The sequence below is a fragment of the Mustela nigripes genome, chromosome 1 (genome assembly GCF_022355385.1).
Source record: "Mustela nigripes isolate SB6536 chromosome 1, MUSNIG.SB6536, whole genome shotgun sequence".
Classification (NCBI taxonomy): domain Eukaryota; kingdom Metazoa; phylum Chordata; class Mammalia; order Carnivora; family Mustelidae; genus Mustela; species Mustela nigripes.
The window spans coordinates 56,417,381-56,561,559 of NC_081557.1; positions in this window are offsets into that span (position 1 = coordinate 56,417,381).

Consider the following 144,179-nt stretch of genomic DNA (forward strand, 5'->3'; position numbering starts at 1 on the left):
GATGCTGTTCAAAGAAAATGGAAACAAAGCTATATGGTATGATTCCATTTAGGTAAAAACAAAACAAACCATAGTATCTTCTTCATATGAGAATGTGTGCTTACATATGTCTGTATGGATGAAGGAAAACATGCACACTATCCTGTTAGAATTAGTTTGGATATCTGTGTGGTTGAATGAGGATTGAGGGCAAAAAAGGGGGGGACAATGAGCTTTGTCTTTTTTATCTTTTGTTGAGTTTCTTTATTTGTTATAAGTAGGTATGTATTAAGCTTGTAGTTAGAAAAAAATCTCAACTGTTAAAATATCTAATATATTTCACTATTTGCCTTCTTAATAAAGCTTTCTCTTCACCGTAGAACCCTCAACACCTACCCTATTGTTTAATCTTCTCCATAGTCAAGATTCTCAAACACTGTTTCTGGTTCTGCTGCCTCCATTGCTCCTTTCTTTCACTCTATGCTCCCTCCAATGTCCTTCTACTCTCATCACTTAAAAAAAAAAAAAAAAAAAAAAAAGGATTCTCACCAATATCACCAATAATTACCTTGTACTGAATGCAGCAGATTTTCTTCAGAACTCTCTGATACCATTTGGGACAGCTGATCATTCTCTTCTCTTTGGAACATTCTCTTTCCTTGGCTTCATTGCCTTTGTCTTTACCCACCTATCTCTAAGCTCAGTCTTTTTAGTATCTCTTCTTCTCCAAATTGACATCTAATTTCAGTGTAGCTCCCTGTTACAATGCTGGCGCTACTTTTTGCCTATTGGCATTCCCTCCCCAGAAAATCTGAACTGCATTTTAAATTTTAAATGTCATCCATTTCTCAGTAATTTTCATATTTGATCTCCTGTCAGATCACCTGTCTGACTTCCAAGTATATCTATGCTTGACCCAACTATCTACCCAGGTGATTCTCATTCCAGGAAACCAGAATTTCCTTGCTACTTTTTGATTAGAAAATATATTTCATGGGGCGCCTGGGTGGTGCAGTTGGTTGAGCCTCTGCTTTTGGCTCAGGTCATGATCTCAGGGTCCTGGGATGGAGCCCCACGTCAGGCTCTCTGCTTGGCAGGGAGCCTGCTTTCCCCCCTCTCTCTGTCTGCCTCTCTGCCTACTTGCAATCTCTCTCTCTGTCAAATAAATAAAATCTTTAAAAAAATATGTCATTGTATTTTGATCCTTTGAAAGATATTTATCTATGTAGAAGAAATTTTTAGCCAAATCATATAATAATAGCTACAAATGCATTGCCTGCCCCTAATATTTTTAAATTTAAATTCAACTAATTAGCATATAGCTCATTATCAGTTTCAGCGGTAGAGTTCAGTGAATCATCAGTCTTATATAATACTCAGTTCTCATTACATCACATGCCCTCTTTAATGCCTATCACCTAGTTACCCAACACCCCACTCACCTTCATCCAGCAGCCCTCAGTTTGTTTCCTATGATTAAGAATCTTTTATGTTGTCTTCCTCTCTGATTTTGTCTTGTTTCATTTTTCTCTCCCATCCCTGATGCTCCTTTGTTTTGTTTCTTAAATCCCACATGAGTGAGATCATTTAATTGTCTTATTTAAATAAAGTCTGACCTATTGACTTACTCTGCTCATCAGTATATCCTCTAGTTCTATCCCCATCTTTTCAAATGACAAGATTTCACTTTTTTGATGGCTAACTACTATTCCATTGTATATAGATTCTACATCTTCTTATCCATTCATCTGTTGATGGACATCTATGCTCTTTCAATAGTTTGGCTATTCTGAACATTGCTTCTATAAACATTGGGGTGCAGGTGCCCCTTCAGATCATTACATTTGTATCTTTTAGGTAAATTCCTAATAGTGCAATGGTTGAGTCATAAGGTACCTCTGTTTTCAACTTTTTGAGGAACCTCCACACTGTTTTCCAGAGTCGCTGCACCAGCTTTCATTCCCACCAACAGTGTAAGAGGGCTCCCCTTTTCTGTATCCTCACCAATACTTGTTGTTTCCAGACTTGTTAATTTTAGACAAGTGTGTGTGAGGTAGAATCTCACTGTAGATTTGATTTGTATTTCCCTGATGATAAGTTAAGTTGAGCATCTTTTCATGTGTCTATTAGCCATTTTTATGTCTTCTTTGGAGAAATGTCTTTTCATGTCTTCTGCCCATTTCTTTATTAGGTTATTTGTTCTGTGGGTGTTGATTTTGATAAGTTCTTTATAGATTTTAGATACTATCCGTTTATATGATAGGTCATTTGCAAATATCTTCACCCATTCTGTTGGCTGTTTTTTTGGTTTTGTTGGCCATTACCTTTGCTGTGCCAAGCCTTTATCTTGATGAAGTCCCAATAGTTCATTTTTGCCTTGTTTAGCCTTGCTACTTCTTTTCACTTACCTCTTTTATCAATCACAGTCAAGGTTAAAATCTTCAATAAATATAAAAGAACATGATATTATTATAAAATAGCTAAAATATTTATAATGATAATGTGGTAAGGATAATTCTATAAGCATTTTTGTATTATTTTGTTTATTGCTTTTAATAATGCAATGAAATAGGCACAGGCATCACTCTAATTTTATAAATGAGGAAATGAAACTGTAGCTTTGTAAGTAAATTGGTGAAGTTCAGAATCCATGGTTGTTAGTATAATTCTATTGACCATTTCTCTTCAGTGGTTTTCTGCTACAGGTAGGAAAAATTCACGACTAACTGACTTGGAATGGCCATGCATACTCTAATCCTTTATATGTATTGACTCTTCTATAACCATTATATTCTAGGACTAGTCTGCACAATTTGGTTATTTGAAAACTTCAGGCCCTGTCTTCTTAGAGCCTTTGTATACATGATTTTCTTTGCATAGAACAAGTTTCTCCCACCTTTCATCTAGCTAATTTAAATAGAGTCTTTATGTCTAAACTTTAATGTTGCTTTAAGGCAGAACACCTCTAACCCACTAATGTAAATTAGATATCTCTTACTGTTCTTTTATGGAGTATACACATGTACTCTGTATCTTTCATAGAGATTAAGTTACATATGTTTTTGTCTGTTTCATTTTTAGATGTAATTTTAACAAGGACAGGGACTGTTTTCTCTTCTTTGTATTCTGAAGATCAAATACAGTCCCTGGTAATTCTTGGAGGATTTCTTTCCCTCTGTGATACTGACTCACACACCTGAGTGTGTATGACTTTACTCATGGGAAGCATGCCAATTAAGCTCATTGTTTATGATCAGTTTCTAATACTACAGAGTTTGCCACAGTTGCTTCCAAAATGAGGACAGCATTTCTATGCAAAGGAAGTAATCAGCACAGCAAAGAGGCAATCTATGAAAATATGTGCAAACCATATCTGATGAGTTAATACCCAAAATGTATAAAGAATTCAGATAATCAATAGGACAAAAAATAAGTGGATTAAAAATGGGCAAAGGACCTGAATGACATTTCTCAAAAGATGGCATATAAGTGGCCAAAAAATATATGAAAAGATGCTCACAATCACTAATCGGGGAATGTAAGCCAAAACCAGTGAGTTAGTACTTCACACCTGTTAAAATTACTATTCTCAAAAAGGTGAAATACAACAAGTACTGCTAAGGATGTGGAAACAAGGGAATTCTTATACATTATTTGTGGGAATTTAATTTGGTGCAGCCATTTATGGGAAACAATATGGAGGTTCCTCAAAAAATTAAAAATTGAACTACAACTGATCTAGAAATTTCACCTTTGGATATATATCCAAAGGAAATAAAATCAGTTTATCAAAGAGATATATACTCTCCCATATGTTCACTGCAGCATTATTCACAATGGCCACAATATAAAACAATCTAACTGCTTCCCATCAATAAATGGATAGAGAAATCACACACACACACGCACACACACACACACACACACACACACTCTCACACACACACATTATTCACTCATTAAAAAGAAGGAAATTCTGCCATTGTTACACCATGGATGAACTTGTAGGGCATTACTAATTGACATAAATCAGACATGGAATGATAAATACTGCATTATCTTTATATATGTGAAATCTAAAAAAGTTGAACACATAAAAGCAGAGAGTAGAATGATATATGAGCTGAGACTTAAAGGCTGCAAAGGAAGCTATTATGTAGAACCCTGTTTCAGGTGGAAGGACAAGGGCAAGCAGAAGCAATCTGAGAGAAGAGTTTGTTGCTTCTAGGAGGATTAGAAGACAATGTGGGTAGGGACAGTGGTAACTAGAGAGTATTAAGAGTACACTTATCTTGATGAGCACTGAGTAACTTATAGAGTTGCTGAATCATTATATTGTATACCTGAAACTAATTTAGCACTGTATGTTAATTATACTTCAATTAAAAAAATAAATATTTTTTAAAAAGATATATGGCTGAAACATGGTGAATTCAATGGGTTAGGAAGAGAATGGACACCTCAGGTCAAGGCAGGGCCAGAGTATATTATAGATTTAGAAAGTATTGATAAATCATCTGAATTTTATTAAACAACACAGTAGAAACAACAAAATGAATAAATCTTAAGAACATTCTGCTGAGATAAAAAACTGTGTTATGTAAAAGAATACACACTATTATGAAGTGTTAGGAAGGCAAACAAACAAACCATTGAAAAAAAAAATTAGATCCATGGTTACATCTGCTTGGGTAGGGATGGGCTTTTGGGAAGGGCCATGAGGGGTCCTTTGTAGCATGATATCCCATTTCTTAATAGAGAATTGGATTATACAAAAGTATGTGTGTCTCACTCATTGGATGCATTCTTAAGATTATTTTCCCCATATGTAAAATTTACTTCAAAAGAGAAAAATAATGATAAAAAATGTTGAACTTTTGTTGGTATGCAGGCTGAAGTAGTTGGGGGGCATGTATGGCTGTCTGCAACTTACTTTGAAATATAAAAGAACTAAAAGAAGGCCATGGGTGTTGGGGAGACATAGGGATGACTAGATATTTAATAAAGTAAGTATAATGAAATGTTATAGAATCTAGATGATAACTATATGGGTTATTTCTTTGTCATGGGTTATTTCAACTTTTCTTGTATATTCAATATTTTCCATTAGAAATCCTGGGGAGAAGGAGGCATGAGTGCAAATCCACTGAAAGTAATGGTTCTAGACTGAAGGACTCCCAATCCTCTTTAAAAGTAAATGTGAATTTTGAGTCTCCCATGAAGGATGCATACACAGTGAGCCTTATTCTGTACTTGTTGAGTTTCTGCCATGTATTAATATCTGATAGACACTGAAGGACAGGAGTCAGCAAAGCAGCCATAACATTTGTTATCCAGGGGCTTAAGATACATTGAATAATTACTTATGACAGGCATGCTTCTGCAGAAGTAGAAGGTACTATTTATTATGGTATATAACACTTTATAAATTTATTGACCATATTACACCATGGGGCATACTGGAATACAGGAACAATGGAATTCTTAGTGGTAATCTAAGTAGCCACCTGTCTTTAAGGGAAAAGTAGTGATTTGTTGTGTCCATGCCCATGTGTCAGATATCTCTGTTGAACATATTTCTTTGTTTCTCCAAAGCTGCAATAAACTGATATCTTAAAAACAAAAACAAAAAAAAAAAAAACTCCCAAAGGTTGCAAACTAAGTACCAATAAAGGTTATTCAGATCAAGACAGATGTAGGGAAAATGAAAAGCAATCTGTCTTTGAAAGAGAAACTGATGAAGGTTAATGTAAATGTTAATGGCAGAGCTGCTTTTGAAGGTTATCCCACAGCCTTCAGATGAAAAGCCAGAGTGAGAATCTGAGAACTTGAAATTACACCTTGTATTACATGTCAGAGAATTTTAAAGTTATGATTATAGGAATTAGATATAGTTGGGAAGGCCTGAATCTTTGAAATTTATATATAGAATACTCTAACTTATAAATACAATATATGAAACATTTGGCATTAATATGAGGGTGGCTGGTGAAAGGTAGTTGGTCAACCCTATTTAATCTGAGAATCATATGTATTTTTCACAGAAATTTTTCTGATCTGTTTTAAACTTTGGGACTCAGAATCCTAAACATCAGTTACCTCATCAGAATATTTAAGGTCAGTACTATTCCACCTCCCAAGGCTGATTTGAGCATCAAATTGATGGACATCAATGAGTAATTGCTAACTGCATTCAAAATACAAGACATATTTCCTATAAAATGTATTAAGTCTATAGAAGCTCCTCCAATTAAGTGTCCAAAATGGTTGTTTTGAATACCTGCCTCTTTACAACCATTTGTAAAGCATCTACCTGTCATTTTCACACCTTCCTTGGGAAATAAATGGTTACTTCCTTTTCACATAAGATAAGTGATAAGTGATAAGTGATAAGAAATATCACTGTGTTCTAGCTCAGGGCATAGTTGTGTCCTTGTAAGTGAAAGTCTCTTTGAACTATGAGTCTAACCCCCTGTCCAGAAGTTACTGATAGAATTATGTGTCTATCCCCCTGTCCAGATGTTACTTAAAATGTCTTCCAAGCTCTTTATTGCTTCCCCCAGTTATGTATGAGTATATAAAAGGTTGAGGGAAGCACTAATGGTACACGTGCAGGACTGAAAATGCAGCAACCAATAGATATGTTCATGGGAGGGAGAAAAGAGGTTTAAAAATTGTTTTATGGCTCTTTAACAGAGACTTGAATCCCTGTTGTCTTTGACAGGAACCGATCTCTAGCTAGAAAATGACAGTCATTCATACATTTATTCATTCAGTTACTCATTCCATAGACAACATTTCAAAGGTAACTTATGTTCGCCAGACATTGTGATAGAGACTAGGATACAAAGACCTATTTATGGAATTTCCTGAAAACACATTATAAGTTTGAAAAACATGACTCATGAAAAAATATATATCATTGAGAGATAAAAATAGATGAGCATGAAGATAACAAACATACTGTTATTAACACAAAATAGTACATAGAGATGGAACTTTGTCTTTTGCCATTTGGCTTCAAGGTATACCCACACCCTAATGTGTGGTGTAGTGTTCAACTACAAATGCCAAGTAAAAGTAACTGCATAGAGGAGAGGCAAGATGGTAGAGGAGTAGCAGACTAAAAAGACATCAGATCCCAGGAGTTCAGATAGATAGGTATCAAACCATTCTGAACACCTACAAACTCAACAAGAGATAGAAGAGAAGAAGAGCAGCAATTCTAGGAACAGAAACTAAACAACTTTTGGAAAGGTAGGACTGCAGAGAAGTGAATTGGAAGCAACAGGAAGATAGACCGTGGGGAGAGGCCAGCTCCCAGCAAGTGGCAGAGCAGTGGAGTACAAAATCATAACTTTTAGAAGTCTTCTCCACTGAGGGATGTCACTCCAGAGGCTAAGCAGGGATGGAGCCCTTGTGGAGACAGGGTGTTTTCAGAACCCAAAGGTCACAGAAAGATCGGGGGTGTCTGAGTGTGGCAGAGCAGCCAGGTATCGGAGTGGGGAAAGGACTACAGAGACAGAGGTGAGTGAGCTTTCAGATTGGGGTTACCTTAAACTGTGATCCAAGACACAGTTTGGCCACTGATTTTCAAGCAGGGACTCCACAAATGACAGATCTGGGGAGACTCACCTTCCTTCTCTGGGAGGAGCAGTGTGGTAGGAATCTACTAGGTTTAAAGACTCCAAATGGGTCCATTTGCCAGAGATAGAAATGCTCAGTCACAGGCCGGGTGAGCTGAGAGTGTGGTCAGAGACCAGGGAGACAGGACTGACTGACTGCTTTTCTCTGAGGGTGCACTGAGGAGTGGGGCCCCAAGCTCTCAGCTCCTCTGGGCCAGAGATTGGGAGGCCACCATTTTCATTCCTGTCCTCCAAAGCAGGTATGGAAAGCATTAAGGGAACAAAAGCTCCCAAGAGTGAACCTTAGCAGATTACTTAGCCAGGTCCCCTCAAGGGCAGTGCAATTCTACCTTGGGCAAAGATGTTTGAGAATCACTGCAATGGGTCCCTCCTACAGAAGATCAGCAAGAACATCCAGCCAAGACCAAGCTCACTGATCAAGGAAAAGAGCAAACTCCAGAGCTAGGGGAAAGCAATGCATAGAATTCATGGTATTTTCCCCATGATCCATCAGTATTCCAAAATTAATTTTTTTTAATTTTATTTTTTTCTTATCCTATTTTTTAACTTTTCTTTTTTCCCTCTTTTAACGTCTTTTAACTAGTTTATCTTAACAATACCTTTCTTAAAAAATCTTTTTAAACATTCATTGTTATAGTCCTATTTTATCCCTTCATTGTATTTAACCTTCTTTTTGTATATGTATAGGTTTTTATTTTTCCTAAAAAATTTTGGGATACAATTTTTTATAATAGATCAAAATATACCCTAATCTAGCACATGACTTTGTTCTAGTCTCCAGCCTGAGCACATTTCCTCCTCTTTTTTTTTTTCCTTTTTCCAAAGGATTTATCTTATCAATTCCTTTTTTAGAAGTTTTTAAAAAATTTTTCATATTTACAGTCATATTCCATCTCTTCATCATGTTTAACCTTATTTTTGTGTGTGTGCATATATATATATATATATTCTTCAAAATTTTGAGAGGTAGTTTCTTCTGAGACACCAAAATACATCCAAAATCAAGTGGGTGGCTCTGTTCTATTTACCAGTCATATATATATATATATATATATATATATATATATAATATTAATTTCCTTTTTTCTACTCTCCCCCCCCACCAGGTTTCGATCTTTTCTGATTTGGTTAGTGTATATTTCTCTGGGGTCTTTGCCCCACTTTTAGTTTATTCTCTCATTTATATATTTTTATCTGGATAAAATGAGAAGGCAGAAAACTCACCACAAAAAAAGAACAAGAGGCAGTACCAATAGCTAGGGACCTGATCAATATGGACATTGGTAATATATCAGAACTAGAATTCAGAATGACAATTCTCAAGGTACTAGCTGTATTTGAAAAAAGCATTGGAGATATTAGAGAATCCCTTGCTGGGGAAATAAAATCCTTTTTGGGAGAAATAAAAGAACTAAAGTCTAAATAAGTTGAAATTAAAAAAGCTATTAACGAGGTGCAATAAAAAATTGAGGTTCTTACTGCTAGGATAAATGAGGCAGAAGAGAGAATTAGAGATATAGAAAACCAAATGATGGAGAATAAAAAAGCTGAGCAAAAGAGAGACAAACAACTGCTGGACCACAATGGGAGAATTCGAGAGATAAGTGATACCATAAGAAGAAACAATATTAGAATAATTGGGATTCCATAAGAAGAAAGAGAGAGAGGAGCAGAAGGTATATTAGAGTGAATTATTGTAGAGAATTTTCCTAATATGGCAAAGGGAACAAGCATTAAAATTGAGGAGGTACCGAGAATCCCCCTCAAAATCAACAAAAATATGTCCACACCCCATCATATACTAGTAAAACTTACAAGTTTTAGTGACAAAGAGAAAATCCTGAAAGTAGCTTGGTCTAATAAGTCAGTAACATACAATGGTAGAATAATTAGACTGGTATCAGAGTTATCCACAGAGACCTCACAGGCCAGAAAGAACTGGCATGATATATTTAGAGCAATAAATGAGAAAAATATACAGCCAAGAATACTATATCCAGCTAAGCTATCATTGAAAATAGAAGGAGAGATAAAAAGCTTCCAGGACAGGGGTGCCTGGGTGGCTCAGTGGGTTAAAGCCTCTGCCTTTGGCTCAGGTCATGATCCCAGCATCCTGGGATCGAGCCCCACATCAGGCTCTCTGCTCAGCAGGGATCCTGATTCCTCCTCTCTCTCTCTGCCTACTTCTCTGGCTACTTGTGATCTCTGTCTATCAAATAAATAAATAAAATCTTAAAAAAAAAAAAAAAAAGCTTCCAGGACAAAAAGAAACTAAAAGAATTGGAAAACACCAAACCAGCTTTATAGGAAATATTGAAAGGGGTCCTCTAAGCAAAGAGAGAACCTAAAAGTAGTAGATCAGAAAGGAACAGAGACAAAATACAGTAACAGTCACCTTACAGGCAATACAATGGCACTAAATTCATATCCTTTAATAGTTACCCTGAATGTAAATGGGATAAGTGTCTCAATCAAAAGACACAGGGTATCAGAATGGATAAAAAAAAAAAAAAAAACCATCAATATGCTATCTACAAGAAATTCATTTTAGACCCCAAAACATCTCCAGATTTAAAGTGAGGGAGTGGAAAAGAATTTACCATGATAATGGACATCAAAAGAAAGCTGGAGTGGCAATCCTTATATCAGATAAATTAGATTTTAAGCCAAAGACTATAATAAGAGATGAGGAAGGATACTAGATATTACTTAAAAGGTCTGCCCAATATGAAGATCTAACAATTTTAAATATCTACACCCTTAACATGGGAGCAGCCAATTATATAAACCAGTTAATAACAAAAATCAAAGAAACACATCAACAATAATACAATAATAGTAGGGGACTTTTACACCCCTTCAATGAAATGGACAGATCACCCAAGCAAAAGATCAAAGAAATAAAGACCTTAAATGACACACTGGACCTGATGGACATCACAGATATATTCAGAACATTCCATCCCAAAGCAACAGAATACATATTCTTCTCTAGTGCAAATGGAACATTCTCCAGGATAAATCACATCCTGGGTCAAAAGTCAGGTCTCAACTGGTACCAAAAGATTGGGATCATTTCCTGTATATTTTCAGACCACAAGGCTCTGAAACTAGAACTCAATCTCAAGAAGAAAGTTGGAAAGAACTCAAATACATGAAGGCTAAAGAGCATCCTACTAAAGAATGAGTGGGTCAACCAGGAAATTAAAGAATTGAAAACATTTATGGAAACAAATGAAAATGAAAACACAACTATTCAAAACCTGTGGGACACAGCAAATGCGGCCCTGAGAGGAAAGTATATAGTGATACAATCCTTTCTCAAGAAACAAGAAAGTTCTCCAATTTACAACCTAACCCTACACCTAAAGGAGCTGAAGAAAGAACAACAAAGAAATCCTAAACCCAGCAGGAGAAGAGAAATAATAAACATCAAAGCAGAAACCAATGCAACAGAAACCAAAAGAACAGTAGAACAAATCAACAAAACTGGGAGCTAGCTCTTTGAAAGAATTAGTAAAATTGATAAACCTCTGGCTAGACTTATCAAAAAGAAAAGAGAAAGGACCCAAATAAAAAAATCATGAATGAAAGAAGAGATACCCCAACCAACACCAACAGAATACAAACAATTAGGGGAACATATTATAAGCAAATTTGACAATTTTGACAATTTGCCAGCAAATTTGACAATCTGGAAGAAATGGATGCATTCCAAGAGACATATAAACTACCAAAACTGAACTAGGAAGAAATAGAAAACCAGAACAGACCCATAACCAGGAAGGAGATTGAAGCAGTCATCAAAAATCTCCCAACAAACCAGAGCCCAGGGCCAGACGACTTCCCAGGGGAATTCTACCAGACATTTAAAGAAGAATTAATACCTATTCTCCTGAAATTGTTCCAGAAAACAGAAATGGAAGGAACACTTCTGAACTCATGCTATGAGACCCAGCATTACCTTGATCTCAAAACCAGACAAAGATAACACCAAAAAGGAGAATTACAGACAAATATCCTTGATGAACACAGATGCAAAAATTCTCACCAAAATACTTGCCAATAGGATCTAACAGAATATTAAAAGGATTATTCACCATGACCAAGGGGGATTTATTTCTGTGCTGCAAGTTTGGTTCAATACCCACAAATCGATCAATGTGATACAATGCATTAATAAAAGCAAAAATAAGAACCATATGATACTCTCAGCAGATGCTGAAAAAGCACTTGACAAAGTACAGCATCCTTTCTTGATCAAACCTTCAAAGTGTAGGGATAGTAGGTACAATACCTCAATATCATCAAAGCCATCTATGAAAAACCCATAGCGAATATCATTCTCCATGGGTAAAAACTGAGAGCTTTCCCCCTAAGAACAGGAACATGGCAGGGATGTCCACTATTACCACTGTTATTCAACATAGTACTAGAAGTCCTACCCTCAGGGATAAGACAACAAAAAGAAATAAAAGGCACCCGAATTGGCAAAGAAGAAGTCAAACTCTCACTCTTTATAGATGATATGATACCTTATGTGGAAAACCCAAAAGACTTCACTCCAAAACTGCTAGAACTCATAAAGGAATTCAGTAGTGTCAGAATATAAAATCAATGCCCAGAAATCAGTTGCATGTCTTACACCAACACAAGACAGAAGAAAGAGAAATTAAGGAGTCAATCCCATTCACAATGGCATCCAAAACCATGAGATACCTAGGAATAAACCTAACCAAAGAGGCAAAGAATCTCTATTTAGAAAACTATAAAGTACTCATGAAAGAAATTGAGGAATACACAAAGAAATGGAAAAATGTTCCATGCTCACGGATTGGAAGAACAAATATTGTGAAAATGTCTATGCTACCTATAGTAATCTACACGTTTAATGCAATCCTTATCAAAATACCATCCACTTTTTTTCAAGGAAATGGAAGAAATTTATATGGAACTAGAAAAGACCCAGAATAGCCCAAGGAATGTTGAAAAAGAAAGCCAAAGTTGGTGGAATCACAATTCCAGACTTCAAGCTTTATTACAAAGCAGTCATCAAGACAGTATGGTACTGGCACAAAAACAGGCACATAGATCAATGGAACAGAACAGAAAGCCCAGAAATAGATCCTCAACTCTATGGTCAACTAATCTTTGACAAAGCAGGAAAGAACGTCCAATGGAAAAAAGTTTCTTCAACAAATGGTGTTGGGAGAATTGGACAACTGCATGTGGAAAAATGAAACTGGACCATTTCCTTACACCATACACAAAACTAGACTCAAAAATGGATGATGGACCTCAATGTGAGACAGGAATCCATCAAAATCCTTGAGAAGAACACAGGCAGCAATCTCTTCGACCTCAGCTGCCACAATTCTTCCTAGAAACATCACACAAGGCAAGGGCAAAAATGAACTCCTGGGACTTTCTCAAGATCAAAAGCTTCTGCACAGTAAAAGAAACAAAACCAAAGACAACTGACAGTATGGGAGAAGATATTTGCAAATGACATATCAGATAAAGGGCTAGTATCCAAAATCTATAAAGAGCTTACAAAACTCAACACCGAAGTAACAAAAAATCTAATCAAGAAATTGGCAGAGGACATGAACATACATTTCTGCAAAGAAGACATCCAGATGGCCAACAGACCCATGAAAAAGTGATCCATGTCACTGGGCATCAGGGAAATACAAATCAAACCTACAATGAGATACCACCTCACACCAGTCAGAATGGGTAAAATTAACCAGTCAGGAAATGACAGATGTTGGTGAGGATGTGGAGAAAGGGGAACCTTCCTACACTGTTGGTGGGGATGCAAGCTAGTGCAGCCACTCTGGAAAACAGCATGGAGGTTCCTGAAAAAGTTGAAAATAGAGCTACCCTACAATCCAGCAATTGCACTGCTGGGTATTTACCCTAAAGATACAAATGTAGTCATCTGAAGGGGCACATGCACCCAAATATTTATAGCAGCATTGTCCACAATAGCCAAACTATGGAAAGAACCTAGATGTCCATCAACAGATGAATAGATAAAGAAGAGGTGTATGTGTGTGTATATATATATATATATATATATATTCCATTATTCCATTATATATACTATGGAATACTATGCAGCCATCAGAAGAAATGAAATCTTGCCATTTGCAATGACATGCATGGAACCAGAGGTATTATGTTGAGCGAAATAAATCAACCAGAGAAAGACAATTATCATATGATCTCCCTGATATGAGGAATTTGAGAGGCCAAGTTGGGAGTTTGGAGGGTAAGGAAGAAAAAAAAATGAAACAAGATGAGATCGGGTGGGAGACTAACCATAAGAGACTCTTAATCTCACAAAACAAACTGAGGGTTGGTGGGCAGGGAGATGGTGGTTGGGTTATGGACACAGGGGAGGGTATGTGGTATGATAAATGCTGTGAAGTGTGTAAGCCTGACGATTCACAGACCTGTACCCCTGGGGAAAATAATACATTATATGTCAATAAAAATAATTAATTAAAAAAGTATCTGCATAAAAACATCTGTTAAGGATACATTTTCTACTGTGTAACATTTTGTATTGTGTTTGTTTTTGGCAATGCATAGATGATTAAAACATAGCCCTTGTTATCAATGATACTGATTTGATAGAGAAATGAGGCATATGCTCATATTTTTAATACAAGGTTTTCAGGACTTGGAAAGATTTGTGCTGCTTATAATGATGGGCAAAAGAAGATGAACCACTTTGGGGTAAAGGTGGTCAGGAGAGATTGTGGTTAGAAGGGCACACTCTAAGTCTTAAAGAATGATCATGATTATGATGTTAGTAGCATTAAGAGCTCACTATTTTCCAGGAACAGTTCCAAATACTTTGCCAGAAATTAATAATTTAATCTTCATATGACCCTATGGTACTATTAATAAGTCTATTTTATAGAACAAGAGACTGAGGCAAAGGGAGGTTAAGTAACTTGAGCAAAGAGGCACTGTAAGTACTAGAGTAAACAGAACAACACAGGTAGATAGCATCCACATCCAAACAGAGGAAAAGCATAATGAAGCCTTCCTTTAGAAGTTAGGGGGCAAATAAGCATAGATACATGAAACAAGCTTGAAACCTAAATGAGAAAACCAGGGGAGATGTGACTGCGGCTAACCAGATATCATGTGCCCTGTCTGAAATTGCTACATTACCCAAGTTCACTGAATATTGACAAGTGACAATGAAGACCTAGTGTTGCCAGAAGTCAGGTCTGGTTTTTATGTGAAATTTTATGATTTTTTTTTAAAGATTTTATTTATTTGACACAGAGAGAGAGAGTGCGTGCACAAGCAGGGGGAGCATCAGGTAGAGGGAGAAGCAGGTTCCCCACTGAACAGGGATGACCTTAGACAAAGGCAGACTCTTAACTGACAGCCCCAGAAACCTCATGAAAATTTTAAAGGTTAACAACTAAGCCTATTACTTCTTTCTCTTTCTTCCTTCCTCCCCACCCCTTCCTCTCTTTCTTTCTTCCTCTCTTTCTCCTTCCCTCCCTCCATTTCTTTCCTTCCTTTTCTTTTCTATTTTATTTTATTTTATTTTTAAGAGAAAGAGAGAGCATGAGAGCAGGGGAATGGGCAGAGGGGGAGGGAGAGAGAACATCTTAAGCATGATTCCCTGTTCAGTGAGGAACCTTATATACAGCTGGATCTCAGGACACTGAGATCATGACCTGAACTGAAATCAAGAGCTGATGCTTAAATGACTGAGCCACTCAAGTGCCCCCTAAGTCTATTATTTTAAAAAACACGGGCACCCAGCTGGCTCAGTGGGTTAAAGCATCTGCCTTCGTCTCCGGTCATGATCCCAGGGTCCTGGAATCTGAGCCCTGCATGGGCTCTTTGTTCAGCAGGGAGCCTGCTTCCTCCTCTCTTTCTCTGCCTGCCTCTCTGCCTACTTGTGATCTCTGTCTGTCAAATAAATAAATAAAATCTTAAAAATAAATTAATTAATTAAATAAAAACACATTGGGTACCAAACAAAGTACTTCTGTCTATAGACTCAGGTCTATTTGTGATCTTTTAATTTAAAGGATGAACTGAAGAAAAACCAAACTCTTATACCCAAACATGAATATTTGGGTAATGTATAAGGCCTGAATGTTGTGGGGTCTACCTCTTAGGTCAAAGCTACAGACAGATGCATCATCATAGGGAGCATGCCTCTGCTTCCAGAATGGTGTCTTCATCACCCTAGAAAACAGACTTTCCACTGAAACTATTTCTCATCTCATAAGTCATAAATTTTCTATTCACTCATATGTTTTTTTTTTTCCTAAGATTTTATTAGAGAGCCTGTTGCAGGGCTCAATTCCAGGACCCTGGGATCATGACCTGAGCTGAAGGCGGAGGCTTTAACCCACTGAGCCATCCAGGCGCCCCCATTCATATGGTTCTTACCATTCTCTCCTTCATATTTTCAATTCTTATATTTCTTCATTGTAAGACACAGTTTGCCAAACTCTAATTCTGGAAAGGATGCAGGTTGGAACTAGTATGCTCAACTAAAATAATTACAGTTGCTCTTTTCTTCAAATACAAAATTGTTATTAAACTGTCTGTCCATCTTACATGCAATGAATTCTTAGACTAGAAGAAATTGCAGTACCTTCTCAGGGATATAGGTTTTATTCCCATGAGATTATGCCTTTATTTGATTATAACCCCCACAGCATCTGCACCATTCATACTCAGTATACACTTCCTGCTTTGAATTTTGAATATGGAAGTCAAAATTTCTGGTGTAATTGAGATTATTTTATTTCTGTTATACAAAATGTATAAAACATTCCATTTATAGAAAGCATGAAATTTCTTCCCTGATAAGATGAAGAGAGACACAGGTTTTGAGTTTGTCCAAGTTAAATTTTGTATCATTATAATAAAATTATTATTATTATTATTATTTAAACCTCACCCTACTGGCCTGGAAACATTCAACCGACAGGCCTTACTAGAGTTCTTTCTCCTTCCTGCAGGGATGAATGAAGTTTCCTGACATCCCACATATTCCAGAAAACTGTCTACGGCTAATGATTTTGGTCTCCCGACCCAGAAGATGGGATGTAAAATCATTTTTGAGGTGAGTTTGAGGATGGGTTCTTTAACAAAGCAAGCCTCAGGATTTGTAACCCAGGCAACCACACAGCTGTTTTTTTCTGAGATCCCACCCCCCAACTTTCCTAGAGCCCTGTATGGAAACAGTTAGAAGGTCCCTTCAGACCAGGCTCCTCCAAACTCCCCTGTCAGGAACATCTGCTGTAGCTCCCCTCCACACTTTTGGTAGATCTAGATAGAATCTACGGTACTCCCTTCTAAGGAGCCTGTTTTAAAAATAAAGAAAACTTCTGCTTTGGTCAAGTAAAAAAAAAAAAAAAAGGAATTTTGGGAAGACAAAGGATCTAGCTATAGATAGAAACAGACTGAAAATACGTACAACTTTATTTAATCCAATAGAAATGGATTATAGTTCTGCTCTTTGCCAAGAGCAGTTCTAGCTATCACTTGTGGCAATAAAGTAAACAATGTTTTTGCCAGCATGGGCCATATATTTTATAGTAAAGAAAATAAATCAGAAATCTCATTTACTTATTCATTTATTCAATTAATGATAAGTGCTTTGAGGAAAAGTAACAGAACAAAAAAAGAGAGAGCGATGAAAGAAAAATATAGATTGTGATGTCAGTAGAAGTCTGAAGAGATAGCATTGCACATTAACTTGAGAAAAAACTGTGGAGGAAGAAATATAAATATATAGAAGAAAACAGTCATTCTAGGCTGATAAAAAAAGCCAGTAGCAAGATCCTGAGTGTTATGTGTCCAGGCATCAGAAAGGAAGCCAGTGAAGTTGGAGGGAGAGTCTACAAGGCAAGGAGATTGGAGGGTTAATGACGGGCCTGATCATGGGGAGACTCATAAGTCAGAGACAGAAATCTGAATGTATTCTAAGTCAGATAGGAGGCCATGGGAGTATTAAATTAAAAAATGTTGCTTTGGTTGTTTGTATGCAGATAGGACTAAAGACTGTGAAAAACAGAAAAGCTTATTAGGCTACTGAAATATCTTAGTCCTTATATAAGGTAGCTTGGATCAGGACAGGGAAAACAGTTCTGAACAATGAACAGTTCTTTGTATCATGTGGATCTATTTTCATTTCTTTAGAGGGACATTTAGTGAATGCTTCCAAATAAGAAGCAAATATTTTTCCTGACATAAATATTTCTTGAAGTATCCTACTGAAAATGCCCTCTCTTAGTTAAAAAAAAATATTTTCTTGGTTGTGGTCATTCTAAAACTCATTATTTTGATGACAGACCTCTTACCATTCTTACTTTCAAAGTTTTTTCACTCTAACTTTCGTGCCTTTTATATATTTTTTCCTTCAGTAATAATTTTTCAACTTAATATTTTAATTATTTTATTGAATTTTGATATCTGATGTTATATCTATAGATGTTACTCTAAAACATAAAATTATATGTATATTATACATTATAATGTATTAATATAAATATATATAATTACTACATATAATTACAAAGAGTTCTTTGTTTTCTAAATATACCATATTATAGCATCTTATCCTTGTTTAATAGACTATATATTTTCTCCTACTCCTCGGAGGCTGTCAATGGTTTTATTTGTTTGTTTTCTTTTTATAGTTTTAGTTTATTCAGAATTGCTTTTTCTTTCTGTTGGTTTGTTATTTATCTTTCATATTAGAGGCATTCTTCAGTTGCCTGTGACTTTTAATTATCTTCTTATATTTAAGAGTGGGGAAACTAAAAAATCTATTTGGAAGTTTGAGCCAGTGTGTGAGACTTGTAGACTGTGGGATAATTGTACTGGCTGGTTTGTGTACTTATAGCTTTTCCTCTTCGGTGAATCAGTTTCACCTGCAAGAGAGTTTCCACACTCCTGTCTGAAACCTTTCCAAAAGATAGGGAAGGGAGAGGTAGGTCTCAGCAGCCAGTGTGTAAACACACTTAGCCCCTCTATTTTCAGTGTAGCACTGCCCTGAAAACCAAGACTGATAACTTCTTACCAGAAACCCCTATTTTATCCCATTTAGTCTTCCAATAGTTGAAAGATAAAGTGGGGAGATAACATGGAAATTTAATTGCTTCTTTTTATATACTTTCAATTAGTCTTTTTAAATTTTTGCCTTTATCCCCATTCCCGAAAGTATTGATATTCAATCCCTGCCTTTTTTTTTCTTTTCTTTTTTTTTGTGGAGAGAGTCTTACATGCATTATATACCCTATGTCTTTTCCATTTTCCTCATTACTGGTGTAAGATTCAGCTTCCTTGGATTTACTCACTTAACAGTTGTCTATCAATTTCACAGCTCTCAAATTTATTGCTTTTATTTTCTCTTCTTTTCTCTTTTCCTCTGTGGGTTTTGTACAATTTAATTTCCATTTAGGGAATAAAGATAACTGTGTTTTCACTCCACTATCTCTACCCAGAGTGCATTAGTATGAATTATCATAAAGACCATGCAAAGGTAGAATACTCCTTGTTTTACAAAAGTAAAAATTAAACTCAGAGAATTTAAGTAGTTATTTTATATTTTCAAGGTTTATAATAGGTAGACTCAGAAGTGTTGTCCAGTTCGGAGTGACTCTAAATCTGTGGCTTGTTCTGGTAAATGCTGCTGCTTCAGTTAACACCCTTTGTTTACAGTAGACTAAATGCAAACATATTGTCCATCTGCCAGAAATAGTTAGTGGCTTATCACAGTCCCACATGTCCTGCACACACATCTATTGACTTTGTCTTCTCACCCCAAAAGCAGACAAGTCTGCAAATCTCTACTTTCCAATTAGTCAAGTTAATGAAGCTTTTTAAAGAAATCCATAAAGCCTGCCTCCATGGTCCTGACATTTAGTAACTTCTGGATAATGGTCTCCAGGCCCCTTCTCCATTAGAATATTGTACTCTGATTCCTAAAGTTCTGACTCTGAGACTTCCTTAGAATGGTATGAGGAGGTATGAGCCTTCCCCAAATCCAAGATAAATGCAGAAATAGCATTTTTAATAGCTAAGCCCACTGAGAGGCCATCTCTAATATAGTTGTCTCCCATCAGAAAATCTGTAGTTTTCTGAATGAGGCAGAACAGCTGGAGAAAGGAAGAAAAGGGAAAGAGCCTGGAATTGAGTTTTAAAATGGCCAACAGAAGGCCTACAAATGAAAAGATAATCCATGTAGTAAAACAACAATAGGCCATAAGCTGGACTCCTCAAAATTCCCTCTTGGTGCTTCAGTTTTCTATTCTGTGTAATAGGAATAATAGCTTGTTCTTAATTTTACCTTTAGCGAAGGTTCAAATGAGAGCAACTGTGGGGATATACCCAGATGGAAGGAATTAAACTACAGATCAACACTGGGATGTTCACATTAAGCTTGGAGAATATGGCCAAGGAAGTTGAATCACATGTTTCTAATATTTCCTCCACAGTTTGGAGGCATATATTTGTCCCCTTAGTCAATAGCCTTTCTGTCACATCTCCTACCCAAAATGTAAAGCTTGCTAGAACTCTGCTTTGACTTTTCATTTCAGTCACTCATTTTGATCACTTACTAGCATTTATCTATCTGGCTTCCACTACATTTACCTAAATCTAATCAAATAGTGTACGAAGGATAAACTATTCTGAGGTGTAACATAAGTTTGGCAGTCATCCTCATAGAAAACCAACATTAAAATTTCACCAAAAAGCAGCATTCACCTGGCGAAATGCAATCCATATTCTCAATACATTATGATCTACATGACGTAATTCCAAACTACTTTTGTAGTTTCATTTCCTCTCTCTTCCTCTCATTCATTGGTCTCCAACAACTTGGTGATGTAGGTACAAGTATTTTCCCCATTTTAAAGAAACTGAATCTTAAAAAAATCATTTACCTGATCGTGTTTATCTCTCTGGGAAGCAACAGAACAAGGACTAGGCTCTAATTTTATGCCTCTCAGTCTAGTGCACTTTCCACTGCATTGTGGCTACCCTTGACTCTTGCCTACATCTATTTAAAACCTGTGCAGCATTTTATGGTTAGTTAAAATCTCTCTTAAATCATAAATTTTTATAAAAGCACTCTACTCCATGGAGACCACTCTATATTCTAAAATAAGCAATGATCATTCAGGTCACTGGAAGTCACTTATTACCCCTGATGTCTCTTCTATGTTTGCAGTTATTTTTACACAATATTATTGCTAAGTAATCTCTATGCTTCTATTACTTCTTTCCACTTTGGTTCTCTCTGAGAACCAAAGGTTGTCTCTCTGTAGGACCTAGCACATTGTTATCAATTTAGTAGGTTCTAGTCTGAGATTATTTCCTCAAGTACAAACTCTCCTTTTACAATTGGTCTAGAGATATATTTGGAATCCTAAAAGATTTGGATGGGGTTACAACCAAATGATGCATAAAAAATGTGGTCAGAGAGATTGGGGAGAGGTAGAAAAGTCCAAAAGCAATTGAGGTCAAAAATCCACCTTCTTTATCAATAAATCTATTTCAGCACCAATAAACCTGTCAGAGATGAAGGAGAAAATATTTTCCTTTATTTAAGAATCCTGGAGTGGGAATAATATACTTACACTTAGTCTATACTTAGACTTTGGGAAATTCCTCCCTTTGTTTCTATTCTCTTATATTGGGCTACACATATGATGACAATTAGAAGATAACCAACACTCCTTTCCTGATACAAATTACCAAAATATTTCTGGATAAAAAATGATTTTCATTATAATAGATTAATGCTTGCAATAGAAAATTTTTAAAAAAGAGAAGCCATAAGATTAAAATAGAAAGTGACCTATAGTTATAAACCCAGGAATAATCACTGTTGATATTTGGTTCTAGTATCTGGGCTAAGCAAATGTATAAATCTTCTGATTCTTTTTTTATGGTAACATAAAGATTGCATTATTGGGAAACTAGCTTATTTCATTTAACAGTGTACCACGAACATTTTTCCATCTCATTAACTATTTTACAATATCATTTTAATATTACATGAATATCTTTTTATGTATTGCAGGAATACAATAAACCAATCTACTATTACTAAATAGTTAGGCTTTATCTAATGTTTTGCCTTGTTATTACAAGCTATGCCAACTAGCAGGGTTTGTGACTTCTCTGGCACTCAGTTTCCTACTTTAAAAAAATGGGAGTAGTAATAGTATCTACTACTATCTATTATACCTATCATGATGGGGATTAGAATTTCACTTACCATGATGAGCCCTGAGTAGTATACAGAAATGCTAAATCACTGTATTGTATTTTCAGTATTGAGACTAATATTATCTGTCAACTATTAAAGTAAAAAGCTTAACCAAAAAAATTGTACCTGTCAGAAGGTCGTATGAGATTAAATAAACTAATGTATGACAAACCAAAAAAAGTCAGTGATTATTAATAATCATTCTTAAGCTGCTATACATTAGTGATAATTTCTTTGTATACATTTTTTGTGCATTCTTATTTCTTTGGGATTTCTATATAAATGGTGTTTTGTTTTTATGTCCTTTGATACACAATGGAAAATTTATTTTCCCCCAAATGAACCAGTGTACACACCCATCAACAATGTGTGAAAGCATTTCTCTACATCTGCACTGACCTAGTTCTTGGAATTACTTAGTCTTCTCAGGCACGATGGATATAAAACTGTTATTTCTTTGCTATTTTAATTCACATTCTTTTGTGGATGAGAATTCTTATATCAGTTTATTGATCCTTACTAAATCTTCATTTATAAATTTCTAGTTACTATCCTTTACCTAGTTTTGTAAAAAGCTTTTCATCAGTTTTTATTAAGCTGCAAAATACATTTACATACTCAAAGCAACAACCTGTTCTTTTTCATATATATAAATATACACATATTTCAAAACGTTTTTCAAATTTGGTTATGTATATCCTTTCATATCCACACATGAGGTATATATTTTTATGTAACTATATTCATAAATCTTCCTTTAGAGCCATGTTTATAAAGTCCTGGTCATTCTAAGACTACAAGTACTCAACTATTCATTTTCTTTTGAACTTGTATTGATTTGATTTTCATTTACCATTTTAATCAAAGTTTATAGTATAACATAGAGATGGGTTTTTTTATCCCTGAATTAGTAAGCTAATGAGTTTAATTAGCTTTATATAGTTTATTTAGGAATTTTATACTTATTTGAAATGATGTTTTTTGATATTGTTCTACCCATACTTTTTAAACTAATAATATGCTCTTTATTGCTTTAGAGCTGGTAATATGTTAATAAAATGTTTCTTGGAAATTTTTAGTTTTAAACAGATTCTTCCAGTTGTACTTTAAAAGAGGAAATGGTGTTAGCACTGCTACATTGTATTACATGATATGGACAGTCTTTTCAGTATTGAGTTTTCTAATTCAAAAACATCAAATGTAACTCTCCATTTATATATATAATATAGCTCTTATATAATATTGATATTGATGTATATTTGTAATACATATCAATACTTTATAGTGCTCTTGATATTGATATTACATGTTTCTAAAATTTAGTCATAACTTAAGAATTTTTATCATAAATAGGATTTTCTTTTATTGATGCAATCAGTTATATATGTATATTTTAAAAAACCCTGCTGCTCATGTACAAATTTTCTTTTACAATTTTCCAAGTTATTATCATTTTTCTTTTCAGAAATGTTTAGAAGATATTTTTTTCAAGTTTTATTTAGATGTTTTATGTATAATTTTAACTAATGTGGAAGAGAAAATGTTTTCATGTTTCAAATAGGGGAAGCACTTCACACAGGAGATGGCTTGTGTTATTTGGAGCTGAGAAGCGTATACCCTGCCTGGCCTGCGATTTCTTTCTTTTTTTTTTTTTTCTTAAAACTTAGTTGAATTTCTTGGACCTTGTAGGAAGAAAATCATGTAACTTAAAAATATTTATTTTATTCTACTTTATTCTACTTTATTATTTATAAACATTATATATTTTTCTTAGCTTATTGCATTGGATATAAAACTTAATATTTTTATTCTTTAAAAGTTTGTTCCAACCTGTATGCTGAAAAAAGCTGATATATTTCAGAAACTCCAAGGACCGTAGTACTACCACCTTATACTTACACAGCTCCTTTCAGTTTTCAAAAATCCTTTAACATCTTTTATCTGATTTTTCTTAACTTGTGATATAGAGAGGTTTTATATTTTTCTCATTTACAATATGGAAAAAATTTTGGATTTTTTTAACCATTCATTCAAGATACATTAGCTAATAACTTAAAAAACCAGGACTAAAACTCGGGTTTTTCAACTTCTAGGCTTGAGCTCTTTTCAAAACAGCAACTCAGCTTGTGGCCTTCCCATATAAATTGTTTGGAAAGTCTTCAAATTTTGGATATAATTAACAATATTTCTGGTATATGTAGACATTTGTTATGTTGATGAGGTGTTACTTGGCAATTGTTATTTATTAAATAACATGCACATGTGTTTCATTAAACAACATGTAAAACAGCTGAATCACTACAATTTAACATCAATTCAGAAAGTACTAATATGGATGGACCAAACCTTTAGGTACTAGGATATAAGAACTAACAAGATACAACAAATATATTAGAATTAAAGAAACTTTGCTATAATTAACAAAATAAGATCCCAAGTCACTATGGCTTAAAATTTTATTTCTCTCAAAGCACATGACCCTTTTTGGGTGACCATGACTGTGTTGTGCTCACATAGTAACTTAGAAACCTCCACTGACATTTTTTGTACATTTTCCCACAATCCACATGGCAGAGGATGGGAATGTGACCCATCACTCTCTGGTTGTTGAGGGTTCAGTACAGAGATGGCTCAGATCACAAGGCTATGACCAATTTGAAAAGGGTCATATCATGTGTTTGAAAGGAGGGGGTCGGAATATTTACAAATAGTTCTGACGATTCTCAAAACTTCTGTCCTGGAACTATTCACAGTATTTTGGAGAAGTCAGAAAGTAAACAAAACATGTAAGTATAGTAATTATAATATAAATGATAACCTGGGCAAACTGTAGTTGGGGACTAAGTAATCTTTAGGAGCAGAATATAAAAATTAAATTTTCTTGGAGAAGATAAAAAATACCTCTCAGAGAAACTGGCATGTGTCTTGACTTAAAAATATAAACTTACTAAGTAGACAGCATTCTATTCATAAACTGCAAATTAATTCCTGTGTATATGCAATTGAGAAATAATTAAACAAACAGGCATAAAGACAATCTTAGTTTTAATGAACTATTCATAATAAGGTATATGGCTTCAGATAAAATACTTCACCCCTCTAGACCACAAGTCTCATGATAATATAATAAAAGGTGAACTAATAAGAACATTCTCAGCTTTAATGTTATATGTTAGAATTTTTATGTCAAAAATTTGTCAGTAATTTGTAAATCCTAATACTTTGCTAATCATTACACATCAAAGAAAGGAAATGGCAGGTATTACACATGATTTTACACTGTGTAGGCCAATTCTAATCATTTAGATGGGTCTGAGTAAGAGGTAGTCTGATAAAAACTGGTGTGAATCACTGACAATGATTCCCATGGACTCAGAAATAAAGGTGGGATTGAGTAGAGATGTAGAAGTAGGTATCCCCAAGAGTTCTTGCTATAGAAGTGGTTCCATTTAAATGGTTGTTAGGCCTGTGATAAAAATAAATTGGTGTGATATTGGTGATATATGGTGATATCACACCAATATATTTTTATCACAGGCCTAACAATGGATGAAACGGCACCACTTTTATAGTGATGTATTTTATATATAACTTTCTTATAGTGGTGTATATCCTACACACACACACACACACACACACCCTGCCTGCATGATATATAAAATTTTGACAGCAGTAGTCAGACAAATCATCTAGTAGACAGATTGCTCCTTCCCTTTCTTTAAGATGCTTACTCTGGCCCTCATGAATGCAGAAGACTAATTCACCCAGACCTAGCACCCAGTTTTAAAGTTTTTTTTTTTTTTTTTAAGATTTTATTTATTTATTTCACAGAGAGAGATCACAAGTAGGCAGAGAGGCAAGCAGAGAGAGAGAGAGGAGGAAGCAGACTCCCTGCTGAGCAGAGAGCCCGATGCGGGACTCGATCCCAGGACCCTGAGATCATGACCTGAGCCGAAGACAGCGGTTTAACCCACTGAGCCACCCAGGCGCCCTAACACCCAGTTTTAATGGGCCACAACCAGCACCAGGGATTCCCTTTCTTATACTGAAAACTCTTTATAAATCTGGGAGCATGCACATAAAATTGATGGAGAAAAAGAAAGCAGAGAAAAATTAAACTGGCAATGTAGAGTAGAAAATATAGGGAAGAACAGAGAACTATTTTAGTTTCTTCCATGCTTTAAATGAACTATTCTTGTTTTTACGATTTTTCCCCTAAATAAAGTAAAGGCTATTCTCAAAATATCTCTATAATTTGTAAGTACCACCTGTATAGATTTAGGTAATTTTACAGCATTATAAAAGTCCTAGCAAATGAGAATTTATCATCCAATTGATATAATTGTTAAATGATAACCCATTTATTTTGTTTTCAGCTAAGAATAATGATTGAAAATGAGTTGTCAGGCAATGAACTATTTCTTGATTAAATAGAATAATGTAAGTTTATGTTTTCCTTTCTAGTAAATAGACTACTTACCTATGTAACTGTCATAAAATGTGAATCTTAGATTGAAATATATCGATAGAACAAATCTATCAATTTGTTCAGTAATTTTTTCTGCTTCACTCCATTGGAAACTCTTTTCCAGAAATCAGTAGCTATGTACAATTTTCAAATGTATTTTTTTCTGAAATGTTTCTTAGTTCAAGATTTATAACTATGTATTTATTTTTATCAAGTCCTTAGAGATTCAAGACTTGTGCTGTTGATTACAACTAAACCAATTATAAGTGAAAATAAATAGAGAAAACTTTGGGAAAAGATATGAAATTTGTGAGTGAAAATGGTATATAACAACATAAGGTCTAGTTTTAATTGCTCCCAAGTAATACCAATTATTTCAATCTAGTTTGTGATAGAAATCCAATAAGGAATACAGAAATATTTTAATTAACCCATCAGAGTATAAACTTGCTTAATTTATTATTCAATTATTGCTTGTAAACAGATAACTTTTAGTAATGCTGCCATGGGTAAAATAGCTATTTCTAGAAATGACTTAATCCAATTAATAATTATAAACCATAATGATACCTAATTCGATTTTCTATTATTTTTTAACATTTTGTGTTCTCTTCTGCCTGTACTCTTACATATTCACCATGCACAAAACATATACATTTAGAAAAATGTATCAGTAAACCAACATCACAATTTCTTTATAAGACAACAATATTGCATTCAGACATTAGTTATTGTTGTATTTACTTATTACTTATTTGTGTGGTTTGTGTTTTTTATTTGTCATTTTATTATCTCTAACAATACTTCCATAGAAATAGATCTTTAAAATTTAGGGGCATCTGGTTGGCTCAGGGAGTTAAGTGTCTGCCTTCAGCCCAGGTCATGATCCCAGGGTCCTGGGATCGAACCCCACATCAGGCTCCCTGCTCAGCAAGGAGCCTGCTTCTCCCTCTCCATCTGCTGTACCCTCTGTTTGTACATACACACTCTCTCTCTGTCAAATAGATAGTTTTTTTTTTTTTTTAAATTAAAGATAGCCCTTTGACACCAATGTATTTAGATCTAGGCAACAAATCATCATGCAGTGCCATTTACATGTATCATTTCTCCAATCCTCCCTATAATTTCCATGCTCTTACTCTTTGAGAAGAGCAAGGAATTAATATTATTATTATTATTATTATTATTTAAAACCATGACAAAACTGAAGCTTAGACAGATTAATGATTTATCCAGTGTTAGTAGTTGTAAGATTTTGGACTCAAAATAAGGTGTACCAACTTGCATAATGTTCTTCATGTAGAAGAAAATTATTGCAAATATTTTCAGAGCTAAATGTGTAAAAATAGGCGATAGCTATGTAAAAATGGAGAAATCTTATGTAGGTGTTGGAGGAGTCTGCCATTAAGTTAGGATGTCTCATTAATTATTATGTCTAACTATCCCCAATTACCTGAGTAGAAAACTATAATTCTAGATCAGTGTCATCCAATACAATAGCCACCAGTCACATGAGGACATTTAAATCTAAGTGTAAAAAGTGACATCAAATATAAGTAAAATTTGGTATTCATTTGCATGAACTACATCTCAAGTGTTTAGGTGCTCAACAGTCACATGTGGCTAGTGGTTACTATACAGAATAGTACAAATGGAGATTTCCATTATCACAGAATATTCTCAGTGTTTCTCTAGACAAATATACTAATTAATTTATTCGTTTTTATATCCACATTTTTATGGGGTAAGCTTCATAAGGTACATATTTTATACTTTCCCATATATGACATTGTGGTTGATCACTCTAGAGTAGTCACAGTTTGTATTATTACAAAGGAGGACACAGATATTTGATAACCATTTCCTGTTGCATAATCAGTTAAGACAACAAGAAGTAGTAGTTGAGCTTTTTTTTTTTCTTTTAATTTTAACTCTTAAGACCTGAAATTAAATCAGCTACTCCACTTACTACCACACAACTTTTGACAGTTCTGTTATGAGTGTGTTTGTGTTTAAAGGTGCTTGAGGGGCTGGCCAAAACAATGATATTTAAAAAACAAAGAAAGCAGTCATCTCTAGATCAAGAGTGCAGTGATGAACTTTGTTTAGGATACCTAATTAATCATCCTCAATTGCTTAATGGAGGGCATATGAAACATGAGTTCAGTGTATTTGAAGTCCAGTAGATAGGAACTCTAAGTTAAGAAAAATTATTTGCCAATATGTTTATTATTAGTATTTGCTAACAATTATTTTAGTGTTTTATTGAACTCTTTCCTTCTGATTCAGTATCCTTTCTCCTTAATGTTATTCATTGGATTTTTAAATATCAGAGTAGGATTAATTTGCCTTCTAGTCTGCAAATGGCATTAAGTGTTACATTATTGATTAATAACTTGGCTTAGTGCAAAATTCTAGGTTGACAATTATTTTCTTCTTCCATTACTCTGAAGATATCAATCAATGGTGTCATGCTATGTGTTAATGCTGGATAGAAGCCTGTCTTCAAAGTATTTTATCACTGTTATTACTCTGTACTAATCTTTGTCTTGTAATGCCTAATTTTATTTTCTCTTTTGTTTTGATGCTATACATTTTCACAATGACATGTCCAGTGTAAAATCCACCCCCCCCAGGATTCAATGTACTCTTTCTAAATCAAGAGTCATATCTTTCTTTACTTCTAGAAAATTCATAGTCATTATATATTCAAATATACAGGGACTTCATTAGATCCTTAATGTTTCATATTCCTTCATATTTTCTCTTTCATTTTTCTGAACAACATTTTGAGATATTTCTTAAGCTTTACCATTTGGTTTAATAAACACCTTTAGGAATATATTTCTGGTATATCTTTTAAGTCATAATTTAGGTTGTTATTTTTTATGCATACCTATATATTTGGTCTAGAAGTTCTGATTATTTTTAATATTTCCTGATTTTTCCCATATGATGCTCTTCCTTAAGTTTATGTATTTTTAAAGAATTTATTTGAGAGAGAGAGAGAGAGCACAAGTGAAGCAGACTCTGCACTGAGCACAGAGCCCAATATGGGGCTTGATGCTACAACTTTGAGATCATGACCTAAGCTGAAACCAAGAGTCAAATGCTCAGCCAACTAAGCTACCCAGGTGTCCCCTTAAGTTTATATTATCTTTATCTATTTGAACACTTTAAAATACCTTTTTCAGTATATTAGTTCTATTTATATTGTGAATTCTTTTTTAGGTGCTGACTGATTCTTCCTCCATATGCAGTGTTTCATGTTGTGTTTGTAATTTTTTATTGTACCCTGATCTCTCGGAGTTTTAATTTTGTTCCTGTGTGAATGTATGCACATGTATGTGTATGTGGTTTTTTTGTGTACATGTGTGTAAATGTCCTCTATCCTGAGTTACTAAAGGACAGCTTTTTTATTTGCCTCAGCTTAGGGCCTTAAGTCTTCATCAGTTCTTAATCAAGAAAATGATCTTTTTTTGCATTCATCTCTTAGCTTCTGGATATATATAGGAGAATATGATAATTTTATTTCCAAATAGGACATTTATGAAAGTGAACAGGAACTTTAAAACAGTTATAAACCAGAACTGTCCTGGACCAATAGAATATATGATCATTCTACTCATGCATTACAAGAACAATGAGAATGTGGAACTACAACCATGGATGGATCATAAATACTGAAGAGCTTTCTTTTTTAGGTGACAAACCCTGAGGCAATGGAAAGGTCCTATCAAGGTAACTTTAGCTCTCCCACTTTATGAACTACACTTAGTTCACAGACAAATTATCTTTGGGCATTATCCAAGTAGTTCAGTTTCTACAGCCTAGACTTGTTACACTATGTGGACTCTGCAGGCCTAGTTTCTAATTACTAAAAGGTCTATGTGTTTGTAAATGAATGATTATACTTCAGATTCTACTAAAGCTCACTGCCCTTATGCATTGTCCTTATTTGATGTAAGCTCGTAGTTATATTTTAATTTTAAAACAATTTGTTATTCAACATTATTATGTATTTGCTTGGAGTACAAGTAGGGATTTTTCTGTATCAACTTACTCCACTATATTTCTGAGTACAATTTTAGATTATATTAACATATTTTAAAATAACATAAGTTATGTTCTATTTCTTTCCACATATACTTGTTTAACTATCTCTTCACCAAAGGACTTTAAAATTTTAAAATTTCTTTACTACTTCACTGATTATAACCTCTACATTCTTCCCTATTCTTTTTTGACTTATGGTTTCCCCCAAATATATACCAGTTTGGGTATAAGCCAAGATTCTCTCCTTAAATGTTTTATGATAGTCTTAAAAAGAGGATCACCTGTATCAAGAGTCAGCATATCAAATCTTAGGAGCCAAATACTGCTCACTGACTCATTTTGAGACTATCAGCTAATACTGATTTCTAAAGTTTAAACAATTTGAAAAAAAGATAAAGAATGATATTTTAACCTATGACTATGATATGAAATTCAGATTAGTTGTCCATTTAGAGTTTTATTGAACTTAGCCACACTCATGTATTTTCTATGGCTGTCTTTCATTATAATGGCAGAGCTGAGTAGTTACAGTAAATATAGAAACACAATTCTAAAATATTTACTATCTTGCACTTTATAATAAATATTTGCTATCTTGTACTTCACACTGACCTCTGGCCTACTTAATTAAATGATCAAAATAATGGCATGTTCTTTTAAAGAAATCTAGAATTTCTATGATCAACATCAATGAATCCATTGATGAATCCAAATGAATGAATCCAAAATGAATCCATTTTAATTGAATTATTGGGGTAAAAATAAGTTCATGTGACATTGTGCTTTAGTGATTGGAGTGAAAGAGATGGTGTGAACGATATTTTATAATTTATCATAATGTAAAGTTTGATACTACATAAAGCAAAAATAAAAACAGAAAATGACACATCATGAAAAGAAAGGAATAGTAAAAATGGTTGTGTGTATTTACAAAACAGTTTTCTAATAAACTTCATTAATTTGGAGCACATGTATAAATAAATAAGACTAACACTGAAAAAGGAGAACAAAATTCATCAGGCAAAATGTTGATGTTTTGAATCTATGACTTCATGAAGTTCATAGGGATGAAAAATTTTTGACTACATTAAATATAAATAGACAACAACTGTACTAAGAGAAACGAGAGCCACATGCTCTTCTGGAGGAAAAACTCATAAAGACAAAAAAGAAAGAGAAAACTGGTATTAATAAAGAAGATTAAAATTTCCCTCTCCCAAGAAAGGGAATGAGTTTCATCTAAAATATCAAGGGGACTGATATACTGGGAAAAACTGGTTGCAACAAGAGAAATATAAATCAAGTATGATAGAAAACTAAGGAATACTTCTATATAATTAATAAACATACATTCTTCTATATTCATCATTTAGTGGAAAAAAATATAGCAGTGCTAACTTTTTTAAATAATAAAGGACCTGTAATTCCTAAGGTGGGTACTGGAACCAAATTTTATTTTAAAATCCGAAGAACTAAATGAAATTAAAAAAATATATATTCTTATTTTATGTGCTCTGAATTTACAAAGGTATTTTTAAAATATTTAATTATGTTTCAACTCTTGAGGAACTATACTTGTCTATACGAGTGTGGACTTTCAAAGAAAACTACTTTCATTGACAAATGTTTAGTAAGTGTCCAAAGAGAAATTTGTATCATAATTAGACCACAGTTCTAGAACTGGGATTGAAGAAGCCTGTAGGAAGTGATCACTATGTTGTAGGCATTGTACTAAATAATTTACATTGATTATTTAACTTAATATTTATAAGACACTGAAAAGTTACTCTTGCTTTATACATGAGAAAATTGAGACTCACAGAAAACAAGTTATGTATCTTTTGTCTAGTTAGTAGAAAGTGGTAAAACTGAACTTAGAAGTTACATGTCTGTCTAAAGCTAAAGCATACCATTCTCAGGACATTACTCTGCTTTTATTTATTTCAGGATCATCCCGAGACAAACTATAACTCATAAAACATAGCTAAAAGGTAAAAAGAACAGGCTTTGAACCAAATAGACCTAAATATCATGTTCAAATCAGATAATTCCAAGTTCTAGCTGAGAAAGTATTTAAGCTCTTGAACTTCAGTTTTCTTATCTGTGAAATGGGTATAATATTATCTATTACATAGAATTGTTGTGAAGGTCAAATAAGTTAATTTTTTCTATGAAGTTCCCCATTCTTTCTCCAGGTAAATGGACTCTTTTTACTTGGTGAACCTTATATTACTGTAGCATTTATCCAATGATCTTTAATATTTATATCCAGCATAACATGTAGCAATCTAGCAGATCTGACTCATTATTAAAATAGTAACAATTATTTCATTTTAAAATTATTCTGTTAACTTACTCAACAATAAATGAATAGCTTTGGTAACAATTTTGAAAGGTTTGTTTTTTTATTTTGCTTTTGTTTTTGTTTTTATTGCCCTCATAAAGCACACAGATAATAATTCACAAACAAAGAACCAAAAGATTTCAGGTAATGATAAATGGTATAAAGGAAAAAACAAAATAGGGTAACGGGATAAAGGAGATATGTTTTACATATGCTCCTCTGAGAAGACCCTTGAGAAAAGTCTTAAATGAAGGCAAAGTCTGCCAACCTTAGTTCAGGAAAAGATATCACCAGGCAGAGAAAGAGCAGATGTAAAAGCCTGTGTGATGCAAGAGCAGTAAATTAGAGAGAAGAGAGTAGGAGATGACATTCAGAAGACAGTAGGGTTCACACTTAGGTGTCTGGACTATAATCTAAATGTTATGGGAAGTCAAAATTTATAAGAATGTATCAAACTCAACACCCAAAACCCAAATAATCCAGTCACGAAATTGGCAGAAGACATGAACAGCCATTTTTTCCCAAAGAAGACATACAGATGACCAATAAACACATGAAAAGAAACCCAGTATCACTCATCATCAGGGCAATGCAAATCAAAACCACAGTGAGATACCACCTCATACCTATCAGAATGGCTAAAATTAACAATGGGAAATGACAGCTATTAGAAAAGACATGGAGAAAGGGGAACCCTCTTACACTGTTGGTGGGAATGAAAGCTGGTGTAGCCAGTCTGGAAAACAGTATGGAGGTTCCTTGAGAAGTTTAAAGTAGAACTACTTTATGATCCAGCAATTGTACTGCTGGGTATTTGCCCTGAGGGTACAAAAATACAGATGTTTATAGTAGCATTAGCAAAGACAGCCAAGTTATAGAAAGAGCCCAAACATCCACTGACACAGACAGACACACCATACGACACCACACACACACACACACACACACACACCCATCAAAAGAATGAAATGTTGTCACTTCAACAACATGGGTGGAGTGAGAATGTATTATGCTCAGTAAAATAAGTCAATCAGAGAAAGACAAATACCATATGATTTCACTCATATGTGGAATTTAAGAAACAAATAGGGGAACATAGAGGAGGGGGAAAATAAAGAAAGAGGGAAGCAAACCTTAAGTCTCTTAACTACAGAGACTAAAACTGAGGGTTGCTGGAGGGCAAGTGGGTGGGGGTTGGGCTAAATGGGTGATCCTATTAAGAAGGCACTTGTGATGAGCACTCAGTGTTTTATGTAAGTGATGGATCACTGAATTCTACTCCCGAAACCAATACTACACTAAATAAAAATTAAAAAAATAAAAATTAAAATTAAAAAAAAAGTTACATAATGCCACTGGAGAGTTTTGAGTAGTAAGAGGAATGGTTTAAGTTGTAGTTTCAAAAGCTCCTTCCCACAATTCCCTAGGGAGTAAAGGGGAAGGAAGGAGGTCCGTCAGGAGGCTATATTGCTCTTGTTGAGGACATTGGCATTGTGGTTTGGATTATGGACAAAGGGTGGTGAGTAGTGCTCTGATTTAGGAAAAGATTTTGTGTGTGTAAATAATAGGACTTCTGGATTGGATATGGGATTTCAAATGTGTATTTCTTTGTTAAAAGAGCTATTGATCTCATTGTGTATACAGTAACAAATGAAAATTTTATAAAAGCAACACACAGATAACTATGACTCAGAGCTAGTTTGTGAAAAATAAAATTTTTGTTAAAACCTGATCCTGTGATAGATACAAAACTATATATACTTTTATATTTGTATGCTTATACATGCACTTATATACACATATATTTATATGCTCATAAATAGCTTATATGTTAAGGTTAAAATGCTTAACATTTATAAGTTGAGTGCAATAAGAGCATTGTCATGATGCTTTGAGAGGTGTTTTATCACCTCCCCCTACATTACCTAAAGTAACACTCCATCTCCTACTATTCTTTGAAATGATCAATGAACATTTTTTTTTAATCTTCAGTAGTGATATACTAATACTCTTAGAAGCTCCTTTCCCTCTTCCTGTCAGATTGCTAGGCAGACTAAGCACTCCTAAAAATGAATGCAAACATCTACATGCTAGCCAGGGTGTTTAAGTTTTTATTTTTCCTTTTGCTTTTTGTATATAAAACACACTTGCTTAGTAATTGGCTCCCATGATCACATGAAGTCTATATTCATTATTATCTTGAGAGGAAAAACTCTTTAAAAAAATGATTTTATTTATTTATTTGACAGAGAGTGAGAGAGCACAAGCAGAGAGAATGGTACATGGAGAAGGAGAAGCAGGTTTTCCACTAAACAGGGAGCCCGATATGAGGCAGGATACCAGGGTCCTGGGATCATGAGCTGAGCTAAAGGCAGATGCTTAACTTATTGAACCATCAGATGCCCCTGAAAAAGTCTTAAATAAATAGAAAAGATGGAAGATGACTATGTGATCTTTCTCCAGTCCTCTTGTCTTCCTAGGAGATTGGGGCTGGTTCCTGGTATACTGGGGCTAGTCAATGTGTTCTAGCCTGTGAGTCTGTGGAATGGCGATGGTGGCAGCAGATACCATGCCTGGATGGAGAGCTGTGCCTAACATAGGATCTCCAGAGCTCCTCTGATTCCCATGGAATTGGCTTTTACTTTGTATGCCTTTGTCTGTTGTGCTGCGCTTATTATAGCTGTGGTTCATTACTATTAATCAGTTTGATCACCATATCTGGATTGATGAGTCCAGGCATACAGAGCGTCTTCAAAAGTATGCTATTCTCAGACCAGGGTAAAGTGCTCCAGCGGTCTTCATGGCAGCATGGAAACAGAGGTTGGGGTGGAGGGGTTGTTGGCTGCTTGTAGGACCTGGGGTTTCCTTATATCAGAGGTTTCCATCTGGTTTCATGGAACCTGCCTTTTAAAAGGTCCTGAGGGTGGGAGAATCAAAGCACAAGCTTCCCTACCACCATCCAGTTACTCCTTTCAAACTTAGATGCCACACAGGTAGGATATTGGAAGTCATCTGACATTATGGGTGTGGACTTTCCCTCTGTCCAGACCACAGCTTGGCTGACAGGACACTCCCTTTCTCTTCATGGTCCTCTCTGAAGCTATTACAGACTGCATGGTCTTGCCATGATCAAGGGCTCCTGAGAACTATATTTTCCCAAACTCAATACTTCTCTTCCTCCAAATACTACGCATTGTCAGAGGCAGCATATGGAATAAGAACCTTGCAGTTGGCCATCCTGATGACTTAATTTACCTTAGGTAAGTGACTTAACTCCTGTGATGCTCAATTTCCTCATTTTTTTTAAAAGATTTTATTTATTTATTTGACAGAGAGAAATCACAAGTAGATGGAGAGGCAGGCAGAGAGAGGGGGGGGGAAGCAGGCTCTCTGCTGAGATGCGGGACTCAATCCCAGGACCTTGAGATCATGACCTGAGCCGAAGGCAGTGGCTTAACCCACTGAGCCACCCAGGCGCCCAATTTCCTTATTTTTGAAACAGGTATATCATTATTTCTGTAATCACAGAGCTTTTATAAAGAGTAAATCCACTCAAGCATGTAACTCACTTAGCTCATGTCTAGCATAGTGTTGGTGTTCAACAAATGATGAACATTATCTTTTTTTTCTGATTAAAAAATGATTTGGTGTACTTTTCCTAAGTGCACTATATAATTTTCATGACAACACTATATGCATTTGTTCCTACTGGAAACAAATGAAAACCAAGTCCTTGAGAACCTTGAGCAACAGTCAATTACAACATTTAAATTTAAGAATCATGCCTAAGAAATTTAATAAGAAAGGTGTATTTACACTAATGCTTCTCCTTTTGATAAAGAGTCTTACAAGCAAAGATACCATAGTTGTTCTTTTAAAGTATTTGAATACACTCAAAACTCACTCATAAACCACACTTTAAATATCGTTCAAAGATTGTATGAGGCAATGAATAAGTGCACTTTTGTTCTTTAACTGACCTGCAGGTCCTAAATAGCAGCAAGAGTATTTTCTTAGACAATATGAATTAGTGCATATATTTTGTTTTAAATATATTTTTACTGAGGTATAATTGGCATACAACATTATATTAATTTAGGAATAAAACAAGGATTTGATATTTGGGTATATTGTAAAGTGATCACCACGATCAGTCTAGTTAACATTGATTACTATATGTCATTACAAAGAAATTTTTTCTCTTATGAGGACTTTTGAGATTTACTCTCTTAATATTATGCTTCCATCAGAAAGGAGGAATACCGAACTTTCATATCAACATGGACAGGACTGGAGGAGATTATGCTGACTGAAAGAAGTCAAGCAGAGAAAGTCAATTATCATATGGTTTCACTTGCTTGTGGAGCATAAGAAATAACATGGAGGACACTGGGAGATGGAGAGGAGAAGTGAGTTTGGGGAATTTAGAGGGGGAGACGAAGCATGAGAGACTGTGGACTCTGAGAAACAAACTGAGGGTTTTGGAGAGGAGGGGGTAGGGGTTGGGAAAGCCTGGTGGTGGGTATTAAGGAGAACACGTATTGGATGGAGCACTGGGTGTGGTGCATAAACAATGAATCTTGGGACACTGAAAAAAAAAATAAAATAAAAAAAGATTTACTCTCTTAGAAACTTTCGAATACATAGTATAACATTACTAACTGTAGTTCCCACGCTGTCATTTTATCCCTATGATTTATTCATTTTATAACTCAAAGTTTGTACCTTTTGACTCCTTTAACCCATTTTTCCCACTCCTGCTTCTGGAAACCACAAACCTGTTCTCGGTATCACAAGCTTGTATTGTTGGTTTAGGTTCCACATATAAATGAAATTTTATGGAATTTATCTTTCTCTGTCTGACTTATTTCACTTAGCTTAACCCCTCAAAGTCCATTCGTGCTATTGCAAATGGCAAGATTTTTTTTTTTTTTAAGGCTGAATTATACTCCTGTGTGCGTGTGTGTATAACCACATTCTCTTTATTTTCTTTATGCCTTCATCATTTGTAGTGTACATACATTAAAATTATTTCTGAAAGTGTTAGCTGACACATACAAATTCTCAATGCATGCCTTCTCTAATGCTGTGTGAATTAGGTACTCCAGCCCTCTTTATATACTACCTGTTTGTATGTCTGGTCATTGACAGAGTAAGCAATTTAATCACAAAATCTGCCTATCCATGTTTTTAAATGTCGATTTTGGAAAAATCAACTGTCCTCAAAAAACTATTGTAGTAGTTTGATACACTGTAATTTTAAAAACCCTCCTTGCCTTATGCCCGATGTTGTTCTCAATACACTGCACTAACTAGCACATAACTAGCAAGCCTATAGAATGAGGCAGAAAAGAGATGAACTATTCTTGTACAAGAAAGAGTGAAAAATCAGTAGCGATGGTGACACATAATGGCAAAAACACAGTCACAGGCAAACAGAGGTTCAGATGAGAGCTAGGGCTTAACATCTGTGGCTACCCTAAAAAGAAGATTTAAGAAAAGACAATGATTTCTTATGACCCAAAAGATAGTTTTGTGCAAATTAGAAAAAAAAAAAAAACACAACATTTAAATTATATTTTTTCATATCTTCAGCATCAAGCCTCAGGAAAATTTTTCAGAATCCAAGATTGAAATACTGACTGTACACCCACACATGCCCAAACTTTAGCCTTCCCCCACACACCCTGCTACTCACGCCACTACTACAGAACATACTCAGTGCCGCACCACCTCCTGACTCAGGCTCAGAGGACGGTGTCAGATTCAGAATAGGATGAAGGAAAAGAATTCAGCCTCACAGACCAGTGGGCAGGTAGGATAAAGCCATCTCAGAGTACATTTGGAAGCACAGCTGGACACGAAGTAGCTTTAAGGTAGCTTTAAGCAGGTTAAGGTTTACATCAGTTTATTTATTGTTTCTCTACAACTTGATATATCTATGTCTAAGATGTGAACAGCATAGCTCTGAGTTGTGTCTTCTTTGTGTAGTACACTCAAATATCCCAATGTGACAGATATGCCTGTGAGAAAGCACTTAACATTTGTACACTTACATCTGATGTCCAGTGCAAAAACTATGCCCAGACGCAAATATAGCTTGGTTTAAGAAAAAGAAGAAGGAATCCAAGATTGATTAATAGACACAAATTGTGCACTTGAGAAATATCTGCTGTTATGTAAGAGTATGTATTTCTTCTGAAATTCTTTTCATTTCTATTTCCACTTTGTTATACTTGATATAACTGAGTTACTATTGTGTCACACGGAATGTTAAAACTACAGAGGGATTTAGAGATAATTAAGTTTTAGTTAGTTAACTTCAGGGGTGAAGAACTTGACATCCTGAAAAATTAAGGGGCTTGTGATAATATAGCACCAAACAGGAAAGCAGGACCAAACTCTTAGCTGCCTGATCACTGGTACTGTTTTCAATAAACATCTTTATCAGTCATTTAAAGAAAAAAAAATGTTAATCAATTTTATGTGTGTGTTTAATTATTTTGCTTTTTGCTAGCCATACCTTTTGTCTTCCCCCTCCACTTTAGCTTTCATACTACACTTGCTGCAATCATTCTAAGGCAGAAATAACAGAAATAGGATCATGCAAATATCCTGCATGGGATATTAATCTGTTTTTGTTCTGTATATATTGATTTATTCATTTATTCTAATTATATCTATCATATATATGAAAGATGCTGGTTACACTGTAATGAAAATACACATGGTCTCTGGCCTCATGGTATATCTGGTGAGAGACATTTAATATGGTAAAGAAGCAAAGTGCCATACGAATATATGCGTAATTATAAATTTTGCTTAGTGACAAAAAACAAAAAACAAAACAAAACAAAACAAAACAAAAAAACTACCTCCTCTTCTGACAAAACCATAGGCAGAACTCACCATGGTCTACCCAGGGCTCCTCACATGCTTTGTATAGTTCCAGTTACCACTGGGCACTTTACTGATTTATTTACATTTGTTTGCACCAGTTGACTGTGAATTCAAAGAGAATAAGAACTATGTTTTACTCATTTGTCTGAATGAATGAATGAATGAATGTGTTAAATTCTTCAAGTCACAAAAATGTCACAATGGCATTCATGACAAACTTGGAACTAGAACCCAGAACTCTAATTCCCAGCCCAGATCCATTTAGCATTCTAAACACACAAACTGGGTGTAACATTACAACATGACATGGTATCAGAAAGACAAAGGCAATTTATCCAGAGTTTGAAGAGGGAGATAATATTGGTTCTCTCCATGCAAATCTAGGAAAATGTGTTTGGAAAATGACATTCAATTTAGAGCACTGCCGAACTGCATAAACATGAGGACACAGAGAAGAAAAACAGAACGTGTTAGGCAAACGAACAAGTTGGCTGAGCAAAGAACCACAAAGATTCACACCTGAAATGGCTACTCGACATAAAGGAAGAGAACAGTTTAGTGCATAAACAAGAGAATGAAATACTGGATGCTTTATCAAAAGGAGAAATAAAATCAAATTTCAAGCCAAAGTTTATTATAACTAATTATTGTAATAAGTAAGTAACATAATAACTATATATTTTTTTCTTTTAAAGATTTTATTTATTTATTTGACAGAGAGAGAGATCACAAGTAGGCAGAAAGGCAGGCAGAGAGAGGGGGGAAGCAGGCTTCCTCCTGAGCAGAGAGCCCAATGCAGGACTTAATCTCAGGACTCTGGGATCATGACCTGAGTTGAAGGCAGAGGCTTAACCCACTGAGCCAACCAGGTGTCCCATAATAGCTACATTTTTAAAAGCATGTTTATAGTCACTGCTTCAAAACTGCATAGTAAGGTAAGGTTAACTTGTATTATGACCTCCGTTAAACAGCTTGGGGACAGGGGTCTGACTTGCCAGAATCATACAACTGGAATTAGAATTATATGTGAGTCATCTACTTCTCAGGACAGTGTGTTCACTGCTACATCACAATGGAATCAACCATCTGTAAGTGCATGCATGGTGGACTAAACATGAGAAAAATATTCAGGAGTGAGAGGCCCTGCCTTGGGAGCTAATCATTTTTCTGAGACATGTTGATGCATGTCCCAGTGCAAAATATTGTCGTATCTTTCTTTAGACAACAGATATGTATCTCAACAGTTCTTCATAAATACGTTTTTTTTTGTAAATTCTATTATATTATAAATGTATTGACACCTTTATATTAAAAGGAAACCTAAAATAAAAACTTCTGCAACATAATCATTTAAATAAAATAGTTATTATTCAATCAATTATATAGTATAGGCAACTTGTAACTTTCATACAGTCAAAAGTAGGAGCAATTTTGGTTCTGGTATTTCGTATCATTTTTGTATCCCACCATTCAGGAAAATCTTACCTTGTGCTGCCTTCCCATTTGTACCTTCATTTTTTTTTTTTTCCTTTCATTGTCTTTTCATGGATTTCTCATGTCAACAATCATAGGATTCTTATTCTTCTGTCATTAGCTATTTTAAATTCTACATCTTTTCCAGATAATTTTAATGATTTCAAACAGAGAGAGGACATCATAGTGTCCGCCCTGGATGCTGATCTTTGGCTCCAACACAAGATGGAGGATACAGTTGACTAGTGCAGAGGACTGGGGAATGGCGTTGTCATAGCCAATACCCATATCAACTGGTGACATAACCTTTAGCAAATTCAGTCATGTTTTGTACTTCCTTGGGAGTGGTTTTCTTAACCTTCAGAATGAAAGAAGGTTAAGCCTTGATATAAATAACTTTGGGTCACCAGGTATTTTTCTGATTGATGTTCAAACACTGAATCCCACCTCCAGGACAGGACTGGTTTTTTTGGCACTCGGTTGAAGGAACGAACAGGAGGTAACAAAGTTGTCATTATTTGAATTTCTATTATGAGACATAATCTTCTCTGAACCATGTCAGCACTGCAGAAATGAAGAGAATTCTGCTTACCAGGGTATTTGATTTGTAATGACCGCTGTCAGAGGGCTCTACTAAGGCCCAGGTTTTAGAATGCAGAGTTGGAGAACAGCTTCCCTATGCCTTGTTTGCTTCCTTTTTTTCCCCCCTGATTTTAATTTGAAAGAGCAAATTCTAAATTGCATTTCATGGTTCATAGGAGACAGAAACAGAGCTCAATTATCTATGTTTATTTATCATTTGTACCAATTGGATAAACTGTCAAATTCTACACTACTAAAACTCAAAGCAGAGATTTTAGTCTATTTTGCAGTACTTAGTAAACTCCACCCAATTAAATTAACTTCGGGTCAGAAGAATCTGGTGCTATATGGATCTCTTGGTTTCTTAAATTCCTTGACACTTGACAAAGCTCAAGGGCTATTTATATATTTTTCTTATTAAAATATTGAGATCTGGTATTGAACTTCTTAGAGAATGACGTAGCTGTAAGAAAATTTACAGAGATTTAACAGTGAGCAAAAGAATATGGTACTAATGATCCTGAAGCTTATAATCTAGGAAGAAAGCAACATATAAATAAATATACACAATTACATATTCAGTTTTACTGAATTAATTGATGTGAGGGGAAATATCTGGTGCTGGATAAGAATATAACATGAAAATCTTCATAGGTGAAAAATCACATCATTTCATCGTAGTAATGTTGTTCAAATTGCTTAATAGCAAGCCTATTGTAGATAAGGAAAGATGGCTAAAAAAGGCTTGAGAAAAAAAATTAGCAAGTCACCATGAGAACTGATTATCAAGGCAAGATCTTTCCTCAATCCCCAAGTCAATGTTTCTTTTATAGTCTGTGTGAATTCCACTTCAACACTGTGATTTTTTTTTCTAATTTCTTTGAGGTAAGGCTACAGTTCTCAGACATCCAAACACTAAATTAAGTATTGCTGTAAAGATATATTGTAGATGTGATTAAAGTCCATAATCAGTTGACTTTAGCTAAAGGAAATTATCCTAGATCTTCTTGATAGACTTGACTTGATCAATCAAAAGCCCTTAAAAGCAGAACAACTCTCAAACAAAGAAGGAATTCTACCTGAGAACAGTAGATTCACCTTATGTCCCAAAATTCAAGCTCCTCCCTGACAATCCACTCTAAAGATTTCAGGTTTGCCTAGCAAGCCCCTCTAAGCATGGAAGCCAGTTCCTTGCAATAAATCTCTCAATATAATATCTCTTCCTGGTTCTTCTCTTGTTGAAGTCTTACTGGTTTAAACCTTCAGATTTTACCTGATACAAAGAAAATGTAGATAGCTCTTCAAGTATCAGTAAGCTATTTTAGAAAGAAGTGAATGAAAATAAATATTTGAAACATTTTTAGAAGAATTTTTAAAAGTTATTTTGAAGTGTCACCTTCCCCCCCCCCCCTTTTCAAAGACAATTCTCCAAACTTCCATGGCACCAAATTGAAGAAAGGAGTGAAACAATGGATACCCTTTTCTCTCACTGCCTTGGGAAAAGGCATTCAACTGGAAAAAAGATGACTTTGTTTCAGGTCACAACCCTGTTACTTTCCAGTCCATCAGGTTTTGTGAACTTCACTTTTCTCAGTATCAAATGAAGCTCACCACTGCCGTCCTGCTTATCTCTGGGCTTGCTGTGAGCATTACAGAGAGTACAGATGTGAAAGCACTCTGCTTAGCATTAATGCTTTTAACAAAATAAGGCATAGAGTGACATGGTAAGTTCAATTCTGATTCTGTTATTTGCTTGATCTGCAGCAATGCCTCAATAGCTTTGCAGAGTGTAGGGGCACAGATGCTTTCTTCTTATTATGACTTACATGGATGCAAATTGTAGGCAACAGAACAATGTTGGTATTACATGTCAAAGCACAATAGGAGACAGAATAAAAAGGTTATAATCAAGCTGCACAATCTATTCAGTCAACTCTCTCTGAAATACATCAAATGCTATTTCCTGGAATTTGAGGCCCTTGATGAGTGAGATCATTAGTAAATTCATGCACTTCATGTAGGCACTACTTATAAAATTTTAGTACTAAAACTGTAAGCACACATGTACACACAGAAACACATACAACACACAGTTTACTATGAATTAATTCCAGAATTCTACTTGTCACTATGTTCTGAGATATATAAAAGAATATTTTATATATGTCTTTGCTCTGGCACTGAGAAACTTTTTACATTAAGGTTTTATATTGTTTTCTGATCAGAAAAACAAAGGGTTAGGTAAGAAAGGTCAATGAATTATTTTAGACCAGTAGTGTTCCTATGGCTTTCCTTTAATTTCATCAAGGAAACAGAAAAGAGATGTGAAAATGGTACACAAAATTTTCAGAAAGCATTCTTACAGAATTAACAGCTAAAATTTTTAAAGTTCTTAAAATTAACAAACAAGCAGAAGGACATATTCTTCCCTACACTGTCTTTGTTGATATAATGATGTTATATCCATTCATCTTAAAAGCACATGTGTTAAGTAAACAAAATGTCATAGATGGTTTTGCTAATGAGAGAAATGAGAGGGAGGGAAACTATGTGTCGTATGAGACTTCATTGTTTTATTTGATTTTCAATAATCCTAAAAAGTTGTAGATTAGAAGTTAAGTGGCTTGTCCAAATTCAAGCTTACCAAAAAATCTATTCCTGGGGTATCTGGTGGCTCAGTCAGTTAAGCAAGGACACCTGAAAATCAGTGAGGGAAAACCAAGAAAAGCAATATATATAGTCAAAGAATTGAAAATAGGTTATTTATCTACTGGAAAGCTTGTATGCCTAATAAAAATACTAAGAAGTATTCAACCTCACTAGTAATAGCAAATGTTTTAAAAATTAGTCATTTACTTATGTGCATTAGAACAACAAAAATCAAAATGCTTTTTATTAGAACTAAGTACTTGCTAACGTGGGTTAAAAGTGATATAACCATTTAGAGAGTAATCTAGAAAAACAAAATTAAATATGAGCCTTCATCCTGAGCCACTTTATTTCTGGATTTATCCACCTAAGATAACCCAACCAACCAGTCCAAAGAGACATGTGAAGATGCTCTTCACATTGTTAGCAGTAAGTTTTGGAGACAACTTAAGAGATTTTACCAGAATAATATACATGAGGAATTCTAAGGAGTGATCTGAAGGACTGACAGAAGACTATATAGAGAAACAAAGGGGAGTAGGAGATGCAGGCTACTAGTTAGATTGTAGCAACTCCTGTGTGTGGGTGTGTGGGTAGGTGGGTGTGTGCATGTACATGTGCAGTGTGCAGGTGTGTTGAATTACCCGTTGAACTGGTTAAATGGAAGTAAATATAATTTTGTCACATGAACATTTATTTAGAAGAGTAGAGAAAACATGAGGGAGTTAGAATAGGTCTTTTATAGAGATTTAATTGGAATGCTGTTAAAAATTATATTTCCCTGTAATAGTCTCTAACATAATTTGGAGATCACACTTTCACATTTCAATAATGCATTTTTGACTCATATGGGAAGAAGGGCATTGATATATTGAACTAAAATTAATAAAATCAAATAAACTAAACCACCTTCTTGAAGAATAAGAGAATAAACTTTCAACTTACCCCTTATAGTCTAATTAATTTTATAGACATATAAGACAGGATATAGAAATATCAATTAGGGATCTTATCAATAATCATAGAAGGACAGGGGCACCCGGGTGGCTCAGTGGGTTAAAGCCTCTGCCTTTGGCCTAGTTCATGATCTCAGGGTCCTGAGATCGAGCCTTACATCGGGCTCTGTGTTTGGCAGGGAGCCTGCATCCCCCTCTATCTCTCTGCCTACTTGTGATCTCTGTCAAATAAATAAATAAAATCTTAAAAAAAAATCATAGAAGGACAATTCATATGGAAGTAGTCTTCTGACATTTAAGTTGCAAATTCTAATACTTAAGTGTATGTGTTTAAAATAAAATTATCTGAACTGCTATATATATGGATAATTGAATTCTATAATATCATTCTAAAACAAATAAACAAAAAAACAACAAATATTTCAACCTCCTTTCCCCAAGCTATTTAATTCCTTTCTCTATTCAAATGGAATAAAGAAGCAGAAATTATCTTGTAGAGTTTTAAGCCTTGCTGTTCCTTTATGTCTGCTCCTAAATCTTTTTGATAAATTGTTCTGTTCCTTAACAAAAGAGAAAAAAAAACTATAAGAAAAACAACAAAAACACATTTCTGAGGATGAAAATTTAGTGTTTACAAATGAATGTTTGGATAATCTGATTATAAACATGAAGTCTTTTAACAGGGCTTGCTAAAATGTTCTTCTAGTAGATAATATGTAGAAAAGACACTGGGCACTGGGACCCAAGATACCTGGTTTGAAACCCATGCTCTATTATTTGCAGGATGTGTACTACTTGGCAAATGTCTTAGCCATTGAACTTCATAGACATTTTGCTTAGGATTAATCAGATGATGATTTCTTATAGTATAGTTCTTGGCCATGGAATATAACCAGATGATGATGGTTAATAATAAAGGTAATGATTATAATAATGGAGTTGGAATTGATAATAATGAGGAGGATGATAAAGAATGGAAGCTTCATGATGTCCTTTTGCTAAGGAGTTTCTGCCTCATAAATGAGTCAAATAATCAAACTGTAATGTAAAGAAAATAGAATATAAATCCTCACACTTTCTTCCTATCTGAGAGGACTTTCATCCCTTTTATTAATTAGAGAAGACATAGATACTTGGCTCTATAAAAACTTAGTTTCATGCCCTTTAGAGGAAGGCCCAGAATTGGTTTCATGGGTATGTGATCTGTGTACGTGCACTTGGCACCATATTCACAACGTCTTTACCTTTTATTTTTTTTTTTAAGTTTTTATTTTAATCACTTGGTGCTCATCACAAGAGAACTCCTTAAGCCCCATCACCCATTTCACCCAAACCCCAACCTACCTCTCCTCTGGTGACCATCAGTTTATTTTCTATAGGTAAAAGTCCATTTCTCACACTCTCTTTCTCCCCCCACCCCTCATTTTCTTTCTCTTTCTCTTTACCTTTGCACATTTGTTTTGTTTCATAAACTCCACATATGAGTGAAATCATATGGTGTATATCTTTCTGTGACTGATCTATTTCACTTAGCATATACTCTAGTTTTCATCCATGTCCTTGCAAATGGCAAGATTTCATTCTCTTTTACGGTTGAAAAATATCCATTGTGTGTATATGTGTGTATGTGTGTGTTTGTTCTTTATTTACTCACCAGTCAATAGATAGGGGCTGCCTCCACAATTTGGTTATTGTAAATAATGCTATAAACACAAGGATGCATATATCCCTTTGAATTAGTATTTTTGTATCCTTTGGGTAAATACCCAGTATTGTGATTCCTGGATCAGAGGGTAGTTCTTCTTTTAACATTTTGAGGAGCCTCCATACTGTTTTCTACAGTGGCTACACCAGTTTGCATTCCCACCAACAGTTCAAGAGGGGTCCTTTATCTCCACATCCTCACCAACACCTGTTGTTTCTTGTGTTGTTGATTTCAGCCATTCTGATAGGTGTGAGTGAGTTTGGATTTGCATTTCCCTGATGAGAAGTGATGATGAGCATCTTTTCATGTATCTGTTGTCCATCTGCATAGCTTCTTCAGAGCATTTTTTTTTAATTTTTTATTTTTTATAAACATATATTTTTATCCCCAGGGGTACAGGTCTGTGAATCGCCACACTTCACAGCACTCACCAAAGCACATACCCTCCCCAATGTCCATAACCCCACCCCCCTTCTCCGAGCCCCCCTCCCCCCAGCAACCCTCAGTTTGTTTTGTGGGGGCTTAAGTGGGTAGGAGAAGAATCAATGAAACAAGATGGGATTGGGAGGGAGACAAACCATAAGTGGCTCTTAATCTTCAGAGCATTTTTAATGGAGTTATTTGTTTTGGGGAGTGTTGAGTTTTATAAGTTCTTCATATTTTCTGGATACTGATCCTTTATCAGATATGTCACAAGTTCTTTACTCTTGATTAAATGTTCTGTTGGGTCTATCCTGAAATTATTAATTTTTAAGTAAGTAACTCTACATTTTCATTTTGTGTTGGGCCCAAGAAATTATGCAGCTAATCTTGGAAAGAATTAAACAGAAGAAGTAACCCATTGCTTTAAAATTTGTTGGATGAAATTCAGAGCATACTTCCTAATAAAAAATAATGATAAAACTTATTTTCTCCTGGTTGGGCCTTCATCATGCTCTGTGGCCCATAAACATGCTAAACTACCAAATATGCCTTCTAGTTACTAGCTCTGTATTTTGGGATACGTTGGTTATCTGAGATTAACACCTCAATGTTTGACTCTGTAAGTTGGGGATAATAATGTTCATCTCAAAGATTTGTTCTAAGGATTAAAGAGTACAGTGTATTTAAAACTATTTTACTCATGACCTAGAATATGGAAGTGGCTCAGTGTTAAACATAAACATGTGTATATAAGGTTAGATAGGTTATATAAGCTTCTATAAATATGTTAAATAAGTCAAAGCTAATGGTTTAACGTATAATAATTATTTATAAAAAGATGTTTGTGAGCACAGTAATATTTACATAATTTTAATAATTTCTGTAGAAGAATTACTGGAAGTCGGTTTATAAACTTTTGACACAGCAGTTTACTATCTTGTATTTGTCAAGTCTCTTTTTTGTCTAACACCTTATCCCCCAGTTTTGAAGTTCCAAAGAAAGTAGCATGTTTAGTGGTAGTTACGAACCAGACCTGAGGCTGGTTCTGTAATGTCAAATACAAAGTTCTTCACTTCAAACCAGTCAGGTACTTCATATGCAGAATGATAGGTTGTGTAACATCCAAAAGGGCAGAAGACTTAGTTGCTGTGTTTGAAGAGCTTACAATTTTGTTTGGTAGAATAGAATACATGAATACCAGTACACATGAAACAAATAGAGATTAAGACAATATAAAAAAGAAACGTTGCATTTCATGATCTGGGGATGACTGAAGATTTGAAATATCCACCTAAGTAGATTACTTCAGGCATACTGAAGTTTGATTCTAAAAGTTGCTGAAACTTCTCAACCCTATGTTACTGAAATGCTCTCAGGCACTGGGAATTTCAGTCTTTCCTAACCTGTCTGCCTCATAGATACACCTCTAAAACATATTATTGCATCTTTGGGAATTTAAGTAACGGAGTCTGAAACTTTCACATTTCTGCTCTCAAATTTTGATCAATAGGTAAAATATATTTTTTGCCACCATTGAATATAAACATGAATATTAATGGCCTAATGAAGACATGGAAGCATAATGGACTCCCAAATAAGACTGCCTATAGTCAACTCCTAACTCCACTACCTACTGGGTCTTGACCTTCAATGAATTCTCTAACCACAATAAAATCTGTTATTCTTATTTATACTATGGAATTAAGATAGTACCCTCATAAATGTGGTAATGAAAAATTAATATGGTAATTCATATAAAGCATTTGGTAAAGGGCCTGGCAGATGGCAAACACTCAATATATGTTAGAAATGATGATAAGAAGAAAAAGAATGATGACAATAATGGTGATGGTGATGATGATGATGATGGGATTATGACATTAATGTTGAACTGAGTAGATTCCTAGAAACTGTAGGGTTAATCACTTCCTATTTAGAAGTATGATATTTACACAGAATCTGCCTGGCAACACAGAAAGAACTTTCATGAACTTATGTCTTGAGTAGGAGATATGTTTATGAAGTGAATAGTTCTACATAGGGAATGATGTTAACAGTTCTACATAGATAATGAATGATTTTATAAATGTTATATAGACATGGCACTGGTTTTTTGTTGTAATTAATGCCAATATACTAACTATTGCTTTGAGATTTTTAGTTACTTAAAATGTTAAACACAAGAAAGCTAAACAATGTGTAATTTACGTTTAGTAAGGGGACAGGGAAGTGAGACATACTATTTATTAAAAATCCACTCTATTACAGTACTGGACTTGGTTTTTCTACAGGTTTCAGATCATCTAATCTTCACAGTATTATATAGTCTTTGAGTCAATAGATGAGGAAATTGGAGAGATAGGTTACCTAACTATAGTCAATAGATGAGGAAATTGGAGAGATAGGTTACCTAACTTCTCCAATATCATGAAGATAGACATGGAGAAAAGATCCAACGTTAGATCTCAATTCCTAAGTCAGAATTCATATCCTTTCCATTAACATCTCTTATTCTTACCCCATAGGAGTAATCGCTATCAACTACAAAAAACAAAATCAAGAGTTAAGTGCAGACAGTTCTTCGATAAGCAGGCTGCTTTAAAGTGACTTGATAATTCCCCAGTGAAAATGGTATCTATCTTGGAAGAAAGGGGCTCAAATCTACTGAATTTTTGAAGATTGTCATGGGGTTCAAAAGCACGCTGCGCAATTACGTTACAAAATCTGCAGATGCCTAGTATGCCACAGTAGAAAAATCTTTCTATTTAGGGGTTGAGGGAAATCTTGATTAAATTTTGGGTCCATGTGTGACATGGGCAATTTACCTCATCTTTCTCAGTAACAATGTCTCCATTTACAAAATAAAGGGAATTACATAATTTAACAAATGATTATTAGGCTTGAAATGCATAACAGAATAGAAAGTACTGATAAACTCTTAAGCATAATTAGAATGAAAGCTATTATGATCACATCAGCTCAAAATTGAACTAGAAGTTGGATATACTCTTATAAAAACCAAGAACAATTAATTATATTTATCAATCAGGTGCCAAAATATCATCATCTTATTTGTAAGTTTTATCCAAGTTTTTTTTTTCAATACCACTATTCTTATTTGACAAAGTTATGCGTTATCTGTATGCTCCAAATACACAAATGTGCCTTGAATTGCATTTCCACATCTGTTTGAACAATTAATAATTACTTGTACATGAGTATACAATAGTTTGCAGTACTGGCTTATTACTGTATCTTCCTAAATTTCTTAAACCCTACACAAATGCAAATATTCATTTCCATGCAGACTTATTTATAAAATACAATTCCTACTATAATACTGTAGCCCAATAACAAAGTAATTTGTAGTAGGTAGTGGAGAATTGTTCTAATTAGTATGAATTGGAAACAGAGGTATTTGGGGGTTGGGAAGAGAGAAGAGGACTGACGGCAGAAAAAGACTGAGTATTTTGGAGTGACGCGTTGGAAGAGAACTAATCAGAGATAAAATGCCTTAGAGTCTTGGGAACACATTTCCAAATATATTCAGATTGAATTGGCTGAGATGTACAATGAGGAACTAATGAATATAGTCCAGAATGGTCTGTTCCATCCAGTTATCTTTCAACATGGCATTACCATGGCTGCAGCTAAAATTAGAAACAACCTATTATTCTTTGTGATTTATGTAATAAAGTTTATTCTAAACTCTTTTATGGTTCCCATTATACTCATCATCCATAGAATCTCAACAACCTGAATATATAACAGTCTGCTCTACAGTTTAAAAGTATAAAAAAGTACTCATTCTGACCTTGAACTTGGTTGTGAACACCAACAGAATTAACAACTAGATAAATTTGCTGGAGGGGAGGAGAGGGGGATGGGCTAACTGGGTGATAGACATTAAGGAGGGCATGTGATGTAATGAGGACTGGGTATTATGTAAGACTGATGAATCATTGACCTCTACCTCTGAAACTAATAATATATGTTAATTAACTGAACTGAAATAAAAACAATAAAAAAGAAATATACACAGTTTACATAAAAAACTGCATGGAGATTCATTAAAAATCTTAATATCTGTTAAAAGGAACTAAATAGGCTTTTGGTCACATCAGAGTATGTGCGGGGCATATGGGGTAGGAGATGAAACATGAGTCAAACATGAATGTAGCAGGAATGTTTTAGAATTCAAGGAAAATGCACCCTTTAATCATCAATCAGGACTGTCATATCTTATTGAATTTTACTGTATTTTTATTTCCGAATGATTATTTATGTGATTTAGTGTAGTGTTGACCAAATGAAGAAAATAAAACAAAAACACCTCTCATAATAACTATTAGTCAGATGATCTTAAAACTGAAGAATCTGTTAACCAAATATGATTGCTTAATTAGCCCTTGAAAGACTGTATTATTTCAGTGTAGTGACCCTGCTCCTGGTGTAATGTCTTTCACCTAACAAATGCTCATTTTTGTTCATTTTGTTTGTTCACCTAACAAACAAAAGCTCTGGAGAGTTTTTCCCTGGTAAATACAACGATGGTACATAAGCACTTGTAACACTTGCATTTTTAGGAGAATCTTACATGAGAGTGAATTTTTTTTAAAGTTACAATGTGGCTCCTTTATTCTACAAAACTTATTCCAAAGTCTCCATGTTACGTATATAAAGCAAAAGGCATATAGGAAAATATCACTGAGGCGCAATGCAGGAATGACTGATGGAGGGCAGAATACAGATGAATTGTCATTGTCTTCTCTTTTTGCAATGACTTTTTATTCTCTACCTAAAACCATTTGCACCCATATGTATAAACTGCATTACCATGCAATCTATTTGTATATAGTGCCCTTCTTTAAACAGTTAAATTTAAAATCCAAGAGAAAATTATAATGAAATATAAGAAAGAAGGGATTTGGGGCACTGGGTGGCTCAGTTAGGTAATTCCCTGCCTGCCTTCACCCCAGGTCATGATCCCAGGGTCCTGGAATAAAGCCTACCCCCCAAATCAGGCTCAGCAGGGAGTCAGCTTCCCCCTTCTCCCTCTGCCCACCATGTCCCCCACCCCCACCCCAGCCCCCTGCTCAGGCTCACTCAAGCACTTTCTCAAATAAATAAATAATAACTTAAAAAGAAAAGAACAATTCAACTCTAAAAATTTTTGAAGAAAATTTACCAAACTATCTAAAATATAATCACTGCATTTCCCTATCACATTCATGCCCTGTCTTTTTTTTTTTTTTTAAGATTTTATTGATTTGACACAGAGAGAGAGAGATCAGAAGTAGGTAGAGAGAGAGGGGGAAGCAGACTCCCTGCAAAGCAGAGAGCGCAACAGAGGGCTTGATCCCAGGACTCTGAGATCAGGACCAGAGCCAAAGGCAGAGGCTTAACCCATTGAGTCACTCAGACACCCTCATGTCCTCTGTATTATCTCCCTTTGTCCTCCATTCGCACAAAGACAGCTCAGGCCTGAATTCTTTGTTAACAATCAGTTGGGAGAGTAAAGTGGGGTTTCCTGCCTGAGGTCACAGAGGCACTAAATGCAGGAATTAGTCTCCAAACCTAAGGTTCTCTTCCTCCAGGGCTGGAGACTTAACCAATACATAGGGCTTCCTTTTTAAAACTGAGAGAATACAATTTGTTTCTCTTCTTTTTGAATTCACACTGTAATGAAGGTTTAGTATAGTTTTTTCTATTAATAAAGCATTAAAATGATTCTGTTAATTAAAAAGCTAACTTGTGCCATCACTTAATCTAACACATTTAATTTCCATCTAGTAAAGAATATAAAAAGTCTTTTCAAAACTTTTTTAAATTGTCTTTTTTAAATTAGTAGACTAAAGTAAATTGAGATTGCACGGTGTTTTGTTGTTGTTTTTGTTTGTGTTCTTTTGTTGTTATTTTGTGGGTTATTTTGGTATTTCTTTATTTGATTTTTGTTCTCTAATGGTATTTAAGTGATATAGCCAAAATGAAAATATGTATTTATAAAAATGCTAACAATACTACTGCCACTGATGAAGTTCTAGAACCTAGGTGAGGTTTGGTGGGCTGAGGTCCGGAGCCGATCACCAAGAAAGAATTCTTGAGACATCTTTGGTGCAAAATGGTGGTTTATTAAAGCACGGGACAGGACCCGTGGGCAGGAAGAGCTGCTGCCCCGGGTTGTGAGGGATGGCAGGTTATGTACCCTGCTGTTGGGGGAAGGTGAGGGGAAGGGAGGTTTCAGTGGAGTTTTCATATGCTAAAGAGGGCCTACAAGGTGCCAGGATGTTCCAGGCCTGCTGGAGGCCTTGCCCTTGCTGCTGGATCAATGTTGTCTTTAGACCAGCCATTAACATTAAGATCTTTGGGAGACTTTTTGGTAGGGTGTCACAATCCTGCTATCAATCGTCTTTGTTAGTGAGATTTAGGACATTTGTAAGCCAAGGGAGACTCCTGTCTAGCAGGATTGTGAGCTCTGCAAGTTAACTATTTGCTTATTGTTCATGGCAGTCAGGGGTGCCTGAGGGATGCTACACTTATGGAGGGGAGCGGGTGAAGAGGGGGTGCAAGGCGCCAGCTTTTGCTTTGTCCTCAGCCAGCCTCCTGCTCCCTCATCACCACCATCACACAGTCTTTATTTACTATTTTATGCTGTTAAAATGTAATTTCTGTAAGACACAGGTGACCTCATAAGCATAGATAAGGATAGTGTAAGGACCTATTTAGCCAGAGCCATTCCATCTGGTTTAACAGTGATTTTGTTGTTTATGCAGTAAAACTTAAACTGACCCTGCCCCCACCTCAGGGAACTTACTTAAAAGCAAGTCTGGGAAAATAATCTCAGGTAACAAAGCCCAAATATAAGGGCAGGTCAGGCCAGGTGGAGACATCCAATCAGTGGGGTGCTCATACTGTCTCCCCAGCTCTTAAGGAGTGTGGGTCCTGCCTTTTGGACGCCAATTCTGACCAAGGTGATAGGCTAGTTCAAATATCTACTAGCATAAATTATAATTCAATTGTCCACCCGTGTGTGACCTAGCATGACTGTGCAGCTTTCTCTGTGTGTTACAATCTCATTGGCCACCTGTGTGTGGCCAGGCTTAACCACATGGCCTTTGCTCTATAAAAGTTAGTCTATAAGGCAGAGAGGGGTCGCACTCTCTGTAGAAGGCGACCCTGACCAGTCGGTTTGATTCTTGATGCTTGGTGTGAAATAAAGCTTTGCTTGGCCTTTGCTTTGTATCAGTCTCGCTCCTTTGATTTCGGACCTAACCGATAGGTCATCTTCATTTTATATGTGAGGAAACCAAGCTCCTGAAATTTTCAGTGATATAACGAAGACCCCCTGTTTTAGCAAATTATAAAGTCTAGACTAGAATTTATGTCTTCTTTATCCTAGAATGGTGTTTATTCTGCCACATTAAGTCACCTTTATATATTTTCATAAAGCTGTTAAATGCAAAAGTAAAATGTGGTAAAATGAGCAGCCAGTTCAAGGAGGTAGCTCTAGAAACAAGAATGTTTGGGAAAGAACAAAGATTTCAGATATATTCCTTATGTTAATCACTGCTAATTTTTGTAATGATTAATTTCTTGGGGGACAGCTTTAAAAGTGAGCAGAAGTTACAGAGATTTCCATATATATGCCTTGCCCCACATATGCAAACCTCTCCTTTATCAACACCCCCCACCAGAGTGGTACAGTTGCTGCAACTGACAAACGTATATTGATGTACCATGATCGAGAGTGCAGAGTTAACATTAGCTCTTACCCCTGGTGTCTGTACATTCTATGGGTTTGGACAAATGCATAATGACATGTATTGATCATTACAGTGTAATAGAGTATTTTCGTTGTCCTAAGAATCCTTTATACTCTGACTACATGGTAATTTTTAATACTGTAAATCAAAATATATGTTATATATGCTCATGAAAGTTAACTCTTCAGAGTACTTATAGTTTTACACACTCATCTTGTACTATATTGTGCATTTAGAGTTTAAAAAGAATCCCTCAAAAATATGGGCTCATTTGTGCAACAGTACATGCTTGCTTAGAAAATATTTCACAAGAATAGAACTCCACCTAAGAAAAACTACTGCAATGGGGCACCTGGGTGGCTCAGTGGTTTGGGCTGCTGCCTTGGGCTCGGGTCGTGATCTCAGGGTCCTGGGATCGAGCCCCGCATTGGGCTCCCTGCTCCGCGGGAAGCCTGCTTCCCTCTCTCTCTCTCTCTCTCTGCCTGCCTCTCTGCCTACTTGTGATCTCTGTCTGTCAAATAAATAAATAAAATCTTTAAAAAAAAAAAAAGAAAAACTACTGCAAGACTAGGGCAGATAAGGAATCACACTGAAATTTAAAATACCACACTTTCTTTAGGAAATTGTAGTAATATAAATAATGTATAAATGTGCTTTTCATAGATGAATGGCATCAGGAAGAAAGAACTATAGATCTACTCCATGGTGGGATACGGTCATTTCAGCCTAAGAAAATTTAGGTTGAAAGGAGACACAAGGTTTATTTCTTTTACTCTTTCAACTAGACACCCTATATTATATAGGTTTATATAGATACTAGCTTAGGATTTATAAACCTGTACTTTAATCAATTGAGCTACTGTTTATTATTTTAGGTGATTTGTTAGTACTTGTGTTTTAAACATATATGCATGTTTTATTTTATATTTAAAATTCCTATAAATTTAAAAAGTTACAAAGTAGATAAAAATGTTGTTTGACTGTATTATTAATTAGTGTTTCTTTATTATTTTGTCCCTTAATTTCTGCCCAATACATGATGTATGATTAATTCATTTATCTTGTGATTTAACACATCTATGTTCAGTTTTAGCTCTACTAAATCAAATATGACTATTAGATCTTCTGTACTTATTTCAAATCCAGAATGTTATGTAGTTTTGCCTTAAATACATAAAATGACAAATTCTTCCTTTTGCTTTGTCATTTCTGCTCAAGTATAGGGTATGCAAAGTAAAAACAACTAAACATCTAATTGAGAATTGAACCAATCATGGCTTATGATTATGATCTTACCTCATCACATAATTATATTGCAGCTACCTCAGGAACTGAATAAAGAATCAGTATTTTTTTATTTTTAAAAAATATTTTCTCAAATTTCCCATTCAGATGTTGGTAGACAGCAATGCTAAAAATTCTTCCTATGTGGAAACACACTCATTTATTTCATTCCATAATATTTATTATTCAAATTTCCCAATGTTGAAGCCATTGATACAAAGTATACTTACTAGAAGTTGAACACAAAACTAAATTGTGAACTTTCTGACAGTCAAAGAAAAAGGAAAACTCATTGGGTTTTACAGCTTATTAGATGTTAGGTATACAAATATGTATAAAAATGTCTTTCTGTTACAAGGATCTAATGGTCTATAAAGAAAAGTAGCTAAATCAATAGATTCCAATAAAACATGGTAATAGATTCAGAACAAGTTTGTGGGCAACTTGTTATTATTGCATGGAATGAAGAAAATACTACTTAGTGGGTAACCCCAGGAAGCATCCCTAGAGGAAGTACAATTTGAGTTTGGCTTTAAAAGGTACCAGATAGCCAGCATTAAAAAAAAAAAAAAAAGGTTATGTAATGGAAATATCAAAGGAATCTTGCTACTTTATAAAAATATTAACACCCTTCTCTGTCTTCACAGCAGATGTAGTATGTTAGGACACTGACTCATGGTAATTAATTCTTTTAAAGCACAAATAAAAATGAAGGCAGAGTTATTTTTATTTGATGATTTAGATTGTTACTGGGTAAAAAAACTGATGACATATTGTGGCTGTCACTTTTTAAATTGTAAAAATGTAAACACATACACTTAGTTGTGCACATAGGGTCACACACAAGCAAGTATGCATGCATGTCTCACCTCAGTCTTTCTCGTAAATTTATTCATTATACTCTAGCCTGATAAAACTCTCAGAAATGCTATCTTTACCCATTCAGACTCCAAAAAATTAAAAAAATTCAGACACTCAGAAATAAGTCTTTCTTGTCCATTACTTACTGATTACTGCTCCAGTTATCTATTTCTGTGCAACAGGATATGCCAAAGCTGAGTACCTAATAACAATGACTATTTAATTTTGCTCATGATTTTGTGGATCAGGAATTCAGACTTAGCTTCATGATATTGCTGGTGGACATTAGGCAGTATTCACCTGGCAGTTAGGATCTAGAAAGTCCCAGACATATTTACTTATATTCTTGGTGCTTTGACAGAAATAGCTGGAAGGCTGAACTCTGGGACCATCAACAGTAGCTTCTCTAGCTTAGTGGCTGCAGGGTAACTGGACTTTTTATAAGGTTGGTCAGGGCTCTGAGCAAGCTTTTGGTGAGTAAGTCAGAAGCTTCCAGGTTTTATGCAACCTAGCTCTGGAAGTCATTGGTGTCAGCTCCATTGTACTCTACCGGCTGAAGAAGTTACAAGCCAATCAGATTCAAGGGGTAGGGAAGCAGAGATACCATCTCTCAATGGGGGAAGTTTGAAAGAATGTGTGGCCATGTTTTAAAGCTACCATAATGGACTGATTCAGATTAAAGTAAGACTTAAAAGACTGTCCTGAAATACACATGTAGAATATTGGCCTGTGTCTACATGTTCTAACAGACTAGCCAAACCCATTCTTCTCAATCTCCCTGATTAACCATCATGAAATTAACTACTTTGAAACTATTAAAGTATTAGAGCTTATATCTCAATGTATTCTTATGTCTTACATATACACCTAATATCCATGAATACGACTTGACATAATCAAGTTTTCCTTAACACAGGTGTCTATATCATTACCTGCATCATACTTCAGAAAGTATGCCCCAGGTTTTAAAATTCCACTGATTTTTGGAAGTTCTGGGGCTATATTGAGAATATAGGACATCTATCAGATGTTGACAGCTAATTATGACTGCAAGAGCATTCTTGGCTCCCCAAAATCTGGCCCAAATGTTTTCATATGGTGACATCAAATATTCACATCATGGGAATATCCCTTTGATCTTAAAACCAAAGTGAGGCATACTGTCTGTTAAATGTTAAATGTAAAGGAAATATATCAAGTAATTTTCAAACACCATGACAATCTGGAACACAAAACAAGGGAAGGGTAGTATGTATGTGGGTTGCCATGGTGAAGCTATTTTGGGTGGCCAACAGATAGACGGCTGTGACAAAATAGAAGAGGGCATAAAAGGAGAGGTCATGGAATAAGAATAAGAAGAGTTGGAAAACAGAAGTTTAAAGGAGGAATATTTTTCTTAAGAATAATGAGAAGGAGAGGAGGGAAAAGAAAAAGAACACCTATTTAATAGAAGATTATTACTATAGGCATTCATTGTGTGCTAACATCCATGGTTTTCTTTTTTTTTTTTTTTACAGACATATGGTGATTCTCATCATGTTTTAACGGCAAGAAAGAAAAGTATGGAAACACTAACTTGTTCAAAGTCTTAAAGCTGGAGATAGAAGCACCAAGATTCAACCTCAGGTATATCTGATTCCTTAACCATTCTGCTTACTTCAAAAATCTTATGCCTTTGTAACTCTCAAAAGACTAGTAAAATGAACAGTTGAGCAGCATATGCTGTTACTAGGACTTGGGGAAGATTTTCTGGAAGTTAACAATTTAACTGCTTTTTACAGGCTATCAAGATTTTTCTATGTGGAAAAAGAAGGGCAACATGGACAAAGGAAATGAATGATGCAGTGGTATAAAGTTCAGTACCTTACAGAATATGATGTGTATCTAAATACAGCAATAAGAAATGAGTCTTCAAAAGGCATAGAGTATTTTAGAAGGTTCTCAGGCTTTGGAATCCAATAGAATGACTTAAAGTCATAGTCATATGTGATCTTACATATTTTACACACTCAATGTGAAGTCAGTTTTCTCATTTATTCCATGAATGTATTTATTATTGTTTCATTATTTCAGCAAATATTTATTTGGATGCTTATTATATACTAGGTACTAGAGATCAGCTGTGAACAGAAAAGACATAATCTTGGCTTGTATGGAGTTCAGAGGCTTGATGGAGGAGACTCATGACTGGTTGCCACTATTGAGCTTCCAGCTTGCATGTATGAGACACAGTTGTGGGAATAGCTGGTTGGGGCTATGGTAGCTTCTTGTACTCTGGATCACAGCTATTGTGGGGTGTCTTTGAACTCAACAGTCCAGTGGCAGTGATTTGGTAAGTAGATTATATATATACATTTATTTATAATGTTTTTGTGCTTAAAATACCTAGAGTATTTCTTTTGTTTCCTAAATTAAATCATGACCATAGTAGTGAGTCAGAGATATAAATAAACAACTTATACAATATGTTCAGTGCTCTGACAGCCAAAAGCATAGTGGCAAGACAACCAAACTGTACTTTTAATTGACCTATAAATTGTAGCACCAAATACCACCAAAGACTTTATGAAAAGGCTTCCAGAGAAATAGGCATCAACAATAAGAAGAGAGTCATTGAGACCAAGGGAGGACATGAAATGTCACTCTGACCAGCCTTGCCAAGATTGAGGGCTTTTCTGAGTCTCTATTCCCATAGATGCAAAAGCCTGAGATTCAGTTAAGTTCCCTTCCTGGTCTAAAATTCCATAAATCTATTAGAACAACTTTGCTTATAAGAAAACATTTTCAAACATGTCAGAATTTCAAAAGATATTTTCTTTCATAAGGAATATAATTAGTCTGTACTTGACTATTACAAGGATAAATGTCAAATTAGTTGTTATAATGGGAGGAGATCATTTAGCTACTTGGGAGTTTGAAGATTCTAATAAAATGAAGATAAATTCATATATCTTTTGTGTGACCAGTGGTACACAGGTGTGAGCAAACTATACCATCAGAAAATATCAAGTGAGATATCTGTGGTCTTAAGCATTTCATCATGACACAAGCTCCCTGTTCTCAATGCCAATTTATTATTTAAACCTGAGAAAATGAGCTTCTCAAATTCAGGAACAATTTATATCTTTATTATAAGACAGGAAGACTGGGAGCAAAAAGATACTCTTGTATTTTCTAGGCATTATAATTCCTAAGAAAGGTTGAAGAATAGTCAACATGTCAGTTGTCATCATCCCCAACCCTCAATTATAAATGATTCATAAGTAGAAATTATTATTTAATAGCAAGCTCTAGAAGCACCAACATATTATAGTTCCTCAGTTCAAATTCTCACATTGCTAAACATAATCATACAACCCAAAGACATTCTTTTCCTATGCAAAAGGCATTCTTCAAAGTTGCTGCTGCTACTGAACTTCATTGTTTGGTGTTTTTTTCTTTACTATCCCCCAGCCTGCATGCATCACTATCTCTGAAACAAATGTAACCTTTTGTTGAGAGAGTAGAAAGATCTTTCTACTTTCAATGGTAGGTTTCTTTGAAAACAATCAGTGACCTGTCGATTGGGTAGCATGGCAGGGAAACATATGTTTGTTTGTTTGTCTGTTTTCCTTCTATAAAATAGGCAAGTCACCACATTCTATTTAGAACAGAATGACATTCCCTATCTTAGAAATCCTTTCCACGCACTGAATTTTTTTTTTTTTTTTTGTAGCTGTTGTCTAACAGAAGTAGAAGAAAAAAGAGCTTCCTAAGAGCAGAGAGAAAGAATCTCTATTTTTTTTTCCCCTTCACTTTCTCTAGCAGCTAGCTCAATGCTTGACAGTTTGACAAAACAATAAATCTGGACTAAATCATCTTGAAATATATGCAAATGCTAATTTAAAAGATCTGCCAAATTCAGTTTAAGCCTAATAAACCTAAAGGAAAAATAAATAAATCCTTACCCATAAGTTGTTACATAAGGAATTACTAGGAGGCTAGTCTTTGAAGAATGATGCAGTTTCAAAAAACAATTTGTGTTGATGTATAAGCAACCGGGATGATTCTGAGTATGAAAATGTAACCAGTTAGAAGTATATGATTATAATAACTCTGATTTTTAAAACAATGAAAGTGAAATAAAATCTAAATGCTGTATTACAATAAACTTGGACTTAAAAACAAACAAAATTTTGTAAACCTCAAATCAAGCGTGAGTCCTTATGGTGATATAATGGCTAATTTTATGTATGAGTTTCATTAGACTATCCAGACAAGCTGTTTGGTCAAATACTAGTCTAGACACTGCTGTAAAAATATATTTTAGTTATATTTCAAGTTTAAATCAGTTGATTTTAAGTGGATTACTCTGTATAAATCGGGTGGGCCTCATCTAATCAGTTGAAGGCTTTAAGAGCAAAGGTTTCCCAAAGATGATGAGATGCAGCTTCCGGACTGCACCGTATAGATGCTGTCCACATTTTTAGCCTTCAGAATCAAAACTGCAATATCAACTCTTACCGAAGGGCTCATGTACTCTGATGTTTATAGCAACATTATCAACAAGAGCCAAATTATGGAAGGAGCCCAATTGTCCAACAACAGATGAATGGATAAAGAAGATGTGGGAGATAGATACACACATATGTGTGTATACATATACATAGATACATACATATGTGTGTATATACACACATATGTATGTATCTATGTATATGTATACACATATATACACATATGTATGTGTATATATACAATGGATTATTACTCAGTCGTCAAAAAGAATGAAATCTTGCCATTTGCAACAATGTGGATGGGGCTAGAATGCATTATTCTCTTACCTAAATCTTTAGCCTGCTTGCTTACCCTATAGATTTGGAATGATAGCCCCAAATCATGTGATCTAAGTCCTAATAGGTGATAACATAAGCCAGGAGCAGAGAGCCTTAGGTTACACTGCAGACCCAAGCAGCCTATGGACCTGAAAGTTCATCAGTTTCTGGTTACAACAGATCTGTATTTTAGGTGATTTCTGAAGCATTCCTTCTTTGGATACTGAGAAGCGCAACTCTTCAGAGGGTTGAAGCAATAGGCATTCTTTCTAGTGTTCCCCATTCACTGTTCCCTCCTGTTCTTTTCCATTCCTACTGCTATGTGTGGTGTGGGTACATAATTTTCACTAAAGCAATAGAGATAGCCTCAGAATTCCTCCTCCAAGTCACAACACCTTGCAGCCTATCCTCACAAGACAGACTTCCAAAGAGTAAATCTGGTTTATTTCTCTCCTGTTTAAAACCTCTCAGTGGTTCCCCAGCTCCTTCAGAAGAAGGCTAAACTTCTGTAATATGACATCCATGGTCCACTGCAATCATGGCCAACCTCTTCCTAGCTTTATCCTCAAACCTGCCTTATCCTCTCTCCCTGATCAAGTGTCAGTGGGCTCTCTGGTTCCCTGCAGTGCCTTATCACACCTCTGTCTTTGATCCAGAAACGCATACACCTCAGGCTCACATACTTCAGGCTCACATACTTTTCAGGCTTACATACTTCAGAGTTGAGAGGACAAATTACCCAGGAGTGAAAGGCCTCCTTGACTCCCAGGTAGAATTAGATACATATCCTCCCATGGACGCAAAGCTTCTCAAAGCACGCCGTCTTCATAGTAGCGATTATCCCAAGAACATCGTTGACAATTTCCACATACATTTCCCTTTAGACTTTGTCCTTCTTGAGGGTAGTCTCCACGGTTTCAGAGTTGTATCTGAGTGTGTGTCCTAGTGCATAGCAAGCATATAGACAGTGAATAACTGTTGACTGAGTAATGATACAAATGTGGAGTCGGTGCTGGTAATTGGTTTCAGTGTAACTACTCAGCATTAATTGTTGTTTCTTTACAGCCCAGGACCGTTTCCTTTATTTCCATTTAACAATATGGACTCTGAAAACCTAACAACAAGTTTACTTTTCAATAGCTGAATTGCATCGATTTGGTGAACTTATAATGGGTTTGTTTTATTCATCACCTTGTTTTATTCACCATCTTCAGTTGTAAATTCTTTTCATGGGGTTTCTATGGTTTAATGATAACCAGAAATGACTCAAGCAGTTAAAGAATTCACTTCATTAGTGCAGAGTGTACTAATTTGCATCACAAAACAATTCATTTAAATACAGAAAGCTGCTCTGCATGTCTCTTCTTCATGCCTAGTATAATTGTACCTTTATTAATGCAATCTCTCAAGGTATCCATCTTAACTAGCTTGTTCTCCAGCTGTCAGGGAGGTGAAGACCAGTATTTTCTCTGATGCTTTTAAGTAGTGAAAAAAGGCCAGTGCTATAAAGTAAAAACTTATGCTAATTAGGTATATTGTTTTCACTTTTGCAGTAAAATAGCATGCATGACCCTTGTCTTGCAGTGGGAGGACAATGAAGGGACCTAAATTCAAATCCTAGTTCTATTTTATTTTTAAATTTACATAGATCATTCCAAACACCTCCAACTTCTTTCTGTGTGTGTGTGTGTGTGTGTGCACATGCACTCATGCCAAGTTTTTCAAAATCACAAACTGTATGTAAACATACCAGGAATGATACCACTAAGAATAATATTATTATATTATAGAAAAGGCATGTGTTTTTGAGTCAGCAGACCTAGAATAAAGTTCTTCTCTAGCATATAGTATCTGCACACTTTCTAAAGATTTTTATTTATTTGAGAGAAAACAAAAGAAGGAGAGCACAAGCAAGGTGGGGGCAGTGCAAGAGGAGAAGCAGACTCCCCACTGAGCAGGGAGCCTGACTTGGGGTTTGATCCCAGGACTCTGAGACTATGACCTGACCTGAAGGCGGATGTTTCACCAAGTCAGAAACCCAGGCACATCTGCACATTTTAAACTCATTCTTCATTGGGTAGTTATGAGGATGAAATGAAATGGTAACTATAAGGCACATTAGTACAATATTAGAAGCACAGTAGGTGATGGATAAATGTCGGGGGACCCTGTACTAATGAGTCAAGCAGTATATGCTATACTTCTTTCTCTTTTTTCCTTCCTCCTTTCTGTAAAGATCTATTAGTTATCAGTGGTTATAAACCCTCACAAAGAGAGATTCATGTTCAAAACTGTAAAGAAATTTCTGTTTCTATAGACTTCATTTCTGCTGTCCTTCCTCTTCCTCTTCAGAATTAGCTGCTATTTTTCTGATACATAATCCTGTTATAGCTCTGAATAGAAAGTTATCTGCTGCAATCATTTATATCTTGATTGATATTCAAAGTAATTTCAGACTCCTCTCCGTGTTCTGAGTGCTTTTGGATAAAGTATCTGATACAATCAAAGCCACTGGAGGGAATTGCAAGGAAGATGGAAACCAGGGGTAGCAGCTGAAAGCAAGTGTTCCTGTATATAAACCAGAAATGATTTTATTTATTTATTTGACAGAGAAAGACCACAAGCAGGCAGAGAGGCAGGCAGAGAGAGAGAGAGAGAAGCAGGCTCCCCGCCAAGCAGAGAGCCCGATGCGGGATTCGATCCCAGGACCCTGAGATCATGACCTGAGCCGAAGGCAGCGGCTTAATCCACTGAGCCACCCAGGCGCCCCAGAAATGAGAAACTAAGGGTCAGAGAAATAAGTGACCAAATACCTCTAATTTAAAAAAAAAATCTGTATTTTTCATTTGTTTTAAAGCCAACACATTTTCTAATTCATTCTATTTGACTATTACACCTGAAATTATCTTATGATAAAGAAGATATGTGATTACTTTAGGAAAAATAAAAGCTGTCTACTGGACTTGGACATCTGTTTTGTAAAGCTGCTGGACAAAACGTTCAAACATCATTTGTTTTATGTCTGGGTCTCTTCTCCCCTCTTCTTTAACATTTACTCAACCTTATTATCAGACACAGGGAAAAGTTACAGATAGAGGCCCATACACCATATATCTAAACATTTAAAAATTATTAATCAATGATGAAATAGCTAAAGGTATAGTATCTTTCAACCAGAAAGGTCAAACCTAAAGTTTAGAACTATTGCACTTCTTGGAATTCTGAGCTAAATGTGGTAGTACTAAGAGATATCCTTCTCAATCTCCAATCACCAATCAAATCTGCAGCCCTGTCCATTTTCTGCTATGTCTGGCTCATTCAACTGAGAAGGGTCTTCAAGACACATGTATGGGTCTTTTTATCCTAGCTCTGTCCATTACCTGCCCCCCCCCCCCCAACATACACACAGCCTGTGGCCACATGGGCCTAGGATATGTTTCACAAAAGTACAGAGGGAGAGACCATGGGAAAAAAGAAAACAACAACAGTGAATTCTGGAATCCCAAGTACCCAGAGCATACAGATCCAAGGGGCATTCAAGGGCTCTAGGCAGTCAGTTATGTCTCTGACTCCACAGGATCTTCATCGAGAAGAAGGTAAGGTGCCTTAGCAGGGGACCCTCTAGACCTTGTGGTTTTTTTATGTAAATAATGAAAACCCAGGGTCAGTTCTCCTTGAAGTCTCTGCATCCTGTGTTCCACCATCCTTAGTAGAAGTTCTACCTCCTGCTGTAACTTGGCAATCATACAGATTTCATCCTTTTCCCTTTCTCCTCTGTCTCTCTCTCCCTCTCCTTTTTCCTTCTTCCTCTTCATTCATTCTCTTTCTCCTTTCCACTCACTGTCTCTAAGCTCATTGCTTTAGGAGTCAGAAAGCCTGAGCTCAAATATTGGCTCTTTTACTTGCTGTTCATAAGGCCTTGCTGTCTCCATGCAGCAGGTTCCTTATCCCTAAAGCCTGGAAAATAAGAGCTCCAATCTTACTTGAGTGTGGTGAGGGTTATAGGAGGCAGTCACTGCGTGTGGAGCATTTAACATGGTGCCTATCAAATTTAGTGTCTTTAAATGTTGGTCTCCTTTCCTTCCCCCACCCCTTCTTCCCTCCCTCCCTTTTTATCTCTTTCCTTTCGTTTTCCCATGATTTTTTTTCCTCCCTTGCTTGCTATTTTTGTTTTCCATGTTTCTGATTCAACCACTGACTAATCTGTAACTGCCACAGTTTTAGGTCTAGAACCACAGGGTTTCTCCAATGGGAATGGTTCTAACTCATGAGAACATTTACCAATGTCTGGAGGCAATACAAACTTTGTCATAACTTAAAAAAAAAAAATGCTAATGCATCTGGTGGGTAGAATGAGTGGTGCTGTTAAATGTGCATAATGCTAATGCCCTGGACAGCAGTCCCTCCCCCCAATAAAGAATTATCTATCCCCAAATGCTAGTTGTGCTGAGCTTGAGAGCCCTGTTCTAGAGGTTTAGATTCATATCTTAAGAGTCTCTCAGGTTTCATAGGAAAGAAACAAGATGTTAACAATGTTCTCTTTTAAGCTGCAAGTGTAGGTTGCTGGAGACATAAAAAGGAGAAGTCAGTGAACTTCTTACAAAAGAAATGATATTTTCAATGACTTTTAAAGAATACTAGAAATACAATAGGAGTTTCCGCCCACTGAGTGCTTTTTATACACTAGCATTGGGCTAAGCCATTTCCATACATTATGAGAGAATGTGTTGTTTATGAGCTTTGTGTAGGGAGGAACAAGATATATATCCTCAGCATCTGTATCAATGTCAGGTACATATTTAGCACTCAATAAATACATGTTGAATGAATAGATGGATGCAAATATCTTAGCTCCAAGCTTAGAATATAATAAGAACTCAGTAAATAATATTTATTATTAATGTATCTTTTATTATTAATGTATGTCATATTGAATATAGTAGGTCATATACTAGTAAGTTTTAATACAAATCAGTTTATGATTTCAATGTTCACACTCATAACAATTAAGCCCCAGAAATTGTGTAGGAAAACAAGTTAAGAACAGATGAAGGATAAAGCATTACAAATGGAAAACCATAGGACCATCATGGAGAAAATAAGGGCTGTTGGGAGGTAGTAGTGATGAGACCACAAAAGGACAGCAGAGATGACAAGGTAGAACAATAGCAATGAGGCTGCCAAGGTCAGTTGCAGTCAGTTTGCAGAGGCCCTTGTAGGTCCTGCTATGGTGGGCCTTTGATGTGGGTATTGATAGATGCATAGACAAGTATTTCTTTTTCAGTTACTCCTTCAGTCTTTAGACAGAGGGTAACATGCAGAAAGATGTCTATCCCTATGGGAGACGTACTGAAGAGTTTTTAAAAGAAAAAGACAAGTGGGGAAAGAGATGGATTTGGGAGGTCTGGCAGATGAAATGTCCTAAGGAGCAGAGAAAAAAAAAAAGCCAGTGCAAAATAATAATCATAATAATGTACACAGGAACCTGATTATACACAATATCAAAAGTACATGATGACAGCCTCATTGTCTAACATCTTTCTTGCAATTAAGAATTCAGTAATAAGATTTTTCTAAGTTTCCTGTCATTATCACCTTTTGTGCTAACAGTGTTTTTCCATCACACAGGTGCTACAGGTGCAGACATTTTGGCACCAAATAGTTAAGACTGCTGCCAGAAATTGTTGCCACCCAGCAAGACTTCCAAGCTCAATCATGGCCTAATCTTGATTCTTAGCAAGTTTCTTCTCTGTGAGACTCCTCAACTCAGCTTCAGAGAGGAGAACCTAAAATAAATTTCATTCCTGTTTCATTGAATAGGGCCAATGGCCAAAGAAAATCAACCAGTAAGTCTCTCTTTGAGATTTCTGTCTTTATTTATTCTTTAAGGACCAATTTAGGATAGTGAGTGTTACTATGTGTTATACAGTTACTATGTAACATGAGCATGATACATAATTGAAATATACCTCATGTAAGCTCCCCTAAACCCTATGGCTAGATAATCTTCATTTTCCAAGTGAAGAAAATAAGTCTTAAAAATACAATAATAGTTAACATTTATTGAGCAGACATATTTGACAACAAACATTCTATATACTTTTTTATGCATTATCTTATTTTATTCTTATAAAATGTTTTCTGTAGGCTCATCCTGACTCTCCTTTTATACATTTGCATCAAAGAAATGAGCAAAATATTCACCTTCTACTTCCATACTCCTTAACCTCAAGTGCTAAGGAATAGTTGCTTAAGGAATGTGTAATGAAGAAAAAGATGAAAACAAAAAGGAATAAAGAAGGAAAGGAAGGAGTTGCAGATAAGGAAAGATGGAAGGTAGGAGATCATGAAGCTCAAAACATTCCAGTGAAAAATAAAAATAGCTAAAATAATATTTAAGTTCAGGTTAATCAGCTCTACAATGGGAGTATTCTCAAGATAACAATAAAGCACAAGGAAAAGGTATTTACAACAGTCTGGGGACTCCTGGAATGCTTCTGTGAAGATGCTTTGTCTCGGCTAAGTTCTAAAGGATGAAGAATAGTTGCCAGGGCAAGAAAGAGGGAAGAAGTCATAGCCCACATGGGTGAACAAAAGATTCAGCTATAAGGTACTCACTACATCTTAGAGAATTACTCCTGTTGGTCAAATGAAGGCATTGTTTTTACATGTCTTAGAACAAGTCCTTAACACTAGCAACCTAATGAGTATGATTTAGTTGTGAGGGACATTTGGTAAAGGACTTTGGGTGCAGATATACACACAAAAACCCCCCAAACAGCAACAACAACAACAAAAACCAATCCCACGATATCAGTTAACTGATTTCGTGGGATTGTTCACATCTGTGTGTTTCACATCTGAGTGTGAAACACACAGATGTGAACACATTCACACTGAGACCCTTAATTTTTTCACCTTCTAGCTCAGATCAAAGCTTGAAATGCCGAGTGTGAGTACAGCAGGTTCCTATCATAAATCTCCCCAGTGGGCTTGGGGTTATCATTGTGACCTAGTGGAACGAGCTGCTTTATGAAGATACTTATTTATGAAGAATCCAGGAAACTGTGATTCTTGTCAATGGTCTAAGATTTAATAATTTATTAGAGTTATTTATGAAGACGTATTAACTCCTCAGCAAAACAATAGAGACCTTGAGGCTTGGACCATAACTGATACATTTTGTTTCCCTATGAAATACTACTAGTGCCATGCCCTAGGTGAGCACTCTCAGAATATGTCCTCAATTAAGTAATGAAGGGGCTAGTTCTTCAGAGCTTACTAAAAGGGTAAAGTCTGCCTTCTAGTCAGTGACTATAAGGGCTGTATAAAAAAGATTGTAGAAAAAAAATGCACTAAAAATAGACTGTGGAGAAAAGACACAGAGCTCAGAATCAGGGCAAAAATGGTAGAGGGAGGGAAATATTAAGGCAATATGCTAATCACAGAAATAGGCAAGGCTAGAACATAAAACAGAATAGCTTAGAAATCAAGAGGAAGAAGAAACAAAGAGAGTCAGTTTATAAGAGTCACCAAAAGATTACTGTAATAACTGGACACTGAAATACTTACTGTGGGACTCACTACACACTCCCACCTTGATAAAAACATATTTATGCTCAGGACAAAACAAGAGACCACAGTCATATAGGAGCCTTAAGAAAAATGCAATGGATCAAAATTTAATTTAGCAATTCAGCAAACATTTATTAGGTATCTACTCTGGACCAAGAATTGAGTTAGGTTGTTAAAATAAAAAGATGAATGGGACAAAGACAAATGAGCCCATGGTTTACTAGGGCTAAATGACATGCATTATAGCTTTTTGTTAGCAGTGTGATAAGTGTTATAATAGAAGTATATGTGCAGTGCTTTGGAAACAAAGTGAAGAGAACAGTTTAATCTATCTGAGGGATTCCAAGAAAAAAAAAATAAGAAAAAAAAAATTCGGAAAAGCTAGGACATTTGCAACTGGCCTTCAAGGTTGCTAAAAAGTTTCCCAAGCAGACAAGGAAGAGTAAAGGACAGATTTTCTAGGAAAAATCAATCAATCAATCAATCAATCAATCATGAGCAAAGGCAATGAAGCATACACATTTTTGGTTTGTTGGGGGGAAAAAAAAAACCCCTTATAAAATAGCAGAATGTGACTAAAGTATTAGCTACTCAATTAAGGATCAAAAATAAATAACTAGTAGTTGGGTTATAAAAGGCTCTGAATTACATGATAACAAATCTCGACTTTTTTCTCTAGCCAAAATATTATAAGCTTTAAAATGAGAAGATGTGATCAGAGCATGTTTTAGAAAATCACTCTAGTGCCACGGTAAAAATAAAATGAGCTTGCTGAGGTTTTAAAGAGATTAAGGCAGGAAGGTCACTCAGAAGGTGATTTTTAGTAGATTCAAACTGAGAAAGAAAAAAAGAAATGAATGAAAACATCCACAGAGCTACTTCTATAGCATAAACTATTGCTAGCCTCCTAAGAGTCTAGATATCTAATGCTATGGATATTTGTAGGCAACATTATCTAAACACACTTATGGCCAACATTATACAAAGTACATCTGATTTGAATATTTTATAACATGGTTGTGCTTGCATCCTATTATTACGCAGCACATAAATAATCAATAAATATTTATGTGGATGAATGAAAAGTGTCCTATGAAATTATACTCAAAGGTTTTCCTCTGTGAGAAACAGTACTAGGCCTCTATAAGGGACTGTTTATATCAGAGGTACCTGTACCTGGAGGACTCATTGGTGATATAGGACACCAGCAATAACTTAGTTTTCTGATTTTATCAATAAAAATATTTTTAGTCTGAAAATTAAAAATGTTCACATTTATAAAAGCCTAGGTGAATGGAATGGTAAACATTAAAAAAAGAAGAAAAGAACAACAACAGAAAACCCATCAACTTAGTAAGTTATTTCTCTGGACATAAAAGCCTAGCATTATATTTATATATATATAAGTAATGAAGAAAAGATAGTGTTGCAAGTTAATACCTTGCTCCATTGTAGCATAACACGATGGCATACCCCTTTAAAATAGAAAAAGAAAATACTTCCTTTATTTTCATTTTCATCTATTAGTTAAAGTGGCTTTTTTGGTGTTAGACCATTTAAAAAAGAGTATTCATGCTTGGCATAAAATTTCCATATCTTATTTGAAGGCAGATAGAACTGCTTTCAAATCTTAGAGCTTTTCCTCAACAGTTGTGTGACCTGAAAAGAGACTAAATCTCTTTATCAATAAAGTCAGACAAATGTTTCATACCCATTTTTGGAAATAGCAAATAAGAGTACAGAAATGGCTTCTTTGTCTTGAGGAACACAGAAGGTCCAGAATTCCTTCTTTTCTTCTCTCATTGCGCTCATTTCCCTTCCTATCTCCCCATAAACATGTATGTCTAAGACAGACAAACAAAACAAAAATAAGCCCCATAGTAACTGGAAAGCAAAGCTGCTACAAAGTTCAGAGAAAGTTCAAGTAATTAGATTGCACTGGTATTTGATCTCAAATTAAAATCCCTGACTCCCTGAGAAGAGTTCCAGATATGTTGGCAATAATTCAAACACCCAGAGTTTTTCCTGTCACAGGTAATAGCCTTTACAAAGTGACAATTTTAAGGAACAAAGTAGTATGACTCTTTGCATGTGATTGAGCAATAAATACAGTTAAAATTTTGCATTTCAGGGAAAAAACAAACTTTAGATGTCTCAGCTCACACAGTGCTTCCAAACTATCCACAGCCCAACAAATTTGCTTTGTCATGTTCTAAACAGGAGAACAAGTATGTGGTCTGCTCAGTTATGGGTAACTTTCTCTCTGACCTAGAGAAAGCAGGGGTCTAAAGCCAGACTGAATGTCTCCTGATTTCTCAGTGTATTTGGCGTGCCATGTTTGTTTCATTTGCTGCTATCTCAGGGTTAACTAATGGTTTTGTTTCTGTCCTAGTGTCTTGAATCCTTTAGCTAATCTTGTTTATCATAATATGTCTGTGACTTTGTAGAGAATCTCTATGTAAAGTAAGAAAGTACTGGATCTCATAATGGAATTGCAATTTACTATTTTCAACTCTCACTCTGAAGTATCTAATTGGCATTTTCCTAATGTCACACAGACAGTAAGTCCTACACCATCACTGGAGATTAAAAAGACCTTGAAGGTGTATTGTGTAACCTTTATTTCTAGAAACACTTCTGCTCCTTTCTGGGGGAAAAAATGTGGATTTGAAGAAAAGTTGAGTCAGGAAATGGAAGAAAACCCGGCTAAGATGTATTTGTAATTATCAAAAGAAACAGGATTAGAAGGGAAGAAGGGAAGGAAAGGAAATGACAGAAGAAAATTATCTGTGGGTGCCTGAGTGCTTCAGTCAGTTAAACATCTGGCTCTTGGTTTTGGCTCACATTCTGAACTCAGGGTCATGGGATCAAGCCCCAGGTCAGGCTCCATGCTCAGTGGAGAGTCTTCTTGAGATTCTCTCTCCCTCTCCCACCCCCTCTGCCCACCCCCTTCACTTGAATGAATGAATGAATGAATGAATAAATAAATAAATAAAAGTTTTAAAAAAATAGTGAAAAAATATCCTAGGGTTAGAGAGAAAGCTAAGGAGATATATACTTCCTCTCTGGAAGACAGTTGTTTGTAGGGGAATGAACTGACTATGCCATCATGCAGAATGTCCTTGTTCAATTTTTCCCAGAATGGACTTACCATAGATACCATTATGGCTGATACAACTCAACTTATTTGCCTCTACCACCTCTCTCTACAAACATGCTCCTCCTCCAGTGTTACTCACAAGGGTGAGTAGCAGTAGTATCTTAGTAGGTGCCCAAACCAGAAATCTGAACACATCTCTGAACTTTCTCCCACTTCCTCTCCATCCTTCCATCAGCAAATTTTGTTGGCACTACATTCTAGAACATTCACATAGTCCATCTACTCTCTGAGAAGTTCCACTGGACCTGGGTACCACTACTCTTTGACTGATTGTATTGCCTAAGCCTTCTGAGTAGCTTCCAGCTCTGATACAGACTCTCCAGAATAGCCCTACTTAGTACAAAAAGAATCATATCATTTCTATAGTAAAATCCCTCAGTGTCTTCCATTTTACCTAGAATAAAATCTTATGTCCTTAAAACAATTCAGCTAAGACTTTCTACCCTTATCATCAACCTTCACAGTAATTCACACGATACAAATTTCTTTCACATCTTTTGCTTGCACCTTGAGCTTTTTATTCTCTTTGTCTTCCTACACACTTTTCTCTTTGCCTGAAAAAAAATTCCTCTTTCCACATCCTTTAGGTCTTAGCCTAGTCATCAATTTCTCAGGAAAACTTTCCCTTAAAAAAAAAAATTACTGATTTGAGAGCATGTGTACTTGCATGTATGTGCACACAGAGCATGAGAAAAGAGAGGGGTAGAAGGGGAGAGAGGAGGAAGCAGACTCCCTGCTGAGTGGGGAGCCCAATGGGGCTCGATCTCAGGACCCTGAAATCATGACACAAGCCAAAGGCAGACACTTAAGCAACTGAGCCACCCAGGTGCCCCTCAAGGAAACTTTCTTGACACACCAAATCCGGTCAGTTATTCTTCTAAGGTGTTCTCACATTACTTTCTATTTCTCTTAATTAGTATGTAATGGGCTTTATTTACTGTATTAAAATTTACTCATCTGTATCTTTCACTGACTAGCATGCTTTTCAACAAAAGAAGCTAAGTCTATTGTATGCTCAACAACTAGAACAGTGTGGAACAACTAGAACAACAACTAGCTCTTATATCCTCAACAACTAGAACAGTGCCCAGCACAGAATAAAACCCAATAATTTTTATTAATTAAATTATTGATTAAGTGAATCCTGAGTACTGCCTTCATAGTATGAAAACCTACTTGGATTCATAAGATAATTTCTTTTTTTCGTGGTCTAAGTAGACTATAAGTTGGTAACTTAAAATGCTTATTACCTCAAACAAACTTTTAGATCACTCTGTAGCTGTCCCTAAACAAGCATCTAAGTTACCAAAATAATCATATTTGATCCTTAAAAGATATATAGGCACATTTTAAACTATTCTACTTTCTTCTGTTAAACTAGTTGTCATAGGATCATCTGAAATTCATTGATAGATTAAGAAAATTATACCCAAAGTTAGCTATTTTAGAAGTTAAAAAAAAAAAAAAAAACCCAAACCCTCCAATTGGGGTTGGAATCTAAGACTCAGTTATTGGCATGACATAAACAATCCTATTGTGAATAAGACATTTTAACTTTTGGTTTATCTCCCCTGTAAAATGGGGCTGTATGCTTTACTTTTTGTAACCCATAGGGTGTTTGTAAAGCTCCAACAATAATAATGTTGACTCTGATAAAGACTCAAGTAGTAAAGATTTGTAGTATCTCATAGAAAGAAGACAGCAGAGAACTGTATGGTAGAACTCAGTGACCCCCATCTAGTGAAGGTTGAATGATCATTCTTCACTGTCTCTTCCCAGAAGAAACTGCATTATGGGAAATCACAAGCAGTAATATTCTCCAATTTCTGATTCTTATATAGTGCCTATAAAATAATGTATGCTCAATTAATACTTGTTGAAGAAAACAAAGTTCATATGTATATTTTTCCTGATGCAGAAATATCAACAAGTATTGTAAGAGGAAAGAATAATGATCTAAATTAAGCAGAGTACATCTCAAGGAAGAGGGAAAGAGAGCTGCTGTGTCACTGCTACACATTCTATTCCTGATTCAATGTTAATACTGTTACATATTTTGCTCCACCTGAACCTCTCATCTCTGGAAGGAAATTGGCACCATTTTACTAATGAGAAAACTGAGGCTCAAAGAGTCGAAAGAGATGTTTTTTCATGACTAAAAAGTGGTAGAACCAGGATTAAAAGCTGAATTTACAGCTTACAAATTTCATTTTCTATCAATTTCAATTACTGACAGAGGTAGGACTCTTGTGCAAGAATGAATATTTTCTATATCTTCCCCTTAAAGATTCTGTACCTACTTACATTTCCAAAAAGCAAGGAGATCTCATGATAGTTCTCTATAGCTAGGACTATTTTAATCACCCCCAATAGAAAGAATGGTGAATCACACTGTTTGGTCAGAAATCGGAAGATAAATTGGGTTCCTTGCTGCAGCACATTTCCTTGATGCATATGTAATATCAATCAGAATCTCTCTTGATGACTCAGTGGGAAAGAACAGCAGGAATGTCTTCAACATCCAGCGGGAAGCCTGGTGTGTAGCCTGTTCCAAGTATTATTTGAGAAGGAAAAGTTTGCAGGAGGGCACAAGATTGGTCCTAACTCAGTATTAACCAAACTCTAGCTGGGCTGAGATCAAACTTCCCCAACTTGCTCTGATGCCTTGCATTTCCACGTCACCATATGAATTCAGTTAAATCCATTCTAAAGCACACAAAATACACTCTCAATATTCATATGCAGCATAAACATCATGTTCATCCTAAAGAACATTTTTTTTTCTTATGAAGAGAGATATCAGAAGGCAAAGGATGACTCTAGAAGTCTTTTCTTCCTGTAAATGACATACAGAAATTAATTCGAACGCTAAATATGTCAGTGTGCTCAGTGACCTAGATGTAGTATAGCTCAATCTTGTCTTGTCTGTGGTCTCTCACAGCAGCGTGTTGTGAGAAGATACTGAAAGACTCTGTCAGGGATCCTAGCATCCAGTCCCAGACTTGATATTTCTTTGCTGGGAGCCCTTAGCAAGTAGTTAGTAACCCTAAATGATAATATAAAGCAGCCATCAGGCTTTGCACTTTCATCTGGTCACTAATGATTCATCCTCTAAGACTCAACTTTAATAATCTTCTTTTAACAGTATATGGACAGAGGTGTTCTTATCTGTTTCTTATCTTTACCAGAATCCATATAGCATAGTGCCTCCCTTATACTAGGTACTTTTTAATATTTGTTAAATACATTAATGGGAGGCAAGCCCTGACTTCTGAGGGTGACTATTCCTTCTCTGTGGCTATTATTTCATTTTATATTTATTGGTGTCAAAGCATCAATAGCAGGGAACAACCTGTATTTGCTTAGTTATTTGTCCCCCTTATTAGACTGAGATCTTATTTATCTTTGTGTCTCCAGTTCTTACACTTCTATATGGCTTATGGTTTTAAATAAACACATCCTTGCGGACTGTGTGGTTTTATGACAATCAAAGCTAGTCTTGCTCTTGAAAGTCTTTGCTTCCACTGGAGCCCATTCTGATTTCATTTTTGTTCAAACTTCTCTTGTTTTTCTTCGGTAGTGCCTTGTAGTGATTAGATATTGAATTTCTATGATGATAAACATGAAAGGAAACACTCATATGGTGGTTCTTGTTATCTGCCAGATGCTGTTTTTATTACACATATTACTGTTATCAATATTACATATATTATATATAATGTATATTTATTTAACTTCTCTTAATACATAAAGATGGCTACTATTACTATTTCCTTTTCCTAGATGAGAAAACTGAGGCACATGGGGATTAAGGGACTCACCAGAGATCACACAGTAAGTGTAAGGATCAAGATTATAAAATCTGAAATTCTAGCTCCAAAGTCCATGCCTTTCTTTAATCATTATTCCATATTGCCTTTCTCTGGACTAGGTATTTATGTATATGTTTTCTAATTATTCCCTATCATAATTTTACAATAATGTTATTACTATTTCTCTTTAACCAATGAGAAAATAGAGACTCAGAGAAATTAGGTAACCTAGTTTCAAATCTCACATATAGTAACTAACCAGGGTCAGAATGTACCAGTATTGCAGCTTTTAACTCCATGTCCTGTATTTGCTCTATGTTATAGCAGAGAATTTAATTAATTACCACTTGTTTCATACCTTTTGGTCTGTTTCCTCCAACTTTAAATCTCTATAGAAAAACTGTGTATGTTGTTTTAGTATGTTATTCTCAATACTGAGTATGGTTCCTAGCATATAAAATTAATATTAACTGTTGCGCTATTAATTAATATCAACTGGACTTGCAGAAGTAATTATGAGCCTGTGCATGTCAAAAGGTAGAAAATGAGCAAGTTATAAATATAAAGATATGAGCTATGCAATGAGAATTTTAAATAAAATGTAACTAGAGATTTAAAGAAAATTTATGGCTTTGGATTATTATTCACACAGCATGAAATTGAGAAGTAATTTGGTCTTGTGGGTAAAACAGAAGAAGTCAAGAATTGTGGGCTCTCTGCTTTAAATGCTACTTTATATGACTTTCTTTACATAGCTTCTCTGTCCATGAAAGGGGGATGACTTACATCTTTTTTTTTTTTTTTTATCAAAAAGAAGAGACATATTTACTGCTGAGCAATTCGTACAAAAAAAAAAAAGTTAAATAAATATCCATTACTCTTAAAAAGCTCAAGCCATCTAACTCTTCCCTATGTGGATGTGTGCTTTGTCCAAAAACCAGCAGGATCACAGTATTACCTGAGAGACTGTAAGAAATGCAGGATCTCTGGCTCCATCTCAGACCTAGTAAGTCAGACTGGACAACTTGAGCAAACTACTCAAGCAATTCATGCACTCTGAAGTTTGAGAAGTTTGTTCTTTATATTCACGAATCTGTTTCTTCGTTGTTGTCATTGTTCATTTGTTTTGTTTTTTAGATTCTGCATATGAATGAAATCGTATGGTGTTTATATTTTTCTTTCTGACTTATTATATTTAGTAGAACACATGCTAGGTCCATCAATTTTGTTGTTAATGTCAAGATTTCATACATTTGTATGGCTGAGTAATACTCCATGGTGCATATGTGCCGTACGATGGAAACTTAGGTTGCTTCTACATCTTGGCTGTTGTAAACATTGCTACAATAAGCATAGGGTACATATATTTGCCAAAGGGGAAGGGGTGGGGAGATGGGTGAAAAGAATGAAAGGGGTTAAGAGGTACAAAGTTCCAGTTAAAATAAATAAGTCACAGGGATGACAAGTGTGGCACAGGGAATACAGTCAATATTATAATGTACTTACCTTAGTGAGTCTCTCATCACATATTTGTTGAATCACTATGCTGTACATCTGAAACTAATTTGGTATTATATATTAACTATACTTCAGTTAAAATTAAAAATGTCAGGACTATTGTAAGTTCATCCCATATGGAATAGTTCCTAGGATTTTTTTTTTTTTTTAATCTTTTCCAGGATTTAGTTTAGAATTCTTTTGTTTTCTGATCTTCCAATCCATCTTTCAAGTACTGGAACTACCAGTAAAGCCATTTCCTACTCAAGATTCCTTTTTCTTTTTTTTTAAATTTACATTTTTTACATTCTTTTACTTTGGGTCACTAGTTCTTTCTAATAAACTGAATGAACAGGTTCATCACTACAGCTCTTCTTAGAAGGATGTTCATTGCTACCTTTTGGGCTCACTCCTCACTGGAGCTATGCAGCAGCAGTCTGTTTTTGGCGTGTGTACACATACTGAGATACCTTATCTTTGAAAATGTGTGTCCTTTTTTTTCCCTCTGTGAGCTGGTCTAAGAGTCTCCCTTCACCCTCAAGAAGCCATAGATGTAATCTGAAATAATTACACCTATCTCCTATGGCTAAATGCCACTACCTGGCTTCTATTCTTTGAGGATCCTATTATCTATGTTATTTTCCAAAAGCCCTGGTCTGGGATAGAATTTCCCATCATTTGCCTTATTTTACAGAGAACAGCCACCAATGAGCTTCTCAGTAATTCTGGTTCCACATTAATGAAGACAATCCTCATTGGCAAATGGATTGTCCCCCAGGCCTTCCTTGCTGTGTTCTGGACATATATACTCTATTATGCCCATGGCTCTGAACCATTGGATCATTTTCCCCCACCATCTTCTGTGGTATTTCTGATATTCCTATTTCACTCATCTTTTCTCCAAGTTTCTAAGAACTTCCATAGCTTCCTAGACCTCTGGCTATCTCCCAGGTTCTTGCCAAAGTGTTAAATCTTCATTTATGGGATGGTACACCTATATCAATAAAGATTTATAAATAAACTTTTGCTTTTCTAAATTAACATTTCATCCTCCCTCTGGGGCATCATATCTTTAAAATCCACACATTCTCCTGGATCTAGCTAGCACTTGTTGGCTAGACATTTGGGCTTTTTCGTATAACCACTGTCTTCCTATAGAAATATTACCTCTCCAGTCTGATTATATTACAGTTTGATCCTAGTTGTTGGTTTGGTAGCTAGAAGGGAAGTAAGAGGTAAATCCTGAAATGGGTGCCTACTGGACTATAAGGTAAAAATCTTTATCTCAGTCTCAGGCAATGAGAGAGCACTACCCTTTAACAGAAAGGGTTGGGCCACTTCTATAGGTCAGAAGTTAAAGTAGAATTTAGGGATTCAAGCAGAGAAAGACAACTATCATATGATCTCCCTGATATGAGGAAGTGGTGATGCAACATGGGGGCTTAAGTGGGTAGGAGAAGAATCAATGAAACAAGATGTGATTGGGAGGGAGACAAACCATAAGTGACTCTTAATCTCACAAAACAAACTGAGGGTTGCTGGGGGGAGGGGGTTTGGGAGAAGGGGGTGGGATTATGGAGGGTATGTGCTTTGGTGAGTGCTGTGAAGTGTGTAAACCTGGTGATTCACAGACCTGTACCCCTGGGGATAAAAATATATGTTTATAAAAAATAAAAAATTAAAAAAAAAAAGAATTTAGGGATTCAGAATTTAAAGCACGCCAACCCCGGTATTCTCATTGCAAGTTTTAGAAGCTCACTTCTCCCTATTCTAGGTCCTGACCTTGGTATAGCAGACTTACAGTGTCTGAGAATTTAATCATTTTTGAAGCTCTAAGACCCATACAATGGAGTCCTAGATCTGATTCTCAACTTTGCCCCCACCCCCACCCCCTGCCGGTTGCAGATGAGAGTTTCTTTATATGCTGCCAAGGAGGTCCTCTGTCTTTGACAGTTTGCCCTTAATTGGTGATTAAAAATCTAGTCTTTCATTATCTTTTCCAATCCATCAATCACACCCAGCAAGAGCCATTTAATTGCATAGTCCTTATAATTGCTACTCCCTCAAATCTTCCAAAGGTCTGAGATATTGTACCAGTCAGTGCATTACCTTCTGTGGTATCTCATCCCAGTTCATCACCAGAGAGTTTCCAGCACTGCCAGGGGCTATAAGTACTCCATCTATCACTGCACTACCAACTGCCTGGAGGGTGACCAACTCAAAAATCCCATTTTACAGTCAGATTCCTAGAATCATTTCAACTACCAATCATCCTAAAATTACATTTCCCAGGCAATAATCTATTCGGCAGATATTTATGTGCAGGAGCTTTATTGGAGGTTTGGGAAAATATACCTGAATAGGAGTACGGGAACAGGTTTGGGCAAAGGGAGGAGCTGAGCTGTGAGCAGCAGTTCCTACTGAGTCCTCACCATATCCTATGTGGAACTCTTGAGCCAGAAAAGTCCTTCCAAGTTATCTTGAATTAAGGCAAGAAGTTAAGACCTTTGTATTTCCCATCAGCCCATTTTGGATGTGGTTATTGCCCAGGAAGGAGACCTAAACTTGGTTGAGACAATGCACGTCAACTGAACACAATTCCTGGAGAAGGACTTATATGATATTTTAGCAGCAACACTCCTGGCAGCCCACAATTATAAAGGTGGGATGATGCCTCAATAAATACTTTAATTCTTAAAAAGGGGGAATATGGGCATCATGCCACAGTTCCCACGGCAGGAGATAATGAGATAAAATTTCTATTAAGAACTTCTAATTTAGTTATACAGTTTGTTACAGAAATCATAGATTTTTGATGCACACTGTAGAAACACAATTTTCCCCACTAAGTTAACTTTTTAAAACTTTATTAACCAAGTGAGGGTGTAATCTCTAAAAACAGCTTCAATTCCACTTCTTTTTTCTTGATATTGTGACTATATTCTTCTAAATTTATTTATTAACTATATAATAAGCATCTACCAAACAATCTGCTAGATCAGGAAAATTAAGATGATCCAGACCTAAACTTTGCTCTCAGAGAGTTTATAGTTTCATATCGTATTTTATATGACATTATATAGATGCTGTAGGTAAAAAAGTCACATTTCTTTTAATGAACTATAAAAGACTTAAGTTAGTTATTGTAAATGTATTCCAGTTTAAATATTTTTGTTCTGAAGACATGAATAAAATTTCCCCACCATTTTTTTCAAGAAATAAGAAAATAAATTTGTATATTGGAAAATGTGTGTCTTTTTCAGATGGCAGTTACCATCTGTGGTTTAGGGTAGCATAACATATAAACTTTTGAATCACTATGTATGCACCAGAAACTAAAGTAACATTGTGTGTCAATATATGAAAGAGAGAGAGAGAAGAAAGGGGGGAGAAAGAAAATTAGTGTTTCTTTAACTCTGAAATATTAAACCAAACAAAAGGACAAGAAGTGACTATTATTTCTTATATGCCCCAGTTTTGTTGCAAGATCAGAAATATAAGGCAGAGAAGAGGACCTGGGAAGTGAACAATAGTTCACTTCATCAAAGAGAACTATGAACATTAAGTTCTAATATGAATTCTATTTTTGTTAACCCCCAAGTCTGCCTTTTTTGTCCTCCCATGTCTTGTATGGGGTATGTCCAGTGCTACTTTCTGGAGGGAATATTAACATTATTACAATCCCATAGAAAGATAAAATATGATATTCCTATTTTAACCTTGAGCAAAGTTTTCATGAATATTTACTTTTTTTCCCAAAATACATTAAACAAATCAACTGAGGCACACCACTGATCAGACTGATCAAAATGTTAAGACTTTGGTATGTGTCTCATGCCAAATTAATACTTTATATCTTGAATGATTTCTCTAGATAAAGAGGAAAGGGAAATTAAAACAAGTGCATAGGATAAAGAGGCCAAAGCTAATGAAGATGAAATCAATATCAAATCCCTTAAGTATTTAAGTAGAATACTCAGACCCACCCTTGATAAATAGACACCCCAATCTGAGGAAGAGGCTTTGAGCGATGTTTTCTGCCCTAAATGGAACTATATTTTTAACAAACAAGAAAAAAAGTAACTAGGCTTGTGATGAAATGATAAAGTACCATATCTCAGTAGATTAGGGAAAAGCTCCAGGAACTCACTTGCCCTTTACAAAATGGGAATATTCCCATAGGATTTCATAGGGCCTGTATCCAATAGTCATAGAAAGCCAAAGCCAAAATGTGCTCTGTAAATAAAGCCAGCTTGAACACAGAGTACCAATTTGGACAAGATGGAAGCATAAGAATCCAAAGATACGAAGCCAGAAGATCTTAGTTTAAAGTGTGGGCCCCTATCTGTTGGCCTGTGATTTGGGACAGAAGAAGAGCTTATCTGTGCCTCATGCTCCTCATCTCTAAAAGGGAATGAACGATCCCATCAGAAGCATAAGATTATCTCAAAGATGCAAAAGGATAATGGGTGCAAAAGGACTTCTAAAATTGTGTATCTTCAACCTTTATTCATAATTATTGTTATGGCAGTGATTTCAAATTTTCTCTAGGCTGATGAGCTCACAACTTTGGTGGCAAGTGCTCAGAATTAAATATAGGCTTGGCAAAGGCAAATCCAAGTATTTCAAGCAGAATGGTATCAATATAGAAAAAGAGGGAAAACTTTTTTTTTTTTCTTAATCTACAATGTGATCTGGGCATTTTTTTCTGCTGTGATCATTTTCTCTATATTTGTTATGTGTTTTGGTGATTGCAAAATGCTTAATAATAATTACCAAACTTTGTATAAAGAAAAGCCCTACCACATTGCTACAATGCAACAGATATGTTTTAGACCTAAGTAGCTGAAAGCATTAATACAATAAAATACAATTACATAGCTAAATTATTCCTTGAATTATTGATGCAATATTGACTCATTTAGTATCTCTCATAAGAAATGGGCAGAACATACACTTACAGGTTAATATGCCCTACCAAGGGAAGAAATGCACCGCAGCTGAACCCATAAATTCAGTAATTTTATAACCCCATGTTTTATTAAAATCCATTAGATTCCTTCAGAGGCACAAGGTCAAGGAAGAAAAAAAAAAAAAAAGGTGTTCCATGCTAGTTTAAATGAGTTTAAACAGATACAAAAACAATGCTGAATATGTAACATTTGTCATTTTAATTACCAACATCCATTTTCTGTTAATTCTTTGTAATGCAGAGATGTGGTTAAACAATAAAAACTGTTAATAGCTCATGGACTCTTTGGCCTCAATTATCTATCTCTACAAGGACTGGTTATGTCTTTGCTGGAAATGTTGCTACATTTTCTGTATTTCTGAGACACGGAGACAACCTGGAGATGACTTTAAATACTGGTGACCCCAAGAATCATGGTGTATATACAGTAAGTAATTGGTGAGTGCTTGTTTGTTTTTTAAACTACAAATGACTCTCATGATCTTCATTTTTAACAGTTCAAGTATTACTTGCTTCTGCATATTCTTCCTAGTTTGTTAACACCCTGAGAATAGAGCCTATCTTTTAAGTTCTCTCTGAATGTCCTGAAGGTTCTGAAAATGCCTTAAATCCAGAGACAATGAATATGTACCAAAATTACTTAAAACGCTCAAATTCTCAGTTGCCAAATGCACAAAAGGATAGAGGCTGAAAGGATAATACTGTCAGAGTAACAGTTGTCTAAATGTCAAACGACAGGCAATTCTTACATTCCATTTAAATATGATAAATACTTCCACAAAGAGTAGCAGTTGAGTACCCTCAAACAAGGCTTTTTTTGATCAAATATCATTCTTTGGGTAGTTGTTATGTAATGAGGTCTGAGTCTTGATAGCTTTTGGCTAAAATGTTGAACTTTACCAAGTTTTCAGGTAATTACTTTGAGTAAATAAGAGCCTTCTGAGTTTTTAGATCTAAGGGTGAGTGTTTGGCATTTCTGACATTTCAAGGGAATGCCTCAAACTTTCATAGAATTTTTAGGACTTGCTCTTTTTTTTTTTTTTTAAAGAAAACAAAACTTGGCCATATATTACCAATTAAATAAATCTATGAAAATTAACAAAAATTTTTTTTTTCCTTTCAGGTAAGTGTCCTGCATTCCAATGAATGGCATCTTAAAATGTTAGAGTTGAGGCACAAATAAAATAAAAACAAGCTTGATTTCATTAAGGGAAAAGAAACTGCCTACATAATTTTATCATCTGCCAAAATAAAAGTCTCTGCCAATGAGAAAAAGAAGTCTTCAATAATGCCTTCTAGAACTGACTAAGTATTCTGCATTGCTCTGAGCATGTAGTACACATGCTGATGGAAGAAATATCGGACTTCCTTCATAGTCTTGAGATCTTCTAGGCAGTGTGAACAGTATTTCCTGAGTATGATGGCTAACAAAAGGGTCTGCATAGCTTAAATGTCTATGCTAATACAAAATGTACTCTGACTTTTAATCTGGTCAGAGGTAGGAGATTGTGGCACTATTTCTAGATGGCGAAAGTCCATCCCCCTAATCTCTCTAGTATCCCCTTTATCTCTCTGCCATTCCCAGAGTACAGGTTTTTTAGATACCTTGACCATTACAACCATCTCTGGAGAATCAATCACTTTTTTATCTGGCTACCTCTCTACTGGGTACATACTTCCACATTTGCACATACCATACATGAATGTAATGCCTTTCTGGAATGTTTGTCACCTCCAATAGACTGTGAACTTTTGGAAGAAAGGAATTTTGTCTTATGTATCTTTGTATTTCCAGCACCAAGCATGATTCTTGGCATTTAGTGAATTCTTACCAGTTGGTCTCTGTTATTACTAAAGCTTCAATAAATATGTGTTATTGAATGTTTTCTGCCATACAACTGCTTATATGAATCCACATTCTTCAGTTGAATAAATGTAAGGAGTAAAGCTAACCATTTTTCTAAATAAAGTCTATAAGGCTCATTAATAGAAAAAGAAAGGGAACCATGAAAGGAGTATCTATGAAGAAAAGAATAAAGGAGAAATTAACCTTAGGAACTTTGGGCTAGAGAGTCCTTCTTTCCTTGATCTTGGCATGTATAGATGCATTCTGTCATGAGGATCTCAGTTTATATTTTAAGAGAGGTCTCACCCCTGATTACCTAATCTAATCTCTTCTCGTGTTCTCTTATTTTAATTCTCTGCATGGTATTAGTCATAGTCTAATTGTTTTTATTTATTTATTTTTATGTATGTATTTACTTGCTGCATGCCTACTCTCCCACTGTAATGTAGGATCCATGAACCAAAGCTACAATTCACTGCTTTTATGTCTAAAACACTACTTGGCTCAGAGTAAGTGCTTAGTAAATATATGATGAGTAAGTATATGAATAAATTGATTTGAAAAGCAAATCAGTTGCAAAATTTGATACTTTTTGCTAAAAGTAAATTGCTTTCAAAATATCTAACATGAAAATATTCCCTAAGCATATGTTTCAAAAGTCTCAGGTAAGAATAGTAGAAGTAGAAAGTCAGGGAGACCAGAACTTATTGGTCTCTCAGTCATCAACCTGGGTGAGAAAGGAAGGGACAAAAGTAATGGGTTCAAAAACACCTTCAGAGGAGATAATGGTAATGCTTTAGAGTAACAGTCAATGAAAATCTATAAGGAAATAAACGATAAGTGGATTCCTTGATAGCAGATTCAATAAGTTATATACATGTGGAGAGACTCTTGACAAAATGAGATGAAGGCTGTTAATCAAATGGGGTAGCCATTAAACTGAGGTGGTTTTAATGCCTAAGAAGACTATGTAAGCAAACCAAAACATATACCTATAATGCCTCATGATTAAGAAATCAAAATCTAAGGACAACAAATCACAAACAGCCCACTAAGCTTCCACAAATAAAGCAACTGTTTAAGGTATAGCCAATCAAATAATTTCCTTACTTTACCTCCACCTTTTCTCTAATAAAGTCTTTCTTCTAGCTCCCATCAGTAGAGTGCTTCTAACCACTTCCAGTTTGCGCTGACCAATTTGAATCAAGTTTTACTCAGTAAACTCCTAAAATGTTTACTATGCTTCAGTTCACCTTTCAACAAGTTCCATTTGAATTGGACATTGGAAACACCATATTCATATGGGTTCGTATTTATATAAATGGCAGAGAAAATGCTATCAGTCCACCAATGCTACTTCCTTTGTTTTTTTGTGCCCACAGTCTACATTTAGCTATAGTTCTTTGGTCTGGATAGTGGAATGTGGATGGAAGTGTTTACCACTTTCAGGTTTGGCCGCTAAAACTTTCAAGAGATCTTCCACAATTTCTCTCATGCAGTGAATTCTGTAGATCGTTCTAAGGTGTCACTGAATAAGCGACCTAACAATAACCCTCTTGGACTCTGAGGTAAAAGAGAAATAAAGTCTGCTAAAACACTGCAATGTTGAGATAGCATATATTGACATATGTTTATTTTATTTCTCAAAATACTCCTGCTCTCCCCCTCTCTGTAATTTTATCTGTGTGATTCTATGGTAATTAGAGACCAAGGTATCCTGTCTCTGGGTTGATTTGTACAAGTGTAGAAAAAGGCTGAGGTCAGGGCAATTGTAATCCCACGTTAGGAATTTTTGATTAGGAATCTAGGGAAGAGTTGGAGGCCCTCTACAACAGTGAAGTTGGAAGATGTGCAAGTAGAATTTCTGAGAGACTAAAGCAAATAGGCAAAGGAATGCAAAGATGAGCATTCTAGAAGCATTTGAGCCACTGTTTTCCTGAATCCCAGAGATCTAGCTAAAATCTTGCTTTTTCATAATTTTCAGAGATATTCCATTATTCTTCTTGTCAGTTCTATGTTATTTAAAACCAAGAATACATGTATAATATCAAGACTTGAGTATCACTGTATTTTAACAAACAGAATTACATGGGATTCATTAAAATCATTTATTCCATCCTGTCCTCATTGTATGAGCAAGCATGAACCATAAAGCACTACTCTTCATTCTAGGCTATAGTTTCTCAGACAGAAGGCAAGTTCATCTGCTATGGAACAGGAAAAAGGAGAGGAGGAAACAAGTGCAAGTTACCAAATGATTTGGCTATTCTGTACTTGAATAGTGTGTCTAAAATTCTGCTGAGTATATGAACTACCTAGAGATTCTGTTAAAATGCAGATCTGGATACAAGTCTGGGTTGGGACCTAAGACTCTACATATTTGAAATGCTTCCAACTGCTGTTACTGCTGGTTACTACTACACTTTGAGTAGCGAAGTTCTGGAGCAGGTTGTATATCTCTTGTGGTTGTTCCTTCTTTGTGTATGACTTTCATTAGGGAAAATTAGAAAAGTTACATATTGTTCCTCAGAACTCTTATAGAATTCAAAGTGTAGTCCTCAGAAATCCAGCATTGGTGTCATCTAGGATGATGCAAATTTGGGAGAAATACAAATTTGGGAGTTCTACTTAGATCTACTGAATCAGAAGTTCTGGGCATGGGGCCTTCAAAATTGTATATATAAACTCTCTAGGCAAACATTATGCCATTTTATGGCTGAAAACCCTAGAAGACATGGATTGGAAGCTGACAAAGTATCTTCAAATAAACATCACTTTCATTGGGCTCAGAAGCTATGTTAGGACTAAGAAAAAAGACACAGACCAAAGAGTTTTAGAAAGGCTTAGTCAACCTGAATGACACTTCAACCCGTTATATGTGTTATATCAAGAGCAAGGCTCATTAGTGCATGAATGGGATGGTCTAGCAGGAGAGGCTGGGCAACATGGCAGACTGTAGGAGATCCATGCTTCTGTCTGGGCTCCACATGCAAGCCATAGCTTCTCAGAAGAAATAGTTTCCTAATATGTAAATGGGCATATTACCATTTTTCTCTACCTGTCAGAGAAATTGGGAGAACTAAATGTGAGGTTTTATATACTGCCCTTTGAGGATTCTAACCAGCAAGTATTTGTTACTAGTTGATATTTATGTGAAGAAATATTTTAATCAATTCTAAGGAGTATGTTATCTGCCAGGAAAGAAAGCAGGAGAATTTATCAGATGGGGGTAAGAATAATTTAAAAAGAAAAAGAATAGTTCTAAAAAGAAGATAATATGTATATAAGTGATCACAAAAAAGGCTTTATGCAATTGAGAAGAGCTGCAGCTAGATATATGAAATCTGTATTGATATAGACTAAAGAAAATCTTTAGTTACTCTCTCCTGCACTTCTTTCTTCTATTAACCCATGATAAGTACAAACAGCTACATTCAGACTATCACGCTGAAAGCTATGTATTTATTTTGATCTTTAACACAGGACTGTGAGGTCTTTGAGAAAGGGTCATTTGTTTTTGATGAAATATATTTTTGATGGATTTACTTGACCTGGATCTATGTAGGGAAAGAAATGTCATTTTGAGAAAAGAATACAACATTAGAAAAGATATTTTGCACAAGGAATATACCTGCCTGCCTAGTACTACTCTTTTATTCCCAGACTAGGCCATGGGAAACTGAGAATCTGAGTGGATATAATCACAACACAATACGCCAAGGAGAATGATTCATCATCAGGAGCCTTTGACCTAACTTGGACAAAGCCTGGATGAAAATAATTAAAAGGAAATGAAGATAAAGTAACTCAGCAGTAGAAAACAGTAAGGGAAATGTTTCATACCTTGTGTTTCTGGGCAATGATACTCAACATCCCTGAGCTTTCTGTTAAATTAAGCTTAATGTTTTTTCTCATCCCAGATCACACTGTTCAGAGCTCCCACACCCATCCCTGCCTCTTTTGCTGTCCACTCCAATTTAGTTTGTACAGGATGTGTAATTAATGCTCAATTTATGTCCTACTCTGAAATGTTCGTGAAGACAAACAGAGATGGTCCCTAGAATGACCTTTGTTGAATCCCTTGATACCCTTCCCTAAAATGGATGTTTTAGCATTTACAAATCACTTTCATTTTCTCTTCGCCTGCCAGATGGGTTTGAATCTCTGTGGTGGCTTTCTTCTCCAAACACCACAGTTTTCTAAAGGATCAAATAAAGTTCATAGGGGCTTATCTCAATTTCCCTGGGATAACTCACATTTCGAGATGAAAAAGTCAGAATAAATCAACAGCAGTAGCAAGCAGTTATAGGGGTCCATGCAGAGGGCAGTGCCTTCTCTCTACCTACAGTGAGGTACATGTGAAGCTTGGTCTCAAGGAGAGAGTCAGGGTAGGTAGGGAGCAGCAGCAATCAGAAAGCATGATGGAGATGATTAGCAGGTGAGCAAATAGAATGTGGCATCCAAGAAAGGCAAATACATTAAAGCCCCATAAGCTTATCAATCCTCTGCCTGCAGAACAGTTGTTACAGATGCAAAAACCAGGATGAAGAAGGTAGGGAGGAGCATAAACTACAGCCAGAATACCCTGCACTCAACACTGTCTGGCAAGCAAATGACTCCCTGAGCAGACAGGAGACAGACATTATAATTGTTTTGTGTTATTGATAATATTACAAACACCTTCTTTTAAAAATCATTTATCTGGTGCCTACTATTGTGCTATGTACTTTATGTGTGTATGTCCTAATCCATACAATCCAGAAGTTATATCATGATTATACTCATTCTAAAAACATAGAAACTATGGGGACAACTGCCAGGCCCAGTACACCATGCAATTCTTGATCTCTGGGTTTTAAGTTCAAGCCCCACGTTGGGTATAGAGATTACTTAAAAATAAAAATATTTTAAAAAACATGAGAACTATGGTTCCAATAGACTTTACATATCCCATTGATATAGAACTAAATTTCAAAGGAAATCTCTAAAGCTGACATTTAATAAAGCCAATATATTTTATTTATTTATTTATTTTATTTATTTGACAAAGAGAGAGAGATCACAAGTTGGCAGAGCAGCAGGCAGAAAGTGAGGGGGAAGCAGGATCCCCACCCTGCCCAATGATGTGGGGCTTGATCCCAGGACCCTGAGATCGTGACATGAGCTGAAAGCAGAGGATTAACCCACTGAGCCACCCAGGTGCCCCTAAAGTTAATGTATGTTAAACAATTGCAGCTTGCTATACCATTGCTCTCCCTCCAATTCCTACCATAAACATATATGACTTTTAAACTTACCTGTGAACAATGGAGATACATTGTTCATTATTGATTATGGTAATATCTCACAAATTAAACTATGGTGAGAGTTTAAGTTATTTTTATGATATGCCTTTAATTTTGCATTTATACACTTTTTCTAATGCATGGCAAGAACCATGCCTGTCACATAAAAATCTGTAACTTTCTCCTGTTTTTCTGTTTTGACACCAAAAGTCCTTACTTGCAAAGGAGTGAAAGGTATGCAGTGGGGGCCTGCCATTTGAAGGGCAATACTTACTGAGTAGCAAGGAAAACAGAGGGAAGTGAGCTTCAAAACAGGGCCATAAAAGTGTTCAAAGTGGAAAGTATCTCCATGCTACACAACTCCAGGAGATATCTCTCATACCTTACTCAAGTAAGTCAAGAGCACCCAAGGGAGGAGCACCATGTGACTGCTGCCTTGGGCCTGTACAATAGTTGGGCCTGGATGAAGGGAAGACACTTGCAAGTACTTTCGCAGCAAAACAGCAATGATGTATTCCAAGATGCCACAGCAAAGAGTTTTAACTCAAGACTCACTTGCATAGGAAATGCTACAGGAGCTTCTCCAGGATCTGCTAGTCATTCCAGATTTAATTGAAAGAGGTCACCTCTTTCATGGGGCTTTTCCTGATGCTTCTGGTTAACTTCAATATCATTGTCGTCTATGTTCTTTAGGTAATTATTTTATAATTCTAGTTTAGCATGTCAAGCTTATGTTACATGGCCTTCCACTGTGTAGGGCTATGAATTCTCTGGTGCCAACAGCTCTTTGGGACTGGTACACCTCAGAGTCATAGATCTGGGTTCAGATCCTGTATGTACTAATTATTAGCTCTTATCTTTTTGAATGTTTTTTTCCCTCTATCTTTAAATGGGAATTATTTATGGAATCTATTTCATAGAATTTTCCTAGGATTACATGAATGGCAAAGTTTGAAAATATTGTTGAATACTTTATTAATAGGATTTCTTACCTAAAACTAAAGGGTCCTAAAAGTATAGTAGAAATTCATGTACAGGCTAGAATGGATTTTCTACTATGTCTTTAATTTTTTTTAAGATTATATTTATTTATTTGAGACACATAGAGAGAGAGCACATGAGAAAGAGTACAAGCAGTGGGGAGGGGGAAAGGGAGCGGGAGAAGCAGACTCCTTGCTGAGCAGGGATCCTAATGCAGGGCTCAATCCCAGGACCCTGAGATCATGACCTGAGCCTGAAACCAAGAGTCGGAAGCCTAACTGACTGAGCCACCCAGGTGCCCCACTATATTAACTCCTATTCTACTGTTTTTATGCATTTGATTATTGGAAAAAGCAAAAATACTGAGGCAGTAAAAAGATAAGTGGTTCCCACGGGTCTGAGGGCTTTTCTTTGGCTGAGGGACGTGGAAGGAGTCCCTTGGCTATGCCTGCCCATCTAGAAAAGGTAAGGAAGTTTCTGCTTCCTGTTCTCCCTTGCAAGCTGCTTTGGTCACAAGCAGGTGAGGGAATCCTTTGCCAAAACAAGCTCATGACCAGCCTCCCAAGCTGCAGGCTAGGTGTTGCAAAGATTTTCTCTTCCCTGACTACAATACAGAGTACAAAGGATTTTTAGGGCATTGAAACTACTGTATATAATACTACAAAGGTGGATGTGTGTCATTATATATTTGTTCAAATGTACAGAATGACCAATACTAAGAGTGAACCCTAGTATAAACTATGGATTCTAGTTGATTGATGTACCACTCTGGTGGGGGATGTTTGGAATAGAGGAGGCTATACTTATGTAAGGCCAGGGTTATATGAGAAATCTCTGCTTCTGCTCAATTTTGCTATGAACCTAAAATGGTTCCCCAAAAAAGGTCTATTTCAAAAAGGGAAAGAAAATTCTGACACATGCTACAGTATGAATGAACCTTGAGGACATTATGCCAAGTGAAATAAGCCAGTCACAAAAAGACAAATGCTACATGAGTTCACTTACATAAGGAAGCTAGAGTGTTTCAAAATTATAGAGATGGAAAGTTTTCCTGGATTTTTAATTTTTTAAGAATTAAATTCAATTTATCATTACTACACAAATAACATAAGTGACATTAAAACATCACCCACAATGCAGTATTTTAATCCTAACAAAACTAATCAAATTAATCTTTTTTTGTGTATTGACAATTATGTATTTTTTATACATAAAAGTAAAATGCTATAGTCAAACTCTTTACATTAAGTTGTTTTATGTAAGAATTTACTTATGGGTGCCTGGGTGGCTCAGTGGGTTAAGCCGCTGCCTTAGACTCAGGTCATGATCTCAGTGTCCTGGGATCGAGTCCCGCATCAGGCTCTCTGCTCAGCAGGGAGTCGGCTTCCTCCTCTCTCTCTCTCTGCATGCCTCTCTGCCTACTTGTGATCTCTTTTTGTCAAATAAATAAATAAAATTAAAAAAAAAAGAATTTATTTGTAAGCATTAATTATGTATCTAATGTTATATAATCTTTTTCAATTGAGATAGTTTATAATCTAATCATCTATTTTGAGGGTTTTTTTTTCTCTTTATTTATATTGATAGTAAAGACCAACTCAATGAAAATCTTTATGTCCATGTACTTTTTTTCCTTAGTTTTGGAATGGAAGCATTCAGACCAATAACCTTTCAAAGACACCTCTCAAAATTTTTTATCACCTTATCTTGTTTTACTTGATAGCATTCATCCCATGTGCACTTTCTGTCCCTGTATGTATGTGCATGTATGTGTGTGCATGTGTGTGCACACAACTACTCTGTGTGCATGTGCACTGGCTTTCTTCCCCGGCTACTATACTGCTTATTGACAAGGACTTTGCCTGCTTTTTCACTATTACATAGTCAATCACTGAACCATTTCCAGATATATATTAGGTACTCATAAATGTGTATGAAATTAAAGTGATAATTACATGAATAAATAAATGGATAGTTTTGAATGAACAATAGTTATTTTTTCATATTTCAGGGTAATATTGGCATCGGTGTTTGGAATTTTTTTATAAATTAAAATATGTATGAAATTTCAAAGTGAAACTTATTATCTTTAATACGCTCATAAACATAATATCTGGAAAAACAGAGAGAAAAGGAAAATTCTTCACATTCTCATCACTCAAATACTGAGCTTTTCAGAGACTTTATTTCTGCTCTTTTGTGTTCATACAGATTTACATGAAATTATGAGTTAATTAGCATATAATATATACATAGATTTCTGAGCATATTTCTCTTCATGTAGTGGATATATTCACAAAGTAACATTTTGAAGACTGGTTTTATATTAGGTATAAATAGTATTATGTATATCTTATTGAAATTATGGTTTATTTATGCTGCATTCAGGGAAATATGCTGAATGCATCATGCTACCAACAAAGGAAGGTTAAAATGCTAAAGATGGAGAATGTTATTTATAGGGATTTTAATTGTTGTAGAAAAATATAACCATAAATCTACATGTTACACTGAAAGCTTTATGAAATGAAAAAGGTTTTAAATGCCTATTTCAAGGTTGACAGTGTCATACTATTTCAACTAAAATATCTTTTAGTGTTCAGGGTGCAATGCAAAGATGCCAATAAAATCGCCCACAAAAAATCAGACGGAAAGATTAAATGAGCTCTTAGAAATCTACTCCAGTGTCTCTAAAATTATGAAGAAATAAAAATATCACCCAATGTCAATGTTTCCTATTTGCTGGAAAAGTATTTTTAGAAGTTAAAGGAAAATTGTTTTTAGTTATTGTTTATGCATCAGAATAATCTGGTTGTATAGAGAAGAGTAATTGTTGAAGTCAGAGAACATTCAAATTTTGGCTTGATAATCAAAGCAAGTTACTTTTTTTTCCAGGCTTCAGATACCTCCTTTCTAGCATTAAAAATAATATAACTTCCTTTATGAGATAATTGTGAGGATTAAATGGAAAACACATTATATGCCTAGTATACTGCCTGGCTCATGATAAGCACTCCGTAACTACAGTCATGTAATGATAATGGATGATGGAATCTATTCACGAGGTGAGGGATGAACCACATTCATCCTTTGTGGTTCAATTTACACCCAGGTTACAAATAGAAGCCAAGTCACCACATCAACATTTGTTTGGGAAGCTGCGTATTTGCAAGACACTATTTGTTTTTTTTATTAGTAAGACTGTAGTTGAAAATAATAATGAGAAAAAAATTAGGTGTAAGCTAAAGCTAAAGAAGTTTGTGTTTTTTTTTTTTTTTTTAAGATTTTATTTATTTATTTGATGGAGAGAGAGATCACAAGTAGGCAGAGAGGCAGGCAGAGAGAGGGGGAAACAGACTCCCCGCTAAGCAGAGAGCCCCAATGCGGGACTCAATCCTAGGACCATGAGATCATGACCTGAGCTAAACCCAAGAGACTTAACCCACTTGAGACACCCAGGTGCCCCTAAGCTAAAGAAGTTTAAAACCAAAATAAATGTTTATTAATTCACATAGTTAAATTTCAGGGGCAGTTCTAACTTTAAAACATAGCTTAATCACAAGCTAAAAATCTGGCATCAAGAGGAAAAATGGCTCTACTCTCCTTCTCCAAAACCCAGCACCTTAAAATTAGACTTGTTGGTTTCTGACTGGCTTATTCTAGGGTCAATTACCTACACATTCCTGAACTTGTCATTGTGGCCGACAGCATGGGAGATTCTAACTGGCTCATGTAAACCCACATTTTTTGGATGGAGCTTCAAGGACTAAGAGCTGAAAAAGTGTGGTACCACAAATATTCTTTTACCTCTGTAAAATCAGGGTGCTACTCTCAGGAACAGAATAAATAAATATTTCAGTGGACGGACGAACCCAATGGATTTCTACTCCAATGACCTAAAGCAATCTAATGCAGATGAAAGGAGGGCTGTGGACATATACTGAGATTCAGATCCACAATGGAACACACTTCTGTTTTGATGAATATCAGTAATTCTTATCAACAATTTACCTTTAGCATGCAGTAAAGGCTAGCCAACATTATATTCCCAGAAAAGACAAACTATTAATACCAAGCATTTCTTCATGTATCACCAATCATTCACTTGTTCTTTCTGTCCTTTATTTCTTCCTTCCTTTGTTCTCTCTTTTCTCTCCCAGGATTCTTTTTTCCCTCAAACATTTATTGATCACCTCCTATGTGCAGCCTATATAAAGTGATATAAAGTGATAAAAGGCATTTCTGCCTCTAATGAAATTTATGATCTAGTTAGAAAGGTACCACAAAAGAAAGGGTACTATATTGTAAGAAAAGCAATGCCAGATAGGACCAGACAAGTTTAATTTTAGAGTATAACAAAAATGTTATAATGGAATTAAAATATGGCTTGGGGTCAGAAACCCTGGATTGTATTCCTAGTTCTGCCTCTTACCAGCTGTGTGAATTTTAGAAAGCCATATAAACAATCTGAGCCTCCAACTCTTCATCCGTGTCTTAGAAATGATGCCACCTGTCTCACAGCAATGTGGCGAGGATCAAATGAATGACATATGTGTAAGTGCCAGCAGCATTTTCTGACACATAACTGGCATCACAATGTTTCTAAATAAAGTGTTGTAGGGTTTTCATAAGAGGGAGAAATATTTTAAGCTAGCTGCAGGAACCAGGGAAGACTTCACTGGGATGGCTTTAAAATTCATAGACTGGGATAACACATATGGAAGGAAGAGACCACTCAAGTTTCAGGGGGGAAAAAAGCAAAACAATGGAAACAAGAATGCAAAGAGTTTTTTCTAATGAAGATAACATTCCTCAGTAGACAAAATGGTAGATTTTGTTCTTCTCTAGTTGTAGAATTCTTCCCTCAGTCAGTTTTTTGCAGGCACTTAATTCGTAAAACAGCTAAGTGAAACTGCTCTTGTTGAAATAGGTGTGAAAAGACTCCCTATCTCACAATCCCACATACTTGCCACTAAGGAATCTAGGGCTTCACCAATGCAATGTTAATAGAAAACAGGAATAAAACTGGGCTGGGCATCAAAGACAACATTCAGTGACTGAAGACAGATCTAATTTGTAGTTTTACAAATATACCATGCTCTCTCACTGTCATGCCTTTGCACACAAACACTCTCTTATTAGAACGCACCCCTCATGAATTCACCCACATCTTGTCCTTTAAGATTCAGTTCAGCAACACCTTCCTTGATCTTCTTTGGCCATCCTTTAAGCTTCTTGCTGAGCTAAGTGCTAATTCTCTGAGCCCCGGGCTGAACCAAGCATATAATTTTTTTTGATCCTCTATGGATAAGAACTGACTTGCTCATTCATTAAGAAGCTAGTTTCCTTCCTTCCTTCTTTCCTTCCTACCTTCCTCCTTCCCACCCTCCTTTTCCCCTTCCTTCCTTCCATATTTCTAATAGCTTTATCAAGGTACAATTGTCATACTTCATTTCTGAAATATACAATTTAATAAGTTTTGACACACATATGCACCCACGGAAACACCTCCACAGTCCAAAAGAGTTAAGACTGTATTCACAGCTTCCTCACACCAATTTGTAATACCTCCTTTTCACGAGTCTCTGTTCCCCCTCATTCTGTCAACCACTGATCTTTCTGTCATTAGTTTTTTTCCATTTTCTAATATTCTACATTAATGGAATCACAGAGCACTTTTTTTGTTTTGTTTTTCTCAATCAATATTTTGAGATTATTATTTTGAGATTCACCCATGTTGTAGCTTATAGCATCAGTTTGCTCATTTTGGTAGCCAAGTAGTATTTAATTATATGCACATGCCACAGTTTGTTTGTTCTTTTTTTACCCGCTAACTTGTTCATAGACATTAAGGTTATTCTTGGTTTGTGGTTATTTCCAGTAGAGATGCTATGAACATTCATATAAAATATGCATATGGATATACACTTTCATTTCTCTTGGAAAAATACCAAGGAATAAAATGGATGGATCATAAGGTAGGTATATGCTTAACTCTTAGAAAACTATTCTCCAAAGATAGTTTATCAATATATAATATCCATTTATATTTGTCAGTCTTTTAGATTTCAACCACTTTCATAGGAACATAACAAACTTGTATTTCTCTAATGACAAATTATCTTGAGCATGTTTTCATGTGCTTATTTGTCTTCCATATATTTTCTTTGGTTAAGAGTCCATTTTATTTTTTTTTAATTTTTTTATTGGGTGATTTTATTATTGTGTGGAGGGTTCTTTATAAATTCTGTTATAAGTCATTCATCAGCTATATGATTTACAAATGTTTTATTCCTGTCTATGTCTAGTCTTCTCATTCACTTAATATCTTTGAAGATATTAATTCTGATGAAGTACGATTTATCAATGTATTCTTCTAAGGATCACATTCCTGTTGTTGTGTCTAAGAAAACTTTGCCCAACCCACGATTACAGAGAACATCTATTTTTTTTATTTTAAACATGTGATAGTTTCATGTTTCATATTTATATTTTTAGAGATTTATTTATTTATTTGAGGGAGAGATCCAGAGTGGGGAGGGGCAGAGGGAGAGGGAAAAGGAAGAAGCAGATTCCCTGCTGAGCACAGAGCCCAACATAGGGCTCTATCCCAAGACCCTGAGATCATGACCTGAACTGAAATCAAAAGTTGGACACTTTAAACAACTGAGCCACCCAAGTGCCCTCTAAGTCTATTATTTCAAAAACACACTGGGTACAGACCTGTACCCCTAGGGATAAAAATATATTATATATTTATAAAAAATAATTTAAAAATAAATTTAAAAAGTAAAACAAACAAACAAACAAAACAAACAAACAAAAAACCCACACTGGGTACCAAAGACCAAAGTCTAGTTTGTCTAATATAAATATTGCTACTCCACTTCCTTTTGACACCATTTGCATGATAAATGTTTTTCCAGCCACTTAGTTGCAATCTGCAAGTGTCTTTAAGTCTTAAGTGAGTCTCTTGAGGCAGCATACAGATGGGTCTTGTATGCGTGTTTTTTTAATCCATTTTGACACCCTATATCTTTTGATTTAAGTGTTTAGTCCATTTACATTCAAATTAATTATTTATAAATACGAATTTAAGGTCATTTTACTTGCTTTGTCATTGTTTCTGTAGATTTTCTCTGATCTCTTCCTGGTTTTGTCACTTTTGGTCTCTCCTTGCCACTCAAAGAGTCCTTTTTTAAAAAGATTTTATTTATTTATTTGACAGAATGAGATCACAAGTAGGCAGAGAGGCAGGCAGAGAGGGAGGAGGAAGCAGGCTCCCTGCCGAGCAGAGAGCCCGATGCGGGGCTCGATCCCCAGACCCTGGGACCATGACCTGAGCCGAAGGCAGAGGCTTAACCCACTGATCACCCAGGTGCCCCTCAAAGACTCCCTTTTAATATTTCTCACAGGGCTGGTTTAGCAGTCACAAACTTTGGTTTTTATTTGTCTGGGAAACTTAATCTCCCCTTCTATTCTAAATGATAGACTTGCTCAATAGAGTATTCTTGGCTGCATGTTTTTCTCATCAGCACTTTGAATATATCATGCCACTCCTTTCTGGTTTGCCAAGATTCTGTTGAGAAATCTCCAGCTAGCCTTATGGGTTTTCTTTTGCAAGGACTTCTTTTGTCTTGCTACTTTTAAGATTTCTTCCTTATCACTATGTTTTACAAATTTAATTTCAATATGTCTTATTGGCCTGCTTTTATTGATTTTGGTGGGAGTTTTCTGGGCCTCCTACATCTGGGTATCTGTTCCCTGCCCCAGATGAGGAAACTTTTCTGCTATTATTTTTGAAGTTAATTTTCTGCTCTCTTTTCTCTCTCTTCTTCTGCGGCTCTAATAATATGAATGTTATTACATTTGATGGAATCATTGATTTTCTTAAGTCCATTCTTGTACTGCATCATTCTTCTTTCTCTCTTTTGTTTAGCACCATTATTTTCCATTATTCTATCTTCTAGATCACTAATTTGTTCTTCTGCTTTGCAAGTCTGTTTCATGGCATCAAGCCTGTTTTCAGTCTTACTTACTGCATTCTTCATCTCTCATTCTTTTTAAACTATATTATCTCCGTGGTAACGGTCTTACTGATGTCTTCTATTCTTTTCTCAAGCCCAGTGACTGTCATTATCATTGGTGTTTTAAATTCTCCATCAGGCATGTTATCTATATCTGTTTTACTTAGTGCCTGGCCATGGCTTTATCTTGTTTTTTTCATTTGGGATAAATTCCTCCATCTTGGCATGTTGTTTAAGTCTTTGTCTTCTTCTTATGTTATAAAGGCTAGTAGTGTCTCCTTCTCCTGAAAGCAATGGCCTTATAAATAAGAGGTTATGTAGTGCTCAGGACCTGGTGCTTCAGGGAGTACCTCCAGTGTATGCTGTGTGTGCTCTGCTATTGTGTTATGGCTGCTGTATCCCTCATGGCAGTCATTTGCTGAGGCTCATCTTGCCTACTGTGGACAGTGTTTGGCCAGTTTTAACTAGGTGTACTCTGTTCTGCTTGTGAATGGAACCTGGCATCAACTCCACCAGAACTGAGGCCCTTCAGAACTCTTTGGTCAGAAGATGTGGTGTGGGCAAGAGTCTGTGCTGGTCTTCTGCAGGAGGGGCCTGCAGTGTCAGAAATGGTTGACTGAAAAGTGCCAATCCCTCCTGATCACAGGGTGGTGAGGTTTGCTGTACGTAAGAAAGGCTACCAATGTCCGTCAGTCCTGAGCTACTTCCTGTAGGTGGCTCCATATTTCCTACCTTCTTTGATATGGCATCTTCTCTGCCTTTAGTTGTGGAGTTTGTTCTCTCATTTTTTGGGTCTATTTCTGGGGTATTCAGGATGATTTGATAGTCATCTAATTGTGTTTGTGGGACAAGACAAGCCTATGGTCTTCCTCCTCTGCCACCACCTTCTTTTCCTCAGTAGCCATAGGTTTTTAAGATGTCCTTTATTGTTAGGTGTGAAATTTTATTAAAAATTTATGTTAATATTTGTCAGATGCTATATTTCTTTGTTTGAAAAATTTTTTATTCTATTTTTGTCTTAGAAAGATAATTTTACCAAGTATAAATTCTAGATTGACATTTTTTTCTTTCAATAATTTGTAGATGGGCTTCATTATTTTCTCAAGTGTACTTGTTACAAGGGAAAGTCAGCTGTCTGTCTTTGCTGCTCTGTACACAATGTGCCTTTTCCCCTCCAGGATTCTTTTTTCATGGTCTTGTTTTCCATCTCCATTCCTAAGACCATTCTACATAATTTTAGGATTTCCTTTTGATTCCTTGACCTCCAATACCAGCTTAGTTCCATCTTTCCACTATTGTATTCCAAAGAACATTTTAACATTAGTCATATCATATCATATCATGCCCATGGTTAAAGTCCTCCAAGGGTGTTTCCTTGCATTTAGAATAAAAGGAAATTCTACAAACCTGTACTGAAAATGTACATAAACCTAAACTAATAAATCCCAACACAATCGGCTTCTGTCTTGCTCTCTCCCTTACTTTCTAGTATAGCCACAAATTGCAGTCACATTGGCCTTCTTTCCTTTTTTTCTCATATGTTAAGCTTATTTCTGCCTTTAGAACCTCAAAAATTATGTCCTCAGGTCTTCAAGCCTGGACCCTCCTGTAAATAGCTCAGTTTCAGTTTACTTCCTCAATGACTCTCCCCATTTCTGATCTAAAAGAATAATGCAATCACTCTGAATCATCATCCTATTTAAATTTCTGCAGATTTCTTGAGATCCATAAGGAAGCAAAATATGATTTTTTTAATCATTGCTTTAAAACAATTTTATAATTAAGTGCCTTGGTTTAGTTTTCTTCATGTTTCTTGTACTTAGGTGTTTGTTGAGTTTTTTAAGTATTCAATTTTATAGTTTTTCTCAAATCTGAAAAATTTTAGCTAACATCTCTTCAAAATTTTTTGCCACCCTCTATTAGGCCATTTAAGATGTCCCTAGGGGCACTTGGATGGCTCAGTCATTACGTGTCTGCCTTTGACTCAGGTCATGAACCCAGGGTCCTGGGATTAAGCCCACATCAGGCTTCCTACTTGGTGGGAAGCCTGCTTCTCCCTCTCCCACTCTCCCTGCTTGTGTCCCTCTTTTGCTATCTCTCTCTCTGGAAACTAAATGGAAAAAAAAAAAAAAAGTCTGTAAATTCATTGGTGCTGTTTCACCCTACACCTTTTTTTTTTTTTTTTTTTTTTTTAAACTTTAGGTAGTTTTTATTTCTGAATTTTCAAATTTTCTTTTCTTCTGCATTGATTATTTTGTTTGGAATCCTAATTTAGTTTTCCTCTAAAACACTGTAGCTTTGATCTCTAGAAACTTAATTTGGGTATTTCCTTATCTCTTCCATATATCCTAACTTTTAGAATATGTCTAGGTCTGCTAATTCTTTTAATTTTTTTAATTTTATTTCTTTACAGTTCCAGAATTCATTGTTTTGTTTTTTTTTTAAGATTTTATTTATTTATTTGGTAGAGAGAGAGATCACAAGCAGGCAGAGGGGCAGGCAGAAAGGGGGAAACAGGCTCCCTGCTGAGCAGAGAGCCCAATTCAGGGCTCGATCCCCAGACCTTGAGATCATGACCTAAGATGAAGGCAGAGGCTTAACCCACTGAGTCACCCAGGTGCCCCTTAGAATTCATTGTTTATGCACCACACCCAGTGCTCCATGCAATACGTGCCCTCCATAATACCCACCACCAGGTTCACCCAGTCCTCCACCTCCCTTCCCTTCAAAACCCTCAGTTTGTTTCTCAGAGTCCACTGTCTCTCATGGTTTGTCTCCCCCTCTAACTGCTAATTCTTACATCTGTGTCAGTTTTAACTTGGCTTCAAATAATTGATTTTCCCATCAGTATGGGTTGTGTATCCCTGATGTTTTTTTATGCTTGGTGATTTTTTGACTGAAGACTAACTAATATGAATTCTACCTTGTTTGGTGGAGGGTATATTTATTATAAGTATTCTTGACTTTTATTCTAGAATGAATTTAAATTACTTAGAAACAGTTTGATCCTGGGGTGCTTGGCTGGCTCAGTCAGTACAGCATATGACACTAGATCCCAGGGTTTTAAGTTTAAGGCCCAGACTGGATGTACAGATTATTCAGAGAAACAATTTGATGTTTTTTAGGTCTGGCTTTTAAGATATGTTATGCAGAATCAGGGCAGTGTTCAGTCTAGGCCTCTTTTTCTTCCACTAATGAAGTAAAATCCTTAAATATATTCTACCCTGTCCCCTATGAATCACAAGTTTTCCCCATCTGGCTGATGAAAGCAGACATTATTCTTCACCCTGTAGGAATGTTGGGTACTGTTCTTTCTCATCCTTTCTAGATAGTTCTTTCTCTAGCTTCTTGCAGTTTTCTCATATACGTGCCCTGATAATTACTCAGCTGAGATTCAAAAGAACGCTTCATAGTCTCTGAGGATTTCTTTCCATGCAACTGTCTCCTCTGTGCTTCTAGTTTTGTGATCTCACATCATTTTGGTCTCCCCAGATTGTCATGTCTGTTTCCTCAACTGTAAGAACCAAGCATACTAACTGACCTGGAACTGAGAGCATAGGGCAAGTCAGGTCACATTTGTTACTTCATCACTAGGCTTTTTCTGAGTTCGCCTTGCATGTACCACACCCAGAAACTCAAGGTAATAAGTTAAAATAAGCAAAGTCTCCCTAAAAGGTAAATCTGATGCCTGGTTTACTCCATCCTAGCTAGAAGCCTAAGACTTACTAGCCTTTCTTATGTGGAAGATCTCTTCAGGATGCTATATAACACCCAATTCTTAATAAGGACACAATATATGCTTCTTACCTTTAAATTAAGCAATAAATCAGTCTCAGAGTTCCAAAGTGGATAAATTTGAGATGTAAGTTAAATATTGAGGACATGTTTTCAAAATCATAGGGTCTCAAATAAGTAAGACTTCTTCTAAAGGATTAACATTGGAAATACAGAAAATGAGGGAAATGTGAAACTGCTGAAAACAAAACAAAACATGTAACAGATCTCTTCAGTGGACTTTCTAAAGAGAAGCAAAGGAGGACCGTAGTGCAAGGTTCTGTACCCTATCCCAAAAGACATATAAGTCAGTCTCTGAAAAAAAAAAAAATCAAACAAAACAAGAAACAAACAAAAACATATGGAACATCCAGGAGAAAAAAAACAAAAAAAAACCAAAAAAAAAACCTTTGGTGTCTGGAGAATAGTAAGTCCTATAAAACTGCTACAAAAGGTGGGAGAGCAGGTGCAGAAAGTAGATCAGAAAGACAGATTAATCCAGACTGTGAAGTTCATGCTTCCAATGCAATGGTATTAGAATTTTATCCTGTAGGCTAGTAGTTCTCAGCCTTATCTGTATAGCAGAATCACCCATGGAGATGTTGAGAAATGTGTTTGCCCTATAATGACTTTCTGAGTTACTTATGTAGTAGTTCTCAGGCACAGTCCAGGTCTCCAATGTTTTAAAATCTTAGCAGACAGGGCTATGGACAGCCAGATTTTATGACAGCAGTTTTATGACAACTTTGTAGATCAAAGTTGCTATAAAATAAAACAAGATATATGTTCTTTAATATTTGTATTTGTACCTTTCTAGATCTTCAGAGAATAATATCACTGAAAAAAAAGTAAAACATATCCAATTCAAAAATGATCTATAAAATATTATCAATAGCTATTTATGCAAAAATACACATTGAGTGGATATGTTCTGGTGCAACACTCCCCATTTGTTTCACAATTATATGATGTTAGGTATGATTATTATTCTATAGTGGGAAGCACAACATAAAGACTCAGGAAAAAAGAAAATCGATCTCTTTATTAATGACCTCTTCAAACAAGGGAAAGCTACCATGCACGGCCACACATATGTTTGCACCTGGCACTACGGTAACAGCAAGCTGGCCCTATAGAAGGTGGTTTATACAGCCATGTAAAGTGGAGTTAGCAAGGTTTCATAGTTTTCATGTGGATTAGATATTTTCAACAATTCTGCCAGCCCAAGAAGGGGCCTTGCCTGAGGGTTAGGTAATTGAGAGCCTCTAGTATGGGTATGTGTGTTTTATAATCCAGGAATGTTAGAGCCTGATAAGGGAAGTAGTTGGGGGTCAAGGCTTGGAAAAGTACCCATGAAGGAGAATTGAGAATTTTTAGCCATGGCTTCAAATCTAGGTCAAGACCTAGATATTGTGAAATATTCTATTACACTTTAAGAAAACATCCTTAACAATTCTTACATAAGCCACAGATGTTGGAATTATTCTATTTTGTAGCTGACTTTGGACTGTCCAGTAATTAAATCTTTCCATAGTGGGGATATCCCCACTGTATGAATCTTGGAGAGAGACAAGCCTGCCCCCTTTCACATAAAGGCCACATACTCATTATTCTCTACCCTCTGGTAGCACATACATGGCATGTAGCTGAGCCTGAACCTATCAGAACTTCTGACCTAGAAATTTGAATCTGGCCAGAATGACACAAGTAAGTCCAACAAGAAAATAATTTATTTCAGTTGTAACTCCTAATCAGTTTTTGGAATAGGAGGGCAAAGTGTGGCAGTACCAGCCATGACAATGACTGCCCAGTGGCATCAGCACCAGATGGCTCCCATGGCATGATCTGGGCTATGACTCTAGTGCTTATTCAACCTTGGCTCATGGCTGGTCTTAGTTTGGTTCTCCTAGGTTTCTATTAATTCTGTGACTTATTCATGATCCTCTGTAAATTCCTTTACTATTTGTATTAACCAGAATTGATTTGCATTGTTTATAATTAGAAAAAATCTGACAGATAAAACTCCGTTAAATGTATGAAAGATTGGAAGCTCAATGAATTTAATTAACTTGCCAAGGCCACACTGTCAGTATCTAGCTGTTAGTAGTTGGTGGAACTAAAATTTAATTTTGGGTGAGTCTAACTCCAAAGATGATCTCATTTCACTGTATCTCACCATTAGGTACTGTTAAAATATATCTAGAGACTAGGATGTCACTATGACCAAATTAACCTTTCTTCTTGGGAGGTCTTAGTATAGATTGAGGTGAAATTTACCTTCGTCCAACATCTCTTCATAGTCTGTAGTTCTGCCTTCTGACATCACAAAGAATAATTCATTTCTTCCATGTTATGGTCTACCAAATATCTAATGCCATGTCTTATGCCACTGTGCTATACATATGTATTCAGAAAAGACAAATTAGATACTATGTTTGGAGAGCCATACCAGGTACTCATCACAGATGAAAAAGAAATGTTACCTAATTAACTGTATGAAATAAATATTTACCTCACACTCTAAAAAAATATTGTGCAACCCTTAGCAGAGAGAATCAAATTATCAGTTCAATCAGCTGGTTGGGAAAAGTTTACAGAAAAGTGTATGATTTCATGTACGCCACATGCTATGTTTACTATATCATTTCTTCTTCTATGGTAAACAGAAAGACTACTTTTCTCAACCTTTTTTAGAGTTGTTTTGTAAACACATGACTGAGTCTGGCCAATAAATGTGGACAGAATTGTTTTAATCAACTTTCAGACTTTGTTCTTTAAAATTATCACTTGTTCCTCCTTCTTCCTTCTCCTACTACAGCCTCAAATGGTAACATCTTAGGTTCAAAGAGCTAAAAGCTGAGTCAAAGTTTGGAGGAGAGCTTCAAGTGAAAGCCACTCAATCTGCACTAAATTTTGCACAAGCAAGATATAAATCTTTATACATTTAGTACATTGAGATTTAAGAGTTTGTTACTGCAGCAGAGCCTACACTATCCTGACTAATATAGATACACTAAGAAAAGGCAGTTGAAAATTTTCTCGTTGTTAGTGTCTATTACAGTTTCGGGATTTTGTGAAGGTTAGAAAAACTGAAATGAATAAGATAAATTTCCTACTCAACAAGCATCTCAAAGAAACTAAATGATATTGCCAGGATAGCCAAGCTGTTACATTCTAGACTAGATGTGCCAAAATTCCAAAGCATGAAATTTGAACTTTGATTTAATTTTAGAGTTTAAAAAAGGAAATTGAAGTGGGTAGAGAAATCCAATGAGTTACTCATACCATAATGCTACTAGTATTTATAATTTATAAATGAGAATTTTTGGGTTGAGTTATTTTGGGGTTCAGAGTTGTTAAACAACATGCCCAAGGTTACATAGGGCATAAATGGAAGATAATTAATTTGAACTCTGGTCTGTCTGGCCAATCTTATCTATATAAATGCATAACTAAGTTACCTGATTTCTCCTATTTCCTCAGTTCATACATTTAACTATAAAAAATTAATGTGTTCTCCTAGGCTGAGATATTGACACAGGAGACATCCTGGCACAAAAGAAAATTTTACCAAGTTACAGCTACTTCATTTTCTTAATTAAAGCAAGCATAATCTAAAAAAACAAAACAAAACAAATCAAAACAAACAAATAGAAAAACAAAATAAAAATAAAATAAAATTAAAAAAATAAATATATAAATATAAGGTATTTATTAAGGTAAATGTAAATTAAGGTATTCATACATTATAAATTAATTATAAATATATTTATATAAATATATAATTATATATAAATTATATAAAAATATATAAATTATATTATATATAAATTATATGAAATATATTTATATATAATATATAAAAATATAAGGTAAGCATAACCTTAAAACCACGTAGCAAATTATTCATTTTATTATGAAAACTCTGTTCTATATACTTATCTTTTTGCTTTATTCATGTAGATACATATATATAACAGAAACCCAACTTTTAGTTGAATTCATTTTCTCTAATTTACATTTGCTGAAAATTTCTTTTAACAAGTGTTAGTGTTACATGTAATATTTATTTATGTATCTATCATTGATCTTTCTATCAATCTTCTGTCTATTGAAACATTCAGTGTCTTCAGATAATTTTTAAAAATAAGGAGAGACATAATGTATCCTCATCCATATTATTTAAGTTGCAATTTTCTCAACAAAAATAATTCTGCATTATCAGTCTTAAAGGTTTTTTTGTGGATCTCTTTGTTTTTTTATTTAGAGAAAGAAAAAGACAGAGTACGCATCGGTGGTAGAGGGGGAAGGGGGAAGCCCAATGAAGGGTTCAATCTCATGACCCCAAGATCATGACTTGAGCTGAAGTCAAGTTGGATGCTTAACCAACTAAACCACCCAGGTGCCCCTTGAAAGTTTTTTTTTGTTTGTTTTGTTTTGTTTTTTTTAAGAATTAGGCTTTATTCTATTTTATTTTAATTTGAAATTGTGGTGAGGTTGGAAACATAGTTATTTGTTACTGTGATAAATATCCAGATAATCCTCTCAGAGAAAGTGATAACTCATTGATAACCCAGAAAAATGTTGCTTTGAAGCACCGTTCTATCAATGCTGCAAGTTTTGTTTTCTTCGATCCCTTCTTTATAACCAAGAATATTTGCATGAAATGTATGTCATGTTGAGAATGTAGTTTATCCTTCAAGATAAATCAGTGAGATCTGCAGAACTCAAAATACTTTCAAAAGATGGACAAAATCTATAGGAAGAAACATTAGAGACTGATAAACCTATTTAGGTTTCCATCAGATTTTGCTTACTGTTAGATACAGAATTAAGCTATAGTGATGTAGAATGTGTTGCTCTGTAATTATATAGATCTGAAATTCCAAATGTATTTTTAGCACAGTCTAAAAAATATATATAATATACATATGTATACATATATTTTACTATATTTATATGTAAGATGTGTTTATACATGTGCATATATGTTGTGTCCCTATATATACATATATGTGCATATCTTACATACATATGTGCACACACACACACACAACTTCTGGCTGAGTGCCATAGCATGGATAAAATGGTGCTGAAATTATATGCTGTGTAAAAAAAAAAAGACTCCTCAGAAAATTAGTCCAGTTGGAAATGCAAAACCACATAGGTTTGTGTTTAAAATCTCAGAAATGAAAGAATATTTTGTTTATCAAAAGAGCTAATAAAATTTTAAACAAAGATTCTATTTTCACACCATTGCCTTTGATGATAGAGAATTAAAAAGAGCAGGAGGAATTCCTACAAGAACAAGCAGCAGCAACACTGATAAGCAAATCCCATTTAGCCTAGAGGCAGGATTGAACAGAAAAATACTGCACTGTGAGAGACACAAGAGAACTGATTCCAAATTTCCCTGATGTAATTTCTATGATTCTGTCAGCAGTAGTCAGGGTTTTGTTTGGCAGAACTATGCTTGACATGTTAGTGGATGCTCTTACATTGTCGTGTCTGTCTCCAGCCTCCGTAATTGCACAAGATTCACCTAGACAAAAGAAGCACATTTATTCCCTTCACAAATCTGAGGATTCTTTACCTTTCCACCACCTTAATATCAAGTTCAGTCTCCTTACTATGGCCCACAGAGCATTCACATTCTACCCCTTTGGCTTCACTAACATTTCTTCATTGCATGTGCTACTTGCTTCTCTCGTAGTTCCTGTCTGCAGCCACTGTACACAAGCAATGCACAGACCACGGAGGGTCTTTTACACATGCACTTTCTAATACTTGGAACAATGCCCAAACAGGATCTCACTCTGCATTTAAGAGTCAATGCAAAAGCCATTTTCTCTGTGAATTCTTTGTGAAGAAACCCTCCTTGTTACTCTATTCTCCCCTCCTCATTTTGATTTGATATTTCCTAGAAGAAAGTAAAGTATGCGTTTGCATATCTAAGATCAAATATTTAAATTATGGATTAACAATTTATTACAACAGTGACCATAATTGAATTATGTAACTATTCAGAGTTTCAGTTTAGTCACATATAAATAAGTTGTGATAAAATCAAAATTATGGTTTTTTCATGAAGACTTAAGGAAATACACAAGTAAAAGTCCACAAAAGGGCCTAAAGTAGATATCCAAGAAGTGCTGTCTTTCTTCTCTCATTCCTTTCCCCACACTCCCATGGACTTTGCACAAAAACAAAGTAACTCAGCCTAATTCCATATACAGACATACTGATCTCCTTACCATCAACAGCTTGATGGGACAGCCATGAATTTTCATCATAGGTCTTCAAGGATGCTTCTTAAAAATACCAAATAAACTAGCCTCCTTCTCCTATGTTTTTGTTTATTCCCCCTGTATGTGATTATATATATTTAACATATAATAATGAAAAAGATTTCTTCAAATTATGCTTTTATCTTAACCTAATATTTTATTGTCCATTTTGTTTCATAATCCTTTAAATTGTTGCTGGTGATGAGTAATTACCTTATCTTACTGAGTGATGTACCATAAACTTATAGTCTCTGAAATGATATTGAATACCTAAGGGGCTTCTTACCTGTTACTATTACAATGACACTTTAATAAGCATACTAATGTACACATAGTTTTTCTTCAAAATACAATTCATAGTTTTCATTATCAGAATGCATTGAGAAGGCTAAGAAGACGTGGACATTCCTTTGGCTATAGAAATAATATGCCAAATTACTTCCAAAAAGATTTCCATGGGTTTATTCTATCTCCAGTAAGGCATATATAAGCTAACTGTACAGAAATCTACTGAAATTGCATTTAATCTTTCAGTGGACACCTGTTTAATCTGCTCTTCTTTTCTTCCATTTCTTTGACAGCTTCTCCTACTCCCACTTAAGCCATAGGACTCTAATTGGAAGTTATTTGCTCACTTTAACCCTGTCTCATTAGGCAGAGTTAATCGCTCTAATAATAAGCAACAGGGCCAATATTCCTCATGGAGAATTTTCAAATCCTCAAAGGAAATAGGGAGTCAATCTCTCTCTCTCTCTCAGACTAGGAAGTAAAGGTTGTGAAAATAGAGTCTTTGCTTTTCTCTTCCCATTGTTTGAAATATAATATGTTTAGCTTCTTCCCATCATCCCCACCAGTTTCTAGTTTCTCTATATTATTATTTTTTTATAAAAATGTATAAAATTACTCATTGCTAGACTGTTTATTTTTGCTCTCATCCCTCCACAGCCTTACTTCTCTCTGTAATAGACAATAAACTTCATGAGGGCTTGTTGTTTCAGTCTTATTTTGTATTGTATCCCTACCATCTGGAAAATTACCTGGTGTAGAGAAGCATGTCAAGAACAATTTGTTGAATAAATATTGAATTAATATGTGAGATATCCAGTATACTGTCAGTAAGTTTGAATTGAAGTTGATTCATGAAAGAATTCTGAAAGAGACCTAAATTTGAGTCTTAGTCAAAGACTATCTATGCTTCAGCTTCCTTAGTTGTTCAGAGCTTAAAAAGTAAGGTTCAGGGCACACAAAAATATAACTTCTTCCAATGAGAAATTTGTGGAAACTCCACAAGAAATAATAAACTCTTGTAATCAAGGTTTCTCATCAGGTTCCACCAGCCATTTGTCATTTTGTTAATTCTCTGCCTGATTTCATACAGAGGAAAGGAGTTTTACAACAGGAGCTCATTGCAGGAATTAAAACTCAAACTGGCTGTCCTCTGTTCATTTGCCACACGACATGGGTTTCTGGTGACATTCAGCTAATGAATTTTCTTCATGATTAACTACCCGTTATAGGTGGCCATTATAATGGAAATATATTCAGCCTATGCTGTACCCCTTACAAGCAAGGTAGTTGTGTAAAGGGTCATTAATATAAGTGAGCTGGGACAGTCTTCTTTTATGAAGTGAGAGAAAAATGGAGCTTGAAAAATATTGCTCACAATCAAACAAATTGCTGAAACAAAAACTTGCTCTGCTGGACCATAACATCTATTCTTTTTTATTAGGATACAGGGCAAAAGTTATGCAAAATTAGATGATATATGCAATATAGGCATTCTTTATTTCATTCTTCCAGATGCTTTGAAGGGAAAGCAGAAAGAACTGAAAAAAGTTGAACAACTGCCTAATTATTTTTCTTTAAAAATCAACATCTTCTAGTATTTGCTTAACTTGTCAAAGTCCTCTGTGGAATTTATACTGTGGGAAGCCTTTCACCATTGCTTAATCTGTAGTGACATCTGGTGGCCCAAATTACTCCAGTAGCTGGAGAGAACTATCTTCATTATATATCTTTTAAGAAACCTGAGTGGTCCTTTCGTGGTCACCATTAAAAATGAGTTAACCCTTTCTTGGATTCTAAAGCCAAATGTGCTGTGTGATGTGGGAGAGAATGGAGGGATAGCAAAACTAAATTTTAAAAAGACTGTAACAATGCCTCATGTTGAGATTAAAGTATAACCTCATTTTGTTTAGGATTCTTTTTCATGTTCAAAACGATTTGCCTTTGACATTATTTTGGACTAAATTATGAATTTAATTAAATATGTACTGAATATCTAGTAATAATCAAATACTATGGATACTTTACTTCTTGAAAATATCATTAATCCATTCAACAAGTATTTTATTGAGCATCTATTATGAATCATATTATTAAAAAAAATTACCTATATATAGGTTTGATCAGCCTGATTTTATCAGTGGAAAAAATCAATATGCCATCTCAATTGTGATTTCTAGATTCCCTGATGTCCCAGAAAATATCTTAAGATTCTCAAATATGTTTTTACATTTTTGCAACCCTTATCATATCAGGTATATTTCTAGGCATTTAGCAATTATTCAAGTTATGCATGACAGTCAAATGCCTCCTGATCATTAATATATCATGCATGCCTCACAAATTAGCTAATCATTAACAGATAATGAAGCAATATAGTCTTCCACTACTCCCATTATCAATAAATTGGTACCCTTTTCATCTAGTTATACAAATCAAGTACCTAGGAGACATCCTTTATTCCTCTTCTTCCTTAAATCCAATTCATAACCAATTCCTATTGATTTTATTTCCTGAATAGATTCCAAGCCCATCAAAATCTGCCTGTTTACCATAACCTTAATGCCAGTCCCCATCATCTCTCAACAGTATTACTAACCAGACTAACTAATCTCCTCACATGTACTTCCATTCTACCATTTTTCTCCACATTGCGGCCAGAACCATCTTTTCTAAATCAGATCTTGTCATCTCCATACTTAAAATCCCCTACTAGCTTCCCATTGTTCCAATGAACAGATAAAAATGTTTAATCATGTACATTTTACTGAGTCTTATTTTGATCCTCAACCCATCAAAACCCATTCTTTTTTCCTCAGGGAAGCCCTTATCATTTTTCATATATCAATTGTAAGTTTACTTCATAAAAACCTAAGCTGAACTTCCTGTCCATCTTAACCCACCCCCCCTTAATATATGAGCATGTGATTTCCTTTCCATACTTATTGTAATTGTAATTTCATACTACTTTCATTTTGTTCATAACTTCCTCCCCTCCTAGATTGTTAACTCCATAAGGGATGGAAATGTGTCTGCTTTTGCTAATCAATGAATCCTTGGTATCTAGACCAACACCTCTGGCATACCCATTACAGTTGTTCATTAAATACTGGCTAAAAGAATGACTCTCTCTATATTTATGTAAAGGTAATTAATAAATGCATACTCCAACACACTTATGTTCAAATCCTGACCCTGTTATTGTCTAGTTCTATGAAACCTGATACATATTTCTATGACCTCTGTCTTCTCAGCTGCAAATAGGTATAATATTTAACCACAAAGGGTTATTGTAAGAAAAAAAATTAAATTAATGAATGAATGCAAAGCCCTCACTACAATGTCAGTCATGTAATGGTAGTTATTGTAATTATTATTACCTATATTTAAAAGAAAATGCCTCAAATTGTAGAACAATATGGGCCAGTCTCAATGGTCTTTGTGATTTTGTAGGAGGGCTCTAGGTGAGCTTAACTGAAAAACAACATCACCCATTAATTCCATATTAGGAAGTAGAAAGGATGGAAGAAAGGTAGGGGGGAACAAAGTGGTCACCAGCAATGCTCCCTGAGAAGTAGAGTGTAAAAAGAGGGAAGTGCCATAAGCAGGTCAATTATCATTTTACATATGCAAACAGACATACGTGTGTATGTGTGTGTGTATGTGTGTGTATATCTATGTGTATATGTACTTTTAGTAACCATGAAGGGTTTAAAAGACACAAACTTTAGAGAAATGATTTACTAAGAAAGAACAGATGTTCCCCCTACAGGGTAGGAGGGCTCCAAGACATGGAAGAATGTGGTAAGAATACTCTGGAGACACACCGTTAGAAAGAGGTAAGAGGGGCTCCCAAACCAAAGGAAGGTGATAAGAGAACAAGCTACTCTTAAGCTTGAACTGTAAAGTTAGAGATTTGGGTCAGGGGAATCCCCATCTGTTTTCCAATTATTCCTTATTTGTACATAGATATTTTTAGACAAAAGTTCTACATTGTGCATGATTTATATTTCTAGTTTTCCTTTTGAGATTATCTGTTTTCCTTGTCTTCTGTATTGTATAATAAAGATCATGGTCTACATAAATACCTTTTTTTTTTTTTTTAGAAATGCATAGCAAAGGAAAAAAAAAAAGAAATACATACCAAAGATAGGAAAGGCTATGATCTAAGATGTATCTTTTTAAAGTCCTGAGTACAAGAACCATAACTATTTCTGATAAACATATTTGTGCCTGGCCTGGCAAACTTCTTCCCATCATCCATTTCTGAGACATTATTCCTAGTATGTCTCAAAAGTGTATTATGAAAGTAGAAAAGGAGAAAAACCTGTGAAGCCCCCAAAGAGAGACCAGAGGAGAGAGAAGAAACATAACAAAATAATCTGATAATTAAGAAATAGCTAAATTTTTTAATTAAGTGAGTACAACAAAAAGAGATGTCCAAACACTAAAGCCCTAAATGGACTTTCTATGACAGGGAACTAGGATGTATCAGCTTTGAAGAAGTTCCCTAATTGGTTTTAATGAACAACCCCATATAAGAACCCAAAAGTACGTACCAGAAATCAGGGAACTGAGGAGGGATTTTTTTTTCCCTACTAGTTTATTTAGTACTTTTCAAACACATTATGGATTTTCATTTCTCCATATTTTTCCCTTGATGTTGCCTTAGTCTCAGTTGCCGCTCTATTTTCCTCTTACCAGGGATTTACAGCATCCATCCATGGAAACTTTTCCTACATTCTTCAATGAAAATGAACCCCCACTTTCTGTCATTTTTCCATGACTCTTTTGAGGTAATTCTAACAATCATTTTGCTTAGCCTCACAATACTTAAGGTCGTATGCTTTCCTTAGGTAAAAGAGCTTATTCAGTTTTACATCCCACCAGGCCCTTGGCACAGAGCTTTAGACATAAAAGTGCTCAATTTGTATCATTTAAAAGAAAAAAAAGAATAAATTAGTCAATTAGTGATTGTCTCAATTTCAAATTTATATTCAAGAAAGTATTGCGTAGTGCTTTAGATACTAGACTTTGGAATCAGAATGCCAGAGGGCTTATACCAGTTTGGCCATTTATGGAACACCTCAATCCTCCAGTTGCCTTGTTTGGAAAAGAAAGATTATAATAATACCTACAAATAGTGTTGTTATAAATATTAAATGTTAGTATTTGCAATATGTTTAATTGAGCATTTGGCATGTAGAAAGTATTCAGTAAATGCTGACTACATTGATTGAACCAACCAATCTACAGAAACACTGTACTCTGTCATAACTAAAACAGTTGAAAGTATTTACTGTCTTTTCTTTTTTTACTCAGTTTAAATTACAATAAAGTAAAATCTCACATTTAATTGATAGTCTCTTCTCAAGCAGTCCAACCATTTGCAAGAAATACGTTAATTAACTCTGTGAAGCACTATCATAATTAATATTTATTAAGCATCCAGTGTGGAAAAGGCAGCATATAAAAGAGAGAGCGCTTGAATTTGAAAGAGACAAGTCTGGTATTTTAATCAAGCATCCCAGTAGACATTCCACTGGCCAGTTGCAGAATCTGTATGGCTTCTGTGACTGCCAAAAGTCCCTCACATGTCCCATCTAAAGTAATTTTATAGGAGGCTAGGTGTAGTAGAAAAAGTCTGAGTTGCACGAAGATATTCCTAGGTTTGAGATCAAGATAAATCGTCTTTATGATTTTAGGCAAGATATTGGACCATTCTGGGCTCCAGTTATTCTATCTTTAAAACTGGAATTATAGGGCGCCTGGGTGGCTCAGTGGGTTAAGCCGCTGCCTTCGGCTCAGGTCATGATCTCAGGGTCCTGGGGTCGAGTCCCGTATCGGGCTCTCTGCTCAGCAGGGAGCCTGCTTCCTCCTCTCTCTCTCTGCCTGCCTCTCTGCCTACTTGTAATCTCTCTCTGTCAAATAAATAAATAAATCTTTAAAAAAAACCTGGAATTATAATATTTACATGGTGGGGACAGTGGTTGGCAGATATTAAATGTCATAGTTATTATTTTCTGTCAGTTAAAAATGATTTTGAATTATCATTATGGTTCGAACATCTCATGTTCTGGGAGCTTATTCTAGGTCACAAGAATTACTTAAATATTTGCGTGGGGAATTAAAATTGCTCAGAGTCACAAAATTTCATTATCGGTCATAGGAACTGTCGGCAGCCACACAAAAACCAACTTTAAAACCCTTTGCATTAATAGCATAGCATATGATTATGGGGTGAGTCTGATGTATCTCTCATCCATAATAAATGACCTGCAGCGCAAAGAAGAATAATTATCCTTGCAGTCACGGGCTTTGTAAGGTGACTCACCTTTCTGCTTGAGATAGTTCTTTACCATTGCACATTTAGAGGAGTGAGAACTGTAAAGAAGTTGAATGTACATTCAACATTTATCTACAGAGTTTCACTTTCTAAGGATGAGCAGATGTATCATTTAGTTTCTCAGAGGGACAAAGACTTTTCTAAGGTCTCTCTTGGTACTTGCAGGAATGGAGGGCATGGCATGGAAAGCCACAGATATATATTCCACTCAGAGATACTGAGAGTATATTCTCACAAGTCTGAGTCTCAGAAACAGTCAAATTTTAGGACTAAAGGAGAAAACTCTCAGAGGAGACCAACTTAAAATTGATTCAAACTCAATCCAAAATATCTTTAAATCACACTATTGAGAATACTTCAATGATGGTCTCTGAGTACTGTTTCACTCTCCGTCTTCCATGCCTCCACTCCACCACTGATAACAGGCACACCTACATATTCATAAAACCAGAAATAAGATTTAGCACACTGCTGCTGCTAGTTTATTTACTTGTTTTTGCTTATTAAACCATCTTACTATTCAAATACCTAAAAAGGATAATTAATGTATATAATCGCATCTCAAGTGCAGTGCTTTGTGATTACTATTAACAAAGAAAATCTCCTTTCACATAGGTAGAGTAACAATCTTCAAACATAGTTTACCTATGAATTTTCTCCAAATAACAGTTTTAATAGGCAACGTGCCTTCAACATGTGATTATTTACTGGTTACTATTTTAATTTTTTCCATGTACTAATTTATGTCACATCCGAATTTTATGAGGTTGGACTATTATTAGTCTTTTAAAGTAATTAGTATAGATAAAGAGACTGAGGCTGAGAGAGATGAAGTAACCTATAGTTAAATAGTTTTTGAGTGCTGAAACTAATTTTTGATCATGGTCTATTTCTAGAAACCTCACTCCTAACTTATATCTAGTATAGGTTAAATTAAAAAACTATAAAACAAAGAGGATCTGGTAAATTTATTCATTCAACAAATAGTTATTAATACCCACTATGAATCATGCTACCTCTTCTTTTTTTTTTTTTTTTTTTTTTTTTGAGGATTTTTATTTATTTATTTATTTGTCAGAAAGAGAAAGCACAAGTAGGGGGAGTAGCAGAGGCAGAGGGAGAAGCATGCTCCCCACTGGGCAAGGAGTCAGATGAGGGACTCTTCCCAGGCCCCTGAGATAATGATGTGAGCCAAAGGCAGACACTTAACAGACTGAGCCACCCAGGCATCCTGAATCATGCTACATCCTAATAATTAGAAGTAGATGATGAATTTGTCCTTGTTGATATGAAGCTTGCATTATAGTAGAAAAAAGATAATAAAACTAATTATATACAAAGAAAAAGTAAATACATAGTATTGTAATAGTCAACTCTATAGTCCTATTCTACACATGCTCCTTCTATACCCCAGTGATTCCATACATAACATATAGCCCCACCATTCATCAAATTGTTTATGGCTCAAATGTTGAAATAATGACTCAAACCCAACAAAAAAAATTCTATCAGCTATACCTTCAAAATACATTCCCAATCTGATTCTGTGCTTCTATCATGTGGTCCTAAGCGAGGTCACATGATCTCTTACCTCCATTACTGCTCTAACCTCCCTCATCTCCCTGGTCTTCATGCTTCCCTCCTCCCTTCTCCCCAGCATTCCTCTCCCTATCTAACAGGACAGTGAATTCTGCTACTTCTACTTCCTGAATCATTCTAAGTATGCATTTTCATTGTTATTTTCCTAATTCAGGTCTGCATTTTGACTCTACCAGTGCTAAGTCAGGGACTGTGGATCACTAAAGTCTCTGGAGACATATGTGTACATAAAACTTTCTGTAACTTCCATAAGGACATGAACGACTACTACCAAGTGGGTATAAAAAGGAAAAAAAAAAACCCACACTGAAAATAGACTTCTGTAAGAATGTTGACAACATTGGCTCCATTTTTGGCCCTCCATCTTATTTTTGCCTACGCAAGGACTTCCTTCCCTCTTTACATGGTCTAGGCCCCATGGAGGCAATTGTGACCTGACTGGAATGTGGGAAAGCTTGTTCTGATCTTCCCTGTAAGGACTCACAGAGGCTCCACTTTAGATAAACTGGTAAAGATGACAGACAGACAGAAGAGTCCACTTTAAACATGTACCCTATGACCTTAACACCATGAAAGCTCCAGGAAAGCTGGAGTTTAAGGTCTGGACTGGGTGAAGAATAGCAGCAGAGAATGGGGGCATAGAATGGCCAAGTACCCCCGGGTCTTCCCTCCTTCTGATCCCCCACCATAAATTTTCCTGAATAAAACACCTTAAAAATGGTATGGAGTGGTTTCCTTCATTTTTCAGTCTTAAAGTGCCTTCTCAGTCTGGAGGATATTTTACTAACCCTCTGCCACCTTCTAACAATTTCCAATTTGGAAAGTTGGAGCAAGTGACAGATCTCTTGACCAATGGCCCCTGGATTCTGTTTGGCCACATTTTTATACATCAGACATTATCATCACTCCCAACACTGTTCCCTTTCAAGTAAATTGATCTGATCATGTCACTATTATGCGAAGACATTGATGTCTTCCTATTGTTTAAGGGGAAATATTTTAACTTCTTAGTTTGTTGTTTGGGATCTCTCTTTTTATTTTATTTTATTTTACTTTATTTTATTTTTTTAGATTTTATTTATGTATTTGACAGACAGGAATCACAAGTAGGCAGAGAGGCAGGCAGAGGGAGGGGGAAGCAGACTCCCTTTTGAGCAGAGAGCCCAATGCGGGGCTCAGTTGCAGCAACCTGAGATCATGACCTGAGCTGAAGGCAGAGGCTTAACCCACTGAGCCACCCAGGCACCCCTTGGGATCTCTTTTGTACCATATTCATTCTTGTACCATCTGTACCTTAATTACTACTAATTTTATACCTATTAATTAGGTATAAAAAATCTTCATGACTTCTGTTTAAGCACTAATATTGTTTTTGGTCTTTATCTTCTAGACAAAACATGTAAAGACCAAACAAAATTGCTGTTTCTTTGGAGCCTGATTCCTTCTATGCAAAATAAGTCAATCATTTTACTAGTATTTCCATAGTACTTATACAGTGGTCATAAAGTTACACATCATGTTTCCCCTTCAATAGGATGACCTAAGAGCAGGAACTTTAAAAATCTAAAGTACCACCACACTCTAGCATATATCCCACTGTATAGTATGCATGTAAATATTTCATACATGATTTTTTACCTATCTTTCTGCTTTGTTTTCTTTTTTTTAATTAGAGTATAGTTAACATACAAAATTATATTAGTTTTACAATATCTTTATTTGTATTACTTAAATTTAAATTCAAACTGTAAAAGTTTATAAATTGTATACTTTAAGTATCACCTTATTTTCAAGTTTTGCTTACACATTTTGAAAGCAAATACATTTCTATTTATTTATATCAATATCTTAACAAGTCTTTATTCACAACTATACTTAATTAGGGTAAGCAGCCTCCTATTTAATCTTACATCAAATCTTAATCTTAAACATTAGGTTTACCCTTCTCCAGTTCAATGTCTATTTTATAGTTAGAGAGCTAGTTTCAAAATCAGAAATTTGATTGTTTCTCCCTTGTATTACAAACCCTTTCATATCCCAGATAGTCCAAAGTCCTTTCTATGGTTTTCCAGATCCTTCTTTCCTGGTACCTCTTCATCTCTCCTGTCTTATCTCCCTCCATTCTCAATTCTATTCTACCCTAAAGCATCAAAATGACATTCTATGCCCCAGTCATGTCAAATTTGTTTTAGTTTCCCTTTTATCAGGCACTTTTGTAAAGGTTTGGTAGTCTTTGCCTCTACTTATGTATCTTCTCCCTTCAATACCTGGGTGTTCTTTATGATCATACTCAATCTATTTATTTATTTATTTATTTTTAGGTTTTTTTTTTTAAATTTATTTATTTGACAGACAGAGATCACAAGTAGGCTGAGAGGCAGGCAGAGAGAGAGAGGTGGAAGTAGGCTCCCCACTGAGCAGAGAGCCCGATGCAGGGCTCAATCCCAGGACCCTGGGACCATGACCTGAGCTGAAGGCAGAGGCTTTAACCCACTGAGCCACCCAGGCACCCACCCTGGTTATACTCAGTTTAAATGTTAACTAGTCCAATGCCTTTTCTAGCCAGTTCCACAATCTCCCATCCAACAGTACTAGGTAGCTGTCCTTCCTCTCTCTCCCACTGTACCCTGTGCCTGCCACTATCAGAGCACTTACCAGGGCTTATTTTTACTTGCTGTTTATTTATCTGTGTACTTCGCTCAATTTCAGAGTCTTTGAGTTCTTGCACTATCTTACTCATCATAGTGTCTCTAGGACTTGGCACAACCCCTAGCACATAGTAAATATTAAACAAAATTTGTTAAATGGATGAATACAAATTACTATTTAGACCTTGAACTCAGCCAAAATCTCAAGAGCAATGTTAGGAAGATCTTAGGAAAAATAAATCTCAAGATCATTTTAGGGACTATAAATGAGGAAAAAGATTATTCTGAGCTTTTGGCTGGGAGCAAGGGATTTGACCAATAGAAAAAGAGATACCCCTAGTGAAGGTAAGAAACTAAATCTGGCTTAATAAGTCCTAGTTATTTCAGAATGAAAACTTGCTGTCCCCTGGAGAAGCTAAGCAAGTAGGTATTAGTTTTCTTCATAACAAACCAAAGACAGAAGACAGATCTGTAAGGCAGAAACAAAGATTACATATCCAAATGGGGTAGGCAACCTTGAATAAGTAAATTCTCCTTTTTTATCCTATTTCGACCACAAAATAGAGAAAAAAATTGAATTTTTCTTCAGGATCCCTGATGCCTGCTTTCTGTTTAATGAGTCTAAAAGATAACCCTCACCTCTATTACCTACTATTGCAAAATCTCCCTAAAGGTATGTCATTTTCTCTCTGACACACCCTCCATACTACCAAAACTTTCATTTCTGAAATAAAAAAGTAATCATATCGCCAATTATTTATACATCCCAACCACTGTCTTATATATCCTTGATGCTCCAGCTGGAGCATAGATTCATGTTCAATCAATCATATCATTTACCCCCTCCTCCTTGGTTAGTCCCTGAGCCATCAGCTCAAAATTTGGCCAGAATGATTAGAAGCTTAAAATATTGGCCAGAATGATTAGAAAAGAGATAATTTCTTGTCGCTGCTGCTACCAGGCTGGTAACATATCAGCCTCATCTGCATATGGTAAGAGTCAATCTGTAAGGAAGATGGTACAGAAGAGAGCAAGGCAAATAGGTAGGATGAGGATAAGGCGTGTTCCTGATTTCACCATTTGAGCCCTCAGGTCCAGTCAAATATTTATGGTAGCTTGAAGTTTTCAGTTATTATGAGTTGGTTTACTATCACTTTAATACCTCTATTCTTTTATATTTAAGTTTTAAGGTAGATCTCAACATGTATGTTTAAAATGAGAAAAATACCATTTTTTTAAGGTTGTTAAAATAATATATGAAACATTGAATAGCATATTGTATTGATTTGCATGGACTTTCAATACGTGCTACTTTCTTATCTGAATATATATAATCTTGGTAATACTATTATCTTTCCCATGGAAGGTCAAAGTACTGTCTACATTATGAAAGAAATTCATCAGGCAAATGCTTTGTTAAAGTGTAGACTGAAAGGCTTACTTATGTGAACAAGGAGAAGTTTCAAGCATTGAGATAAGCTTGGGCTCTACATTCTTTGAATCCTGACAGTCTATATTGCTGACTGTTCTTTTACACTTACTATCGCAGTTAATCCTCACAATAATCCTACTAGTTTTTATTATGCCTAATTTTAGATGACCAAGCTATATTAGTTTCCTTGCCTTTTCTAGCTTCTTGAGGCTGCCCGCATTCCTTGGGCTCACGCTGACCTTTGCTTCTGTCACTTTGCCTGGGTCTGGTCTCTGACTTCAAGCTTCCAGCTTCCCTCTAATCAAGACTCTTGATTACACTGAGCCCATCTATATAATGCAGTATTAACCACCCGCTCACAAGACCCTTAACTTAATCACATCTTCTAACATTTCAGGAAACATATTCACAGGTTTTAGGAATTAGAATATAGACATATTATTAGGGGGGATTGGGCATTATCTAGCCTACAATGTAACCAATCTCTATAGAAATTAAAAGACATGTCTAAAGCCACACAGATGATTACTGTGAAGGCTGGGTTTCAACTCTATCGAGGGCAGTCTAATTCTAAAGTATGCACTCTCATCTATCATGTCTATGATATGTAGACAGTGCTTCATGGCACACTCTACAATATGATAAAAATATAGAAAACACAGTATAGATTTACTCACTGTCAGTCTCAAAAATAGTTTACTTGGTCCTGCCTGAAGCTTTTTTCCCAGCCATAAGCTGCAGAAAAGTGAATCTGTTACTTGGAAAAGTGCATCTGTGTGCTTTCTCCAGGCGATCCTGAGACGTCCATGTCTTTATGATTTACACTGTATACAAATCTTGGCACCCAGTTAGCTTCCTGTTGGCAAAATGACTTCGCTATATACATCATTCTTACCTTAAACGTTTGAGAAAGTCAGTCAACAAGCACTTATCGAATGTCTAAAAAAAGCATTGCACATAAATCAATACGCTATGAGTCAATAAGATAATCACTCAAATGTCACCAATAAAAGTGGCATTCCTCAAATGAAAGTTTTCAAATGTATAGATTGTGAAAACACACACACAAAATATGACTGCACAGCTAAATTACCCTTAATAAACTGAAGCTTTAGAAGATGTCTAAATGTCTATATGTCTACCTACCTACCCACAAACAATACATGCATATTTAAGCAAAATATTTTCAGTGAACCAACCTATTCATTCTTTTTAGATGTAACACCCAACACATGAATATGTGTGCAGTAAAAAATCAGAAAACATTTGCTGAACTAGGAGGTACTATGAGTTGTACTCTAAAGCATAGAAATGCACTCCACCTTGAGGCCTCTTAGAGATGAGAATAGCAAATGACATGCAGCTTTCCGGTTGTATTATAATCTAATAAAGGAAACTTTAACATGGAGCTCCATCTTACTGGAATGGTCTCTCCATTCTCTTCACCTAGTTAACTCATACAGAAACCTCACGCGTGATCTTCTCCAAGGCACTTCACATTCCCATACAATCAAGGAGATGTCTCATTTACATGATTTCAGAGCACTCTGTGCTTGTCTCTATATGGTGACACAGATTATCATTCGAATTAGCTGGCTATGGATCTGTGTTGCCTATTGCAACATGACATACATGAAGACAAGGTTGCATCTTATCTACTGGTCTGCAGTCCCCAGCATGGAGTCTGGCTGGAAAGAAAGAAAATGCTATGGGAACTGGAAGATGAAATGTCTGATAGCGTATAGAGGCATTTGAATTTTCTGCAGTGCTGGAAATTTCAATGCAATTAATACTCAGAACCATGTTCCTGCTTCCTCCCAGTTGATGAAACCCCTTCACTTTTACTGAGATTAGTTTAGAATGTAGGAATCAATGTTTCTCTCAAATGGAAACATATAAATTATATGTATAATTCTTTATGATAGTAATGAAAACAACAATTATGTAAGAATCATGGCCCAATAAGAAATTAAGCTTCTCAAATCATCCAGTATCACTGGCAGATGCATGCCAGCCCTTACCCCTGAAGTATTTGGAGGCCTAGAGAATGCACACTGAAATAGGCTGCATCTGTTCCAGCTCTGGGTGGCCAAACTCACTTCTAAAAATACTCTCTATCCTTGAAATGGATTAAATAAGTTGATAATCTACAACATTGTGTTGTGGGGTGTGTGCATCTGTATTTGGCTTCTATCTTCCAAACATGAAATGACACAAAACATCAGAGACAGCTTTGGAGTTCTGTCCCGTGCAGGAGTGGGAGTAACGGCCTTCAAGGTAGAAGGAAAATGTACAAATTTACAGTATCTTCAGGAAAAAAGAGAAAAAAACAGTGCTGCATAAAATGAAATTGGACTGGTAGGTGTTGTACTGGAAGCTAAGTTTGGAAAGGGGGATTGGAATTTGACAATGAATGGCACTGAAAACCAAGTTAAAGAGTAAATGCTAGCAAAAAAAAAAAAAAAAATGACATAAAAGGATTTTTAAGAGTGGGATATTTAGTAATTACTGTTTAAAAGTCATTTAAGGCTAATGCTGTTTTGTTGATTTGTCATCTCTTTAGTTTATTTCTTTAGTTCATCTTCCTAGAACACTGTCCTTGCTGGTTTCTGATGCTGAAATATACATGAGAAATTTGATACTTTGATACTAATGTGAAATCATTCAGCGCCAGGCTAAAGAACTACCTCATTTGTGAGACAAGTCCAAATACTCACTCCTTAGGTACTCTTCTAGTATTCTTTCTATTTGAAGTTTCTGGAACATAGCATACTTTTTATTATAATTAGTTTTGTTTATACCTGTTTCTCCTAGTAGAATAAGAACCCCTTAAGCATAGAAGACATGTCTGATTTTGAATGACAGCAACAATGAAAACAATAATAGTAATTGTGAATAACTACATAATGTTTACTGTATGAGAGGGACATCTCTAAGCACATTATAACCTTATTTACTACTTTTTTTTTAAAGATTTTATTTATTTTTTCTTTACAGAGAGAGAGATTACAAGTAGGCAGAGAGGCAGGCAGAGAGAGAGATCAGGGAGCCTGTTCAGCAGAGAGCCCAATGCAGGGCTGGATCCCAGGACCTGAGATCATGACCCGAGCTGAAGGCAGAGGCTTAACCCAGTGAGCTGCCCAGGCACCCCACTTATTCACTACTTTGAAAAGATGAAAATGTCACATAGAGAGGCACAAGATCATATACATTAGATGAGCCAGATTATCACCCAAAAATTCTGGATCCAGAGTTCTTGCTCTTAAACATATGTGATAATATTCTTTACCAAAACCAGGGATGGTGTTTTATATATGCTATAATCAAATAATAATAATATTATTAACAAGGTTCTCTATTTACCCAGAGACTTACCCTCAAAAAATATAGCTGATTTATTGACAAACATGTCTTAAGTATGTTTTATTTCAAATATGTTGTTTTCTCAGGATTCAAAAGCAAACCAGAGTCATTGCTCTTATAGGCTTTACAGCCACAAGAGATGATATATCTACAAAATGTCATTTACAAACAAGCTTTCACTCACTTAAAATGGTACCAACAGCCAAATTATGTCTTCAGTCATAATTTCTAATGACAAATGTAAACCTGGATTAGTGCTGATTATTATAGTGAATTCATATATCCTTTTGGACATTTTATTGCTACATGCCATTATCAAGAAAACAAATTTTAGTCAGAGCTGTGTGGTTGAGAAATTTTAACTAATTACTTTAGAGAAATTGTTTCCCTGTTCATCAGGATTTATTTATCAAAGAATGTCCAAACCAGATAGAAATTCTTCAATTGCAAGAGGGAGTAATTTTAGACCCAGAAGCAGGGCTTTGATACAATAATTCTTGACATTTGAATTCATCATGATATAATTGCTTAGGAAATAGCTGGTTACCTATAAAAGTTAAATGTACTACTCTCTTATCCATGTGAAGCAGTCAATCATATGTTAGTCAGTTTCTCATGTTTGCAGTTCAGTACCACAAATAAGCCATTATTTTTCTCTTGATTTAACGTATAGACTTATCTACTCCTTAATTTGGTGTTAAATGAAATACAGATACTCTGGTATTGAAAATAGTTGGCTTTTTGAAAGGTAAGAGGTGAAAGAATCAAAACCCAAGGCCGTCTCTTTGGGCCCATTAACGGCTGTTCAAATTCACCAACATGGCTGGTTAATGTCTAGTTTTTTCCCAGGCTAAATTTCAAAAGGTCTTACAGACTTTTTCTGCAATCTCCTACATTATGGGTCTCTCTAATATGACTATCAATCAGATACTGCTTAATTAAGGTAACAAACACATGTGTCAAATACTTTCAAGAAAAATGTCTCAACAAGTCCCATATAGTTCATTTTAAGAATCAAATTAATTTTAAAATACATTAAATAACCAAACATATTATTAGATGCCCTTTCTACTTTATACATAGCACATTTACATAAAAATACACTTGTTTATACACAATGACTTGGTCTCTGAATTTGAAACTTCTGTATTTCCTATTCATTGATTTAATTTCTTTTCTACTATTATTTATTCTAATTTTTCCAAGTTTTCATGGGACATTTTAAAAAACTCATAACTTTTTTGTATTCTACCATATTCACAATGGACACTTAGGATGTAGGTTGTAATTGTTCAACATTATCATATTTGCTTGTGGTGATATCAGATAGCATTGTCTCATTTGCAAAATGAGAACTTGAAAGAGAAATGCTATGGGAGCAAATAAACTTTACTATAAAATGTTAATAGGCTGGGAAGGTGGTAAAGAATAAGCCTATTTCAACTCCTCCAATAATATTTCCTCTTATATTCTCAAAGGAGATGGTTAAAAATGTGTTGTTAAGATGTCTGTGTAAAAGAAAAGTATCACAGACATTAATATAAATCCCAATTTCTAAATCATTATTAAAAATTATACGTAAGTCTATTTTCAATGGCTCTCCTAAGATATCTTGCATTATTCAATGAAGTAATAAGAAAGATGAAAACACCAACAATTCCTCTTGAATAACTCATCTGATTTATTATACATTTAAGTCAAGAATAAATTCTTCCTTCTCTATTGCTTCTCAGCTAAGTTACATAGATTCATAAGGAGCATAGATCCACAGAACATCTAAATTATTTATTAGGAAAGAAACGAGATTTCCCTTGGTTTATGTTAAAACCTGTGACTTTACAGTGATGGTTTTTTTCAACTTGAATGCTATGTGAATAGCAATAGGAAATACAATCTGCTATTAAAATTATTAAATCAACGCTTGAAAAATACTTAATTTGAAATTAGTTCCCAGATAAAATTAATAAGCTCTAGTAAACTTGATTATTAAATGTGCATGCTACAATATTAGGAAATCTAACATTTTCTGACAGGATTCTATTACTCTGATACTTCAAAGAAACTAAATACTTAATACCATTCAAATTCTGGAACAAGGATGAATCATTCATTTCCATATTTCTAAGCACTATCTGAGAAGAAAATTTCAGAGACATTTCATATTTTTCATGGGGTGCTAAGAAATTAAAAAATATATAAAATCTAAGTAAATCACATTGTTTAGAGAAGTTAACAATCCATTGTTCCTGTCAAGTTAGTTCATTTTTCTTTTGTCTCTTCATTCATATGGACCCTCATTTTCCTCTAAAATACGATTTATGACAACACACTGAGTGTTCTCTAAATCACTTAATTCAATTTTTTTTTTGCCACTCTGCAGATTCAATTGTTTCACCTCTCATGTTATTTAGTGATGGATAAATAAAAAATATTTCTCTGCAGATAGAGAATAGAATATTATAATCCCCATAAGTCATAGGTTTGGTTTCTAGCTTTGAGGACTAATGGTGCCAAAATATCTACTTTTAAAAAACGCATTATATTAAGAAGTGTGAAGTCACTTACCAGTCAGTTTATCTCTTATCATACATCTCCAAATAAAATTGACACTGAAAGAATTAAAAAAATAATAATTAAAAAACAAGAGTAAAAATATAAAAATTGACTATATCATAGTAAAACTAAATATCATATTGTTAAAGATATTTTCACACAGCTACTAAATAAATACATGGTATTAAGACAAAATGCAAGAAATAATGATCATAGAATCTACATAGATACAAATTTGCACAAACTAATCTTCATTTATAACACGGATGAAAATCAGTAAATTTTTTTTTAAAGATTTTATTTATTTATTTGACAGATTGTTCACCAAGTAGGCAGAGAGGCAGGCAGAGAGAGAGAGAGAAAGCAGGCTCCCCAAGGAGCGGAGAGCCTGATGTGGGGCTCAATCCTAGGACCCTGGAATCATGACCTGAGTCGAAGGCAGAAGCTTTAACCCACTGATCCACCCAGGTGCCCCCAAATCAGTAAATTTTTCAAAGGCATCAACTAGGTTTAGAACGCTTTAAAGATGAGAATCTTTCCAGTTAGAGTCTATGCTGACTTAATGCCTAAGCAGATATGATAAAAATAGAGACGACAAAAAAATAATAAAACACCTAGGAATAAATTTAACCAAGGAGGTAAAAGACCTGTAGTCTGCAAATTATAAAATGCCAATGAAAGAAATTGAAGATGACACAAATGGAAAGTCATTTCATGTTCATGTGTTGGAAAACAAATTTTGTTAAAATGTCCATACTAACAAAAGCAATCTACAGATTTACTGCAATGTATAGAAAAATACCAGTAGTATTTTTCACAGAACTACAACAAAAACCCCTAAAATTAGTATGGAACCACACATGACCCGAATTAGCCAAAGCAGTCTTGAAAAAGAATGAAACCGTAGGTATCACAATCCCATATTTCAAGATATACTGTAAACCTGTAGTAATCAAAATAGTATGGTGTTGGCACAAAAACAGGCAGAGAGGTCAATGGAACAGAATAGAAAACCCACAAATGAGTCCACACCTCTATGGTCAATTAATCTTCAGCAAAGGTGGCAAGAATATGCAATGAGGAAAAGACAGTCTCATCAATAATGGTCATGGGAAAACTGGACAGTTACATGCAGAAGAATGAAACTGGACCACATCCTTACACCATAAAAAAATAATAAACTCAAAACATATTAAGGACCTAAATTTTAGACCTGAAATCATTGAATCCTAGAAGAGAAATAGGTAGTAGTTTCTCTGACATGGGCTGTCCCAGCATTTTTCTAGGTATGTCTCCTGAGGCAAGGGAGAAAAAGCAAAATAAACTACTGAGACTGCTTTAAAGTAAAAAGCTTCTGCATAGCAAAGGAAACAACCAATCATACTAAAAGACAGCCAGCTAAATGGGAGAAGATATTTACAAATGACATATCCAATGAAGGGTTAATATCCAAAATTTATCAAGAACTTACATAACTCAACACCCAAAAACCACATAGTCCAGGCAGTAGGGATGAACAGATATTTCTCCAAAGAAGACATCCAGATCATCAACAGACATATGAAAAATGCTCAACACCACTCATCATCACGGAAATGCAGATCAAAACTACAATGAGGGATCACCTCACACCTTTCAGAATGGCTAAAATCAAAAACGCAAGAAGAAAAGTGTTTGGTAAGATCGTGGAGAAATAGGCATCCTCATCCACTGTTGGTGGCAATATAAACTGGTGCAGCCAATGTGGAAGACAGTATGGAGGTTCCTCAAGATATTTAAAATAGAAGTACCCTATGATCCAATAATTCCACTACTGAAATACATAAAGAATACAAAAACATTATTTGTATTTGAAAAGGTATATGCGCCCCTATGTTTATAGCAGCATTATTTACAGTAGCCGAATTATGGAAGCAGTCCAAGTGTGCATTGCTAGATGAATGGATGAAGAAGATGTGGTGTATATATATACACACATACAAACATACACACACAATGAAATATCACGAGGCCATAAAAAGAATGAAATCTTCCCATTGGCATCAACATAGATGGATGTAAAGAGTATAATGCTAAATGAAATAAATCAGACAGAGAAAGACAAATACCATAAGATTTTACTCAAACGAACAATGGAAAAAAGAGACAAACCAAGAAACAGACTCTTAATTATAGAGAACTGATGGTTACCAGAGGAGAGGTTGATGGAGTGATGGGTGAAATGGTGAAGGGGATTAATAGCATACTTATCATGAGGAGCACTGAGTAATGTATAGAATCATTGAATTACTCTATTATACATCTGAGGCTAATATAGCACTTTATGTTTACTTAACGCACTGGAATTAAAAAAGATATATATAATATATATATATATATAATATATATTATATATAAATTTATATATATAAATAGTTTTTAAAGCTACAATAAATACAACCGTACACACACACACACACACACACACACACACACATATATATACATGGATTGGCAGACTTTTCATCTAAACAGTGAATACTTTAGGCTTCACAGGTATGCTGTATCTTTCTCAACTACTCAACTCTGTGCATGTGAAGGAATAGATATGTGTGTGCAATTCAACTTTATTGACAAAATCAGTCAGCTGGCAAGTATTTGGCCCCAGGCCACAGTTTGCTGACTCCTGAAAAACACACTGAGTATTACAACCCAGAAATATCAATCCTAACACAAGAAAGACAAATGAAATATAGAGAATTACTGGCACTGAATAATTAGAGCTCCTAGCTTCAGAATAAACTATGTGATTTAAAATCACCCTGTAAAAAACCTGCAGAGGTCTCAGCCCCAAATGATGAAATAGGAGAGGCAGAATAATTGTTTCTAATATTTATAATAACTACTAAAAATACATTATAAATGTAAGTTAGATACCATATTGACAATGTCTAAAATAGACTAAAAATATGATAGTAAATAGGAAATCTCATATTTTTTAAAAGAACAAACAATTATTTGTTGATTTTCATGTATGTTTTTTAAAAAATAGACTAAGTAATCGTAGATTCCTGGGACCTCACTTTTGTTTATAGGTTAGGGAATTCAGATACTAAATGAGAAAGAATAAGAGAATGGAATTAGCCAGAGTCATAAGGCCAGCTTTACAGTCTTTAGAAATGAGTTGAAAGATGAAAGTATTGTTTTAGATAAAGGTCTGATGTCAGTCTGGGAAGGAGTTGTGAGGGGCTGCCTACAATAGTTTCATTATTTTATCATTAGTTAATTAATATGTGATACTGCCCAAAACATGAGAAGAGACTGAATGCAAATATAATCAGGTATTGCATCCCCAGGGGGCTCAGTCAGTCTTGATTTTGGCTCAGGTAATGATCTCACAGTTGTGGAAATGAGTCTCATATTTGTCTCCATGATGGGTTTGAAGCCTGCTAAAGATTCTCACTCTCTCTCTCCTCCTGCCACTCCCACCTCATTCCCTCTTTAAAAATAAATAAACAAATAAATAAGCAAAATGTTAAGAAAACCACAATCAGATGTTTAGGAAGATATTAATTTTACTGTTTTGGCAATATGAAATCAACTTCAAATTGGGAAATGGATTATGCAGAAGAGAAACAATTATATTTGTGACGGAAGAGGTTAGCAACAAAAATTTTTACTATTATTGCACTGTGGAACTGTTACATATTCATTTTTGAGTTTCTGAAAGTGGTTGTGGGTGATAGACCTTAAAATTCATTTCAATATTTAGTGAACACCTACTCCAACCCACACCCATATAGCACTTCTACTCACGTGGCTATCTTTCATTTTGAATGGCTGGATCTCCTAGTAACTTTACCTTTATCAAAAAATGGTTCTACTGAGTGAAATAAGTCAAGCAGAGAGAGTCAATTATCATATGGTTTCACTGACTTGTGGAGCATAAGGAATAACACATAGGACATTGTGGGAAAGAGAGTAGTAGTGAGTTGGGGGAAATCAGAGGGGGAGACAAACCATGAAAGACTATGGGCTCTGAGAAACAAACTAAGGGTTTTGGAGGGGAGGGGGATAGGCGGTTGGGTGAGCCTTGTGGTGGATATTATGGAGGGCATGTATTGCATGGAGCATTGGGTGTGGTACATAAACAATGAATTTTGAAACACTAAAACAAATAAAAATAAAAATAAAAAATAAAGACCAAAGTGAGAAAAGTAGGGAAAAAAAATGGTGCTACTTGTCAGAGCCAAAAAGTATTACGGAAACATCTCTGACAAACATAAATAGTGGATTTCTTGGTCTCTTCATTCATGACTCCCACTTACAGGCCCATCGTGTCTTTCTAAAATCCATATGGTAGATTCCCAACTCCCAGTACCTCAGATTGTGACTGTACTTGGAGACATGGCCTTTACAGAGGCAATTAAAATTAAATGAGATCATTAGAATGGGCCCTAATCCAATATGAGTCGTGCCCTTATAAGGAATAAATTCAGAGACAAACATGAACATACACAGAGGACCATCCAAAGACACAGGGAGAAGAAAAGCAATCTACAAGCCAAGGAGACAGACCTCAGAGAAAAAGAAAACAAAAACACAATCCTGCCAACACCTTGATCTCATACTTCTTTTTCCTAGAACTATGAGAAAGTAAAATTCTGTTTTCAAGGCAACCAGTCTGCGGTACTTTGTTATGGCAGCCTTGGTAACTAACCTATTACACTTCCTCTCTCCCCTATAGTACCAATGGAGGCATGGCAGCAGTGCAACAGACAAGCTAAAAGTCCCCTTACCCTTCCACCTCCTCCAGCTCCAGTGACTAGTAGCGATTACAGAAGTATGTCACATGCTTGGACTGAAGGAAGAATCACTGGCTACAGGTGGAGGAGGAAGGAGGAAGGCTTCCTGTAAACAGCAGTTCCCCATTTTAAGAAAAGCTATAAATTGATGTAGAAAATGTTGCTGAAATCCATGTGGTCAGAAAGTATACATTGTCCCTCTTTTTGTACATTCCTAGTTATTGGCTGCATTCCAAAGGCCAGATGTTGGGATTCCAGTTAACCATGAAACTGTCAAAAATAAGGGTTATTTCCTGAGACCTTGACAATCCGCTCATCATTTCAGAGAAAACTGAGGCTCTTAAACATTAATTTGCTCAAAGTCACAAAGGTAATGATTTGTAGATGTTGTGTTTATTACAAAATCACATTGGTCCTTTTCTGAAGTTTATGTACTATGGAAACCTTACCTCAGTAGGCAGTTTATTTGTTGTTTCAACAAATGTTTATTGATTGCCTGCTATGTTCCAGAGACATTTCTTATTGTTTAGGATACAGCAGTGAACAACACAGACTAAACCAGCCTCTTTGAGTTTATATTCTAACACTGGGTGATGGACAGTAAACAGTAATCATAATAGGAAATTTCATTACATAATATGTGACAAGATTAAAAGAATTAGACAGAAAAGAGAAAGTATAGCAAGGAAAAATGATGGGGGATAGCAGGCTGAAAGTTGACATGGACCAGGCCAGGAGTCAGTTTGCAATTTTAAATTGGGTATTCAAGGTAGGCTCATTGACATTTGGGCAAATAATTGAAAGAGATAAGGGAGCTAACGGAAACCTATTTCTATAAAGATTGATCCAAAGACAGAATTCCACTATGGGCCTTAAGCTTTAAGACTGGAGCCTGCCTGGCTTTTTTGAGAAACAGCAAGGTGACCAGTGTGACTGCTGCAATAGAGTGAATGACGGAGAAAGTAGTCGGAGAAGACTGGAGGCAAATAAAGGAAGGTGACGGAACTAGACCTGATCGGGAGGGCCTCGCGGGGCGCTCATTTTACTCTAAATATAATGCAGAGCCATCACAGGGGTTTTTTTGTTGTAGGTGTTTTTCTAAAGGAAAAAATTATTTTGTTACTTTTTCAAATTTAAATTCAAGTTAGGTAACATACAGTGTAGTACTGATTTAGGAGTAGATTTAGTGATTCATCACTTCCATATAATACCAAGTGCTCATCACAAGTGCCCTCCTTAATGCCCATCCCCCATTTAGCACATCACCCCACTGACCTCCCCTCCATTGATCCTCAGGTTGTTCTCTATAGTTAAGAGTCTCTTATGGTTTGCCTCCCTCTCTGTTTTTATTTGTTCTCTCCTTTCCCCTATGTTCATATATTTGGTTTCTTAAATTCCACATATGAGTGAAATCATAGGATATTTGTCTTTCTGTGAGTAACTTATTTTGCTTAGCATGACATGTTCCAATTCCACCCACAACTTGTAAATGGCAAGAGCTCATTCTGATGACTAATATTCCATTATACATATATGATGGTCCACTATATACATATATACATATGTATATTTGTGTGTAGATATATACATATATGTACATATGTATATGTATGGGTATATGTGTGTACATATGTGTATACACATGCATGTGTGTGTACATATGTATGTATAAATGCATATATATACCACATCATTTTTTTAAAGACAAACCAATTTTAAATTATTTAAGATTTTTATTTATTTATTCGACAGACAGAGATCACAAGTAGGCAGAGAGGCAGGCACAGAGAGAGGGGGAAACAGACTCTCTGCTGTGCAGAGAGCCCAATGCAGGGCTCGATCCCAGGACCCCGAGACCACGACCCGAGCTGAAGGCAGAGGCTTAACCCACTAAGCCACCCAGGTGCCCCTATACCACATCATTTTTATCCATTCATCAGTGGATGGACATTTGAGCTCTTTGCATAATTTGGCTATTGTTGATAGTGTTGCTATAAAAATTGGGGTGCATGTGCCCCTCTGAATTAGCATTTTTGTATCTTTTGACTAACTACCTAATAATGTACTTCTGGGTCATAGGTTAGTTGTATTTTCAAATTTTGAGGAACCTCCACGCTGTTTTCCAGAATGGCTGTACCAGTTTGCATTACTACCAACAATGTGAGTTCCCCTACTTTTTTGAGGGTTTTATCCAGAAAGGATACTGTATTTTGTCAAATGCTTTTTCTGCATCTATTGAGAGGATTATCTGGTTCTTATCCTTTATTAATGTGGTGTATCTCATTGATTGATTTGTGGGTATTGAACTAACCCTGCAGCCCAGGGATAAATCCCACTTGATCATGGTGAAAAACACTTTTAATGTACTGTTGGATTAGATTAGTTTGTATCTTGGTGAGAATTTTTGCATCCATATTGATCAGGGATATTAGTCTCTAAGTCTTCTTTTTAATAGGGTCTTTGGTTTTGGAATCACACTAATGCTGGCCTCATAGAATTAGTTTAGAAGTTTTTTTTGCATTTTTTTCTTTCTTTTTTTTTTGGAATATTTTGGGAGATAAACATAAAATCCTTTATCTCTCCTTCTATTTTGAATGACAGACAGTCTAGCTGGATATAGTATTCCTGGCTGCATATTTTTCCCATCTAGCAAATTGACTCTATCACACCACTTACTTCTGGCCTGCCAAGTTTCTTTGGACAGCTCTGCTGCTAACCTTCTGGGACTACCTTTGTAGTACGTAAGGACTTTTTGTTCCTAGCTACTTTCAGAATTCTCTTTATCTTTGTCTGTTCCAAGTTTCACTACTACATGTCTTGATGTTGACCCGTTTTTGCTGATTTTAAGGGAGATTCTCTGTGCCTCTTGGACTTAAAGGTCTGTTTCCTTCCCCAGCTTAGGCAAAATTCTCCACTATAATTTGTTCAAATAAATATTCTGCCCCTTTTTTGCCACTTTTCTTCTGGAAGCCCTATGATATGAATATCATTGCACTTTTGTGGAATTGCTGAGCTCCCTATGTCTGTATTTATAATCTAATAGTTTTCTTTCCTTCTTCTTTTCAGCTTCATTATTGTCCATACCTTTATCTTCTGTATCACCTATTTGTTCTTCTGCTTCTTCCATCCTCATTGTGATTATATCCAGTCAGTTTTATATCTCAAGTTATAGCATTATTTACTTTAGTCTTATTAGTTTTTAGGTCTTTTATCTCTGCAGCATGAATTTCTATGGTGCCTTCAAGGCTTTCAGTCCCTAGTATTCTTATGACTGTTGTTCTAAATTCCTATTCAGATATATTGCTTATACCTGTTTTGAGCAAATCCTTGGCTGTGATTTCTTCTTGATCTTTCTTTTTGGGAGAATTCCTCCATCTTGCCATTATGTCTAAATTTCCATCTTTTGCTTGTTATGAAAGCCTGTTATGTTTCCTGCTCATAAGAGTGATACTATGTTAAGAAGGGGGTCATAGAGTGTCCACGGTCTGACACTTCAGGAGGTGTTTCTGGTGTATGCTGTATGCACTCTGCTATTGTGTTTTGGCTGCCCTTTCCCACAGGTCAATCCTCTGCAGAATTCCTCCTTGCTCACAGTGGGGAGTCTATAGACCTTCAACTAGGTGTGCTTTAGAGCTGACTCAAGGAAAAAAGAAAAGAAAAGGAACAAAAAAAGCAAACAAAAGTCTATAATCCTAATTCCAAAGAAAGAGAAAGGAGGAAAAAAGAAAAGAAAAGAGAGTGAGAAGCCTAATTCAAAAAACAAGTAAACAGAACTGTAAGTGAATAAAAACTGTAAGCCTGATTCCAAAGGAAAAAGAAAAACAATTAAAAAGTTGTTGTTGTTGTTGTTGTTGTTTTAATTAAAAAAAAATCTGAGCCATATTTCCACCAGAAGTGAAGCTGGTGCTGTGGAGCACTCTATGATCAGCAGACTTGGTACATGTGGGGAGCCTGTGTTTGTCTTCTGAGGGAGGGGCCTGCTGCACTGGTTCATATTCAGACCTGCCCCAGTAAAATTCCCCTGCTGGGCACAGGGGAACAGGATTTGGTTTAAGTGACTCCCGTCTCCACTGGAGGTATTGTCTTTCTCTCTGAAGTCTCACCATGCTCATGGAGGTGGGGAGGGGCATGGAAGATGGTGTCACCCCACCCTCTTGACCTCAGGGAGAGGAACTGGAGACCACAGCTGCTCAAGAGGTCTCAGAGAAGCAAATCATCTCCCCTGCTATGTCCTAGGCTTTCATCAGGTCCCTGCCCTCAAACTGTGTCCAGGCCATCAGTATGCCTGGTACCACAGTTCTCCTATGTTTTATCTCTGGCTGACAGATGGGACTCAAAACCCTAAACCTACAGGACCCATCAAAGTGCAGACCTGTTCCCTCCCCTAGAGGAGAGCCTCTTAATGGTGAGCTGGCAACACTGTGTACCAGAAAAGTAGTCATACAGCCATAGAAGTGCCTGGAGTTGATGCTGATGCACAGTAAAAAGCTGCAAAAAGGTTATCTGCCCTCTGTGCATGCCTCTGTCTTCTGCTGTTGAACAGCTTCTCAGTGGTGCCCAGTGGGTCCTTTGTCCCTGGAGAGACAACATGCCCTCTTCCAAATTTACTCCAGGAAAGAGAATGTCCAGTGAAACCCAAGAGATCTGCACACCACAGCATCTTGCATGAACCCTACACGCTGTTCTCTCTTCCTGACTTCTATAAAAAGGGCTCCTTCCCCTCCCCAGCACTACTGCTTTTCTCTCCCCCAAATCATGTCTCCAAACCTCGCATCTGCCATGGTCCTCTCCCTCCAATTGTGCAGACTGTTTTCTTAATTCTCAGACTGATTTCTTAGTTGTTCAAAATGATTTGATTTTGGTCTAGCTGTGTTCGAAGGATGAGGCAAGCCCAGGGTCCCCCTGCTACTCAGCCATCTTAACTCCTCCCCTCCCATTATAGGCTTTTGATGAAAAATTAATTATTATTAAGAGAAATGTTCTGGCTGCTACAGAGCAGAGATCTGAGTTTTAGGCAGGTTGTAAGCAGGGACAGGAGTTAGGAAGTTACTGCAGTAATCCTCAAGAAAGATGGTCGTGGCTTGGACCATGGTAGCAGCAACAGAAATGAGAAACAACTAATTATTGATGTATTTTAAAGATATTAGAAATGTGAAGATATCCTGGCATATTAGATATGGGTTCAGAGAGAACAAGGGAAGGAACTTGTGTTAATATGTGAACTCTTTCCATTAAGGTTTCTCTTTTATATAATACCTGTTTCATGGTGTGATAAAGCATAAACTTTGAAGAAAGGTAAATGTGGGGTTGATTTCTGGCCCTACTATGTATTAGACATCTCTTTCAACAAAATAGTGCAATGATTAAGAGCTCAAGCCTGATGTCTTATGATTCTTTATGTGAAAGCTGGCTCTTTTACTAAGTAAATTTGAGCAATTTACTTTGACCCTCTAATCCTCAGTATCCTTATTATATAACTGGGGTCATAAACATAATTACTAGAGAAACACACACAAAGAGGTGGGGAGGGAGAAAGAATGTATTACATCTGCTAAGGCCTATTGAACAGTATCAGCTCCGTGACAAACATAGCAGGTGTGGTAGATTGAATTTATAGCTCCAATGCTTCCTCCTGCCCCACAGCCTCACCCCTTGCCATGTAATTTTGTAGTTGCTTCTTCTAAAGAGGAAAAGTCTACTTCTTTACTGCTCAACTTTGGGTTGAGTCCTGTGTCTTACTTTGGCCTGTAGAATGAGGCACAAGTGCCAGTGTGATGATTCTAAGCCTAGTCCTTAAAAAGCTTTGGGCATTTCTTTCTTTTTTTTTTTTTTTTTAAAGGTTTTATTTATTTATTTGACAGGCAGAGATCACAAGCAGGCAGAGAGGCAGGCAGAGAGAGAGGAGGAAGCAGGCTCCCAGCCGAGCAGAGAGCCCGATGCGGGGGCTCGATCCCTGGACTCTGGGATCATGACCTGAGCCGAAAGCAGAGGCTTTAATGCACTGAGCCACCCAGGTGCCCCACTTTGGGCATTTCTACTTTTCCTTTTGCACCTCTCTCCTGGATTCCCCCTGAAAATGAGAGCATTCTGGGGCAGAGCACATTCCTCAGACCCTTGACCTGCAGCTGGAAGTAGAGTAGCTTCAGCGACCTCACTCACAGCAGAGCTGCCCAGTCAGAGCCCAGAGGAACCCCAACCAACTGCGAGATATTTGTAAGAACCAACAGTTGGTCTTTTCAGTCACTGAGTTTGGGGATGCTTTGTTGCACAGTTATAGCTCAGTAATACAGTAGACATTGACTAATCCCAGACTATTTTCTTAACATTTGAATTAAAACAAAAACCAAACAACCTGTCAATTGAATAGCCTTCCTTTGCTCTATTGCTTTTAATACTTAAGTGCAGAGAGCAAATTCTACAAAACAAAATACCAAATTCTACATTACACGAGTCTAAGAGTTAATTAACTCCTCCCTCTTTAAATTATAGAATACCTTAGAGAGTTTAGTAATACCTTAGAGAGTTTCAAACAGGTTTGCCAGCCAGAACCAGCATCTGAGCAATATTCCTGACTATACCAGAACACTCCCTCTAACTCAGTGTAAATACAATATGGGATGGAGCTACTTTAAGCCAATTCTTCCCAAATGAAGTATGCCTCAAAGAAAAGATAAAACATTCTCTAGTGTGTGTTGGGGGTGTATATTGCTCTCACTGAGGCTATTACTTTATTTTAAATAATGTTTAAGTGATACAGAGAATGTGTTTGTCTGTCCTCCTTAGTTGTGGATTTTGTGTTTATAAATTTGCGTACTAGCTGAAATAGATACGTAATCTCAAATCAATATATGAGACTTTTAGTCATTTGCAGACATGTGCAAAGTGGTGAGAATTTTGTCTCCTGGTGACTGGTGAGCCTGTTCCCAGCTGCAGTTGAACAAGGCACAATCAGCACTACTAGAAACAAGTGTGTCCTTTTCATGGTCTATTTAGTGCCATGTTTTCTCATTTTTGAGCTTTTTATTGGTGATTCACTGTTTAAAATGGGCCCCACGTGTAGGGCTAAAGTGGTATCAAGGCTGTGATGTGCCTTATGGAGAAAATACGTAAGTTAGATAATTATTCAGGCATGAATTACAGTGATGGTAACTGTGAGTTAGTGTGAATGAATCAACAATACGTAATAAGGGCTCTTTACACATAAAACAAGGTTATCCATTGGTCAGCGGACAAAAATATTGTGACCAGAGGTTTAGAAAACTGTACTCTATGTTTTTGCTAGCAATAGTGGTTTAGTATTTGCTAGTATAGTATTTGTGGTCACTACAGAACAAAACTACAGCAAATAGTGGGAACTGACTGTGTGTACATGTGTAATTTTTATGTATAAATTCATATACCTGTATATCTCCCAATATTGACCACATATCTTCCTTAGAATGGGATTTTAATGATACCCCCCAATAGTTTCAATCACCATACAATTCTTTACAGATAAAAGCTACTACTTTCTGTAAGGCAAGCCTAGGAACTGTCATGAAAAGATGGTGAGAGACAATTTTCCTAACTGTATCAGTCATTCAGGTTTTCATCTTTTTAAACTTCTTGGGTTGTAACACTTAAATGAGTAAGATTATTACCATGAGAGTCAGTGGGAGAAAGAAAATCTAAATGACTGTCCCAAACTTACTTATAAAGCAACATGTCAAAAAGAGTTAAAAATCTCATTAAAATAAGGATTATGAAAAGATTTAATGAGAAGTATCAAGGGCAACAACTTATCCCTGAAAACACCATTTCTTCACTGGATTCCCTTGTCTTTTGGAACGGAAAGCATTTTCTATGTATCTCATTATTGCATGGAAACTCTTTTGCAATAATCTTATTACTTTTGTCTTTGATCTCTCAATCCCTCGCCTAGTGTCTGCCACACAGTAAGTGCTCAGTGCATGTCGTGAAAAAGAACGGAATATTTAGCTGTCACCACATGACACCGGAACTTCATATATATTTTTCATGCATATGTATGTGTGCATATAATTTGTGATATTTAAAAGATAGCATTAACCTCAGTATAAACAACCCCAATCAAATGCTTTACCTCACACTCCTAAGGAATTTCTTGTTAAATTTATGTCCACCTAAGACCAGTAAAGTTTTTGGAGGAGTTCATTGAGAGGACATGATTGCTGATTGAGGCGGACCCAGGAAATCCGAGACTCCTCATCCCCCTCTGTTGTCCTTGGAATATATGCTCCGCCCACTGTTCCCACAGCTGGAGTCATTATAAGGACACAGCCTTAGAGAGTAATGTGTTGTTGAAACCATCCAGAAGGTATACATGACTGACCCCAATTAAGGCCTCCATAGGTTCTCTCAGGTGGGTTGAGAGATCTACTTGTCTTGTGGCCACCCAAAACAAGCCTTCCATGTGAGTTCTCTTGTTTATTACACCTGCCTCCTATCAGTTTGGAGTGGCCTGCCTCTTTCTTTGGTCTTTTCCTTGCCCTTTGTGTGGGGGACTGTTTTGCAAACCAACACCAGTGTGGTGGAAAGAGCATGATCTTTATTAAATAGGGCTTTACATTCTGGTTCTACCATTTACCCATCATGAAACTTCCAAAAAGCTACAAGACTTTTCTGATCTTCAGCTTCTTTATATATAAAATGGTTGGTAGGATAAAACTACTCAAGAGAGCTGTGTGGATTGTGCCAGATCCTACATGTAAAGATGACTGCATATAGTATCCACTTTATACCTGCTTATGCTTTTCTCCCTAAGGTCTTACTTATGTGCATACCTTCAAATAGTCCAATGATAAATTTACTTCACATAGAGATGATCGTTGTTGTTGTTTTAATTTTCAGAAATGTAGGAATCTGGATTGCAGCTGGGGGGCTGTGAATTATCAAAAAAAGTCTCTGCTATAGGCAATAATTTTAATGTTAATTAACTCCATCTGGAAGGAAAAGCAGGTGTTGAAATTGATCACTTAAGTACAGAAAGCAAAGGCTGTTTACTAAACTCTCCCTAAATTAATTTGGCTGAGCTTGTGGTTAAATTGCTTTCAAGTCACTTTTCTATAAATGCCTTATACCAAATGCTGAAATTGGAAAAAGAAGTAGACCAAGCAGATTTTAATGAAATGTAACAAACTGGACTGAAAGGTCACCCAAAAATAAAAATTGTATATTTTTTTAAATGAAAAAAGGCAACATTTTTGCTTCAATAGCAGGTAGAATTTGAGCAAAAGCCTATGGCAATTTTCATGTGTTGTTCTCAAATCACCTGAATCAAATCAAAATGTGCGCCCTAGGAAAAAAATTGGCCTGCACTCTCTATTAGAACAATTGAATCAGATGTGCCAGGAAGTTCCAGGAATCTGCATTTAATAAGTCAGGTAACTTTTATTCTCACTAAAATTTCAGAATCACTGTCCTAAGGATGGAGAGATACCAAATCACACAATAGTGATACAGGGTACTAGAACGATGACAGATTAGTATCATGATTGTCTGAGAAGGTAAAACACAATATGGAAGCTTGGGAAAATATCAATAAACAAATCTACATTTACCATTTATGAAAATATTAATACAATGATAGTGGTCATTCAATTTCTTTGCCTTCTATCATCACCTAACTCCTCAATAGAAAGCCCAGATTCCTGAAACTTCTTTCCAAAGCCTTGCATAATCTGATTTGATTGTCCATTCAACTCCAAAGTGCAGTCCTAAACCAGCAGCATCAGTATCACCCATACTCAGAGAATCAGAAGTTCTGGGGCAGAGCCCAGCAATCTGTGTTTTAGCAAGGTCTCCAGATGATTCTGATGCAGACTAAAGTTTGAACACTATGCACCCTTCTTGGTTCATCATGATTCATCAGATTTTCAGCTGCTGCTGTGAGCAAGGCATTAGGGATGAGACTACTGTGGGAAATATAACTGGGTCTTGCTTCCACTGTTAGATGGGATATCAGCTCTAATTGTAAAATAATTAAGTTCTGGGGATTTAATGTACAGCATGGTGCCTGTAATTAACAATACTGTGCTGTATACTTGAAAGTTTCTATGAGAGTAAAGCTTTAACGTTCTCACCATAACAAAAACAAAATGGCAGTAATGTGAAGTAAAGGATGGGTTAACATTTCTGTGGGGGAACATTTCACAATATAACATGTATCAAATCACTACATCATACAGCTTAAACTTAAACAATGGTATATGTCGATTTTATCTCAAAACTAGAAATAAAAGAGAAAATTGCATGGGGAAAAAAAAAAGCTTTTGATAGGATCTGCTAATGTCTCCAACTATGAAAGAACCAACACTTACTGAGTATTTACTACATGTTATTCTCTCTTCTGAGTGCTTTGCTTTTGTTGTCTAATTAATCCTCACTACAATCTAAGGATACAGGATTGATTATTATCACTCCTTGACACAATGACACTGTGACACAGAAAGGTCAAACAACACCATCAAAGTCATATGGCAGCTAAGGGATGGAGTCAGAAATTGAACTCAGTCTGTCTCTAGAGTTCACATTCTTCATCACTCTACAAACTGCCTTCAGGAAATCTTAGCAATTCTCACACATTACTTGAAGAATTCTTAGCCCTGACTAAGACAAAGACAGTGCCCCAAACTGGTAAAAGAGTAGGATTTTAAAGACCATAATATTCAGTATTTTACACTAGTGTAAATTTGTTCCTAATATCCTACCTTTTTTTTTCTACCTTTTTTTAAAAAATCATCTCAAAGTCTGCCTATCTTAAGGTTTCTATTAAAACAGGCTTTATTAGGCCTTTCAGCTGTGTGAACTTGAAGCAAAACACAGTGTATCAGAGCCTCAGTGTCCCTATGTATAGACTGAAGATAACAGTATTATTTAACCTTAGAGAAATAGTATGGGAATAGACGTGAAAGTGCATTTTAAACTTCAAAACACTGTTATATGCTTGTAATGTGGTGTCACAATATTTTTTTATACTGAAGGTTTCAGAATTTATTGTTTGGAGACTGTCTGCTTTCATTGACCTTTTAGACCACAATTAACACTGTCTATATAGATTGGTTGCCCAAAGTGCTTTTTTTTAGCAACTCATTCATCAAAACTCAAAACTCAACCCTCCCCCTCCACTTCACAGTAGAGCATTTTTCAAAGTTTCCTTACTGTAAGATTAACCAATGATTTTTTTTTTTTTAAATATCATATTCTCTAGAGTCTCCCCTGGAAATTGCAATTATTTAGGCATGAGATTCAGAACACTTTATACTTTAGGAAATATCCCAAGTGATTGTTATAATGAGTTGAGTATTAGAAATATTACCGTAAATAGTAAAATTTTCTAGAGATTTAAAAACAAAGACAAAAATCATCTCAATTGTTATCTAATATTAGCATAAAATTATTTTTGGACATAGATTATTTTTGGACAATGTTTTTTGTGTGTTGTTGGTTTTGGTTTTGTTAGTGTGCATGTGTGTGTGTGTTTATTCTAATACATTTGCCAGAAATGTCAGGGGAATAATTTCCTTTTTCCCTGGAAGGAAAGTATGTTTTAGTAAGGTATTAATTTAGATAGACAAAGTTAAAAAAGAGTAACAATTTAGATACAAAATCCCAGTGGGTTAACACGATCAATATCTCTGCATCATTCAGTGTATGTCTATTGAGGGTTAGGAGGAACTAGAGGAGTGAGAGTAGAAGATCTAGTCCACCTGGTGACTAAGCGAACCAGAATGAGTCTCTAGCACCTTGTAA